Source organism: Ursus americanus, chromosome 18 (assembly GCF_024610735.1).
Source record: "Ursus americanus isolate L20-20 chromosome 18, mUrsAme1.1.p, whole genome shotgun sequence".
In the NCBI taxonomy this organism is placed as follows: Eukaryota; Metazoa; Chordata; class Mammalia; order Carnivora; family Ursidae; genus Ursus; species Ursus americanus.
In genome coordinates this window covers 20166291-20310469 of record NC_142144.1, presented here as the reverse complement: position 1 = coordinate 20310469, position 144179 = coordinate 20166291, and the positions used below count along the sequence as shown (strand labels likewise).

The following is a 144179-nucleotide window of genomic DNA, read 5'->3' as shown; positions in this document are numbered from 1 at the left end:
GGGACCCCATGTCATCCTACCTGACTCTGTGCAGCCCTCGAGCGTTTTGACCTCTTCCCTAAACCTTTGAGTTTATTCTCTTGTTTAGGTAACAGCCCCTTTGCATATCTCTGTCCTCTCTGACCACTCTTCTCTTTCACCTTTGGAGATGCCTCAAACTCTCACCAGTCTTTAAAATTGGAATTCCTCAGGCCTTTGTCACGGGCTTTCCCCTCAGCTCTCTAAAAAATCTTGTCCACACGTGGGACTTGAGCAACCACTTACATGTTGATGACTTAGTAAGTTGTCTCCAATCCAGACACACCAACGACCTACTGCATATCTTTTCAACATAAGACCAAACTCATAGTCTCCCCCCCCCCACAGCGTTCCCTACCACTGTGATCGCACCACCGTCCATCCAGACGACTAAGCTGTAAGATGAAAGGTGTCCTTGATGTCTTTGGCTCTTCAGCCTTCTTTATGCAATCCCTTACAAAAGCATGTTGATTTCACCTCTTCGATGTCTCTGGAATCCATCCACTTCTTTCCATTTTCAGAGCAGCACCCCACTTTGAGGTATCATCTCCTGCTTGGCCCCCACAATAAACTACCAATTGGTTTATCTGTATCCATTTTCATTCCTCTCCAGGACTGAAACCAGATTTCTCTCTATAAAATACACAACCTCTTCTAAAGCCAAATCCCCTCACTGGGGTCTGCTAGCCTTGCGTAGTGTGGTCATTGCCTACTTTCCCCCTTTCATCCTCTACCATGCTCCCTTCTTATTGCTTCTTATTCTCCCTTCAACTCCAGCCATGTTGGCTTTCTAGTTCTTTTTTTTTTTTTAAGATTTTATTTTATTTATTTGACAGAGAGAGACAGCCAGCAAGAGAGGGACCACAAGCAGGGGGAGTGGGAGAGGAAGAAGCAGGCTCCCAGCGGAAGAGCCTGATGTGGGGCTCGATCCCAGGACTCTGGGATCACGCCCCGAGCCGAAGGCAGACGCTTAACGACTGAGCCACCCAGGAGCCCCGGCTTTCTAGTTCTTAAATGTTCTTTGCTCCTCCTGCCACAGGCCTTCGCACATGCTGTTCCACCTACCTAGAACTGCTAATGTCTGGGTTTTGCCTAGCTAACATCTACTTAGCCTTTGGGTCTCAGCTCAAGTCCCACTTCCTCAGGCAAGCATTCCCCGACTTTTCTAGTGAAGTCATTCATTCCACTCCTCCCCCATTATAGGGTCCCTTAACACCATATAACCCCTCTTCTTGTCACAGTTATGATTTTTAGAGTTGTTCTGGTGATACGTTTGATTCATGTATTTGGCGCCGTTGGGCTGTAAAATCAATGAGGGCTGGGACCATAGTCTTGTTGCCACCAAAGTCTCAGAGCCCAACACACTGTCAGACACCGAGTGGCACGCAGTCAGTGTTTGTTAAATAAGTGAATAAAAATCCTACTGCATGGGGGCGCCTGGGTGGCACAGCGGTTAAGCGTCTGCCTTCAGCTCAGGGCGTGATCCCGGCATTGTGGGATTGAGCCCCACATCAGGCTCCTCTGCTATGAGCCTGCTTCTTCCTCTCCCACTCCCCCTGCTTGTGTTCCCTCTCTCGCTGGCTGTCTCTGTCTCTGTCGAATAAATAAATAAAATCTTAAAAAAAAAAAATCCTACTGCATCGATCCTTGTTGTCTAGGGAACCCAGGCGTTCAGATTTTGAGAGAGAAGAAAATTAAATGGTCGTTCTTGTTTTTGACCAGCCTCCTGCAGAAGCTGAGGCCCAAAGTCCTCGGTTAGTCAGGACTGGTCTTCAAGTTCTGTGACTCAGACCTCCCACTGCACTGCTCTCCCTCCCCTCCAGCAGCAGTGGTGGGCACTCTAAGCGAAACCTCTGGTATCCTCGCATGTATTTGCAGCAGAGAAGCATGTGACCGTGGGGTCAAGTTTCGCATCCCTTGGGATGACACCCTTCGCCTCATCAGCGCTACGCTTGGGACAGATTGTCATCGCTAAACTGTACAAAGTTCAGCTCAGAACCCTGCTATTTCTCCAAGCCCTGATTTATTGAAAGCTTCGCCGTGGGGCTGGAGGTAGAGCCAGGAGCTACAGACCAGGTTTCCCTATTTCCTGCCTCGCTACCTTCTGGCAGCTCCTCGGATAATAAAACACCAGGAAACCTTTCTGGCGAAGGAGGCTTTGGGATCCCATCCATCTCAGCCAAACAGCTCTTTTTGGTTCTTCTTGGTCGGGATGTAACAGCTCTCAACACGGACGCATTTGTGCTTCTCGCTGTCTCAGCCCAAAGCTGACCCCGCCATTCCCTCCCCTCAAGCTCTTCACCACAGGGATTCACTAGGGTGATAGACCCCCCCTTTTCAGGTGCTGATGGAGACTCAAAGTTCCCTAATTCAGGGAGGGGGGCTCTGAGCTACACTCCTCACCCAGCACGCTCAGCTACCTCCAAGTGCAAATCCTCACAATGTTAAAAAAAAAAAATTGAAAAATGAGAATAAACAATTTCTGTTCCTAAGTACTGTTCTGTTCCTAAGTCTTGTCTCAAAAACCATACTGTGTAATTTAGGGAAAGATAGACAGCAAGGGGAAAAAAGGGCAGCATTCCTGCTATTTTATGCCTGAAACATATGTGCATACGAGTCACCCGGACTCAGTATTTGCTGGCTTGCACTATCATTTTTATCAGTCAGATTTTGCTTCGTGAAACAGGAAAAGTAGAGCGTGCAGAGACCGGGACGTCAGACAGGCCTGGAAACACCTCTGGGCTGAGCTGAATCGAGCGAGGCTCATAATCGCTCTCTGAGTTCAGGGAGACACAAACCCTGTGGGAAAGGCTGAAGCTGGTCCGGAGGAAGACATGAAACAGTGCGGGGCGTTCCCCACATGTAGCTGTTGTGAAACCTGCAGAATCACAGAAGGGCCAAGGAGACAAGAATGGCTCTGCTTCCCCTTCCAGAAATCAAGTTAATGTTTTGAATATTTAGGTTGAGTCATCATATACAGAAGTGAGAGTTTATTCCACTTGACTTCCCTTTTATGAGGGAGAATGGTGTGCTCTCTCTCTCTCTCTTTTGACCTCTTGCATTTTGGGATTTCTCCGTTCTGTGGATTTTGCCTTCAATCTGATTCTATCTCCTCAGCATTTTCCAGATGTTCTTTCATCATTCTGGTTCACTGACGGCATCCATCCTGTTTGCCTTTGACTCGATGGAGTTATTCTTACTTACACGTATTTATATTCCCTCTGCATTCAATAATATTTTGCAAGGAAGGAGAGGTAATGCATATATCCACCCACCATCTGGAGATAAAAGCCATATTATATCTTGAAGTGTCCAGGCTCTTGTAGAATAAAGACAGTTTGTGGCTCATTGGATATAAACAATGTTTGTGATTATATTACCTAACTCCTGAATCCAGAAGTTAAATGAAAAATATGAAATTAGCGTGGTCCGTTGCACTGATACCTTGTGCGTGTCAAATTGTGTCCTTTGTCTGATCACTTACACAAGGTAGAAGATATGTTCTGTTGATTATGGGGTAAACATTCTTGTCATGATTTTCTACAAATGTTAGACGGCGAGATAAAAGTGTACAGAGTGGTTGACATCTTTTGTGCCAGATTTTCTTCTAGTAATAAACATGTAAATGCCATTTCTAAGGTAGAAGCATGTTTTATTTTTTTTTAAAGATTTTATTTATTTATTTGATAGAGAGACAGCCAGCGAGAGACGGAACAGAAGCAGGGGGAGTGGGAGAGGACGAAGCAGGCTCCCAGCAGAGGAGCCCGATGCGGGGCTCGATCCCAGGACTCCGGGATCACGCCCTGAGCCAAAGGCAGACGCTTAACGACTGAGCACCCAGGCGCCCCTAGAAGCATGTTTTAAATAAGTGAACATTATTTTGTGAGTATAAAATTACAAAAGTAAATGTTTAAAGATTTTATTTATTTATTTGACAGAGAGAGAGATAGCCAGAGAGAGAGGGAACACAGGCAGGAGAAGTGGGAGAGGAAGAAGCAGGCTCCCAGCGGAGGAGCCTGATGCGGGGCTCGATCCCAGGACTCCGGGATCACGCCCTGAGCCAAAGGCAGACGCTTAACGACTGAGCCACCCAGGCGCCCCTACAAAAGTAAATGTTTAAAATACAGACGAGCTCTGAAGAAAAAATAAAAATCCAGTCCAACAGAGAGCTATGACCACTGTCAACACTCTAGCACTCTGTCTTTAAAAGTTTTTAATCTCACTTCAAACATTAAGGGCATTTTCCCATATCATGAAATGCCTATGTGAAATTCTTGACTGAATATGGGAAGAAATCTAAAGTGCTCAACAGTTCATAAAAGTGGGATTTTAAATTCATGTAACTTAAACTAATTTATTTTAAAAATCAATTGATTCTTACTTGGTAATATTCTGACAACTAATGAATTTACAAAAGACATGTGGATCAGTCGTGGTAGGCTAGGTTATGCCATGGTAACAAATAATCCCCACATCTCAGTGGTTTAAAATGACCAATAAAAAAGGATAGATGACCCTGTTTAAAAATGGGTGAAGGGGGGCGCCTGGGTGGCGCAGTCGTTAAGCGTCTGCCTTCGGCTCAGGGCGTGATCCCGGCGTTGTGGGATCGAGCCCCACATCAGGCTCCTCCGCTAGGAGGCTGCTTCTTCCTCTCCCACTCCCCCTGCTTGTGTTCCCTCTCTCTCTGGCTGTCTCTCTCTGCCAAATAAATAAAATCTTAAAAAAAAAAAATGGGTGAAGGATAGGAACAGATGTTTCCGCAGCGCACATATGCAAATGACCGATCCGCACATGAAAAGATGCTCCACATCATTAGCCATCAGGGAAATGCGAATGGAAAACACGTGAGATATCACTTCACGCCCACTGGGATGGCTATAATAATAATAATTTAAAAAGGCAATAATAAATGTTGTCTACTGCTGGTGGAATGGAAAATGGTGCGCTTTGGAAGACGTTCTGGCAATTCCTCAAAAGGTTAAACGTAGAGTTACCATATGTTCCCCCAATTCTACTCCTAGGTATAGACCCAAGAAAACTGAAAAACGTGTCCGCACAAAAACTTGATCATGAATGTTCATAGCAGCATTACTTATAATAGTCAAAAAAATGGAAACCACCCAAAGGTTCATCAGCTGACGAGTAGATAAACAGATAAAATACGGTGTATCCATACAAGAGATATGGTTCTACTCTAAAAGGCAATGAAGTGCTCCTCCATGCTACCACGTGCTTGAACCTTGAGAACATTCTAAGTGACAGAAGTCAGACACAAAAGGCCTCAGATCCTTGATTTCATTTATATGCAATATCCGGATCAGGCAAATCCATAGAAACAGAAAGTAGATTTGTGGTTGCCAGGGACTATGGGGAAGCGGTGATGGGAAGGGTACTGATGGGCGTGGGGTTTTTTTCTGGGTGATGAAACGCTCTGGAATTAATGGTGGTGGTGAATATATTAAAATCTACTATATTGTACTATTAAAAGGGATGAATGTTATGGTATATGACTTCTATCTCAATAAGTTTTAAAAATTGGCTTACACAGCCCAAGCTTCAATTTCATTTCTTAAATTAAGGTTTTTAATGATGTTCCAATGATTTATGTAATATAATTTTATAATCTTAATTTTTATTCTAATTTTAGGCAGAATGTACTGTAAGACTGTGCTAGAACTTTTAAGTCATTGAAAGATTTTAAATACGGTTTTCAATTGTGTAAATGTCATTAAAATAATATAATAGAAGAGCCATTTACGATCTGGCTTTTCACGAAAAAACTAGAAACTTCTCTGAGACCAATTTATTTTATTTTTATTTTTTTTATTTTAAAGGTTTTTTTAAAAATGTATTTGTCAGAGAGAGAGCACACGCAAGCACAAGCAGGGGGAACATCAGGCAGAGGGAGAAGCAGGCTCCCTGCTGAGCAAGGAGCCCCATGCAGGACTCGATCTCAGGACCCTGGGATCATGACCTGAGCCAAAGGCAGATGCCTTTACCAACTGGGTCACCCATGCGTCTCTCTGGGACCAATCTCTTAAATAATTATAGCACATTCAATTTATGACTCAGTTTATGATCAGGCGTACGTTTTTACGATTATTATATCAGTAATGATATTACTCACTAGAAAGTCCCACAAGGATAGGGACCCGGTCTGTTTTGACTCTCCAGCACGAAGCAGTCTGTGTGGCTTGTAGCAGATATTCAGTGAGTATTTGTGAAACGTAAGTGGGTGATTAGTTAAAAGAGCCAGAATTTCAAAGCCTTCTCTAAAGCCGTTTGACCCTTCCCGGGCAGTGATAAAAGATACTAATACGGAAGTGATGTAAAATGGAGAGAAATACAAAGTAAGTCAATTTCCCAAGCTGATCTTTTTAATTTCTTGAGCATCTCTAGACGTCTTCCAATATTTCTTAAAGATGACCGACTGTTATTCTGGGTTTATATCTGACTTTTGTTTCAGTGTCTTAAAGTATTTTTTATCTGGGCTTTAGATTAGAATTAGTAGTTCTGAATTCTCTGGTTATCTTCGTCTCTAAGCCATTTTGGGTTTTAATTCCTCTTTTATCACATTTATTTTTCCCTTCCTAGTTTGAAGATAATTTTCCTTGCCCGGGGAAGGCAGGTTGGTGTGGTGGCTCAGAGCACAGGCCCTGAACTCAGGCTAGTCGTCGAGCCTAGTCCTCGAGTCCTGGCTCTGATGCTTACTGGCCATGTGATTTTAGTCTCTCGTAACATTTTTCTCATTGGTAAAATGGGAATAATATTAGGACCTACCCTGAGGGTTGTGGCGAGGACTAAATGAGTTAATGCATGTAATATGTTTAACATAGTCTCAATAACTGTTAATTTCTATTATTGTCAGCCCGACAGAGGAGTCAGATGTTAATTTATAATTTTCTAGCTGCCAGGTTGTAGGTTTAACTCTTTCTTGTTTGTTTCTGTACTGTGATCAGGGCTAACTATGTCAGTTCCATCTTTTGTGTTCATCATAATCTCCAGAAGCTTTGGCTCATTAAGGGATTTGGTCTTTATTGGCCGACGGAGACTGTTCCAAAAGGGGCAGTGAGAATGATGAGTGACCATTCAGGATATTTGAGGACCTGTTGGGAAAATCATGCTTTTTAAACAGGAAGAAAAGAGTACTAAGGGACGAGGGCAAGATGGGGTAGAGGGACAAGGAGCAGTGTGTTCCTTAATCTACTTAAAGGGCTGCCATGTTGGTGGGGGAGTTGACTTGTTCTTTGTGATCCCGGAAGAAAGAGCGGGGGCCACTGGATATAAGGTTTGCTTTGATGGAAGGCAAGAATTCCTAACAGCTTTCCAAACCTACCTCAGTCCAAACCACCAGCTTCTCTCTCCCACTTACTACACAATCTCATAAAGTATTTCCCACATCACCAAGGCACCGTGCAGTACCCCAGCCACGCTGCAGCCAAGGTTCTTTCTGTAAAGCACCAACATGATCAAATCATTTCCCTGCTCATTACCTTTCAATGATTTCCAATTATCCTTGGAACAAAGACCCCATCTGTATCAAGGCCTGGGAGGCTTACTGGATCTGGCCTTTCCCCTCTCCGGCTGCTAACTCCCCCCCCACCTCCACGGACTTGACACTCTCCTTCCTCACAGTAGTCCACCCACACTGGTCTTCCCCATTTGCGTCCTCAAACTGCCCACTGGGCCTTGAACATGCTTTTATCTCTGCTTATGACATTTCACTTCCATTTTATCTCATCACTGCCTGCTCTCCCTTCAGATGCTAATTCAGCCCTCCGTTCTCGAGGAAGCCTTGCTCGAACTTCCTGTCTTGGGCTATTAGATGTTCTGGTAGCATCATGTACCTCTCAGCTGCGTGCAGTTCTTAACGCTGTTACGATTTAATGGTATTTGTATGAATTTTGGATTAATGCCTGCAAGGTCCACGAGTGCAGAGATCATGCTTTTTTCTTTTTTATCCTCACCTGAATCCTCATTATGGAGCACAGTGCCTGGTACACAGTAGGTGCTCAGTAAATGCTGCTTGAATGAATGTATGAACGACCCAACAGCTGATGAGCTGTGTTGGTAGGAATTTTACTGCTTCTATGGGAGAAGTTGACAGCTGAGGATATGAGAACTCAAAGCCCTTTTTAAAAGAATCTGAGTCTATAATCCCAGGGCCTTTTAATAGAAGTTTACTTGACTAAAAAAGTGACAATAAGCTCACCGGATTGCTGTGGTCAATCTCTGTACTGTTGTCGCATGGTGTAGTTGAAAGCTGCCTGAGCGCCACCTAGTGACAGGAAATGCGCCTTTCCCCATCCTACTATCCCCTTACTGTCTATTCATTCTATTATGTGCCTTGCTCAACTCCAGGGGGCGCCATTCACAGAGACCACGATGTCAATGGGGCCTTGTGAAGTTCTGCAACATGGTGTCCCTGACCTTCACGCATGCTTGTTGGGACAGAGCGAAGAGAGCCATTGGAAAGGAAACGGTTGAAGAATTAGGATGGTGAGGGAACAAGTAACGGATCAAGATTCTACAGGGAAGAGGAAGGTCTGGCGGCACTGGCTTCTCTGAACTGGAGGAGGCCACAGGGGAAAAGGTACGATGGGCCAGACGTAGATGAGGGATTATGTGGGAAGAAGGCATCCTAAGGGATAACATCCTATGTTCCGATAGTTTTGAGCTTTTAAACTACTCAAAGATAAATACTTTTCCACTGAACGTGTCTTGGAAAAATATCATATGAGGTAAGTTTTCTCAAACTTACCACATTTCACCAAGAGTATAAGACCTGCTTTAACTGTTTTCTGAAACCAGATTCTGGACTCTGCCCCCTTGTCATGTAGGAGACCAGCAAGTGCAAGCCTAGACTTTTTATGGGGTTTGGGCTCAGAGGACAAACGGAAGTTCCCTTCCGCCGGCTCACTTCCCTCAATGTGGGAGTTCTCTCCCAATTCCCTGTGAGCACATGGTCCCTCTTTTCCCAAACCCCCAGGCTTCTACGGCCCTATTTTGGTATCTGTGGCCCTCAACCATTTTTAGCTGAGGCCTCAGTGTCTCTGTAGAGGTAGGAAGGTAGGGCTCGATCCCTCACCACCTTACTACCTCTGCAGACCAAGACACCGGAGTGCTAATTTTGTCCTTAGAGAAGGGATCAGACCCTGGAACCCCCAGTTCAGGAGTTGGCAAGTGACCCCAATTGGGGCCAACAATCTCTTCCATATCATATCTTAGCTCAGAAGAGCAAGATGGGGAAGGGAGGTGAGGACAGTCCCATTATAGAGGCTAAGAGAGGAGCAATCATTTCTGAGGGTCAGGGAGAGCTGGCCAGTTAGGGCACCCGCATGCCACTGTCGAGGCCAGGGACAGGTGTGTGTGTGTGTTGAGTCTGGGAATAGAAGAGGAATACATGTGGCTCTTAGGCCAAGGAGCAGGACTCTGGGACCTTGTATGTTGGGAACTGCAGGCCATTGACGCTGTAAATAGGTTTACGCTGCATGTCAATAGACTAAAATCTGTCACATTGTAGGGGGGTCCTTTGTACCACTCCTTCCATAAGAGTTGCCCAGAATGAGACCCATCTAAAGCTCAGAGAAAGCACATGCTGCGTGAGTACAACTTTTTCGTTCACATCTTGCGTAGTGTTTGTTGCAAGTGCATCGTGGGGGGGGGTCCCCATCATTACCTTCTCACCGACCACTCACCCAAAGTCCAACAGTCTTAAATCATCCAGTTAGCACTGACTACATTTACTAAGGTCTTTTACATCAATCTCCCAGCTCATAGGAGCAAAGCTGATAGCTAGACCCAGATGGACACATGAAGCTGGTTTTTCATCCCATCCCCCCTAAGTCACCCTACACCGTGGGGGCTTCGACCCCCTTTATCCCTTCCTACCTCAGGGTGGCATATCTTCTTTGTTCTTCGAGCTCACCTAGGTATCAAAATAGCTTTCCTTAACGTGTTCTGCAAAAGATAATAATGACTTGAGAAACACTTTGACCTATATAACATTTAGGGCTAATCAAGTGTTTTCTTTAAGTTTTGGGGTTTTTTAATCATTAGGAATAAGACAAGCATGCTCAGCTTTTAAAAATGAGTGCCTACCTGGGGTTCCCTATAGAGCAGACCCAGAGGTAGAGATTTGTGTGCGGGAGTTTATCATGGTCTGCTGTGGGGACCATTGCCATGGGGGAGGGGGGAGGGGGGGCAGTCAGAGGGCGGAGGTGAATTGTAATGTAGTTGTAATAAGGCCTCGTCCCACCTTGATTCGAGGGCACTAAGCCTTTACGTTCCCCTCCCCACAACGTTGATCAGCCATTGGGTTCAGGCTGCCCTAGAGAAGGGCATGTGACTTCGGGCAAGGCAGCTCTCCTCAGCTGACACCAGTTCCCAGAGGGGACTCAGCTGCCTGCTGCCAACCCTCTTAGCATCTGAGGGAATTAATGTCTCAGTCCTGAAAGAGCGAGCTGGAGAGTGCATCACGTCTTCTAGACAATGGGCAAATGACAGGAAGAGACCATTCAGATAGGAAGAAGACATTTGCACCTTCGGAGTGTTAAACAAATGTCCAGCCTCATTAATAGTGCGAAGTGCAAAATTAAACAATATAGCACTCTTCGCCTATCAGATTTGTGAAGTCCTAAAAACAGAGTGGCCACGATTAAAGGAGTTATAACTAGCATACTTTGAGACACTAGGCTGGTGATGGTGATGGATTTAAGACTTGGCATCTGGCGGTAGAAACCATGGGAATAAAGGTGATCATTCAGAAAGAGTGCACGTGAAGAACCCAATAATCTTACCAGCTCAGAGGAAAATTAATATAAGATACGTAGTATAACACGTATTTAAGGAACGCTTGATACCATTGTGCCAGGAAGGCTTTTCCCACGGGAATTTACAGAGCTTGCTTAAAGCATGACCCTGAAGTCCACGGGAGGGGCAAAGACAATTTGGTGAAAGTTCCTAACCACAGGGTAAGGCATTTGGCTGTTTGGACTAGTGGGGAGAAGCGTAGAGGTGTAATAGCCGTGATGGAGTTAACTGAGCATAAAATATGCAATGACCGACTCTCTATCAACGATTAAAAAAAAAAAGAACGAAAGAAAGAAAAGGAAGAATATTTCTGACTTCTGTGGTTAAAATGTAACCCAGGCCAGAGAGAAAAATACAATTAATCCTCTGTTAAACTACCCAAATTCCAAGTGCCATGAAGGAGAGTGGTAATGGATATCGTACTCACTGGAGAAAGGCTACACCACCTATAACGGAAATCTATGCACCATGCAGAAAGCAGTTTCTGGCGTCTTATTGGGCCCTTAGAGATGGGGCGTCTGATCAAGACATAATAGATGATCACACAACCAGAACTCTCCAGTAAGCTATTTTCTTTCAGACTAGCGAACTATAAGGATGGGTGGGCTCAGGGCAGTCCCTCACAAGATGAAAATGGTACATTGGGATAGGGCACAAGTAGGGCCAGAGAACACCAGCAAGCTGCTCGAGCAGGTGGCCCAGATCCCACATCATCCATGGCCTCTGCCAGCACCAGCTGCATGAAGGATTTCTTATGACAGCTGATGGAGGGGAACAGAAAGGTGGGTTTGGTTCACAGATGTGTCAGTTTAATATGCCCACGCGAGCCAGAGGTCTGCTGCTGCAGGTGTGGTACTTCGAGAGAGCAGCGAGGAAGTCCTCCCAATGGAAAGTCTCTTGGGTCATATAAATTTTCCAAGGTAGGAATGTTACTTCTATTGAAAGTCCAGCCTGTCAGCAGCAGAGACCAAGACTGAGCACCTGATCGAGCATTATCCCAAGGAAACTAACCAGCCACTTGATGGCAACTTGACTGCAGTGTGGCCCTTGCACACTAGAAGGGACAGCTATCACCTTGACCAGGATCAATACACATTCTTTATCTGGGTTTATCTTCCCGTTTGTGGGGTCTCAGCCAGCACCACGATCTGAGACCTTATCAACTGTTTGGTATCAACAAGAGATCAAAGGTATGGGTCCCACTTTACAGCAAAACAAGCATGGTAGTTGGCGCATGGTCATGGGATCCACTAGTTCCATCATATTTTTCATCACCTAGAAGCCACCAGCCTGGAAGAGGAGTAGAATAGACTTTGTATCTCAGTTTAGAGTTAACACCCCATAAGGATGAAGTACCATATCCACGCCCTAAGTTAATGACCATTATATGGTACAGAATACATGGGTCTGGAAACTAAAGATGGAAGTAGAAATGGCCCTATGTGCCATCACTCCAAGTGACCCTCTAGGGGAATTTGTTTCCTGTCCCTGTAGCGTGAGCTCTGCAGGTCTAGAAGGGACCACTTCCATCAGGGAACATAGGAAGAATTCCATTGAACTTTAAGCTATGACCCTTGCTCAGGCACTTCCAGCCCATGTGTCAAGAGAACAGCAGGCAAAAAAGGAAATTCAGGAGTAATTAGGGCTTCTGCTACTCAGTGGGGCAGGGAAGAATATGTTTGGTGCTTTCGAGATCCGTGGAGGGCCTCTTGGTGTTCCCATACCCAGTTTTAATGGTAGATGGACAGGGGCAGTAGCCACGGCCTGAGAGACATAGCAGATTTAGGCTCAGACACCTTAGGGATGATGGTCCAGGCCACCTCACCAGAGAAATCACACAGACCAACAGGGGTGGTGAGAAGAATATGCAATGGGAGGTGGAGATGGGGTGAGAGGGACATTTATGCCCTCAGTTGAGCTGTGGCAGTGGGGGACTCTATAGTTTGTCTCACTAACCCTTCTCTTGTAAGTTTCCCAGCAAACCAAGCCAACCAGAATTATGGGGAAGTCATTCCCAGATGCAGCTGAGAGGTGAAGAGGTGAGTGAGCTCAGTGGATATTGTAGAATTTACTCAGATCCCCTCTTTAGGACCAATGCATCTAGTCCCAGTCGCTGGGAATATCAGACATTGCGGGCCCACAGCTGTGTCTCTCCCTGGTAACTGCTCTCGGCACAATGAACCGTTCTGCCCAGATTTCCACATCGTTCCCAGGAAGCACAGCTCCAGGGCTGTGATGTCGGATGCAATCCCATTGCAGTCCCACTGCTTCTGCCCAATTCTGCCTTCATGATTTCTTCACGGGGGTACCTCCAAGAACACTCCTCGACAAAACTTCTACATACTGTGTCAGAGTCTGTCTCCAGGGAGCCCAATATAGAACCCAGTATAAATCAGTGTCCATTTCCATGAATGAGTGGTCTGCAACAATAATCATGAACTGGCTAATTGAACCCAATAATGCCCAAAGAGTTCTTCAGGAAATGAATCAAAAACTCTTTCATTGCTTATACAGGATTCTTTTCAGGCAGAGAACTGTCTTTTGTTTAGGAAAATGTCTTGATAAATGGATTGGTAGAAACTGGGACTCAAGATCAAGAACCATGACAACAAAGTAGGATGATTAAATTGCTTTGTTGCCAGAGAAAATGAAATGTGTTGGGACAGGTTGCAGAAGGAAGGATGGAGAGAGATGGTGTGATTAGATGGGGAGTTTTGTGTGGTTGGTAATTTAAAGGATATTTTTGAGAATGGTGATATGTCAAGTTCAATGTGAGGTTGCTTCCATGACTGAACTTGCCCCATATTTTTGAGAACACATAAAGCACTTAAAATTGTTTGTGGACATGGGAATTCTGTGAAAATTAGAGAAGAAGCTGAGCAGAGAGAAGCAGCCCACAAGGAGGCTGGAAGCCAAGTGAACTTGAGGAAGGACGTACCCCCTTGGGAACTTGTATGGAATGTTGAGAAGGCTTTGGACTTCTGTAGACTATAGAAGGGGTGCAAGCCAATGTTCTCTAGAACTTCAAGGGCGAGAAGGCACCACCTAATACATGGATTACATTAATGAAGAACTGGCACACCAAGGAAGCTTGAAAATGGAAGATGACTTCACATTTCTGGGATTAAAATGAGAATTCTCGGAGAGTCTGGGAATCTGAAGCGAAATGTTGCATTACCTGAGGAGATTTGATCAAAACTATATCACTCGATTGGGGACCTGAAAGTTGAAAGGGCAGTGATCCCAGGTCTCGGATAACATTGCCAATATTTCTGTGGTATTTTCTGAAGCTGGAATTGCCTCCTGGAAGAACTCAGACCATCACGAAGCTGATAGGCATCAGGAATATGATGTTCTTTTCTCCGTGTCTGGGCCTCATTCTCACACGAATGCTCTGTTCTCTCATAGGATTCTATGGCAACTGCCTCACAGCTGTTCACTCTGGAAAACATTGTGGGAGGAAATGGCAGCCCTGAAATGTCTATGGAAAATAACCTGTCCCTGAGGTCAAAGGTGCCAAAGGAGACAGAGAGGACCTTTCCTGGTGTCCCTGAGGAAGGAGAGCGGGGAGGAAGTCCTCAAAGTTACATCTCTGGGCCTTTTCCTTCTCTGGGGTCACAAATAACATGGTCTCATCCTGACAGGAGACCTCATTTTGTCCACAGGTGGCAGTTTTGTGCCCCCGAGCTTTCTCAGAATGGTCATTCCTGACTAGGAAGTGCTTGCCAGCTATGGATGGAGGGTATTCTACCCGTGGCCAGCTGCCCTCGGGTGTCCACGTTGGAGGAGCTCTGCAGGCAGGTACAGCTCCTTCCAGGCCCGCCTCAGAGCCTGCCTGTGATCTGCAAAGAGCTTTCTTTTTTTTTTTTTTTAAGATTCTTTTTTTTTTTAAAGATTTTTATTTATTTATTTGACAGAGATAGAGACAGCCAGCGAGAGAGGGAACACAAGCAGGGGGAGCGGGAGAGGAAGAAGCAGGCTCATAGCAGAGGAGCCTGATGTGGGGCTCGATCCCATAACGCCGGGATCACGCCCTGAGCCGAAGGCAGGCGCTTAACCGCTGTGCCACCCAGGCGCCCCTGCAAAGAGCTTTCTAACGTTGCTGTTATTCTCCCCTCTTCAGGCAATAAACTACTTGGGATTTGGGCTTTGAAGGAACGTGGTAAATGAAATATGTTTAAGATGGGACCAGAAAAGTCCAAATGGAGTTGGGAAGAAAACCCACAGATTTAAAAGTGGAATTTTGTCACACAAGTCAGGTGAACACAAAACTTTATCACGCTGCATCGGAGAAAACACTACCGTGAGGTAAGTGACGTGGCTTCCTCTGTTGGTACATATGCAAATTCCTTCTTTTCCCCTTTATTCAAAAAACACTAATTGAACATCTGCTTGTGAAAGATCCTTGCAGTGCAGGGGAGACCGTCTGTGAGACTGTCACTTTCGACACCAATGGTGACTTTGGGGAGTTCCCGAGATGACCCGCAGGTGTGATGATTGACTCAGCAGACTTGCAGAATCCGGCGAGCGCTGCTATGCTCACAGTGCTACCGGATTACAGCGGAAGGGCGCAGATTGCAGTCAGCGAGGGAAACCGTGCCTGCGGCAGAGCCCGCGTGGTCCTCTCCCCGGGGACCCACGGGTGGCACGCCCCTTCTGGAAAAAAACGTGTGACATGGGGCGCCTGGGTGGCGCAGTCGTTAAGCGTCTGCCTTCGGCTCAGGGCGTGATCCCGGATCCCTGGGATCGAGCCCCACATCAGGCTCCTCCGCTGGGAGCCTGCTTCTTCCTCTCCCACTCCCCTGCTGTGTTCCCTCTCTCGCTGGCTGTCTCTATCTCTGTCGAATAAATAAATAAAATCTTTAAAAAAAAAAAAACAAAAAAAAAAAAACGTGTGACAGCACAGACCGTCCGACTCCTTGGCCCGGTAGTGCTCGACCATAGACCAGCCTTGGATTCGACTGTGGCGGAACAAGGAGAGGGATAAGCAAGGCAATTAACTTTTCCTGCTGCCTTTACATTAATTCTCCAGCTGAAGTGAACAAGCCCCCGAGACAAGAAGAGAGAACAAGCCACTTACTGCAGCAAATTGGAGCAAAAGGGGGGGGGTGGTCGTCGGGTTTTCTAGTCTTTTGCGATTCCTCACGGAAGTCCATCAGTATCCTGGGGATTAACCCAAATTGGCTTGTCTGTCATGGCTATTCTTTTTGTGACTTACCTGCCCGTGAAATGCGGCAAAAGCAGGAATGTAAGCAGCCCCGTTAGGCAGCACCAAACAGGGCTCACAGGAGCAAAACCCTTTCCTTCCTCCAGTCCTGACCTGGACCCCTCTTCCGCAGAAAGGATCTAGACTGGTCCTTATCCCTACCCCTCATTACTGAGGAGTGGTCAAAGTCAAGAGGGTCTGACCGCAGGGATGCAATCCCCCACATCCCCTGCCTTGTAGACCGATAACTCCTACCTGGGACCGGGGTAGCCCTTACTTCCTGAGGCAGTTTCATAGGTTTTTAAAAATAGTAACAAAGTTGCCTCCAAACAGCCTGTGGGCTGCAGTTCCTCCTGACCTAAGAACTGTGATGTTTACAAGAAAAAGCTTTGCAGCTTCCAAAATCGCAGGATGGAGAACCTGTGCCTTCGAAGTCCACAGCCGACCTCACTCAGTCGGCCGGGAAGGGGGTGCGGTACCAGGCCCCTGACAACGAAGGACGCCCTGCCTCTAGTCACACCAAAGCCAAAGGGACAAGAGAATCAGGAAAGGAATTACATGCCAACTTAATCCCTAATCAGCACGACTCAAGCCCCTGCGACCCTTACCCTGAATTTTCACCCTTTAAAAGCCCTTCTTCTAAGCCATGGGGGAGTTTGGGACATTCTCCTGGGCGGTGCCAACCAATTAAAAGCCTACCTTCACTGCAAAACTTCGTGTCTGTTTTTCTTGACTTACGGTGCATCCGGTGGACAAACTCGCGTTTGGTTGGGAAGAGGCAGGGGGCCAGAGGCTATAGTCTTCCTCCTTAAAGAGTTAGAATAACCCAGCAGAGATCCAGCAAAGCAGCAGTTTGAAGAGCATCTGGTGCATGGGAAGAGGAGTTACTAATCTCCGAACACACTGGAGAGGCAGGGAGACTTCTTTAAGGATAAAAGACCAGTTCTGCGCCCCTCCCCCCCAGCCTAGATGGGCAGACACCTGCGTGCCCCACTCCCCCCTGCTCCTGAGGATGGGCCCCATCATCCAACCCACCCCATGCTATAGGGGTCCCTCCAAAGCAGCTCCTGCCCCCACACATTCTGCAAGCAGCCCCAGCAGGGACTGGCACCACTCACCACTCCAAAGGGACTCCTGCCCTGGGCAGAGTGGAAGAGAGCCACACCCACCAGCGCACCTGCTGTCCCCGCAGACAAGCCTTACAGATGGCAGAGGGGGGCAGGCATCTGGTCTGACTGCTGGCCTGCCCAGCAATGAAAACCTTTGTGGGGGGCGGGGGGGTGGTGAGGCAGCACAGGAAGAGGGCCCAGCCGTTCAGTAGGTTTTAGGATATAATTATTTGCAGTTTAAATAGGAAATATAGGGGTGCTAGGTGACTCAGTTGGTTAAGCATCTGCCTTCGGCTCAGGTCATGATCCCAGGGTCCTGGGATGGAGCCCCACATCGGGCTCCCTGCTCAGTGGGGAGCCTGCTGCTCCCCCTGCTTGTGCCACCCCCCGTCCGGACAAATAAAATCTTAAATAAAAAATAGGAAATACAATAGTGAACCTCAGCCTACATCTAGCCACCTGTAAAAAAAAAAAATGCTCAAAACACAAATGAGACTTAAGACCTGTTTTCAACAATCATGCTGAACTTAAGAGGCAAAAATAAAACAACTTGCAACAATCTAACAGTTCTGTAGTAAAGTACAGGGAGAACAGACACCCTGCGGAGCACATGAAACAGGACACATACATGACTACATATTTAAAACAAAACTTCAAGGTTCTTTTCTGATCAATTACAAATAAAAGATGAAGAATTACTAATTTGAATTGAGAGAGTATCTTGATTTCCTCTCTGATCCAGATACTGAACTTGATAAAGTAGAAGTAATCTATAAAAAGGGAATTTTATACCAAAAATATAGGACACAAATTTGAGAGCATGTTAGTTTTAAACGTCTTCTATATTTTTAAGACTGAAAGGTAATAATGAACCAAACGTTAATTTCAATATATGGGGAAGAACAAAACAGTAATACCTTTGAACATAAGTGTTGGGCACTGTTTTATTTTATTTTATTTTATTTTTTTCATCTTTTTTTATTATATTATGTTAGTCACCATACAGTACATCCCCGGTTTCCGATGTAAAGTTCGATGATTCATTAGTTGCGTATAACACCCAGTGCACCATGCATGGGCACTGTTTTAAATGCATCAATCCCAACACAAACCAGATGAAGCAGGTAAGGAGGAAACAAGCCCAGAGAGGTTAAGAAACCTGTTGGAGATCACACTCCTAGGCTTTCGTGAGGGATTCAATCCCAGGCAGTCTGGTTCTGAGTTCAGGGCATTACCTGCCATGCTCGACCCCTCCCTTCATATAAAAGTTGAAATTAACAGACTAGAAAAAGTTGAATAAAACCAGAAACTGGCTCTTTGAAAAGACCAGTAAAGTATATAAATCCCTGGTAGGGTCTGAAAAAGGAAAACCTCACCTTTTAATATTTACATGCTCTGCTTCTGGGCTCCCAGGGAAGCTATACCTTAACATTTACCAAGGTCAAAATGAGTCTGCGAAACCTCAGAGCAGGGCCTCTATTTCTGCCCCGAGCACACATTGTACATCTGCTTTGTTAAAAAATACCCAAAAGAGCATTCTACACATTAAAACAAAACCAAAAACAAAACAAAAAAACCCCCCAAAAAACCCTCCCTGTTCCCATAAGTCAATAAGCTTGCATATTACTAAAAAGGTAAGCTAAAGCCTGTAACATTCTGGAATGTTCTTTGTCATGATGCTTTGTAACTCTTTACATAAAAATCATCCATAACCCTCTACTATATGTCCCCCCCCCCCCCCCCGGAGCATTCTCTTTGTGAAGATTATGTAATCCAGGCAGCTGTCCTACCTTGGGCTCAAATATAACGCTCTTCCTTTCTCTTTAAAATTTCAAAAAAGGTTTTGTTCATTTTGCATCAACATTTCTTGGCACAGTCAGCAGGAAGTCAGGGTCACTTGCCTGAGAACACTGGGGGTCCTCTGGAACTCAGCATTTGGTACCAGCTAGGCCCCCTTAGTGCTCGTCTGACTTCTCAGCACCTCACAAGTATATCTGCTGAGTTCTCCTCGTATCCAGACCTCCCCAATTTGAGTTGACCGTCCTTTCATTTGAGCTGTTGAGAGTTGCCAGTAATACTGTCTAGGCAGAAATAACCTAGAGGGCTTGCACTTGATGGATTGGTTGTTGTTTTTTTTTTAAAGATTTTATTTATTTATTCGACAGAGTTAGAGACAGCCAGCGAGAGAGGGAACACAAGCAGGGGGAGTGGGAGAGAAAGAAGCAGGCTCATAGCGGAGGAGCCTGATGTGGGGCTCGATCCCATAACACCAGGATCACGCCCTGAACTGAAGGCAGACGCTTAACTGCTGTGCCACCCAGGCGCCCCCAAAAGAACAACTTCTTAACTCTTAGAAACCACAGTTTCTAGTGAAAACTAAGTAGATTACGTGTAAAACTTCATTCGGCATTACACAAAGTTCTAAGAGTTTTTTTTTTCCTTTTCCTTCTGACAAATTTTGCTACAGAGAAAACATAAATAGCATGAGCCCAGCTGACTTGCAGTAAACAGAACAAGAGTTTTACATCAAATGCTGACAACTCTAAAGACGTGTCCATTTTAAGTAAACCAACGACTTTTGCATGTTTTCCTAGATTACATGAATTCGAAAAACATTTGGGTTAGTTTCTATCTTTCAGAGTTAAATTTAGAATGGCTAATTCTTACAAGCACTTGCCTTCAAACCAACTACCTAGAGCTCTTGTACAAACTAATTTTAGCAAAACCACCCAACGTTAGAGAAAATAGCTCACATTCACAACATACACGGACCACGCACAAATACACAGGTAAGGTACAAACAAAATCTTAAAGGCCCAGTTCCCAAATAGCTCCCTTTTACAAAATAAAATTGCAACCTGTTATAATTTACGGTTCCATTATTGGCCATTTTCCTCCAGAGTCTAATGAATATTATCATCAAGCATTGTTGGTAGGAAAAAAAAAAAAAAAGGATTGCCCAATTTTGGAGAACACAGTCCAAAGGGCTGCGTGCGGGCACTGACTGTCATTTCCCATTTTTCAATTAGAACATGGCTAGTTTGATCCAAAGATACCAGAAGCTACAGCAACAAACCAAAGGAGCTCAGAGTACCTCGGTGAGCATTAATTTATTCCTCCCTGAAAGTTGGGGCTTCACCAATTGAACCAAATGGCTTCCTAGTTAACCCATTTTTTTAAAAAAAGGATTTTATTTATTTTAAAGAGAGAGGGAAGGGGTGGGGGAAGGACAGAGGGAGAGAGGGAATCTCAAGCCAACTCCACGGGGAGCGCGGAGCCCAACACTGGGCTGGATCTCACCTGAGGTCATGACCTGAGCCGAAACCAGGAGTCAGCCGCTTAACCAACTCAGCCACCCAGGCACTCCAACCCCTTATTACCAGAGTAAGAAAGAAGGCTAAGAGAGCCAAACCAATGGGAGGAAGGAGTAAGCTCACCTGTCCTCACGGAGTTCTCACCAAGAGACGTCTGTCCAAACGGAAACCAAAAAATGGTTAAGCATGGGGGCACCTGGGTGGCACAGCGGTTAAGCGTCTGCCTTCGGCTCAGGGCGTGATCCCGGCGTTATGGGATCGAGCCCCACATCAGGCTCCTCCGCTGTGAGCCTGCTTCTTCCTCTCCCACTCCCCCTGCTTGTGTTCCCTCTCTCGCTGGCTGTCTCTATCTCTGTCAAATAAATAATCTTTAAAAAAAAAAATGGTTACGCATGGGAGGCCGGTCGCGTGCAGTCAGGGTGGGGTCCTGGGAACGATCCCTAGGACAGAGAGCCCGGGGAAGGCTGCTTGCCCTCCTCATGGGACTCCTGTTACAGGCTGGGGCCCCGAACCACCGGCAAAGAGCTCGTGGCTGGCTTGCCCGACGTGTAAGCCAACCCAGGCTCGTGGGCCTGACGCGCAGCAAAGCCAAACTGCAAGATACCGGGGATACAGCAAGGAAAGGATTTATTGGAGAGGCAGCCAATGGAGGAGGAGACGGGAGAGCAAGCCTCAACTCTGCCTCCCAGAAGCAGGCCAGTCGGGTTGTTTGAAGGCAAAGGAAAGAAAGGTAGGAGTAAAAAGTGGCCGCTGCGCCCGGCAGCCCTGTTAACCCTTTGGTTACTGGTTGCATTCCCACATAGGCACTTCCCATGCTTTACTTGGATTTTAGGGAACCACTGGGACGTGCGGGGTGCTGCGTCACACATTATTTAAAGTGGATGTGGAGGAACGGGAACTCTCATACGCCGCTGATGGAAGCGTGAAATGATAGAGCCGCTCTAGACGAGCTTGTCCGCGTCTCTAACAAATTAAACATACACCTAGTATATGGCCCAGCTGTTGCACTCCCAGGTACAACCTGAAAGAAGTGTGTCCATAGCGGCGCCTGCGGGGCTCAGTCCGTGAAGCGTCTGCCTTCAGCTCGGGTCATGATCCCAGGGTCCTGGGACCGAGCTCCGTGTTGGGCTCCCTGCTTAGTGGGGAGCCTGCTTCTCCCTCTCCCTCTGCAGCTCCCCCTACTTGTGCTCTGTCTCTCTGTCAAATAGATAAAATCTTAAAAAAAAAAAAAAAAGCTATGTCCCAAAACATGAATGTTCATCGAACATTATTTGTAATAGCCAAGTATCTGCCAACAGACGAGTGGGTAAAAAATTTTAATATTTCCATAAAACAACATTATTCAGCAATAAAAAGGAAAGGACTATTGGTGAGTACAACATGAATGAGCCTCAGAATAACGATGCCAACTGGAAGTAGGCAGGACAACAGAAAAAGACTCCCTACTGATGACCGCATTGATATAAACCTCTAGAAAATGCGAACTCTAGAGGCAGACCATGGATCAGTGGTTGCGTGGGACTTGGGTGACCGGTGGGAGGGAGGGTTTACGAAGAGAACTTTTGAGGGTGAGGGATATATTCACTACCCTGACTGTGGTGGTGCTTTCATGGGTCTATCTACATAAAACCTCATCAGATGTTATACTTTAAATAGGTACAGTCGATTGACAATTACATCTCAAGAAAACTATTAAAAATAGGAAATAACTTTTCAGTTAGCATTTTCACATAGAACCTCGGATGGTCATGAACACGATTTTCATTCCTGACATTAAGCGGGAAATGCCTGTGGGTGGAAGACAGGACAAGAGGCCTTGCCACGCAAGTTCTCCCAGCACAGGGCCCCTGCAAGTCCTTATTCTGAACTTTGCAACAACTGCGGGTGGCAGGAGGAGGAGACCAGAAGGGTCTGGAGGCTCCCTGACCCCCAGGTTCTAAAAAGTTCCTATACCAGCCTCCCCCTTAGGCCTTCTGTAGCCTCAAACTTCATGGTCTCTCCACAGCACCCTTGGGCTGCCTTCCGCTCCATGCTCCGCGCCGACCTGGTTTCCCTGGTCTGCAGAGAATCTGAGAAAGCCGGCATGAGCCCAGGCCTTCTGGAAGAGGCTTTCCAAAGTGGCCCATGTCCTCTTCCTGCTCGATTAAGCGCCCCCCGCCCCGCCCGCCCCTCGACGCCCGGCTGCGATGCGCGCGGTCGGCCACCAGGCGGCGCCAGACCTCTCGCGGACGTCTCCGGAGGGCGTCCCCAGCCCGTGCACCTGCCAGCGGGAGGTGCGGCCCCCCCGGTACAGCTCTCCCTCCTGCAGGGAGACAAGTCTGAGCAGAGGCATTAAGAGGCCGCCTGTGAGGGGGCCGAAGTCGTTCTCTGGGTCCTTCTGAACACCGGGGCCGATCTGAAAAGGGCAATCTGCGATTTCCCCTCCCACCCGCGGACGCCCGGCAGCAGCAAAGACCTGGTTTAGGGCGTCTCCTCGCATCCCCTCTCCGCAGTGGTAGTTCTAGAGATTGTAGTTTAAAGAGTTGGGAGGAAACCAACTCGTTCCATCCTTACATCAATGTTTTTCACTTTGGCTGCCCCTGTGAATCACCCGGGGGGCTTGAAAAATCCTGATGCCCGGACATATGCAACCTCCCTCACCTCGCACTGATCAAAGCAAGTCATAGAGCCGCATCTAATTTCAGCGTGCCCAGAGAAGCAGAAATCTTTGGTGGTCAACACAGATATCACAGCCCTCCGGGTGCCTGCGGGGCTCAGCTGGTTGAGCGTCTGCCTTCAGCTCAGGTCATGATCCTGGGGTCCTGGAATTGGGCCCCACCTCAGGCTCCCAGCTCAGTGGGGACCCTGCTTCTCCCTCTTCCTCCTGCTTCCTCCTGCTTGTGCGTGCTCTCTCTCTCTCAAATAAAAAAATAAAATCTAAAAAAAAAAAAATCACAGCCTAAGAGAAATAGAAAACTGGTAAAGAAAAAAAGGTACCAAAGATGATGATGCAATGATTTTATAGATAAATTCTCTTTAATTTAAATGATACTCTAAAGACTAGATCATCCTGAAGCTATTTAAATTATTTTCAGGTGCAAACCTCCCTTATCTGTTTTATGAAGTCAGCGTTATCTTAAAATCTGATAAGAATCACTGAATAAAAAGACATTACGGAGGAAGCTCAATTGTGGAGGTGCGTGTAAGAATTACAATGCAATTATCAGCAAACTACTTCCAGAAATGTAGCAAAAGAAGAATAACAGCAAAGGCTTTAGATAGTACTTACTGTGTGTCAGGCACTGTTCTAAACACTTTGCAATATTAACTAATTTAATCTTTACAACGATCTATTGTTTAGATGTTGCTATTATTATTCCCCTCGTATAGATGGGGAAGAAATGTGTGGAATCTTGCTATATTCCGTGGTGTAGAGCTGAGATGAGAAAGTGCAGTGAGCGCGAGTGGAGAAGAGCGACTCAGGGGCAGACGCTTCCTGCACTCTTTTCCGGCCCCAGGGGAATGTGGACATGTGGGCCCCGCTGTCACTTTGGGCAGAGGCGTAGCAATAGAAATATCGCACAAGATGACTGCTGCTGTAGCAATCGCTCTGTTTTTGTTGAGTGGAGGTTCATACATGTACATGCCCCGAGAGTCTGAGTCAAACCAGCCAAGCTGATTTGAGGGAAGGGAGACAGTAAGTTAGGCATAAGGCTGCCCCTGAGCTCCCCACGCGCTCAGTCCCTCCCTTTCTTCTGAACCCTGCAAAGCTGCTCTTCCATTTTTGTCTGTAGATACAGAGACCTCTGGTGCCCTCAGGCCACCCCGACTCAACTCTGAAGCCTGGATCACATTTCAGAAATATCCATCTCCTTCCATCTGGCCAAGTCTGTGCCTATCATTTCACTAATTTTTTGAATCTCAACTTCTTTCAAGCCGCCCCCCTGGGGAGGGAGGGACAGAAATGGCAGTGAGGTGGCACTGTGGCCAGGGTGGTAAGAGATGGGGACACAGGTCATGAATGGATCACTTCTTCCACTCTCAGAGGTTGATTGCTAGGCCTGCTCTTCTTGGGTGTGTGACGGACAGCCAGGACCCATTCCAAGAGCCCAGGGTTTTATGATGCAGTCGCCTTCCCATCTCTCCAATTCCACCAATGGGCAACACTCTGAAGGTCCCACATTCTTCGGTTTGAGCTGAGACACTCTCCTGAAAATATTAGGGCAAGACAAGGGAGAAAGAAGAAGGGTTCTTTAATTCCTCCTGTGTAAGTCAGGGGAGCCCACATATTAAGGCAATAAACATGGGGGGCCTATGTCGTGATAAGCACTCTTCCAGGTGTTGGCTAACGTGGTGAACAGAATAAACTCCTTGATTTCATGGTATTTGCATTCTTGAGGGAGTGGGTCCAGGCAAGAAACAAATAAATAGGAGAGGCCAGTCAAAGAAGGTGGAGAAAGAGTGATACTTGATCCTCGGGGTTTAGAGGAGTCCCTGTAGGGTGACGCACAGGGGCCAGAAAGTGGTGAGGGAGTGGGCCATGCAGATATCTGGGGGATGAGTATTTTAGACAGAGGGAACAGCAAGGACAAGAGTTCAGAGATGGCATTGCTCATGGGTGTTTGAGGAAAATGGTGTGCATAACTAATTCAGACTTAACAGAAACAGGGAGAGAGAAGGTCATTGTGTCAGGTCGTGGGAATCCTGGCAGCTGGATAATGGTCTCCGCACTGCTGACCAGGTCTTATCCCCCAGGCCAGGCTCTCCTGAACCACCTGGCACTCCAGTTCTCTGTCTTTACCAAGAGGTTAGCCAGTAATTGTCTATTATTCTCCTAACCAAAACAGAGCCATCATACGTTTTTTGAAACCAACAGAACAGTATTTCTGAAATGCTAATTTTAAAGAACAACAGCTAATATCTTGATGGTCTAGCTTCCAGGAGCACATTCTGCACCAAAAGTTCTGTCCTGGGACAAGAGGATCAGATGACAAAGTCCTCTGAGCCAAGAGTAGAGATTTGGAATCTTCATCCTTCCCTTAAGCCCCATAATAACCTCAGGGTGTTCTGGTTTGATATTTACTCTGGAAGTTTATTTGACATTTATCTAAATTTCCTCCTTTCAGGCTCAAACGAGTCATGATATTTGAAGGAGAACAGTAACAGGACAGCTTGAAAATAGCTCCTTAATCCCACAATCGTATAATCGAATGCCCATGTGACTGAAGGCACTCTGCGGGGACAAGCTTGTTTACTTGGGGGTAAATGCAGTACAAATGACTATAGTAAATAACAGTCGGGGGAGGGGCCATGTATAGAAAAGGGGGCCGGCAAACTGCTTCTCTTAAGGGCCAGATAGTAAATATTTCAGGCTTTGTGGGCCAAGGGGCAAAATCGAAGATATTATGTAGGTACTAATATAATGATACAGAAAGCACATTTCCATGTTGTTGATGAAACTTAAAATATAATATTGAGTACAACTTATTTCTAATATAGGTCTATTGGTTAGAAGAATGGATTTGGAGGGGGTAACATTTTGCTTAATTGGGGTTGAAAATTAGTGTTCTAATATGTTCTTAGCTCACGGGCTATAAAAAAATAGGCAGATGGAAGGATTTGGCCCATGGGCCATGGTTTGCTAACCCCTGGTATAGACAGCATGGTTTCAACATTTAAAGTGGTCCTGAGGTTTGGCTAACGTTATAGGGAGAGAAAAAAAGGGAGAGAGAGAGACGTGTAAGCATTAGAAGACATGCATTGACATTATTTGCAGATAATATGACCATACACCTAGACAATCAACAGAATCCATAAAGCATTAGAACTGATTTTACTGTAACTAATGAAAAAATGTCATCAAGCTTGCTAAGGAGCTTAACTTACAAAAATCAGTAACATTTCTCTAGACCCAGCAAAAACGCATGATAACAACTAGTGGTTACAAAAACCAAAAACCAGAACAGACAGTCAAAGCATACAGGACTCAACAACCAAGAATACACGAGAAGATTACTAAAGGGAAAACTTTAAAACTCTAAAAAAAAGACATAGAAGATGATCTGAATAAATCGACAGACTTGGGGCTCGCTTTGTTTTGGCCCAGTGAGCCCCATGTCAGTCTTCGGACCTTCGAAACTTGCGCCGTGGTGATTTGTTACAAGAGAAAATCCGTCCGGGACCCATGTCTCCTGTCCAGCTGGATGCCGAAATAGGGTTTCCTCACTGTATTTTGATGCAGGAGCGGAGTCTCCTTGCATATATCTTTAACTCCTGGAAGGAAACGTGGCATATATGATCTACTGAATAATCCTAGTTTGTGTTTGTCTGCATTTGAAATATGTTCAGGGGTGCTCTTTGTAGCAAATTATTTCCGTTCCTCAACTCAATTTGTTTTCAGACCCTAAGAATATGTGGATGGGCAGTGAGGTGAGAGTAGGGTGATAAGAAACTAATTTAAAAAAAAACAACTTAGAATTTATGTATCACGGTGGAGAATCGCTGGTGGGACTTGGCTGTGAGCTCAGCCCTCCAGTTCCTGAACAGAGTGTATCGAGAAGCAGTTGCTTAGCTCCGGGTGGTGGCCGATTCCGCCACCTTTCATACGATCCCTGATTCCATTAGATATTCTAGAAAACGTTTAAGTAGGTTTGAAAACGCGACATCTTTCTCTCTGTGCGTCTTTTCGGTGAAATAATCTGGGCTGACATCAGCGAGATGGTGGAAGAGGCGGTGTGAGCCCTCGTCCCCTAACAGAGACACCTATTTCGCCACCACTCATGGGCGAGGATCCCTTTGTGGGAGCTGGGAAGTACAACTGGGAGGGTCCAGCAGCCAGATGGAGCAAAATACTCCCAGACTAGAAGCACTGAAGAAAGTTAAATGAATAGTTTCACTTCACCTGTGTCACCCCTCTCCCTGGGTGGCACAGAGCTGACGTCTCTGGGAGCTCATAAGAAAGCAGAATTTAAGTGAGGGTCACGGCTTCTCTACCCCAAAGTGAAGCAGTTGGAAGCAGTGGCTGTGACGTGGCCGTCTAGTCTTAGTAGGACGTAAGTAGCATGTAAGGGCTGTGTTGTAAAAGGTCGCAAGCCTGCTGGCAAAGAAATGATTAAGGGCCCACCCCACCCAAATCCATTGTTTCCGATGGGCTCAAAGCAGCCACCTTTAAATTAAGAAAGGGAGATGGGGTGGCCAGGGCATAAATGCCAATCTAGAAAATCGCCGAGTTTCCAGGCGTAAATCTATGCCTAAGTAAGATTTTGGGGGATCTGGTTATCAATATAGGAAAAGTCAAGAGCTAAAGGCATAAGCCTACTGAGTATTTGAAGAATTTGCATTGCCAAAAGAAATTTAGGACTGGCCTATAGCAAAAGCATGTGACTCTTTAATCCACAAAATAGTCTCTCCAAGCTTTGACAAGCAGAACGCGGGTGTGGCTGGCGGTGCAATGGACGAGGAAGAACCCCCCAGGGCCAGGGACCACAGAGGGCAGTGGGCATAAGACCATATTTCCACCACATTCTCTTTTCTCTCACTTCCTGCAACTCAGGTTGACCACACGGATGAGGACGATGTCTTAGGGTTGGAGAAACAAGATAGGAAGAACGGAATTGCCAGCCAACTTGGAACGCTCGCTTTAGATTGTTCATGGGAGAGTGAAATTAATTCTATCTTCATTCAACCACACTGGATATGGTAGAGTCCCCCTTTTGTTTTTTTTAATAGCAGGCAAGCTAGATAAACTAATGAAATGTCCCAAACTGAGATACTGATCCTTCCCCACTACACTGGTTTCTCCAGCTGACTGGAGGAAATGGCAATTCCATCCTCCTAGCTGCCCAGGCCAAACTCCTTGGAGGCGTCCTGTGTCCTAGCCCCCGAGGATACACAGCATTAAGCCAGACCCGACACCTGTGATTTAGCTTGGCGCCTCCCAGAATTCCAGGCAGCACATGCATGGAGTGGGTCCGGGTTCTAGTCCTAAAAAGGTTAATATTCTTCAACCAAAGATCACCAGGAACATACTGGAGTTGAACAAGCTGGGTTTATTATTACAGGGAGGAAGAGCGCTCCCCATGGGGAGCCATGAGTGTCTCAGTAAGAGAAGGTTAGGAAGAACCTACTACAGGATTTGGGGAAGATCTGGGAAGCTCTAGATTGGGTGCTGTCAGAAAGCAGGGGCAAGTCCGATTGGTTATCTTAATAAATCTTACCTGTAAGGAGTGGAGACGAGCATGAGGGTAAAGAAGTAGAATTCAGTCGTTTTAGCAGAGAGAGGGGGCATATTTGCACAATGCCCTTGTTTTTTTTTTTTTTTATCTCAGAGTGACGCTGTCTAATGTTGATTTTTTATGAGATTGTTTATGTCTAATAATGGTCTAGCTGTGAGCATCGGGCCAGCTTGTGATAACACTGAAGCCTAGCAGTGGGAGTCACGATGGTTCTAGAATAGCAGGGACTGTTTTTCCTTCCCAAACGGGTGGTGGTATCTCCTTTGCAGGCCACAGGCAGTCAGCTTCCTTCTGTGACCCCACTGGCCATTGTGCCACTTGCACCCAACCCTGCATGAGTGACCCAGCTCTGTACTTGGAACCCAGAGGACGGTGCTGCTCTGGCTTGTTTACCCACATCATTTCTTTCTTTCCCTTCCTTTCCCTTCCCTTTCCAGAAAGACTGCTCTGCTTCTGATCTACGGACATCTTCACTCCTTGCTTTCCAGTATTCTGAACATTTCTTGACTCATTTGCATAAAGGGGCTGGAGTTGGAGGGTAGGTTTCAGTGTGAGCTCAAGCTGCCATCTTGACCTGAGAACAACAGAGGGTCTTTCTCTGCATGCTTCTTGGCTGACAGGTGGCACTAACCAGCCATCTCCTGTCATCATTGTGGCCCTCCTTGCATTGTTATTGTTGGTAATGTCTTCAGTGTTCTCAAGGGTATGTTAAACCATGCCTCTCTGGGTATCAGCTGTTCTATCCCGTAAGTGCTAACAATTAAAAATGAGGGGTTCTATGGGTCACCTGGATGGCTCAGTTGGTTAAGTCTCGGGCTCAGGTCATGATCCCAGGGTCCTGGGATTGAGCCCCACATTGGGCTCCCTGCTCGGTGGGGAGTCTGCTTCTCTCTCTCCCTCTGCCCCTCCCCCCAACTCTTGCTCTCTTTCTCTCTTGCTCTCTCTCTCTCTCAAATAAACAAATAAAATCTTTTTTAAAAAATGAGGGGTCCTAGGGGCCCCTGGGTGGTTCAGTCAGTTAAGCATTTGACTCTTGATTTCAGCTCAGGTCGTGATCTCAGGGTCATGGGATCGACCCTCAGGTTGGGCTCCATGCTCAGTGGGGAGCTGGCTTGAAAGTCTCTCTCCCTCTGCCCCCCTTAAATAAATAAATAAGTAAATAAATAAATAAATAATTTTTTTTTTAAATGAGGGATCCTGGATTTTCTCGAGATCTGGCATCAGGGACATGACTACTCCATCTGATGGACTTGTTGCATCACATCTGAAAATAATGTAACATTATGTGTCAACTATACTTAAAAAAAAAATGAGTGATCTCAGCCTGACTGGTTGGCTTTCTACATAGCCTTTTGCCATATTTCAGCCAATCAGACCAAATGCTTAAGTCCGGAGCAATAAGTCTGAGCCTAACTTCTTCTTCTGACCTGGAGGCAGAGTAAGATGTGGGGAGTGCCACATGCCTCCAAAGCCTTCCCTCGTTACCCTTATGTCCATAATGACCTAGTCATTCCTTTTGTAGGACAACGCCCCACCCAGGTCTTGCTCTGCCCCAACTCCCATGTGTAACTTTTACACTGTTGCTAAAGGATTATAAATGGGGAAGAATCTTTAATTTCCCTTTCCCCAAAGCCTGTAAGCTCCCCAAAGAAGAGGCTGAAAGCATTTTGCCTCCTTAATGCCTCCTGACCGTACCAAGTGCAGACTGCTGAAGGTAAGGATTGCTCACCCTTAATGGAACCTCACTCAATATGTTCACAGAAGATGACTGTAGGGATTAAAGGCGCTTTTCCAAGAGAATGGGAGGACACCAACCATCTCCTAGGATGAATGACATGGAGAAGCTGAAAAATGGGGACAGGTCCTGAACCCTGTTGAGCCAGTACCAGGCTCTGCAGCATCTGTCTCTCAGCACTCCACTGAAAAAGAGAATTCTAGCATGGGGCAAACTCTGGGCAGGTTTCTCTTAACAGGTCACTAAGAAACAGGCAAATCAAAGGGCAAGCAGCACTCACAGGGACAGAGAGTTATAGCAGAGGAAGGAGAAACTCAGGGATGATTCTGAGAAGCTAGAGAAGGATTATGGGTTCAGAGCCAGGGAGGTTCCCCCCCCCCCCATTCACTTGTTGTCAGCCCCACATTGCTCTATACACAAAGACAAACCACAGGACTGCAAGACTAATGATTTATTGACCAAGGAGAGGAAGGTCTTATTCATGGTAGAGTTCTCCTGCGTATGGCAAAGGGAGTTGGAAGTTAGGAGACAATCTTTAATTCTCGGTTGGTCGTTGAGTTTTCCTAGATAATTAGGGAAGATCCTGAAGACCCAGACAGAGATAATGCTTTCACAAGTGATAATGATGGAAATCAGGTCACAGAACTTGTTACTAGATGGCGTGGGGACCATGGAAGGGAAGATCCTGGAGCCCAGATGAGGAAGCATTCACTCAGCACTAAATCAGCAGATGAAAAAGAGAACACAGAAATGTATTACGCACTTCTTGGATTGAATTGAGAGCAAAAAAGAATTTCTATTATAGAGACAAATGGTGAGGAAGGAGATGTCAACCTGTATTCTAACCTATGTCATTTGCCAAAATAGGGGAGGGAGGGCAATGAGTAAATGCCTTTTTTTTTTTCCCTGTTGCTGATCTCATCTTAATATTCCCCAAACTGAATCTATGACAAAAAGAAAGGAAGCAGTGAGGGACACAAGGCTTCTTTCTGTCATCTTCAGCACTAGAAGTTTTGAAGAGTTTTTGATAAACGGAGAGACAATGGCAAAGCCATAGCTACCTTTTATTAAATGCTTACTTTATGCAAGCCACATTAGCTGAATGAAGCTCTACAATAAATCTAAGATAGGAAACTGATGAGAAAAGTCAGAGTCTATTTTCCTGCTTAGAGGACAAATGGACATTCAGACGGTGCTATTTCCAATGAGAAGTTAAGGACGTGTGGAGATCAAAGGAAGAAATGTTTGCCATAAATTGGAGGGTGAGATGGCCTTCTGGGCATGGAAGATAGACCATGAACACAGAAATGGCTATGTGTATGAATAATGAGTATGAAACTCACACCCTATTACTCTTACCCTATTTCAAATGTTTAAGTCTTAACGATTTTTAGCACATCATCAATTACTGAGGCCTTTCACCAACATCATGTCCACACATGTGATTGCTTAGGTCATCTGTTCAAAAGCACGTGATAGGAATGAGTCCTGAACCCAGCTCCTCCGACTCCACATCTCAAGCTCTCCCCACAAAGCTTCCTTACCGAATTATTTTCATTGTCATCTTTGGACACAAACCCCTAATGCTTCTGGAAGGTACTCATCCCTGGGCCACCCTCTCCACCAGAAATCACCAACCTGGAGCCCTGGGCCTCTTCACTCCCTCGGGCCTGGAGACAGCGATCTGTAGAGACAAAGCATATGCACACGCCAGCCCCAGCTCACTCCCCAGGGTAGGACAAAGGAGACCAATCAGTTAGGGGTGTTGCGTTCTCTTGTTTTTTCCCTTCAGTAACATGGGAATTTAGGGAGGGAAAACCAAAAATAGCCGAACTTACCAACTTCTGTCAGGTCGAAGATGTTTTCCTTAACAATTCCATGTTTTTGGCAATATTCCACAAAATTTTTCTTGACTTCTTCACTCGTGTCTGGTTCTCGGGCTGTGGGGAGAGTGACAGGAACTATTGTATCTTGAGTATGTCACTGAGGCTCATGAGGGGGTGGCTCCAGATGGATGGGAAAATGAACAGCACTGATTGGGTGCTTAGGTGGAAGTCTTGGGGATGGGTTATAACCTGTCTTGAATTTGACATCTTAAGGATATGCTTCTGGCACCATGAGAGAGGTTACCATTTTCCCATCACCGAGCTTGAGGGATTACCAAAGGTGAGCATCTGTCTTCAGGGGAGCAGAGACATTCCAGGATAAAATTGGGAGGACCACTTTGTCTCCAGGCTCACCTTCCTTTCGCCCCCTCCCCACCCCAAGATGAGTGTCAGAGTGAAAATACTCTACCATAGAGCTCTATCAGTTGGAATGAGTCCTTCTCGTTGAAATTCACAAGATGAAATATAATGTAGTCAGTGTAGTCTGTTTCAACTATCCTAAATACATTGTATCCATCATCTGTGGAGGAAACAGAACACAGCTCAGAGCTTGTTCGGTCCACGGGAAGCAAGGGAAACCCTTTACTTAGTCTCACCCACAAAACAGATTCAAGTGCATATGGTGGAAGAGAGAGAGCGTGCTATCTAATGCCTTCATTTACGTCTCCCGGGGCTTCGTGAGGCAACATCCCAAGGGATACTGGTACAATGACTACAAGTGGTAAAAAAATTCAGCCATAGCGGCAACTTATGCTCTATCACCCTCCCTGAGACTCACCTACCTCCCTTGACCGTCTCTGCCAACCATGTGTCTCTGTCCTCTCTACAAGCCCCACTGGCATCCATATCCAGGGCTGTATCCCGAGCAATGTGCTGTGGCAATGGCCCACCAGACATCATCAGAAAGTGCGCGGGGAATGAGAAGCTGCCCTTGCTCTTGTTTTTCTGCGAATTTCCTTTCCTTGCTGGAGGTACCTATAACCAAACTGCCTTCTTTATCTGATGGCATTATGTGCCAGGCATTGGCTTTTATACCTAAGATTCTTCCAGATTCAGGATATTATCTATTAGATGGCCCCCATTATATCATGTGCATAAACACTGATCAGGAATTGGTCAAGATCCTGAAGATACTGGGGTTTAGTAAATTCTTGGAGTTGGAAGTCAAATTTAGAAAGACTTTCATATACTTACACTCAACACTATAGTCACCATCCTTTTCTGTTTTGTCAGAAAGCAGAGCAAGTTCAGTACACTTTCCATCCACTCTGTAAAACAGAAGAAGCTGATGTCCCAGAGATATTGACGGGTTAGGCTCCCTCACACTCTACCTATGACTTTCTATTCCACTTAACTGTTGAACACTTTGGGGGTGCAGTTTCCAAAGAGCTTTTATTTACATTATTTCACTTTAGGTGATACTTCAAGAATGAGTCAATGACTTCTATCACTGTTCTTCTGCCGCTATTTCCCACTATTACTACAACCACCTGGCTAGATAATTAGCCGAGGGCTCACCAGGGGCCAACCTCTCAGATAAGTGCTCTACAAACATCACCTCACTCAGTCCTTGCAAAACACCACGAGGGAATTATTATCATCCTCTTTACCCAAGGGAAAACTGGGGTGGAAAGAGATGAAGTTTCTTGGTCATACAGCTAGTAAGAGAGAGGTTCAAGAGAGAGAGAGGCTGCCAATTCCAAATCCTGTGCTCCAAACCTATGTCACACTCCTTATGATTCTGAAACCCTCCACCCCTTACCTCCTCTACTCCGGTTTTAGTTTATTTCTGTCATGATTCTTGTCTCTGAATCTAGAAAAGGCCCAGGTTCTCCAGGTCCTGGATCAGTGTCAGATAATGGGCTCTGATTTTGAATACAGACCCAGGGTGTATGTGTGCACCTGTGTGCATATGCGTGCGCTCGCACACAGAGTTCTAACACCATATTCAGACTCTCATGTTTCCTTTCCCAAGTGAAAAAGGCCACACTTACTTTATATGCATGTTAAAGAACAGAGAAGAGTTGCTCAGGACTTCAATGTGATTCACAAAAACCCTCATGCTACCATTTTCTTCTATCTTTTCCCTGACATCGGAGGCCAAGAGAACAGAATACCAATATCCTGAAATCTGCAATAAATCAGTAAAATGATTGGGTGAGAAAAGAAGAAAGGGAACAACACCACAGGATCACACGTCTCCGTGAACCCTGGCTTGTGGGCCGGGACTCATAAGTGACATGAACGTGGAATTAGACCTCAGGTCAATTGGCGCCACATCTAGGGCTCTTTCCACTGCCCCTCCAAGGAGAATAGAGGACCCCAAACATTGTCATCTTTTCACATGGAACAACTGCTCTTAGTGGAAAGTCTGAAACCACCCCTTTGTCTAGTATGTCAAAGGAACCCCGTCCTCCGGTAGGGCCACATTGCCTCAGAATCCTCCAAACCAACCCCAAGGTCTGAAGCTACTACACTTTACCGACTCTACCTTTGAAATATCGAAGTTTCTTCTCACAACATCGTTTCCTTCCTCGTGGGCACAGACTAGAATCAGCCCCAAACACAGCACCAGCAGCTTCATCTTGGCAGGGGATGGCACCGTCTTCCCCACAGTCACTGAGAGGGAGTCTCTCCCTGCTGGTGGCTCCACTCTCCAATCCTCTGTTTTTATATCTGGTCCGGATCTAGTTTTTTCATCCAGGGGACACCACCTTTCCTCCTCCCACTCCGTGAAATGGTCTGTCATTCACTGGTGTGAGGCCAAGGATTGTTCTGCCCTTTTGAAACTTGGCAATCTCGTCTCTTTTAGATCTCCTTGGTGGCCTTAGATTTCTCAAAACACATACGCAAGAAAAATAGTGGGAAAAAAAAGAGCTGCCTTTTGGAACCAGATTTAACTGTGGCTCTGGCTTGGAATCAGAAAGGCAATTATGTGTGGTGGGAATGGACTATAACTGGGAAGTGGAGTGTGCAGGGGACCTATATTCCACCACTTGCGTGGTGCACAGAATTGGGCATGCCACTCCATTATTATTAATTTCAGAAGCAAAGCAACTGTCTCTACCAAAGATGATAGTACCTTTCACAAAATGTTAAAATAGAGTTGATCAAAATAGGATGGAATAAAATAATGACATATGGTTTCTGATATTCAGTATATTTTAATTTCTTTTCCTTATTCTCTGAACCACTGTGGTTTCCCCTTTCCCCCACAATGAATGGACAAAGTATTTAATCCCTGCGTATATATCACCAAACCATAGGCCTCGTAAGAGAGATGGAGAAGTACAAAATGTCATCTCTTCCTTCAAGTAACCTTCAATGGAGTTGGGGAAATGCTTCATCTACTCGATGAAAACTTTACTCTACCAGTATATGAAATAACCCAACTGAGTGGGACTAAGTCCAAACCATTGTAGGTCAGAAAAGGGGTGACACTGGGGAGGTGGTATCACATAGAAAGGGCTTAAGAACATGGCTTTGGAATTAATGTAGATCTGGGCTTCCTTCTTATCTCTGCCATTTTGAAGCCATGAGGACAGACTTAACTTCTCTGAGCCTTAGTTTCCTTTAAATGTGCCTCATAGATTACTGTAGGGATTCAATGGGATGGTATATGTAGAACCCTCAGCATAATGTCTGGCACATGGTGGTCAGAGAATTATTCCTGGAGAAGGTGGGACTTGGTATAGGTCTTGAAAGTCAGGGAGTGTATAAAGATGTGGAGGGCATGTGGGAAGAGCATTGCAGGTGAGTACGATCCCGTGCCCCCAGCTGGGGCTTGTTAAAAGCTGTGGTTCGTTTCTGCCTTGTGTCTTGTCCCTTTCTGCACCACCCCCCAAACAGAAAGAGGTGAGTGTCATGGAAGAGCTGGGCACAAGGCAGTGAACCTAGGAATTGTGGCATTCTATCTGCAGCTTTACAGAGTCACTCCAGGAACACCTGGGTGGCTCAGTTGGTTAAGGTCCCATTCTTGATTTTGGCTCAGGTCATGATCTCAGGGTTCTGAGATCAAGCCCTGTGTCGGCTCTGCCCTCAGTGCAGAGTCTACTTGAAATTCTCTCTCCTTCTCCCTCCCTCTCCCGCTGTGTGTGCGCTCTCTCTCAAATAAATAAATAAATCTTAAAAAAAAAAAGTCCCTCCAGCCCCTGTGACCATTCCTTATATCTGCTCAACCAGTATCTAGGCACTGGTATTTTGAGGTCTATATAACTTTAGCCATTATGGGCTCTGAGTCTTCCTGCCCCTTAGATGAAAGAACTGACCTTGACTTGGTGGCAAAGGCTGTGTATTTTATTCCCTCCATTTGATTAACCAAAATCAACATCCCAGTAGGCACTTTTTGCTAGAAATTGGCAAATAGATTTCAAAATTTTTAAATTTATATGAAAATGCAAAGGGTCTAGAATAGCCAAGACAAATTTGAAAATGATGAACAAGTTGGAAAATTAACATTACTCTATTTCAAGATTTTTAAATAAAGCTACCATAACAAAGACCGTGTCATATTAGCATAATCAACACATACACGAATGACTGATTTTTGACAAAGGGTGTGATGGTTTCAACAAGTGATGCTAGAAAAATTGGCTATCCATGCGGTGAGATGAATTTCAATCCTTACATCATATACAAAAATTAACTCAAAATGGATCATAGACATAAATTGAAAACCTAAAACTACAAAACTTTTCAAGGAGAATAGAGGGGAAAATCTCTGACCCTACGTTAGGCAAAGATTTTCTAGATATAATACAAAGCGTGAGTCATAAGAGAGCAATTTCATAAATAGGATATCATCAAAATTAAGCAGTTTTGTTCTTCAAAAGTCACAAAAGAATGAAAGAGACAATTTGGGAGAAAATACTTGTAAAATAAATAAATAAATAAATAAATAAATAAATAAATAAATAAACAAACAAACACATACATATATGTTTTACATACATATTTATGTAATATATATTATTAAAAATAAAATGATATTTTATATTATGGGTTCTGGCACAATCCCATGATTGTGGCCTCTGCTGCTGTATTGGGAAGCTAGTCTTTGCACCTTCCCTTTTATGAGATCAGCTGACTAGGGTCCTGATTCTTGTTAAGGGTAGCCTGTCATTCCAGGGCTGAACTGCCTAGGCCCCAAATATCTACCGATCTTTTATGACCAGAGAGCTAATATTCAATCATATAGCCACATTTCAAACATGAAACCTGAATCCAAACTGCTATATTACAGTCAAGTTGCTTCAGCAAATTTTATATTTAAGGCTTTTAGGCTTCATCAAACTTAGGAACAATCTGGTAACCAAAGAAAGAAGGTCTTGTTCAAAGTCACATTTGTTCAAGGATGGGGTTGTGCCAGAATCCACTTACCAAGGCAAATAGTTGTAATGAGGATGCGGCAGTACAAATATCATCTGTCCAAGGGCCTGATACATAAAAAAAATATTTTAATGTCAGAAATAGAGTAAGAACTCAGTGTTAGATAACTGCTTTACAAATATCCTTTCCTATAATCCTCATAAGAGCTTTATATGATAGGGATTATCCTGTTTTGCAGAGGTAGGAACTAAGATTCAGAGAGGTTAAGTAAACCGACCAAGATCACACAGCCAGTCTGTGGGAGAAGCCATATTTGAACCCAAGACTGTCTGACCCCAGAGCCCCTACTCTTATCACTTCACTTGTCGAAGATCAAAGCTTGATGTTTCTGACGTGAAGGACAAATGCTTTAGACCCTCAGACGCACCTGCCGGGTAGTTATGACTGAAGAAGCCGCATGTCGATTTCTCAGAAATGTGGAACCGTGGGTGTGGCTGTCAAGAGTCTAACCGGGTGAAGGGCAAGTAACAACTCTTTAGTAAACAGATATCTGATAGCTGAATGGGTGGACGGGTGATATGGAGAGATTGTTCTTCTCATAAGGAATGTGGAGATACTTCTATACCAAAAAGGAAAAACTCTTCCCTTCCATTCATGGCTTCAAGTTCAGAACCTGGTCACCAACACATTAGGACTTCCTCACTCAACACCAAATACAAGGCATTTTATAAGTGACCCAAGAGAAGGGTGACAGTCTACCAGGTGGTTGAGAAATGACTGGCCTACATCATGACTCAGCATGTGGGTAAGGGGTTTATGGAATCCATATATGAATGGATAATAATTCATTCATAGCCAGGCAACTCGATTGAAATGAATTGGCTGACTGGAAATGGACTTAGTGACCTTGTCTTCAGTCATACTCTTAATTAATTGAACAGATCACTCACTGAGAAAGCCAGTGGGAACATCCAAGCCATGTTACATAAACCAAGATGTTGTCAGTGCCAAGAAGAATAGGAAGAAACACAAGCTTATTTAATTCATGTGCCAGAATGGAAGTGTTTCTTGGTCCCTAACACCCCGGGTGATTATACATTCTTTTGATACCAACTCAAATCCAGTTCTAAAATATCCACTCCCTTTACGGATGAAAGGTTTCTTGGAGCTAACAACATACCATCTGTGTCAGCTGGGTCCTCTGGAAAACAGATACTGAGACAGAGTTGGGGTGTAAAAGGCTTATCCGGGAGTAACATTTGTGAAAGGAAAAAGGAGGAGGCAAGGTTACAGAAGGATTAGGAAAAGATGATGTAGATGCAACAGAAGTTTCCGTCAGCCCAGTGGGCAGCTCCGAAGAACGCTAGAGGAGTCCTGCGTCAGGCAGAAATTGGATAGACCCTTGTACCACAGTCGTGTTCAGTCACTGGCTGGAGCCACCTCAGGAAAACCAGTACCTCAGCTCAAGAACGGAGGTAAATCTGAACAGTGAAGGCTGTCAGCTAACCGCACTCCTCATACCTCAGCCATGAGCCCTTTCTTGGAGGGAGAATCTGAGTAATACATCTCTATGTCTGGCACGCCATCCTAGTATCCAGAAATAAGGAGTCTCCTCAAAAGAGTCCACAGCTCTCTTTCCACATAGGGTAGAAGCAATGGTAAAAGCAGAACTCTTTACCTTCTTTTCTTTGGGGGGGGCGGGGGTTCCTTTTTTTTAATTTAAATTCAATTTCTAATGTCAAGTTTCTACCACAGCACGAGGGCTCCCTGTAGGTCAGAAAACCAAGAATCCCAGTGATTATTGCCTCCAGATCCACTCATCAAAATTCAGCAAGTACTTACGCGCATATGGCCCCAAGCTACCCAGAGGACCGTCTTTCCATTGAAAAGATAATAGTGACTTTGGAGTCAGAAAAACCTGGATTCAAATTCTGACTACAATGAACCCCTGTGAGCTTCCCTTTCCTCAAAGAGCTTTTGCGAAGATAACATGAAAAGGTTTAGAAAGTGTTAGAATGCAATAGGTTCCCAAAAAATATTAGTCCTTGCACTCTCTTCCTCTCCTCTTCTGAGGTTAGAGACCATGTTTGGTATTTCTTGTGAACTCCACTCTACCCCTCCCCCTTGGTCCCCCACACCAGCCAGGTTCTAGTAGAACGCCTGGACTCTGCATAGCAAGTTTTCAATAAATCTTCACTGACTGTGTTATATATGTCTCACCTATGACTTAGGCAAGTTCATTCCCTTCTCTGGCCTCAATTTCCCCGGGATAAAAATGAAAAGATTCCGTGGTTCATAACTACGGAGGGCACTAGTCCTGCGAGGTTTTGGAAATGAGGGAGGGGGTAATGGCATTTTTGGTTTTTGCAGTGACTGGTAAGTGCTACTGACATTTGGTGTCCAGGATCCAGGGATGCCAACCCTTCTACCACACCTAGGCTGGTCCCCCGTGGTGGAACTGTTTCATCAACACATCCATAGTGCCCCCATTAGAAAGCATTGAATGATCTCTCTAGGGCTTGGCAAATCTCACCTTCTGACACCAAATTGATGCTTCTCTGGTGTGTGTGTGTGTGTGTGTGTGTGTGTGTGTGTGTGTGTGTGTGTTTTCAAAGGATGGACCATCACAGCTGCACTACAAAGGCCTGTTTTGCTTAAAGAAGGTATTTTTGTTTCCAAACATTTCAGCAATTCCCAGATTATTCCGGAAGAGCCGGAAGTACAGCAAGGCACAGTGTGGCCCCCTGGTGGTCATCCAGAGGACCGCGCTGCGTCCCCGCCCTACTGCTGGTGCTCCCGACCCGCTGTAACAGCCTCTTGCCGGCTTCCTTTCATCCTGCGTGCATTGTGAGGTTTCTGCCCTGGGGAGTATTAAATGGTTGCTTATTTTTGTCATATGCATACATACAAATATAATTTGCACCTATCAGCTGAAGAGTCTCAGCAGACTACAGAACTGGTTCACATTACGGTCTGAAAATTGGGAAGTCTGTTATTTTGACAAATTTGAGAAATCTAGCAAAAGCTCTTGGCTCTCATCTTCATCTCGTTGATTTCCATTCACAACTTAACCCTAGTCCTAACCAATTTTCTACAAAGCTTCCAGAGCAAACTTATAAAGACGGTAATGAGATCACTTTACTCCACCGTTCTCCCCATCTGTTGACCCCTCCAAGCCCAGCCTCATGTCTGAGTCCGCTCCCTCTTCCACTGGTCCGCTATTCCCTGAACACGTGGAGCTTGTTGCCGGCTCGTGACCTGAGCGATTGTTACTTCTTCTGCCTAAAACACGTTCTCCTAACTCGTTGCAAGGCTGGTTCTCCCCAGAGTCACTATCTAGCCCTGCTTTATTTTCCTCCATAGCACATAGTCCCTGCAATTTTATTATATATTTATTTTGTTGCTTGCTTATTGTCTATCTCTCTGAATAGAATATACACTCTGGAGAATAGGGATTTTGTGTGCTTGTTTCCTGCTGTGTCTCAATGCCCAGGACAGCACCTGGCATGAAGCCAGAGTTCAATGTGACAAAAAAAGAATAAAGGAATGGTAAGACACTGGCTATGCGGCATTTCAAAAATCCTACTTTGGATGTTTCATGCCAGAGTGTTGTTTTGTTTTGTTTTTTTTAACATGTTTGTTTAATTTCTAAGAAGGAGCCAAAAGCACTGTGGGAATAAAAGATCTACTTCTAGGGGTGCCTGGGTGGCTCAGTCAGTTAAGCGTCTGCCTTCAGCTCAGGTCATGATCCCAGAGTCCTGGGATGGAGCCACGCATCCATCAGGCTCCCTGCTCAGCGGGAAGCCCACTTCTCCCTCTCCCGCTCCCCCTGCTGGTGTTCCCTCTCTTGCTGTGTCTCTCTCTGTCCAATATAGAAATAAAAATCTTTAAAAAAGAAAGAAAGAAAGAAAGAAAGAAAGAAAGAAAGAAAGAAAGAAAGAAAGAAAGAAAGAAAGAAAGAAAGAAAGAGAGAGAGAATAAAAGAAAATCTACTTCCATCTTAATTCTGGAGATATGTAAGTAAACTAAATCACACCAGTGACAAAATAAATCAATTCTGGGAACTGAGTAGACAATGCTTAATACTTTTACAAACATTTTACTAACGTTTCTTAAAAGAGGAAAACAATCAAAGACCACAGATAATTATGCATCGAAAATAACAGAAATATTAATACAGTCTCCCCCAGATGGTTCAAACTGGATCATTTCTCGGTGTCCAGTCTTTTCTCTCCCCCAGATGGGAATCATCACAGCCACCTTGCCCAGTGTGTATTGGGGGAAAGAAGCACTCAGGATCCCTCTGGTTTTCTTTTTTACAGGATGCACTCAACAGCATTCACAAGCCTCAGCCTCCTGGTGCCCAAAGGGGAGGACTTTTGCATTGCCTCCGTCACCCTTGCTGCAGGGTGAGCCTGAGGCTGTTGCTCAGCAGGGGCAGGACTTGGAGAGAAGAGCCAGACACAGCAAGCTGAAGGTAAGGAGATCAAGTGCAAGCTGGAATCTACTGGGCACGGCTGCATCTGTCTGCCCATCACCTAATCGGACTACAATGACCTTCAGAGAGTCATGGCCATTGCTTCACTTCCAAATTTCCTGCACGCTCTTCTTTTGGCTAACTCCAACTAGAACTACACAGGGAAAGCATTGCTGTCAAATACAGTTCTCAGGGTAACCAAGCTGACAGAACACAAGCCACTATATGGTCACGAAGACCATTCTTAGGAGGTGAGTCCTGAGCTGAGACCCAAAGGATGGGAATGTATCAACCCCAGAAAGCATCGGGCAAGAGCTTTCAGGCAGAGGGAACAGTATGTGCAAAGCTGTAGCTTATGTAAAGAACAGAAAACAGACCAGGGTGGCTGGATCGGAAGGAGGGGGGGGGAAGGGTATGAAACAAAGTGAAGCTAGAAATAGGGAATGGCCAGATGATGCTGGGCTTTATTTTGTTTTTTAAAAATATTTTATTTATTGATTTGTCAGAGAGAGAGAGACAGCGTGAGCACAAGCAGGTGGAGTGGTAGGCAGAGGGAGAAGCAGACTCCCTACCGAGCAGGGTACCTGACGTGGGGCTTAATTCCAGGACCCTGAGCTCATGACCTGAACCGAAGGCAGGCGCCTTAACTGACTGAGCCACCCAGGCGGCCCACAGTGGGCTTTATAAGGGCAGGAGTTTGTATTTTATCTCAAGTACAACTCATCGAAGGGTTTTAAGCAGGGAAGTGACATGATTAGACTTGAGTTTTCAAAGATGACACTGGCACTGTGAGCTAGACTGCACCGCAGCGGGACGAGAGGAGCACTAGTGAACGCCCTCGCACATCTGTGTGTGTGTTTCTGTAATCTGGATTTCTAACAGGAGGAATCTCTCGGTCAAGAGGTAAGCACATTTTACCTTTAGATACGAATCCAAATTGCTTAAATATCACCTCCTTGCAGGGCCCTCTAGGACCCTGCCACCTAGGTATGCCGACCTCCAATCTTTACTTTTTGGCACCCCATTTACTTTCTTCTTAGCAGGTGACAATGATATATAAGATCTTGTGTTTATGTTATCATCTGTTTTTCTCATGAAGGCAGGACTTCGTCTTATTCCCCATTTGACTTAGTGCTTAGGACAGTGCCTGGCACAGTAAGTGAAGATTTACTGACTAGATAATGGCCCTCCAAAAACCCTGCACAGACTTATACTTTCAGCAACACTATATGAAAGTCTGGTTTCCGGGGCGCCTGGGTGGTGCAGTCGTTAAGCGTCTGCCTTCGGCTCAGGGCGTGATCCCGGCGTTCTGGGATCGAGCCCCACATCAGGCTCCTCTGCTATGAGCCTGCTTCTTCCTCTCCCACTTCCCCTGCTTGTGTTCCCTCTCTCGCTGGCTGTCTCTATCAAATAAATAAATAAAATCTTTTAAAAAAACAGAAAAGAAAAGAAAGTCTGGTTTCCAAATTCCTCAACCAGGAAAGGATATTACTACTTTTTTTGGCAGGGAGAGGAGGCAAATCTAAATGACATTTTGATATTTTGGTTGTTTCTTTACATTTTAAAATTAAAACTACAGTGACGTATCTCTAGAAACCAATGAGAACGGCAAACCCTGGAAGAATTCTCATACGTTGTTGGTGGAATGTAAAATGACACAGTAGATTTATACAACGGTGAATGAAAAGATCCAAAATTAAGGAACATCACAAACTTAAATTTGAGAACACTGGAGGAGAAGAAAAAAACCTAAGAGTTCACAACAACAAAAGGTCACATGCAAAATCAGATGGCATTCTTAACAAAAACACTAGAAACTCAAAGATGATGGCAAAATAACTTCCAACTCGTGAAAGAAAGGGATTTTTAACCCAGGGTTTACAAAATCCAGCCAAACTATCAGTCAAATGTAGGAATAGGATCAACACTGTTTCACCTATGAAAAATTGAACATATTCACTTCCATGAATCCTTGATCGAGAATTTTCTGGAGGAAGAGAGTCACAAAATGAGGAAGGAAGTAAAGAAAAAAACGATGTGGACACGGGATGGTACACAAGAGAAGCAAAGGGAGACCTGCGGATAATGGGAAAGGAACATTCTAAGACAAGAGCAAGTACCTGACTGGAGAGGGGGAAGAGCGCCAGGATTGTGTCTCCGAGTTTAAAAGAAGGAGGAGGGGGGGGGGGTGAGGAGGAGGACGATAAAAAGGAAGAGGAGGAAGAAAAGGAATAATTAAAAGGCAATTTACATTTCCATCACATAATGAATACATAAAATAAAACTACAAAACAGTAAGTAACTCTAAGAAAAATGGACGTTTCTGGAAGAAAAGATGTGTAATAACATTACACCACAAAGTTCCAGTATAAGTCATGCTGAGAAGGACCAAATAAGGTAAAGCCGTCAGCGCAGCCACCTGTCGGGAAGCCTGCGCGCCTAGCCTGATATTCATGTTCTGCGGACGCAAGTAGCCCTGGACCCGCTGGATTCTCACCCCCCTGGGAGCGGGCGCACAGCCACCAGCCCCGTGGTGCACCTGGCTCAGTGGGTAGTTGATGCATGTTCAGCTCCGCACTCGGGCAGCAGGGATTGATCTGTAAACCGACAGATGGATCAAATGTATCGGGCTGTGCACGTGATTCTGAGCAGGGCTCGTTTTGCGGGAGGGCAACCCATTGGGACAATGGAGCGGGTGCAGGATATTCGCACAATATGTATGTCTGCCATTCCTCGCTTTTCATTTGGATATGATGTTCCCCAAGTCCCATGAACAGGCAATTGCAGTGGACCCACAGTGTGTAGAAAGGAACTCAGTGAGACTCAAGAAAGGTTAAGTGTGTTGTAAGTACAGGTGCTGACGGCCAGAAAGAGGCTGAGCTTTCTGCTCCAATGAGAAACTCGTTTCCATCTCAGCATGAAGGCAGTGGTGTTGTAAGAAATACAAACGGTACCAAGGAACCACATCTTGCCCTTTTGCTTTAGAGATACATCCCTGCATTTACTGAGGCTGAAAATTATGACAAAGACAGGAAAGAAAATGTGGCATAACACGGAGTTTCTTTTCTCGTGGTCCTTACTCATCAGGAAGCTGGAGGGAGAGAGCGTTGGTGGAGCGTGCACATGTCAAGAAAGGGTGTAAAAAGTGAGTTCGTTTTGTATGGCATTTTTCTACTGTCCTGGGAGAATGAAACGCATGTGCATACATGAATTACAAAACCCAACTGGCTTAATTTTGGTGATTCTACATATGTGTTGAATGCTGTTTATTACATTTAAAGCCGACATTGCACTACAGGAAGATGAAAAGGAAAAGTTATGCTAATAATTGATAGTGAAGACCGGAGAAGGGGAAAAAAAAAACAAACCTATTTTATTGTTGTACCTTTCAGGGCACATTTTTCTTCTTTTTTTGCACAAGGATTCCTGACTTTTCATTTTGCACTGGGGCCCACAAATTAGGTAGCCAGCCCTGCTTCTGAGGTCCAGTCCCCTTGAATTTTTCATTAATGTCTTCTTGTTTCCTTCTCCCTCCCCACTTTGCCTCAATTACATTAACTAGTGGTTGTCTAATTTTTCCCCATTTTTTCCAAAGAATGAGGATTCTAACTTATTTGCTAGTTCTACTGCCTTTCTATTTTACACAGCACTAATATCTACTTTTATTTTTATTCTGTCCTTTCTTTGTTTTATCTTGATGTTTTTATGGGCTTTTTGAGATGGGAATTTAATTAATCTCTGTTTTCTCCCATTCTAATTGACACGCCCTACAGTCTAAATTCTGACTCCCTATCCACTGCCACGCTAGCAGAAATCTCCACGGCCCTGGGGTTCCGTGTTAAAATGAGAGGCAAAATCTTTTTCCAGGGGGCCAATCGACAGTTATAAAAAGGCACGGTCCTGGGAGGTTGCAGTTGAGGCTGGTGGCCGGCTAGGCGGAGACAAAGCACGCGGGAGTGCGGCCACTCCTTCCGGCGCGACCCGAAGGGGGTCTAATTAGTTGTCCACCAGACTTCCAGAACGACTTTAGCCCCCCCACCCGCTCTTTTCCGTCCCTCTCCCCCACGGGGCCCTCGCCAAGCCCTGGAAGTGGGCCAAAGAGACCAGTCGAGATACCTCTGCGGGCGCCGGGAAGAAAATGGGGATCCAGAAAAGAACACGAGGCGGGGCAACATGCTCAACTGAAAGGAGACTGAGGCCACCAGAGCAGGACAGCAGGAGGGCCTGCGATCAGCTCTGCGGTGTGCCCGTGAGCACGTGTGCACGTGAGCGCGTGTGCGAGTGCGTCCACTTACCGGGTCCTCTGTCTCTGGCGAGGAGGATGAGGGGCCTCCGAGGCCGAGCACTTGGTGGCGGGATTGCAGGAAGGTGGGACCGGTTTCAAGGTCTTGTGGGCTTAAATGAAGTCATCCAGGGCTTGGCACAGGCGCCCAAGGGAGCAGGGAATGGGCAACCAGAGCCCGGGTCAAAGAGGAAATCACAAGAAAATTAGGAAATGTTCAGGTCAGTTAAATGACAATAAAGACGCGTCATATCAAAATCTGTGGGGTGCAGCTAAGGCAGCGTTTAGAAGAAAGTTTGTAATTTTAAATACTTATCTTTTTATGAAAGAAGTCTAAAAATCAGCGCCCCAACGTTTCACCGTATGAGGCTTGTAGAAGGGCAAAGTAAACCCAAAATAAATAAAGGAGGTGGGTGCTGCCTGAGGGCTCCACCGCTCCCCTTCTTTGGCCCCCTCGTGCCGCCCTGTTGGGGTGCTGGCCAGGACACATCCTCTCTGGAGGCAGGGGTGGGTGGGCGCATGGCATGCTGGTGGGTTAGAGGGCGTCCTGCCTGGGCACACTGGGATAGTTCAATTAAAGCCCCAGTCCCACAGGACGGTGGTTTCTACCAATAGGATCTTTTCAACTGGGGCTCTTTTCACTTTGAGAGGAGTAAAATGGAGAGGCACCCAAAGCAACTCTCTCGAACCCTCCCGGCTCAGGCCTTCCTCACCAATTTCTCTCAGTGTGGTTAAACATTGATTTTTAAAAGACAACTTAGGTGAGACGCACAAGCTTTAACACTTCGTCAAGTAGCCAGTCTCCTTTTGGAGAACTGCAAAATGGGGCAAAAAGCAAAAAGACTTTATAGCATAAAGAACAAGGAAGAGACAAATAAAAAATATCTAATTGGCTGGGGCCACATAGACAATCTTGTTTCAGGTAAGAAGGCCCAGAGTTGGCTTGGCGTTTGGGGGTTGGCTGACGGAATAAACTGCATTTCTGTCAAATGGAGCATTTACAGGGACATGAACATTATCTAAATTTTTTGCTGAAGAGCCCCAGGAGCAGCTCCATGTTGGGTCTAGAAAGTTATTTCAACAGTGCTCCAAAGGAGAATGCTGCAGGGAAGGTTATCAGGGCACACACCTCCGATTCAGATATAACTAGAAAAAAAAAACAAAAACAAAAACCAAAAACAAAACAAACCCAGAAGAATCTAGTATTCCAGAAACTCTAGAAAATGAAAGGAAAGCAAGTATATCATATTTCAAGAATCAAAGAGGAAGGAAGAATATTGATTTATCTTCCACTGGTGACGATGCCTCCTCAAATTGCTCCAATAAGGTTCAAGAGACAAAATTAACAAAGACACAGTGGTTATATTTTCTGAGTCATCTAGAGATGAAGGCTGCCAGTGCCTTCCTACCAGAGCAAGTAGAAATAATATTTCAGAATAGGAAATTCAATGTCTTTGATGAAATGGCAAAATTCCTTCAAAAATACAACTTAGCAAATCTTTCACAGTATTAAACAGAGAACCTGAATTTGAATGATATATTAGAGCACTGGGTAACTGTGGATGAGTCCGTTAACTTTAGCACTTTAATTTCTTATACTATTTAATTTAGCAACCAACAAGTGTTTGTTCTCCTTCCTGTATATCTAATCTCAAAGGTGTAACCTTTAGTAAGGGTCCTTCACTGCTATCACGGTTACATTTAATCTTGTTCCTATGTTTCAGGTTTATTCTTTTACAATCTTTTTTCCCCTAAAGCAATGTTGTTTGCTTTTTCCATTTTTTTGGTAATGATTTGGAGAATGATGCCATAATTCTATCAGCGGTTATAATAAAACTTTTTCAAAACTCTTCCTAAATTTGTGTAAAGTTTACCCAGTTGTGATTGTGCATTTCAAGAAAACTTCAGACTCCTGTCTCACAGAAAACTATCACAAAATGGCATTCACTTACTCCTCCCTTCTGAAATTTAATTTTATGTATGTTATGAGGTAATTATTTTCCCAAATAAATAGCCATTCAACTCAACATCATTTAATGACTAGTCCATTTTTTCCCCTACCATTTTGGGATGCTACTGTTACCATAAACTAAATTCTCATATATTTTTCTGTTTTCTATTCTCCAGATCCAATGGTTTCATCTGCAGTGTACCAACTATTTTGTTTCCTACAGACGACTATTAGAATTTCTTGGAGGGCAAGCCCCATATGTTGTTCCTAATTTTTAACATTCTTTTAGTTATTCAAATATATTTAGTGTGCTAAATTTTATTTTAATATCCCATTGAATGACAAGGATGATGAGACAATTAAATGTGGGAAATAGTCTTTTCAACAAAGGTGCTGGGATAACTGAATATCCACATGCAGAAGAATAATGCTGGACTCTTACCTCACACCATATACAAAAAGTTACCTCAAAATGGATCATAGACCTAATAAGCACTAAAACTATTAAACTTTTGGAAGAAAATACATAACTCTTCAACTTTGGGTTACACCAAAGGGACAAACAATAAAAGAAAAAAATAGGTAAGCTGGACTACATCAAAATTAAGACCTTTCTGCTTTAAAGAACATCAAAGAAAACCCACAGAATGGGAAAAAATATTTGTAAATTATATATGTAAAGGTTAATATCCAGTATAAAGAACTCTTACAACTCAATAATAAAAAGACAGTAATCTAATTTAAAATGGACAAAGGATCTGAACAGATATTTCTCCAAAGAAAATATACATCTATATTTATTAAAATATTTATGAAAAATATACCTATTGTATATTTGTGGAAATATTTATGAAAATATACACATATTTTTACAGAGAAAACAAGTGTTGGTGAGGATGTGGAAAAATAAGAACTCTTGCATGTTGCTGGTGGGTTTGTAAAATCGTGTAGCTGCTTCAGAAAATAATCTGACATTTCCTCAAAAAGGTAAACATAGAGTTAACTTGTGACTCAACAGTTTCACTCCCAGGTATATACCCAAGGGAACTGAAAACATGTCCACACAAAAATTTATACAAGTGTTCACAGCAGCATTATTCACAATAACCAAAAAGTGGAAACAACTGAAATGACCATCAACTGATGAATGGAGAACAAAATCTGGTAGATCCATACAATGGAGTCTTATTTCACCATAACAAGAAACAAAGTACTGATACTTGTTACAACTTGGATGAACCTTGAAAATATTAATGCTAAGTGAAAGAAGCCACAAAAGGCCACATATTCTGTTATTTCACTGATATGAAAAGGCTAGAGTAGACAAATCCACAAAAAGAGAGTAGATGAGTGATGACCAGAGGCTGGAGGTAGGACAAAAGGGAATTACTGCTAATGGGTATGGGGTTTCTTTATGAGGTGATGAAAATGTTCTGAAATTAGATAGTGGTGATGTTACCACAAGTCTGAATATGCTAACAACCACTGAATGGTAATTTAAAAGGGTGAAATTTTTGGTGTGAGAATTATCTCAATAAAACTGTTCTTTTTAAGAATTCCATTGATTTTATTTAAATTTACAAATCAAAGATAAATTTGAAACAAATAGATCTCTTTATACTATTTTTCCAAATATGTTTCTTCATTTATTACATTATTCTGTGTTCTTCTGGAAAGATTTGTCCTATAAACATCTCTTGATTTTCTTATTCCTGGTATTTTTAGATTTTTTGTCAATATCGTGACTGTCACTTTTTTCCACATTTTCTATTTTTCTACTTAAGATAGCTTTTTACTTACGCACTGTTGATAAATTATGTATCTCCACTTTACTAGTTCTACTAGATTTTCTAGTCACCAAACATACCATCTCAAATGATGTTAGTTCTTTCAAATATTACTAGCTCATTTTTTTTTTCTCTTACTAAATTATCTGGGACCTTCAGAACAATGCTAATAGTATTGACATCAAACATCATTTCTCATTCCTGTTTCTGGTAAGAATGCTTCTGGCTATTCACAATGTTTACATAGGTTTCTGATAAATAGCCTTTATCAGCTAAAGTAAGTTTCCTTCTGTCCCTAATTTTAAAAAAACACCAATCCCTGTAGAACTTTGCCAAATATTTTTATATCATCTGTTAAGTATATTCTCTTTATTAATGTACATTTCTACTTTTGAACTAGTTTGGAAGTCCTATGATAAATCTCAGTATCGATTTTACAAACCTGCTAGATTTGACTTGTTAGTCGTTGAATTAGAAATTTAACTTCCCTTTTATGTACATTTACATTCCTTTTCTTATAGATGTTGTTTTTTCCTTTTTTCCCATTGTCCTACTTGCTAGAATTTGTCTATTGGCTTATCAAACATATTTTTGTTCCTATTTCATTAATGTGTACTTTTATATTTATTAATGCATTTTTTATTTTCTTTGGTTTTATATAATTATTCTATTTCCCTTTTTTGGTAATGTAATACTTAATTTATGCCCTAATTTTATTATTTTCTAATAACTGTCTTTTTTTCTCTTTGGACTTATCCTTTAACACAAAAGTTACTTACAAAATTATTCTGTAATTTCTAAATAATTTTGTGGTGCTATTTTTACTTGTTCATGTCTACTTTTATCTCATTGTGGTTTTAAAAAAATGGGAAGGGCTTGAATATTTCCCTTGGGGGGAATTTGTTGAGATTTTCTTTGTAGCCATATTTTTTAATGGACCATATATATACACATATATAAAAATATATGTATATATATTTTAATGTATACATTTTTTAATAGACCATGTATATATTTTTTCCAGTATTCATGGAATATTTTTTAATGGACTATATATGACGTGCTTTGGCAAAAAACTATATATATATATTCCATTAAAAATATTCCATGAATACTGGAAAATAATGCAAATTTCTCTGTGGGGGAAAGTATTCTCTTATATGGCTATTAGACAAACTTATTAATTTAAAAAAACTCAAACCCACTAAAAAGGTGTTTAACAGTGAAGAATAACATGAGAATTACTAAAAGGATAAAAGATGATATATAAACAATTTTCATCATCCCACTAAAACTTTTGTGTACCTGAAAAGCCTTTATTTTAAGCAAATATATACATTTGTAATAAATTATTTCTAAAAATAATTTTCTAAATATGTTTTTAAGAACAAACCAGTTTGGGGATAATCCCATTATAACTTTTTATCTGAATGATAACACATTTTCAGGATTAATTGCAAGAACAATGCTTTTTCTCAGCATAAACAAAGTGAGCAATTTGCCTAAAGTTTTGCTTGCATTAACAATCCTAGGGTTTCTTACCACCGAGTTTTCAGATATAAGTGATGACCTACGGCTGCAAGCTTCCCCACATTCATTACTCTGATAGGATTTCATTTCTAAAATGAGTTATTTGATGTCAAATTAAAGAAGCACTATGACAGAAAACGTCACTACATTTCTTACATTGATAAGGTTTTTCCCCTGAGTGTGTTTGCTTATGTTTAGTAAGAGCTGAGCTTAAGCTGAAAGATTTCCCACATTCATCACACTGGTAGGGTTTCTCTCCTGTATGAGTTCTCTGATGTCGAATTAGTGATGTCCTATAGCAAAACAGTTTTTGACACAGATTACATTGATAGGGTTTCACACCAGAATGAATTTTTAGATGTTCAGTAAGGTGTGTGCTTCGGCTGAAGGTTTTTCCACATTCCTTGCAAACATAAGGTTTCTCTCCAGTATGAGTTCTCTGGTGTTCAGTAAGATGTGCACTCCGATTGAAGGCCTTTCCACATTCATTACATTCGTAGGGTTTCTCTCCAGTATGAATTCTCTGATGTTGAATGAAGGCTGGGGTATGACTGAAGGCTTTTCCACATTCATTACATTTATAGGGTTTTTCTCCGGTGTGAGTTTTCTGATGTCGGATTAGCGATGTGCTATGGCAAAAAACTTTCCGACATTCCTTACACTGGTAGGATTTCTCCCCAGAATGACTTCCCTGATGTTCAATAAGATGTGTGCTCCGGCTGAAGGTTTTCCCACAATCAATACATGCATATGGTTTCTTTCCAGTATGAATTCTGTGATGTTGAGTAAGGGCTGAAATATGGCTAAAAGCCCTTCCACATTCATCACAAGGATAGGGTTTTTCTCCAGTATGAATTCTCTCATGATTTCTAAGGGATGACCTATGACTAAAGGTTTTTTCACATTTGTTACACTCATAAGGTTTCTCCCCAGTATGGACTCTTTGATGTTGAATAAGATTAGTGCTCTGACTAAAAGCTTTTCCACATTCATTGCATTCATAAGGTTTCTCTCCAGTATGTATTCTTTGATGCTGAATAAGATTAGTGTTCCGGCTGAAGGATTTACCACATAGTTTACATTCATGCTTCTCTCTCATACAAATTTTCTTATGTTCCATTAGTACTGAAGTATGGCTTTACACTTAAATTGTTTCCAGAATAAGTAAGGTTTGAGATAAAAATGCATCCTTATTTCTAATAAGTTATTTTCCATTTATGAGTTGCCTTTTAAAAAAATCAACTGACACAGACTATGCTTTAAGCTTCTATCATTTATAATTATGTCATAATTGTCATTAGAAACTCTCAGTTGTTTAAAGAGAGTTGAGCTCAGGTTAAATATTTCCCCAAAATTATTATATTAATGATCTTCCTCTTTAATTGAGTGTCCTTATAATTCGGTTTTACTAGCATTTCTCAAGTTGGTTATCAAATTCCAATTCTTCTAATGCAAAGTTTTAGGAACTATCATTTAGAAAAATGTCTAACATCATGCCATGACACTATTCTTTTTCAGAAGCTCTCTGCTTTGGAGTTGGTGTTCTGACTTTGGATATAGTATCCAGGATTAAGGAGAAGACAGTATCTCTTCTCTCTGGAATATAAAAGGAAAAAAAAACTCGCTCATCAATTACAGAAAAAAAAGTATAATAGAAATAAAAATGAACCAGTGCTATCATGAAACAAAAGATTATACAGTATAGGTCCTGATTAATATGGAAACTTGAAGAAGGGAAGGATTAATACAGATAGGTAGAGCAGAAGAAATGGAAGCATTGTGACAAAATGCATAGCAAAATAAAAAATAAAGACACAGAAAAGTACATGACATGACAGAAAGTCAATGATACTAATTCAAATGAATGTTTTGGAAAGCAGAGGTTAAAAAAATAAGAAAGGAAAAGTGAAATGTGACTGGATAATAAAAACTCTGACCAACACAGAAAATTCAATGCCATACAGTAGGAGATAGGAAAACTAAAGTTTTCTGTCATAATAGTAACATGATAACTATGAAATGTTTTGGATAAAGATGTTTGTTAATTTTATTTAAAGTGGATAATGAAAGAATAAGGCTTCTGAATTCAGCAAAAAGTATAATATAAATGATATGGGCCTGGACTGGGATAATACTAGTAATAATTTAGTGTAGGAGTAAATCTAAAACATAAAAAGGAAGAAAGAAAGAAATTAAAAAACAATACTGACACTGACTATGGGGAGTTTTTACAAAATGAAGTTTATAAAGATACAATAGTTTCTAGCCAGTAAGTTTGGAACTAATGGTCATACTAATTATGGTACTAACAGAGGAACTAACAGTAAGTACCCTAATAGGTACTAATGATAGAAATATTGAAGGAAAAGGAGGCGACTTAGGGTAAGCTGGTGATTTCGTTTTTCACCATATTGAGTTTAAAGTGATTTAAAGTGAAGTGGGACATTTAAGTGGAAACAAGACTCAAAGCAGGAAAAACTATGGGGACAGAATGCAAATGAAATACTGGGACTGAAAAAAACAATTCAGGGAGTTAATGGCATGGGAGGACTATGAAGATACCAGAATGCATGGATTCTTTGAGAAAAAAAAATAAACAAGTAGAAAATAAACCTTAAAAGCACATGCCTTTGTGTTAGGGCAAAAGTGAAGCTATTTAAAAAGCATTCGCAAAGGGACCAGAACAAAAAAGAATCTACCGATATCACACAAGCAAAGAAAAAACATCAAATGCAGCAGAAAGTCCAACTACAGAAAGGACTAAGAACAGAGTGCTATCAAGAAAGAATTCAGGATTCAGGAGTGTCTTCCAAATAATGTTAGTATAAAAACAGAAGATAAGAATCTACTTCACAGACAACAGCAGAATAGGAACTGAGGTTGTTAGCTACAAGTACGGCAAGTCCGGTAATGAAAGGAGAGAAAGGTGGATAAAAATTAAATTGTTATGCAAGGAGTACTTTTAAAAGAAAAAATTTTGACTGTCGGAAGTTAGAACTGGGAATGACTAAATAATGAAATAATTACTAAACCAAAGTCCTAAAACCTTGATGAGTAAAAAAGAATGGAGTCTGGGGTATAGATGGAGAGATTAATTAGCAGTAGAAGAGCCGATATCTATTTCTCTGAGATCACAGAGTTATGTGAGAAGATGGATAAAGATACGTAGAAATGAAGTTGATGTTCGCCCTAGATGAACTCAGTTTTTGACACGGATAAAAGGGCCCTGTGTAGTGGGCACTAACAAACATTTCCAAATCTATCTTCTAGTACCAATATTGTTACTATTACCACCACAATGGACAGATGGACTGTTACTTACAAGGATTTCTAGCTATTTGGTTGTTACTTAGCTATCTGATTTCTTCTTGGTTAAGTGTTTTTGCGAAATTTCTCCATTTTTTCCTCTTATCTGTATAAATATGGTTCTTTCTTCTTGAAAGATAACATCCGATTTAAAAAGCTGATATCCCATTCTCGATTTAGGATATAGGCTTGGGTGTTTATGATGGATCTCACAAGTGTGTCCTAAGTTGTCTTCAGGAACTCTGAGATATAGGAATGGTGATGCGAAGGTGGCACAATAAAGCTATCCACTTACAGTGTTTTGAAGAAAAGACATATCACCTGTTTAAAAGTAAAAGAAATATCTTATCTCTGTGCACAAATAAAATAAAAAATCTCTGGTCCCCAAACTCAAAGCCCAGTCTCAGATAAGCACTTACAAAACATACTTTGACATATTTTGGGGGGAAGTCACTGTAATCTGTAGTAATTACAAAGCTTTACCTATCTAAGGAGACGAGGCCCCTATAATTGTCATCACATCCCTTACAGTGTCTGCTAATGATCTGGTTCTTTCCATTCTTACAAGGTAAAGTTCACTGGCACATCCTCCAGTGGCACTGGTTCCTAACACATCACATACCTACTCACTATAGGGTCACCTAGGCGACCATTTATGACAGAAAGAGTAAAGCTAAGAACTGAAAATAACGAAGTGCAGGGCTAGCAAGTTGTTCAAAAACAATTCACGTTCTAAGTAAAAAAAAAAAAAAAGTGGTTAGAAGTACATTATTTGGCACCACTATATCTGTTGTAAGTACAAAGAAGCGAGACAAATCTGGGAAAAATAAAACAAGATGAAATCAGAGAGGGAGACAAACCATAAGAGACTCTTAAGCATAGGAAACAAACTGAGGGTTGCTGGAGGGGAAGGGGGTGTGGGGATGGGGCAACTGGGTGATGGGCATTAAGGGGGGCACTTGATGGAATGAGCACTGGGTGTTATATGCAACTGATGAATCACTGAACTCTACCTCTGAAACTAATAATACACTATATGTTACTTAACTGAATTTAATTATAAAAGGAAACCCCCGCCCCAAAAAAGCAGCAAAACAAGAGGAGAGAACAAGAACATTGCAATATGTGAAGGAATAAGGGTGGAAATTTTTCCCAACTGATGACTCAGAGATTCAAGAAGTCCCAAGCCATAAGCAAGCTAAAAACAAAGAAAAGTACATCCAAGGATATCGTAGTCAAACTTCTGAAAATCGGTGGGGAAAAATCTTAAAACCAATATAAGAAATAGGCATGGTAACTTCAAAATAGCAATACTCTGCTCACTTCTCAGCAGTTAAAGAGAATTAACTGAAAATGCATCTATCTGGATGAAGAGACTCAATATCTTAAAAATGCCAGCTCTCTCTTATCAGTTAAAGGTACCCTCCCAAACACACTGAGGTCCTAACCCCCAGTACCTCAGAATGTGACCTTACTTGGAAAGAGTCAGTGCAGATATAATCCAGATGAGGTCATACTAGAGTAGGGTAAGCCCCTTATAAGTCATGTGAAGACACAGACACACACGGAGTACACCACATGACAATGAACGCGGAGACTACAGCTATGCAAGCCACCAGAAGCGAGGGAGGGTTCCCCCACAAGTTTCAGACACAGCATGGCCGTGTTGACACCCGGATTTTGGACTTCCAGCCTCTAGAACTATGGGACAATACATTTCTGTTGTTTTAAGCCACCCAGTTTGTAGTACTTTGCCATAGCAGCCCTATGAAATGAATATGCCTCCTAATTTTACTTAGAGAATATGTATTTTTGAAAAAGAAAAACAAAATGAGGCCAACGGGGGGTGTGTCCATACTTCCTATCAAAACATACAGTAGGTTCATTAAAACAGGGTAGTGGTGACACAACAACAGACAGAAAAAATAATAAAACAGAATAATGAGCCTAGAAATAGGCCTATGCTTTTTAGGGATTTAATGCATGATAAATGTAGCATTTCAAATATTTGGGGAAAGATGGAGATTCGATTAATGATCTTGGGACAAGTGGCCTATTCATTTAGGGAAAAAATAAACTTAATACTATTGCCTTATAAAAATAAATTATTGGTGAATTAGAGTGAAACATTAAAAATAAAACTACAAAGTAACCAGAAAACATATCAGAGGAAAATTTTTATAATCTTGCAGTGGGAAAGTCCTTTAAAAATGTAAAACCTGGAGGTTATACAGGAAAAGACTCAGATCTGACTACACAAACCTACAAGGCAATCAATGAAACTAAAAGAGAAAAGTCATATTGGCAGTAAATATTTGCAACTTAAAACAAAAGGATTATGGGCTGTATTATATAGAATTTTTACAAGTCAATTAGGAAAAAATATAATGCAATACAAATGTGAGCAAAGGAAACAAACAGTAAATTTAGAGAAGAAAAACAAATGGCCAAGAAATGAAAAGATTTTCAAGCTCACCTTTAATCATGGAAACACAAATTAAAATAAGATCTCATTTTTCAAAATCAGATTGGCAAAAATGTTGAAATACAGATAATATCCAGTACTGCTTAAGTATGTGGGGAAATGGGTGCTCTCATATACCATTAAGTGGGTGTTTAAACTGTAAGAGTCTTTCGGGGAGAGGACCTTTTTTGAAAAGGGCACTTATTTATATGTATTAAAGTTTCATTACAATCATACCAGGTTCGTGACAATAATTTATCTTTGTTTTAAGCATATATTTTAATAATAATTATGTTACCTGCAAAAATTAATCCATGGCATACTATACTCCATCTATTATTACATTTATTATGCTTCAGTGTTCCACTTTCAATGTTCTGTTTTCCTTCCTAGAGTATAACCTTGAGGCCAATGATATTGTCTAACTTACTCGTTTGTCTCTAGCGCCACACATAGAACCTGGTATATATGACACATCCATTAAATATTTCTTGAATGAGTGAAGACTTCTCTTGATTCCCAATCCAGTGGTCTCTGTACAATAGCATCCTGCCAGTTAAACCAGCTACCTTAAAGAAGTGTGACTTAAGACACTATTTTTCCCTATGTCTCAATAGTCAATCAAGGTGTACAGACAACATTACGATACTACCGTAAAAAATTCAGAATTGAACAGGATTAGGATCCTAAAAAATCATCTACTCTGTCCCCCTTCCTCTATGCAGGCCTATCTAGAGCTAAACCATTACTAATTACATTTTTCAATCCAGCATTTATGGAATGTCTTCTAACTGCAAAGGAAGTTTAGAGTTAATGTTTCCTGTGGTCAACTTTATTTCTTTTTTTTTTTTTTTTTAAAGATTTTATTTATTTATTTGACAGAGATAGAGACAGCCAGCGAGAGAGGGAACACAGGCAGGGGGAGTGGGAGAGGAAGAAGCAGGCTCATAGCGGAGGAGCCTGATGTGGGGCTTGATCCCATAACGCCAGGATCACGCCCTGAGCCGAAGGCAGACGCTTAACGACTGCGCCACCCAGGCGCCCCCAACTTTCTTATTTCTGAGCAAGGACTACAACCACCAATTTTTTAAGAGCCCCATGTACTCAGTAGGGCACATTTTAGATGTTTCAGTGAGTACTTGTTGATTAATATTCTACAAACTGATATTTATTCCTTTATCAGCTTAGTTTCTGGAAGCCTGCATCTCAGAACTCTAAACCATACCTCTGCTGTTGTTGCTGAATCTGTGAGGTTTCTGGATCTGAGTAGCCAGACAGAACCCATGACAACCCCCCAAAAAATGTCATCATAGACCCTGTCTTTCTTACTTCCTAGTATCCTGGTGACCTGACATCTGTCATTAAAACTCCGTGTGGTTACTATTTTCTCAACTCAGAACCATCCCCACGATTAGCCAGGCAAAGATGTGCGACTCTCCTAATCTTTGCCATGTTCCTCAGATCATCGAACTGTGAATTCTTTGTTGTTGTTGTTTTTTTCAGGGCTGACTCTGATGTTGATAGAGAAGTAAAGACAAGAAGGTGAACACAAGGACCAGATGCTAGTGGCTTTTACTTTCTGAACCTCACAAACGATGTCACAATGTCAGGCATTTGAGCTAGAAAGAGGCTCAGGAAACATGACGACCAATTCCCTAGTTTGTCCAAGACACAATTCAACCAGCAGGAATGAAGTAACTTGCCTAAGGTCACACAGCTGCTAGCACTGTAGTCTCTCTCCCATTCTCAAGTTCAGTATTATTTCTCTCCATTTAAAAATAGTCCAAGCACTATTTATGAAAAGAAAATGACAAGAATGACCAAAAGTATATTTTGAATTATCAGTCAAATCCAGAGATAAGAATTATTAAAAATCAATGGTTTAGAAGTCTGTAGCAATGGGCTATTTAACTTTTCCTCAGTTTTTCTAAAGACAGGAATACATTATAAATTAATTGTTTAAATAATGATGACCATAACAATGCATCCGTTTTTAATCAAACAGACAGCAGTAAACATTTTTAAATGGACAGCCTCAAGGTTGACACTTGCAACTTGAATGCCTGTAAAGCAAATCTCCATGCACAAATGACAATGGGATCTGTACACAACTGAAGTGAAATCACTATGCATTTCAATGGTTTAAGCCCAAGTTGAAAATATAGATTGCAGAGCTTTAAGAATTGGCTAAGATGTCTTGTCTTTTCTACGTTTGAAATAAACTAAACTGAAAATGAGACACACTTGGAAGAGAAGGAAATCTTATACATTTAGCTCTGTTCCAATAGGGCTATAGCTGAGCTTTTCGAACAGAAGTCCCTTGTAACTCAAGAATGACAGAAGCATGAAATAACTATAGAGATTACTTCCAGGGCATATTAGTGTTGATGGATATTATATCATTTATAATTTTTAAATCTGCATTTGAATTTTTCTAGAAAAATTACTGTTGTCGATATATCTATTTAAAAATATATATATACGAACGACAGAACTATCAGGAATTTTGTCCAATGATTATCCCAGACACTGGCCTGGGAATATGAGAGGAAGTGGGATCTAATGCATAAGAAGAGGGGCTGGCCATAAATTAGAGCACAGACCTTTTCAATATCGTACCAGGAGGACAGACTACATGGGAATACTTGCAGGGAGGTTGGCGGATGGGAGGCTGAGAGCCTTTGGAGGTTTTTTTCTGGTGGTTCTCTCCTCTCAGTGGAACAGGAAGCAGGATCATCAGCTGAGGGTGAACACAAGGAAGGAGCTGGAGGTCTGATGTGAGTAAGGTGTCAGATGGTTGGCAGGAATGGGAGAGTAAAGAAAACAGGGAAATCATCTTTCACCTGGAGCACTGCCTTAGTTCCTAACTAAATGTCAATATCTGCTCTTGTTCCCATACAGTCTACTCTCAACAGAGCACCCAGAACGGTTCCTTTTACAGGTCATATCATGTCACTTCTCTCCTCAAAATCCTCCTACAAAAATCAGTAAATTGCATGTAAATTATACCTCAATAGAGCTGATTAAACAATAATTACTACAGCCACCTTCCTATGGCTTCTCTTCTCACTCTGGGTAAAAGCCAAACTCCTACACAGCCCTGTGTGACAGACCCCTCTATCTCTCTCCTCTCAACATCTACTATGCTGTTACTCACACTTCTGTCCACAATGGCCTCCATAAAGGTTCAGCACATTTGAGCTTCTGGGCCTTTGCTTTTGCTGTTCCCTCAGCCTAAGAACTCCCCAACTTAGATACATACAAGGCTCACCCTCTCATTTTCTTCAAGTCTCTACTCAATGTCACACTACGTGAAATAACAGCTCTCCCAGGCCCTCCCTAACCCCATTACTCTAGTGTAATTTCCTCTGTCAGTCACCATCTGACACACTTATATTTACTTGTTTGTTGCCTGTGTGCCCACCCTAGACCATCAGTTCTGTGTATGCAGGGACTTTGTTTTGTTCACTGCTGTCTCCCTAGGGCCTCAAACATTACCTAGCAAAAAAGCAGGCCCTCGATTAACATTTATTCAATGAATGAAAGGAAGAAAGCTCTTTCCTCCCTCTGGGCACAGAGAGTACACTTCAGGAAAGAAAAAGTAAAACCGAGTTGCATTACAGACTCACTTGTATTTTTTATGTGTACAAAGTTGCCAAATAGGTTCAAGAAAGTATGCCACCTGGAGTGAAGCCTGAGATGGAAGATTCTGTTTCCTCAGTCTCAAGTCTCACATGCTTCTTCTAAGTGAGCGTCTTGCCACGCTAGAAGTTATTTCAATGTTTAAAGAACATATCTGGGTACATTTATACATATATTACTATATAATTGTGTACATATAATGTGTACATATAAATTATGAGCAATTTAAGAAAATTTCAAAGGATATTCAACTACATGTGGGTTTTCAAACTTCAGATGGGAACTTTAGAAATTAGAACCAGCTTACGGTACTTGGCCTTGAAAAGTTTTTGCTCATCAAAGGCGGAGTAGTCAGGTCTTCTTTCTTAATGCCATTTGTCTAGTCATATAGAGACCTGAGAAGGCAAAGCTGAAAAAGACACGGGCCCTGAGAAGCCAGGATTGTCTTTATGGGAACCCTCTGACTACCCGGATGTGACTCACAACAATCACGGCTCTTCATAGCCCACAGAAAGTAGGGAAGCAATTCCACACGTGGCTCCTTACAGAAGAGGCTTCAGAAATTTGCCTACAAAACAACAAAACAAAAAACCTCTGCAGAAAGTGCTTTTCAGAGGAAAGAGCAAAGACGTGGATGTCGGAAGACCTACATCCTACATTGGGACGGCGGGGGGGTGGGGGCTACTAAGTTCCTAGATCAGTTTTTCTCTAATTCCCAGGCAAGGTCTGGAACAGTCGTTCCCCACCACAGCCAAAGGCCCCGCAGCCCCACGCTCGTGACCCACCCCCCTCACTCCCAACCCACAAATGACAGCCCAAACCCGACCCTTAAGGCTGAGATGCCCAACCAGAGCTCTGCCTCCCCCTAACCCATACACAGCCCTAGACCCGCTTAAACCCGATGCGGAGTCCAGGTGACCGCTTCGCGCTGAACTCAGACGGGAACCCGGACCTCCCAGTTCTCCGCCTTTCTTCCGCCCCCGCCCCTAAGCTCCGACTACGAGCTCTCCAGGCCCCTGGCGGCCCCCTCCCCAGTCCCCAGGATCTTGAGGAGTCCTGAGCGGAGGCCCTTCCCCAGCTACCGCCCGGGTGTAGGCGTCAAGGGAAAAAAGTCTCACCAGCTCCAAGGAGAAAAGAACACCCTCCGACTATCCAGACCCCAACTACCCCGCAAGCCAGAAAATGCGCCTGCGCACGCGGCGTCCTGGAACTACATTTCCCAGTATGCTCTGCCAAAGCCGGCGCCCTCCAGCTGCGTCTCCTAGGGCTCCCGAGTTGCCTTTCGCTCTCTGGAGCGACTTGCAAGCTTGAGTAGCGTTGTTCTGTAACTCAAATAAAAAGTAAAAAGGAACGGAGATAAGCTTTTTCTTTCGCAATAGGCAAATGTGAATCTGGAGGGATGCAGATTTTTCGTTGACCTTTATGTAAAAGGAACACCTGTTCATTGTATTAATAGATGAACATAACCTCTTATTCAACAAGTAAGCTAAAAAGCACCAAACTAGATGGAATTCCTTAACAAAGAGATAGTCACTGTTAACATTGTGGTATATTATGTGGGAAACAAAGGCAGAAGAAAGATTATAAATTTTTTTTTACTAGGTATAGCCCACTGACAAGTCCTTGAAACAGGCAGAGTGACATTCCTCTAGGGACTCAACCGCCTCAATGTTAATACTTTGCTAAGGGAAAAAGGCAATCCTAGCTGGACACCACCCCCGCCCAAGGATCCTATAAGTCTACTTTAAGGTATAAAATTCTTTTGGAAACTTCCTTTATCTCTAACCACCCCCCCCCCACAGGGTACGTGTTGGCAATCATCCCCCAAGCATATGGCCCACTGATATACATCTGAAGAGTCTCATGACAAAGGTTTGATTAGACAGTAATAAGTGACCTTTTCCCAACAATAGCTAGCCCTCTCAAGGTCCTGGAAACCTTGCTTCCAAAATTCCTTAGGAGACACACTATCACTAACCCCGTCCCAACTTGAAAGTATATAATGGGCCACCCCTCATGACCCTGGTACAGCTCTTACCGCCCACCGGTCCTGTCCTTGTGCTTTAATAAAATCACCTTTTTGCATCAAAGACGTCTCAAGAATTCTTCCTTGGCCATCAGCTTCGAAACTTATCGTCTTTTCCACATCAGTATACACATAGTATTCTAAAAATAAGTCTCACAGCCCCATTCTTCGTGTGTGTGGGGGGGTGGGGTGGGGGGTGAGGGGTGAAAGAATGATTGATTCAAACCAAGAAGGAGGTTAAACTTACTTTTTTGGGTAACATTTTTTCTAGCATTTTTTTAATGTCTTTCTGTCATGTATTTAGGTTATGTTCACTTTAATACCACCCAAAAACAGTGTTTTGATGAATCCTTGTAAATTAATTGGTCCCCTCCTCCACATCTCTTCTTGAGTCCAATAAGTGCAGTTAATTAAAAGGGAATGTACATACCTTACCTTTTTTTCTATACAAAGAATATAGATGGATTACAGAGAATAGAAATAAGGAAAACAACAAAATTAAAATAAGATAAAAGCATATTATAAGATGCCCACTATTATATATTTAAATACTATAGGTTATTTCTCTATATCTCTGTGTGCATATACGTAAATATATATTTACATATGGTTAAATATATACTATATATACCCTTGAAATTAAAAACAGAGCAGTGCAGGGGCACCTGGGTGGCTTAGTCCATTAAGTCTGCAACTCTTGGATTTTGGCTCAGGTCTTGATCTCAGGGTCCTGAGTTCAAGACCCCTGTTGGGTTCCAAGCTGGGCGTGGACTCTACTTTAAAAAGATTAGGGGTGCCTGGGTGACTCAGTCAGTTAGGCGTCAGACTCTTGGTTTGGGCTCAGGTCTGATATCTGGGGTGTGAGATCTGGCCCCTCCCCCCCCACACTTTCTCTAAAATAAATGAATTTTTTAAAATCTTTTTTAAAAATTAAAAATATAGCAATGTAACAAATTGAAAGTGCTTTTTAAATTTAATTTCTTGTAAACATTCCTTCATGTTTTTAACTATTGATCTACATTAATGTTAGTACACCTTTCCATCAAACTGAATCTAAATATTCAAGCAGTAGTATGTTATTTCCAATTTTTTCTATTATAATCAAATATGAACTAAATATGCTTATTGCTAGATCTTTATCCACATCTTTATTTGATTAGGACAAAATCACAGAAGATTAAATAAATTTTAGATATCATCAAACTATCTTTCTAAAAGGCTACAGTGATTCATACTTTCACCAGGAGTGCATGTGTCTTATTCCATTTGGGAGGCTGTAACAGGGCACATAACCATAAACTGGGTGGCTTATAAACAACAGAAATTTCTCAGAGTTCTGAAGGCTGGGAAGCCTAAAACCAAATACCATGGCTTTGGGGATTAGGTTTCAACATATGAATTTGCGGAGAACCCAAACATACAGCCTCTGACAGCTATTGTTGCTACTCTCTGCTGTGTCTCACTGTTCCCTTTTTGCATTTCTAGGTATTCTTATATCTTTGTAACAACTTCCCTGTATTAAAGCCCCTTCATTGAACTATCTAGCATAGGTTCTATTTTCCTGACTAGAATCTGCCTTATACATCAACTTTAAAAATTATTTTTGCCTATTGGATATTTTCTTGATTTTACTCTGTTTCCTTTATTAGTAAAGTTAGGTATGATTTATATGTTTATCTGATTGATTACTTGTTTTATCATTTGAAATTTTTTCTTTTTCCTCTTCCTCGGCACTGCCTACAGACGTGGCAGCCATCTCGTACTCGGCATCATGGCCGCCCTCAGACCTCTGGTGAGGTCCAAGATTATTAAAAAGAGGACTGAGAAGTTCATCAAGCACCAGTCAGGTCATTATGTCAAAATTAAGAACAACTGGCAGAAACCCAGAGGCACTAACAGTAGGGTGCACAGAAGAGTCAAGGGCCAGATCTTGATGTGCAAGGTTAGTTACGGGAGCAACAAGGAAACAAAGCACATGCCGCCCAGTGGCTTCCACCATGTCAAGGAGCAGTGAAGTGCTGCTGGTGTGTAACAAATCTTACCATGAAGAGACTGCTCACAATATATGCTCCAAGAACCACAAAGCCATTGTAGAAAGAGCAGCCCAGTTGGCCATCAGAGTCACCAGTCCCAACAGCAGGCTGTGCAGTAAAGAAAAGGAACAGACAGCTTATGTGTACATCATATTTATGTTCATGAAATCATAAAATTACAAGGAAAAATTTTTTTCTTTTGGGTAGATTATCTTTATCTGTTTTATTTTTAGGAACTTTGCTATATTCTGAATATTAATATTTTTTTCTGTTGTCGGCATTGCAAATACCCCCCCGCCAGTCTGTCTCTTGTTTTTCAAACTGTAAATACCGTATTTTTGTTTATTTGTTCAAATCTATCACTCCCACTTCTATGGATTAGGATTTGAAATGCCAAATACATATCTATATCTATCTATCTATCTATCTATCTATCTATCTATCTATCTATCTATCATCTATCTATAGTATACATATGTATTCATTTATATTTAATTAAATATAAATATTAAAATATATTAATATTATAATTAAAATATACACATATATTACATATATAATTTTTTGGACTCCCAGTTTTGTACTACTGAGCTATTCCTGTGCCTATACCATAACACTTTAATTATTATAATTTTTAAGGTAAGTTTATCAGGTAGGGAAATTTCTCTGTGAATGTTCTTCTTTGCCAATAAATTTTGGGCTATTTTTGCATTTACGATTTCAAATGAAGTTGAAAATAAATGTAACAACTCTATTTTTAAAAAACCTATAGGGATAGGATGGATGTAATAATTCTACTACCATCCACGATAGAACAAAAGAGACCAGAATTACCCTCTTAGCTAGAAAAACCAGGAAACTAAACAAAATATATAAAACAATGGTTTCCAAACACTGGAAAATAGAACAGAACTGTGATCCTTAAGAGAAATAAATGAACTGAGCTCTGATTCCCTCCAGGATAAATCCTCAAGGAGTAATATCTCAAAGAGAGCTCAGGGGTTCATTGAGTTGAAGAAAGAGATCAGATATGAGGGAGACCAGAGTTTAGAATACTCAAATCAGAATACTGGAGAGGAGCGAGCTACACAGCTATATATAAAAATGATACCATATGAACAATTAGGGTTTACCTCAGGAATGTAATATCAGATTAACAACAACAACAACAACAACAGCCAAGAAATAAAACCGACTGTATTAACAAAACAAAGAGAAAAAAGTGATACCCTCATCTCTACAGATACAGAAAAAACAGTTGACAGAATTCAGTACCTATTCATGATTAAAGAGGAGGGGCACCTAGAAAAGACTTACAGACAGCATTATCTTTTGTGGTGAAAACTGAATGCTTTCTTCCTGATACTGAGAAAAAAGCAGTGAGGTCCACTCTATTTAACATTGTGTTAGAGGTACTAACCTGTGTGATAGGAAAGGAATAACAAAGTTTTAAAGGCATACAAAATAGAAAAGAGGAAATAAAACTAGCTTTTGTTTGCACGAAGAAATTCACACATACAAAATCTTAAGGAATCTACAAAAAATATAAATAAATAAATAAATAAATAAATAAATAAATCCAATAAATGAATTTAGAAAGTATCAGAATAAAAGTAATACTGTAATTGTATTTTATACTAACAATGAGAATTCGGGGGCACTTGGGTGGCTCAGTCAGTTAAGCGTCTGCCTTCAGCTCAGGTCATGATCCCGGAGTCCTGGGATCAAACTCCACATCTGACTCCCTGCACAGAGGGAAGTCTGCTTCTCCCTCTGCCCCTCCCCCTGCTAATGCCCTCTTTCTCTTTCTCAAATAAATAAATAAATAAATAAATAAATAAATAAATAAATAAATAAAATCTTGGGAAAAAAAAACCAATGAGAATTTTGAATTTTGAATTGAAATGAAAATAACACACCATTACAATATATTCTAAACATATGAAATTCTTAAGAGAAAATTTAACACAATATGTATAAGACCTATTGTTGAATATTACAAAACACTACAGGGAGAAATTAAAGACCAAATAAATAGAGGGATATATCATGCTTGTGGAAAGGAAAATTCAAATTGCTGAGATGTAAGTTATCTCCAAATTGATTTATAGGTACAATTAAATCTAAATCAAATCTCTTCAGGTTTCTTTGTAGAAATTGACAAGCTGATTCTAAAATGATATAAAAATGCAAAGGGTCTAGAATATGCATAACAATCCTGAAAAAAGAAGAATAAAGTTTATTTCAACACAGCAGAAAACTACAGAATAAATACAATGTGGTAAGCATAGATGTAAATATCAGTGGAAAAAAAGAGAAAGTAAAAAATATATACACATTTGATTTCTGTCAGAGGTGTTATGATAATTCAATAGAAAAGGATGAACTTTTTGAAAAATGGTGTTAATCAATTGCATATCCCTTTGCAAAAAAAATGTACTTCAATTTTAATTCACAAATATATTAAAATTAACTGAATAGGGCTCTTAAACATAAATGTAGGAGCTAAAACTACAAAATCTCTAGAAGAAAACAAAGGGAAACAATCTTTGTGACTTTAATTTAAGCAAAGATTTCTTGAACACAAAAAGTACAAACTGTAAAAGGAAAAATTGATAAACTTGAACTTAACAAAATTAAAAGCTTTTCTCCTCTGAAGAGACTGCTTAGAAATTGAAAAGACAGGGGTGCCTGGGTGGCACAGTGGTTAAGTGTCTGCCTTCGGCTCAGGGTGTGATCCCGGCGTTATGGGATCGAGACCCACATCAGGCTCTTCCGCTATGAGCGTGCTTCTTCATCTCCCACTCCCCCTGCTTGTGTTCCCTCTCTCGCTGGCTGTCTCTATCTCTGTCAAATAAATAAATAAAATCTTTAAAAAAAAAAAAGAAATTGAAAAGACAAACCACAGATAGGGAGAAAACATTTGCAAAATATATCTGATAGAACTTGTACCTAGAACACAAAAGGAATTATTATCACTCCATAATAAAAAGACTAATGATGCGATTTTTTAAAATGAGCACAAGATTTGGAAATTTCACCAACATAGATGAACAAATTGCCCATAAGCACACATAAAGATGCTCAGTATCATTAGATTTTAGGGAAATGCAAATTAAAACCACAAACTAATACTATTACACACCTCCTAGAATGGCTATATATTTTAAAAAACTGAGGGACATTTTACAAAAACCTGAAAAGTACTCCTCAAAAAGGACAAGACCATGAAAAACAGGAAAGAGTAAGGAGGTCAGTTGTGTGATTTTTGTTAACATGTGTTAAGTACGGTCCTGGGGTGTCAGATGTCAAGGCAAGGTTCAACAGAGACTGCAAGGGAAAGTGAAATGAAGAAGTTTATTACTCACAGGTCCTAGAGGACGTACATGGCACTCAAGGGGCACATGGGGAGGTTAAGGCAGGGGACAGGCAGAAAGTGAGCAATAAGAGTTGGAGCATATGGCTTTACTAGGGCTTGAGGGTGTCGTGCTTTGGGATTCTGGGGCTAAGGTCAGATTGGTCAATTCAAACTAAAAAGAATGAGGTTTGGTAAGTTTTGCAGGGGTCTTATCTAAGGAGCACACAAAGGAAGGATGCACGGTCCCAGGAGAGACTGTTTACCACAAAGACTACTTACTTGTGACTCTGCAGGCTGTTATCTGAGGCATGCAGGTGAGGGAGGGGCTAGTGTCAGTTCAAGTCCCCTCCAGACCACTTAGCCACACAAAATGGATGCCGAGGCGGTCATATTATGGAGTAATTTAGCAAACCCATCAATAGTTGCAGGCCAGAGGAGACAAAGGAGACATGATGACTAAATCCTATGTGAAATCCCTGCGTCGAATTCTGGAATAGAAAAAGGATAGTAGAATTCAAATAAAGCCTGGATTATGATTAATATTAATGTACATATGTTAGTTTTCTAGTTTTCACGAATGTACAATGATAATGTAAGATGGGAACATCAGAAGAAACCAGATGCCAGGCATATGGGAACTCTCTACAATCTTTGTAACTTTTGTCAATCTAAAATTATTTTCAAACAAAAAGTTTATTTAAAAAATCAATTGACTGTGTGTGTGCATGTTTCTGGACACTCTTCTTTCTATTCTGTTGATCTAGTTTTATGCTTGGCCAATATCACACTGTCTTTACACTTAGGACAATACTTACACTGACTTGAAATCAGATAGCTTAAGTCCTCCAACGTTAATTTTCCGAATTATTTTGGTGCTTGCACTTCCATACAAGTTTCCATACAATTTCTAAAAAAAAAAAAAAAAAAAAAAAAGCCTGTTGGGCTTTTGATTGGGATTGAATAGATCAATGTGGGGCAAATGATGTATTAACATCATTGAGTATTCCAGCCCATGGAAGATGAATAACCTTTCCATCTCCTTAGTTTTAAAGTTTCTATGAACAATACTTTGCAATTTTCAGTGCCTCGCTTTGGTTAATTTATTCCTATTTTATGGTTTATGATGCTATGGTAAGTGGATTCTTAAATTTTATTTTTCAATATTTGGTTGTTAATATGTACAAATACAATTATCTTTTGTATAATGGTCCTTTGTCCTAAGAACTTGCAAAATTCACTTACAAGGTTTAATCTTTGGGACACCTGGATGGCTCAGTTTGTTCAGCATCTGACTTCAGCTCAGGTCATGATCTTGCGGTCCTGGCATCAAGCCCCATGTCTGGTTCCACGCTCAGTGGGGAGTCTGCTTCTCTCTCTCCCTCTGCCCCTCCCCCTGCTTGTGTTCTCTCTCGCTCTCTCTCTCAAATAAGTAAATAAGATCTTAAATCTTAAAAAAAAATTAATCTTTGTAGATTCCTTAGGATTTTAAATGTATAAGATCATGTTGTTATGAATAAAGAAAATTTTACATCATCCTTCCCAATTTGTATGCTTTCTTATTTTTTCTTTGCTTACTACACTGGCCAGGACTTCTATTACATTGTTGAATAAAAATAAGGGGGTGCCTGGGTGGCTCAGTCCGTTAAGTATCTGACTCTTGGTTTCAGCTCAGGTAATGATCTTGGGGTCCTGGGATTAAGCCCCAAGTTGGGCTCCACACTCAGTGGGGAATCTGCTTGTCCCTCTCCCTCTGCTCCTTACCCATACCCCACTCTCTCTGGAATAAATAAACATCTTTTTAAAAAATGAGGACAGATACTTTTGCTAGGTTTCTAATCTTATGTAGAAAGAAGTAACCATAAAACTGGTTGAGGTAGAGAAGTTACCATCTGTTGTTCATTTGTTGAGAGTTTTCATTACAAATGGATGTTGAACTTTGTCAAATGTTTTTTCTGCATCTATGGAGATGATGTGAGTTTTTCCCTTCATCCAAAAAAAAAAAAAGTGAATTACATGATGGATAATCAGATGTTTAAATAAAATATTGCATTCGTGAACAGAGCATATTTCACTTTTCATGTATTGCTGGATTCAAAATATTTTTTTAAAAGTAGGCTCCATGCTGGGTGCGAACTCACAACCTGGGGCCTGAACCCACAACTCTGAGATCAAGACCTGAGCTGAGATCAAGAGTCTAATGCTTAACTGACTGAGCCACCCAGGTGCCCAACAAACTATTAATTTTAAAGAAATCTTCACATCTACAGTTATCCGAGATATTAGCTTATAATTTTTAAAAATAATTTTATTTATTTATTTATTTATTTATTTATTTATTTATTTATTTATTCATTTATTTATTTATTTAACAGAGAGGGAGAGAGAGTATAAGCAGGGGGAACAGCAGAGGAAGAGGGAGAAGCAGGCTTCCTGCTGAGCAGGGAGCCCAACGTGGGGCTCAATCCGAGGACCCTGGGATCATGACCTAAGCCGAAGGCAGACACTTAATTGACTGAGCCACCCAGGCACCCTCAGCTTATAATTTTCTTTACTTATAATGTCTGCATCTGGTTTTGGTTTCAGGGTAATACTAATGTAATATGACGAGTTGGAAAATGTTAATACTCCTCTACTTTCTAAAGTTTTTGTGGAATTAGTATTAATTTCTCCCTTAAATATAGATAGAATGCCCCAGTGAAGCCCTAGACCTGGAATTTTCTTTCAGGGAAGATTTTAAATTACAAATTCAATATCTTTAAACAGGACAGGGCTATTTGAGTATTCTAATTCTTTTGTACTCAATTTTGGTAACTTATGCTATTTCAAGGAAATCTTCCATTTTACCTAAGTTGTCAAATTTTTCATATAAAGTCATTAATAACTCTTTATCATCTTTTTTACTCTAAAATAGTGGTGCCACCTCCTTTGTTCCTATTAGTAATTTTTGTCTTCTCTTTTTCTTGATCAGTGGATCCAAAAATTTACCAATTGTATTGATTATTTCAATGAGCCACCTTTTGTTCTCATTGATTTTTCTGTTCACATATGCTCCAATTTAGGAATTGGCAAACATTTTCTATAAAGGGCCGGATACTGAATATTTTAGGTTTTGCGGGCCACCTGCAGTTTCTGTTGTGTAGTCTGTTTTATTCTTTTTCTTTTCTTTTTGTTTGGTTTGTGTGTTTTTTAACTCCTTAAAAATGTGAAAGTGATTCTTAGTTTAAGGGCTGTATGGAAACAGGCCACTAGCCAGATTTGGCCTGTAGTCTGATCCCTGTTCTAGTTCATTGATTGGTTTTCTTCCATTTATTATTTATATCTTCCTACTTATCTGGGGTATCATTTGCTCATATCTTTCTATTCTCATAAGATGGAAGCTTAAATAATTGATTTTATACACTTCTTTTCTAATATTTAAAATTATAAATTTCATTCTAAGCTCTGATCTAGTGACATCCTCAATACCCAGACACACAATGAGTCCTGACTTTCCACTGAAGGCTTTCCCACACTGAATACATTTATATTTCTCACTGGTTAGAATTTTCGGTTGTTCAAAGAGGTGTGATTTCTGCATGAAGGCTCTGATGCGTTCATTAGATGTTCTGTTCAGATGAATTCCTGTTGCCAGTACATTGTTTCATTCATGATCTATCTCCTTGATTCTGATGTATTGTATTTTCATTCAATATTATCTAAACATTTTCTAATTTCTCTTGTGACTCATCTCTACCTAGGATAACAAATGGAAATTCAATTTTCTCTACCTTTTCAGAAAAAATTCTGTGGTGTGCATCCCTCTCATCCTACCCACACTCACACTTACATAATGCCATTTTGTTCTGTTATGCTCTAAAAATGTCTAAAATAGGGTAGATTCAACTGGGAAGTGTGTAACTGTGATAACTTGAAGTTGAAATAAACATAATACCTAAGCATTTGAATCACCATCAGCATATAAAACTTCAAGTAAACATTAACATCTCAATAGCAAGCATGTTAACATTGTAATTATTTAATTTCCAAACCATTTAAAACAATATTTTCAGCATTACTAGGGTAGTTCCACGTGTTTCGACTTTTAACTCTGCCTGAAAACTCTGAAATATCTGTTTACGTAGTGTAAAGTTTCAGAGTCCCTAGGTATGAGTCATGGTAACTTGTGTAATGTCTTAAATTCTAGTTGTTTAAGGAGACTAGTACTAATTCATAGTGCCCACAAAAGATCTATTAGTAATACTACTGAAGTAGAAAGAAGGTAGTATGAAGTATCCTTTTTAAGAAAATATAAGTAAATAGGCTTAGATGACAACATATTAGGAGGCAAGTTAAGAAAAAAAACAACTGGGGGTGCCTGGGTGGCTCAGTCAGTTGAACAATTGGCTCAGGTCATGATCTCAGGATCATGGGATCGAGCCCCATGTCAGGCTCCACACTCAGTGCAGAGTCTGCCTGTCCCTCTCCCCCTACCCCTCCCCCCACTCCTCCTCTGACTCATGCTCTCTCCTTCTCTCTAAATAAATAAATAAATAAATAAATAAATAAATAAATAAATAAAATATTTTTAAAAATCCCAACACTGTAAGAATTTCCTATTTATCTTATGTTTATGGTGATACTATGTATAGGAAACCATTAAATAGAAAGAAAACATTGAAAATAGAGATATTGAATGTCCTAAGGACCTGAGACTTGAAATGACTATAGAAAGGGCATGAACTTTCTTCTTGCTGAAGTCATGCACAGAATTAATGGGATGATAAGGATAAAAGTGAGAAAAACAATGAATTCTAATGATGGAAGGCTCTCTGAAAATATTATGTAGTTTCATATGCGGCCTGACAGGCAAGCTGGATCTGAAAGAACTTCTAGTAGACAGGATTTCCACAAATTATTGGCTGTACAAGTGGCATTATCATATAGTTTCCAAGATGACAACACTGAAGGGCATCATTGCCTGCTTTGCATGTTGTTTGATGTCTCTGTTTACTCTGTATGCTTTATACCAAGCAATATTTTTAAGTCTACCACTAACCTTTTTTTAAGATTTGAAAGAGTGCGTGGGGGAAGGGGCAGAGGGAGACGGAGAGAATCTCAAGCAGACTCCCTGCTGAGCACACAGCCCAATGTGAGGCTCGATCCCATGACTCTGAGGTCATGACCTGAGCTGAAATCAAGAGTCATTTAACCGACTGAGTCACCCAGGTGCCCCTCTATTACCAACTTTTGATGTCTCTATAAAGGCATTGGCTTCATCTTCTCTTAATTCTAGAAAGAGAACCTCAAGAAAGAGTGGGGGAAGAGCTTTTGTAATTTAGTTACAATTTATCCTTTTATGTTTTTTAATATGTGGGGGAAATGGTGTCATTTAGTGTCGAAAGTAAGGCAGGTGTGAAAATCCATATTCATTTCCAAATGACAGATAATTTGGATTATGAATGCCATTCCTACATCACTTGTAGAATGATCATATATAGTCATCGCTTTGTTGTCCTGATTAATCAATTTGCAGTTGCCTCTTGAACAACACAGGTTTCAACTGTGCAGGTCCATGGATTTTTTTTTTAATAAATACAGTACAGTACTGTAAATGTATTTTCTCTTCCTTATGACTTTCTTAATAACATCTTTTCTCTAACTTATTTAATTGTAAGAATACAGTATGCAATACATATAACATAAAACTATGTGTTGATTGACTGTTTACATTACGAGTAAGGCTTCCAGTCCATAATAGACTATTAGTAGTTAAGTTTTTGGAGAGTCAAACATTATACATGAATTTTCAACTGCATAGGAGGACCCTAATCCATGCTGTTCAAGGGTCAACTGTACTCACCCATTTAAAAAATTTGTACTACAAGTGATCAAGCTAATCATATGTGGTTGAGATTTTTCTACATACTTCAAAAAAAACTTTTACTATTAGATCTGAACCAAGATGTCCAATGTAATTTTTTGGAAACATGATTTTTCAAAGTTGCTTCTCGCTATGAGTTTTCTGGTGCTTAATAGTTTGGGAGCTATTGTTGAAGCCTTCCCTTATTTAGTACATTCATAGAGTTTTTAGACTTTATGAATTCTATGATGTGTGATGAAATTTTGATCATTGAATTAAAGTTTTCTTATTCCATTAAAAGGGTTTATGTTCCATATGCATTTTCTGATGGACAATGAGAGTAGATTTCTTACTGAAAGCTTTTCTACAACTACTACATTCATAGGGTTTTTCTCCAGTGTGTATTCTATGATGTACAGTGAGGTGTGACTTCTTACTAAAGGCTCTTCCACACTCAGTGCATTCATACGGCTTCATCCCAGTATGGATTCTTTGATGCACAATGAGCTGTGATTTCTGGATAAAAGCTTTTCTGCATTCACTGCATTCATAGGGTTTCTCCCCAGTATGAATTCTCTGATGTTCAATGAACTGTGAGCTCCGGATAAAGGCTTTGCCACAATCACTACATTGATACCTTTTGTCCCCAGTGTGAGTTCTCTGATGTACAATGAGATCTGACTTTTGAATGAAGGCTTTTTTACATTCATTACACTCAAAGGGTTTCTCCCCAGTGTGAATTCTGTGATGTACACTTAGATCTGACTTCCTGTTGAAGGCTTTACCACACTCATTACAAACATGGGGTTTCTCCCCAGTATGAATTCTCTGATGTACAATGAGCTGTGACCGCCAGATGAAGGCTTTCCCACAGTCACTGCATTCATATGGTTTCTCCCCAGTATGAGCTCTTTGATGAACACTAAGTGTTGACTTCTTGATGAAAGCTTTCCCACATTCATTACATTCATAGGGTTTTTCCCCTGTGTGAATCCTCTGATGAATAATGAGGTTTGACTTCTGGATGAATGCTTTCCCACATTCATTACATTCATAGGGTTTCTCTCCTGTATGAATTCTCTGATGTACAGTGAGTTGTGACTTCTGAATAAAGGCTTTTTCACATTCATTACATTTGTATGGTTTCTCCCCCGTATGAATTCTCTGATGTACAATGAGTCCTGACTTTCCACTGAAGGTTTTCCCACACTGAATACATTTATATGATTTCTCACTGGTTAGTATTTTCGGTTGTACAAAGAGGTATGACTTCTGCATGAAAGCTCTGATGTGTTCATTAGATGCTCTGTTCAGACGAATTCCTTTCCCCAGTACATTGTTACATCCATGATCTATCTCCTTAGCCAGTGGCTTATTGTTAATGAATGCAACTTGATTCAAAAACTTGTCTTGGTTTTTCTGGTGATTTATCTCATCTTCAAATCTCCAGTCTTCAACAGGTGAGTATACAATCATGTTATGGAGTATCACTTGTTCAGAAATGCTCTTCCATGGTCTTAATTCTTTCATCTTGGGTCTAATACCAAAGTCTGAAAAAAGCCCAAGGGTAAATGGTGTTACTTCCCTCTTGAGCTCTGAAGAATACAAAAGCAAATAAAGCTCTTCATTTTAATAGAAATAGATAGAAATCTGCTAATGAGTGCAGTCAGCTTTGAAATGTAAGAATATGACCTTAAAACTCAAAGACAGAAGAAGAAACAGACATAAAATAAAAAGGAGTGAGCAAGGGAGCAATGGAAAAAGAAGAGTTGATGAACTCAGTGTCAAAGTCCCACGTGGCACCAGTGTCAATCCAGCACAAGGCTCTGTGAAGAGCAGAAGCAGATCAAAAAATCATTTCAGGAAAGAAAGAGGAGGATGCTAGCAAAGGAGACTGAAGGTGAGTTCAAGTGACCAGCAGAAAGATTAAATCCACACTACATATAAAAATATTCATAAATATTTGATAAGTAACCAGGCAGAAGCACAACTACAGGGTAGGGATTTCCAAGTACATGCATCTTAAAGAAGCAGATGACACAAAAAGCATGGGATGGGACAGGCTCTATTTAAAAGGGGGAAATTGTGAGTTAGAAGAACAGGCAGTTTCAGAGGAAGAAAGAAAGGCAAAAAAGGAAGGAAGAAATACCTGCTCATAATTGGGTGGTGGTAATGGGGAAAGAAGAAAAAGGGAAATTCAGGGTCCTGGAAGACAAAGAGAACCACAAAATCAGAAAAGCCAAAACTCCTCTTCAATCCCAAAAGAAAGGAAGGAGGGAAAGGCCCTGCTATATTAACAGAGAAGGATTCCATAATTTTTAAAAATCTTTTGAAAACACTGTAATGTAATAAAAATGAACAAAAGAAAAACATAGCCCATAGAGAACTACTACAGAAAATCAGGAAATGAATTTTTGCCGATATCAACAGAGGAAATTTGACAAAACCAAAACTAAAACCAAAAACAACAACAACAACAACTAGCCATAAAGCAAAAGAAAATTTTGTCTGAACTCCAAACAGAATTAAATATACTCAAACAAGCATTTCAGGACATGGAAAACCACCATGAATCAGAACTTATTTAAAAAAAAAAAAAAAAGAAAACAAAAAAACAAAAAATGGGGTGATGAAAAAGAATTGGTTAAGCTCAGGGGGAAAATGAAAGATTAAATTACAATGTGTGGGCAGTGGGTAAGGAGAATTTAATAAGCAGCGCTGAAAAAGGCAAGAAAACAGCCAAGATAATGAAAATGACATAAAAAGAAAATCCAGTAAAATTGGTCACAGAGAAATGAGAAAAAGAAGGCAAAGACAGGCAAAGAAGGAATATTTATATTACTGGAGTATCTAAAAAATTTAAAAACACAAAGCAAAAGATTATAACTCCAAGACATATCACACTGAAAGGAAGGTGAGAAAAACAAGGTAATTAGAAAGGATATGAATATCATTCAGTAAGTTACTTTGATAGAAGGCATATCTAAGACTGGGTGAATGCATAAAGGGAGGAGTATAAGCCCATTTTGGAAGAATATGGGAAGATGCTTCAGAATATGCTGAAGATGTTAGCCAAAGGGAGGTTAACTAATTAAGAAATGTCCTACATGACATGGGTATAAATAAGATCCAAAGTACAGATAAGGGTGTTACCTCTCTTTCTAAAAGTTAAGCAAAGAAAATGGATTGCATGGGTGTTAGACATGTAGCAGTGTTATTTAGGTATTTGACGATCCCACACCAACTGTCTTCAGCCATTTCTAGACATCTATGGCCTTAAAGAATGATTTCCTAATAAATATTCCAAAGACAAATGTCTCATTAATCAGTACTAATCTTACATCCCTGTCTCCCATATGTCAGGTTCTCATTTACCTGAATAGGCCCAACTTGAGATTTCTTCCTCTTTCATCCATGGTTCTCCTTGTTTCAATAAGATTACATCTGACTTCAGAGACTGACACCCTATTTATGGGAAATGATACAGGACTTGGCATTAGTGGACGTCCAACCATCCTAGAACTCAAGCCCACCACATATGCACCAGAATAGCTAAAATTAAAAAGACTAACATTACCAGATGTTGATGGAACTCTCATACATTGCTAGTAGGAAATAAATTGGTATAACCTCTGTGGAAAACTGTCTGGTACTATCTACTAAAGCTAAATATACATGTGCCCCATGACCCAAAAATTCCATTCCTATGTATACCCAATAGAAATAAAATGCTTATTTCCACTAAAAGATGCACATTAGAATGTCCATAACAACAACAAAAATGAACATAAAAAAAGAGTAAAAAAAAAAAAAGTAACAAAAGACAAAAACAAAGAACAAGATTTAAAAAAAGAAGAAAAAAAAAAGGAATGTCCATAACAGCTTTATTCAATGACCCAAATCTGAAACAAGTCAAATAACTATCAACAGTAGAATGGATAAGTTGATGAATTACCCTATACTCATTAAATGGAATATGATGCAACAGTATGGAGAAACAAATATTGTCATGTGCAACAACATGGATGAATTTCACAGACTATGTTAAATGAAAGATGCCAGACAATTACAGTGACTACACTTACAAGAAGTTCAAGAACAGACAAAACTAATCTATGGTGATAGAAACCACAAGTTATCTCTGAGGAGATAAATGGCAAGGGGTCAAAGGGAGCCTGCTAGGGTGCTTGAAATGTTTTATACCTTGATCTGGGTGGTGGTTAAATAACATAGGAAAAAGATGCATCAATCTGTATATTTAAGATTTGAGCACTTTATTATATATGTTCTATTTCAATTAATCTATAAAAACTAAGAACTTGGGCACAGACCATTATCTTTAACCCTCAAAGAATGAGCAGGATGCAGCACCCATTTTCTTTTCATCCAAGTCCACTGGAGTATTTGGTACTCAAAATCAATATTCTTTTGACCTTTGTAGCTTGAAAGGAAGCTCATTAAACATGCAGAGACCCAGCAGCTTTTAGTAAATAAGAAAGGAAAGGCAGTCAATTGGGTACAATGGTGGATTTAACATATGTTCCTAAATTCCTTGGCACTCTTCCCTTCAAGAAGTCCTCTCCTTCCCTTAAGCATGGGCTGGACTTGGTAACTACTTCTAATAAACAAAATAAGGTAGAGGTGATGGTATGTGATTCCAGAGACTTAGTCACAAAAGGCACTGTGACTTCCTCCTGGCTCTCTTGGATCACTCTATCTGGAGACGTTTGTCATGTCATGAGAACAGGCCCCCATGGTAAGGAACTGAGATCTCTTGCCAATGGACAACAAGTAGCTGAAGGCTCCTGTCAACAGCCATTGTGAGTGAGTTATCTTAGAAACGGATCCTACAATCTCAGTCGAGCCTTCAGATGACTGCAGCCGCTGCTAACATCTGATTATAACCACATGGGAGACCACAAGCCAGAACCATCCAGGTAAGCCCTTCCAAACTCCTGACCTACAGAGATTGTTAGTAAAAAATGTTTGTTTTAAGCCACTAAATTTAGAAGGAAATGTTACGCAGCCGCAGGTAACTAATATCCAGTACCCTCTGACAGAAGGTGTTCTTACCCACTGAAATAAGGTTGCTATAATTCTCCAGCATCACATCTCTGTACAGGTTTCTTTGAGCAGAGTCTAGCTGCTGCCACTCTTCCCAAGTGAAGTCCACAGTCACATCCTTGAATGACACAAATCCCTGTAACAGGACATTCCTGTTCACTCTAAAGTGAAAAACACTAGGTAGTGTGTAAAAGATGCTTAATCATGCAGAGTTCATCATAATAAATTAAAGAAGATGTTTACTATGAGGCCAGTTTTACTAAGAAGCAGAACTCCTATTAGAAAAACTCTGCTCTTGAGAACAATTCATTCTTTCTTTCCAGCAATAAGCACGTATTAGGCCACAACACAACCAGCATTATTTGATGGTCAGAATACAAATATGAAGAAAACACAGGAAGTTTACAGACTAGTAGATGGAGACAGACAAGTAAATAGATAAATGTTATTAAGTATTAAGTGGGTTATAATAGACATAAGAAGAAGTGATTCTATTTTGGGAGGTTGGATTGGGTTTTTGTAGAAGATGTAAAGTTACACAAAATGAACAATGAAAGGTGTAAAAATATTTTTTTAAAAGTAAAGATAAAATAACATTTTTTGTAATGTTAAAAATGAATAGTGTAGGGCGCCTGGGTGGCACAGCGGTTAAGCGTCTGCCTTTGGCTCAGGGTGTGATCCTGCCATTATGGGATCGAGCCCCACATCAGGCTCCTCTGCTATGAGCCTGCTTCTTCCTCTCCCACTCCCCCTGCTTGTGTTCCCTCTCTTGCTGGCTGTCTCTCTCTCTGTCGAATAAATAAATAAAATCTTTAAAAAAAAATGAATAGTGTAAACTCCAGTAAGATATGGAGGTGGGAGAAATATCATTCTACATGGAGAAAGGAGTAAAGAAAAAAGACATGGGGACATGAAAAAGAATATGGAAAATTCAGAGAACTGTTTGTACCTTTGGGATAATGCTCAGACATCATTTATTCATTTACTGTTTTCACAATTTTTACATATCTGCATGGCACTCACACTATTTTTGACTTAATAGTTTCAAAGAGTTTTACTTAAATAAATGAATTTAAAAGGAAACCACTAAAGGGAAAAACCAGTATCAGTTCCCGAAATAAAGATAACAGAAATCTATAAAACAAGCATATACTGATAAATGTCACACATTGGGTTTGCTTTAAAATACTCTAAAGAACAGAGGCACCTGGGTGGCTCAGTCAGTTAAGCATCTGACTCTAGATCTCATCTCAGGACTTGATCTCAGGGTTGTGAGTTCGAGCCCCACACTGGACTCCACACTGGACATGGAGCCTACTTAAAAACAAAAGCACACAAACAAAAAAAACTCTAGAGAACAAATAAAGGAAGAGGGAGGGAAACAAGATTGGAAAAACACTGATGACTGTTGAAAATATATGAAGAAGCACAGGGGTTTATTAAACTGTTCTCTAAATTTTTGAGTATGTTGGCATTTTCCATTATAGAGCTTATAAAAATTAAATACAACAAAACCATTGTTTTTAAAGTTCAAATTAAAATAAATACAATAAAACATAAGCAATATTTAATCTGGTCAATTTATTTTTTAAATATCTACTTAGAAATAAGAAGAATAGAATAATTTATGATCGGTTAGTAATAAAGTACTACTTGTTTTTACTTATTTTTCAAACCATGATTAGGTTCTGCCTCAATAAGAGAATTCAGTTTTTAAATTTGATGTTAATCAAATCCAACTAAGATATATCTGGAAGACAGTGGGAAGATGAGGGAAGGCGAGGAATCAACTTAGAGTGCTTGGCTTTCAGGCTAAGCAACTGGCATCCTACTCAAGTCCAGAAAATAAGAAGGAGCAGGTTTGGGTGGAGGGGAGAGGTAGAATCAAGGACTCGACTTGTCCAACAGTAAAAGGTCAAACGATTCAATTTAAAAATGGGCAAAGGACTTTAATAAACATTTCTCCAAAGAAGATACGCAAATGGACAATAAGCACATGTAAAGATGCTCAACCTTAGTAGTCGCTAGGGAAACACAAGTCAAAACCACAATGAGATTCAACTTCACACCTAAAAGGATGGTTCTAATCAACAAAATGGAAAATACAAGTGTTAACGAGGACATGGAGATATTGGAACCCTCATACGTTGCTGATGGGAATGTAAAATGGCACAGCTGCTATAGAAAACACTTGGGCAGTTCCTCCAAAAGTTAAATGTAGAATTACCATATAATCCAGCAACTGCACTACTGAGTGAGACCAAAAGACCCCAATAAATGGACAGCACCAGCTGTCACCCTTATCTCAAGGGAGAGAAACTACAATTTTAACCAACCCAGACAACCATGAGAAACAAAACCAGCTAGCATAGCATGAGGTGACAAACCCGTACAAAAGTCAACAAAATCCATAAAATCCCTTGTAACACATCCTATCATCCTGAAGCTGCCACCAGGAACACCAAGTGGTATCCTGCTTGTAATTCTACTCCTGAAGTTACAGCTTAGGACTGGAGTCTAACCAACCTGGATAAGGGCACAGACTTGCAGTTTTTACCTATTTAACCCCAAACATAAACCTTCCCCTTCAAAGAACACTTTTGGTTGTAGCTGAAGGCTGCCGTCTCCCCAGTGTACACACTGTATGGCAATAAAGCTTTCCTTTGCCTCTGACTAAATCTTTGCATTCCAGGAATTCTGGTTGACATAGGTCTGTACCTAAGATTTGAAAACAGGTACTCAAAGACATACTTGTAGGCCAATATTCATAGTAGCTTTATTTACAATAAAGCCAAAAGGTAGAAACAACCTAAGTGTCCATCAGTAGAGGAATGGATAAACAAAATGTGTTTATATAATGGAGTTATTACTCTGCCATAAAAAGGAATGAAGTTCTGATACATGCGACAGCATAGATAAACCTCAAAAACACGCTTAGTGAAATAAGTTAGACACAAAAGGACAAATTTCATATGATTCCACTTCTATGAGATATCTAGAATAAGCAAATTCATAGAGTCAGAAAGTAGTTTTGAGGTTACCAAGGGCTGTGGGGGTAAGGGAGAAATGGGAGTTATTGTTCAATTGGTACAGAGCTTCTGTTTGGGATGAGGAAAAAGTTTTGGAAACAGAGAGTGGTGATGGATTCACAAATTGTGAGCATAATTAATACCACTGAATCGCACACTTAAAAATGGTTGAAGTGGAAAATTTTATGTTATATTTCACCATAAAAATTCTGTTGCCCAAATTAACTTTGGTTTAAGTTTCCTTTGTGAGATAACTCACCCTGGTATAGTTCCTATCTGTGACTCACCAAGGAGTAAACTCATGTTAGTTCCATTACATACCAACAGTACTGATAATGTGATTTATAATAAGAAATATGTATTTGGTCTTTGTAGTTCCTAGCATAGAGCTCCTAAAACCCTAGGAATATCCTGTGATGGAAGTGATAAAGGTGTCTTTTGTTATGTTAATAAGGTGGCTTTTGGAAAGCACTTAAGGAGGGGGTGGCTGGTCACCAGGGGAACCAACCAAGAGTAGACCAGTGGAACTTTCAGCCCCACTCCTGATTTTGGGAGAGGGAGGTGGGACTGGAGGTTCAATCCATCACCAATGGCCAATGATTTAATCGACCATGCCCACATCATGAAGCTTCCAGAAGACCCGAGACAGTTCAGAGAGCTTCCAGGTTGGTGAACCAGCGGGCTTCCACATGCCAGGTGTCAGGTGCCAAGCCTTGAACTCCATGCTTCTTTGTTCAGGACCTTGTGTCATGTATCTCTTCATCTGGCTGTTGATTTGTATCCTTTAATATCCTTTTAATCAACTGGCAATCGAGTGGGTAAATTGGTTTCCTGAGTCCTAGGAGCCACTCTAGCAAATTAATAGAACCAAAGGAGAGTGTTGTGGGAACCTCTTATTTACAGCTAGTCAGTCAGAAGCATAGGTAATACCTGGACTTGTGATTGGCATCTGAAGTGAAGGGCAGTCTTGTGGGACTGAGCCCTTGACCTATAGGATCTGACACTATCTCCAGGTGGGTAGTGTCACATTTGAGCTGAATTGTTGGACAGCCAGCTGGTGTCAGAGATTGCCCTGTGGTATGGGGAAGAAACCCCACACATTGGAACTGGGTGCAGAATTATAGGTACGTAACCCGGTATTCCCCAAACTTTTAAAATCAGAGACTAGATATTGTGATACAATAAGAAACATATATTTTGGTCTTCATCGCTGGCTCCTAACCAGAATTCCTAAAACGCTTGGAATTTCCTAAGCAATAAAGGTATGATGAGCATCTTTTGTTCTAATATTTGAATCTTGACTCTGGTTCCTGACACAGAACTCCTAAAATCCTTACTTTCCTGGATGACAGGAATGTCTTTTGTTCTAATGAGGGACTCTTGATAAGACATTCTTCAGTTGAATGTGCGCATGTGCGTGTGCGCGCGCACACACACACACACACACACACATCAATAATATATACCTTTAAAAAAACATAAATTCTCTCAATACTGAGATATTATGGTCATTAAAAAGAGATGTAGGTAGGGGCGCCTGGGTGGCTCAGTTGGTTGAGCATTCAACTTTTGATTTCAGCTGAGGTCATGATCTCAGGGTCATGGGATCGAGCCCTGCATGTCAGGCCCTGCGCTCAGGAGGGAGTCGGCTTGAGATTCTTTTTCTCCCTCTCCCTCTGCCCCTCACCCCCACTCGTACTCTCCCACTCATCTCTCTCTAAATTTTTTTTTAAAAAAAGAGCAAGTGAGAGAGAGATGTAGGTAGTTCTCATCTTTTCTCCCCATACCCCAGGGGATCACCTTGCATATCTCCTAAGGAATGGATGCTCCCCACTTTGAAGACTACTATACTGAAACTGTGTGCTATATAGTGGGTATAACCAACGGAACATGATAGATAAAAATTAGACATATACCTTCAAGTAAAAACATATGACAATCACAACCATTAAGATGCTTGCTAGCAGTGTTTAGCTGAGTGATAAATCAACAGAAATTCACTTGATTTCCACTATCAATGAAGCATACTCACTTGATATACACTTTGAGGCTCTCAACCTATTGCATTTTCAAGGGAAAATATTTCATTATTTGTTTGTTAAAAACTGTAAATTACAACTGATACTATCATGACCTTTAATAATATTAATTCCTTGGACAAATTTCACAAACTTTTATTTACGAATCAAGGCAGATTTTTTGACAGCTATGTACTTGGGCCCCATGATTTTACTGCCTAGAAATTGAATTCTGCCTTGTTATTCTGCCCTGTAGTTATTTTGAGAAGTGGTTTAAGAAACAGCTATGGAGGGGCGCCTGGGTGGCACAGTGGTTAAGCGTCTGCCTTCGGCTCAGGGCGTGATCCTGGCGTTGTGGGATCGAGCCCCACATCAGGCTCCTCTGCTGTGGGCCTGCTTCTTCCTCTCCCACTCCCCCCTGCTTGTGTTCCCTCTCTCGCTGGCTGTCTCTGTCTCTGTCAAATAAATAAATAAAATCTTTAAAAAAAAAAAAAAAAGAAACAGCTATGGAGAAGTCCCCTACTTATTGGTAAATGTTAAAGACATTGCCTGCTACATAATATGTATGCATCAAGAGAATAATTTCAAACCTAAATGCCAAAAATTCTTTACTTCCCTCAAGAAAATATCATATTTAATATGCACTGTAAATCCTGTCATTGTAGATGATCTGCTCAACTTTAGTGAACTATGAAAGAGCTTATAACTTCTATGACTGTATTTCATATTTCCTTGGTCTAGATCTTCTATTTTATTTTCCCAGATCTCTGTTTACATTTTTTTCATTTAATTGAATTCTTTTATTTTTTTTTTAAAGATTTTATTTATTTATTCAACAGAGATAGAGACAGCCAGCAAGAGAGGGAACACAAGCAGGGGGAGTGGGAGAGGAAGAAGCAGGCTTCCAGCAGTGGAGCCTGATGTGGGGCTCGATCCCATAATGCCGGGATCACGCCCTGAGCCGAAGGCAGACGCTTAACGACTGAGCCACCCAGGCGGCCCTGAATTAATTCTTTTAAACTGCCTCAAATACATTGGAAACAATATGAGGTATAAATAACTCACCTGAGACTTGGTCATTTTCTGTTGCTCTTCAGAAGGCGCAGATATCTGTAAAGGCAGAGCTGGGATGAGCAGGGAGGGGATAAAAAGAAAACCACCTTGAGAATCTGGGCCTGCCCTGTGATTCCCAGAATCATGAGCCTAGAAATTCCTATAACCAACTACGTAAAAGACTACCCTTCAGAGACTGCCCCTTTCAAAGGTTCCTATGAGGGACCACAAAAGATTATGCCGTGATAACATCAACCTACTACAGTTCTGAAAGGGTCAGGCCATGGCATGTTTTACCTTTGCGGATGTGTATCCCATTATATATTTAAGAAGTTTCTCCTCCTTTGATCCCATAAATCTATAATTAGATATTTATCCTTAAAAAAAAGGCACGGATGTACATAAAGATATATCTGCAAGGCTATTCATCACAATGCTGCTTGATCACTTAAAAAGTAGAAACCACCTAGATGTTCAACAATAGGGATTGGTTAAAACAGTTATTGAAGTATAGAATACTAGATAGTCATTAAATTATCTTAGAAAAGTACTTACAGACTTGGAGAAATGGTCTTGTTGTATTACAAAGCAAGAAAATGGGTTATAAAATAATAAATATACTGAAAAGAAATATATTTGATAGAAAAAAGTGTCTGAAAGGACATACATCAAAATGTTATGGCTACCCTTGGGTGGTAGAATTACAATTAATTTCTATGGAGTTCTACTTAGCATTTTCAGTTTCCAGTTTTTCTAGAATAAACTGTTACTTTTTAAATTAAAAAAAGATTGTTATTTTTAGCAGCTAGTGTCCTACTGACCTCTTAACCCAAACTCATATGAAGGAAGTTCTAAAGGGCACAATTCACTAGCTCAGTAAGTTCAATAAGCTGTAACAGTCACTCTCATCCACAGACTTACAGGACCACTTCAAATGTATAGGCTCAGTTCATATGTCACCTCCCCTAGAAAGCCTTTTCAAATGTCACCTGGATGGACTCAGCCGTTCCTTCCTCTGACTTTCCCATTGCGTCCAACATTCTGATACAGGGTTTTCCTGATACAGGTTTACAGCAAGGGATGATGAAGCCTGAACTAAGACCATGGCAGTGGGAATGGGGAGGACAAACTGGAGAGATGTCAGGGAGGCAAAATCACCAGGATCAGAAGATTGATCCAACGTGGGGAGAAGGATGGGGAGAAAACTAGATGTCTCCAGGATTTGTACTATGGCCATCTAGGAGAGTGATGCTATTCATGATGATGAACATGGTAGGACGAGCAGGTGAAGTATGGAGAAGGAAGATGATATAGTCTATTTCCATCATGTTAAGATTGAGGTTCTGTGAGTAAACCTCAGAGAGACGTGTAGGACACAGTTGGCTACTGTGAATCTGGAGCTTGTTAGAAATGTTTGGGCTGGTGCTATAGACTGGCAAGTCATGGCTTTAAAGGTGGAAGCTGATTGAATGAATGTGGTTGAAATTATCCAGAGAAAGCACAAGGATTGAAAGACTGGCAAAGGGAAAAGGCAAAACTTTGATAAAGGGTTTTTGAGAGACTTCGGCTTGAAGTACTTAGCTAACTACAAGACAGTAGTAGAGAATATAAACTGCCTGAAGTCCATTCACCACATAGATCCGAGGATGGAAACAAAACCTCCAGGGGAAGGATGGGAACTCTCCCCTGACCCTCATATCCTTATGTGTGGAGTGCAGCCTGAATGCAAACTTATTATTAGGGGCTAGAGCCCCAGTCACTGGTAACGAGCCATCTGCTCCCCAAGCTACCACACAGGCTCCTAACAGTAGCCCACTACACCCCCCACACACCGATCCGAATAACCCTAAAGATGGATATCTGCCTTCAAGACCCAACCATTGATTTCTATGTGACCCCAATCCGTGACTCTGAGAGACTCAGAATCACACAGAAACGCCCAATTACTCGTCCCACAAATTCCCAGTCAGTCGCTGAAATCTCCTCAGAATCCACTACCAGCAGCACCACTAAAACCGACCTCCACCTGGCGGCAGTCACTATTTTGAGCGGGCCTGTTTAATTAATAACCACAATTAAGACCGAAAATTACGGACCACTACAGATGCTCAGCCGCTGACCAAACATGATGCCCTTACTCCCAACACCGCAGCCAGGGACTGAAACTTCTTTTTCTGAGAACAGGACCCCTCAACTCCCAGCCTCGCCTGCAGGGCCCTCAGCTGAGCGCTAAGACCGGCCCCTCCCGCCGCCAGGACTGCGGACTCTCCGGTGTTAACGGCGGAAGCAGGAGCGGCCCTCGACCTGCTTCCATCGCGAGACTTACCGGGTGTTTAGTCGGCCTGAGCCGGAGGATTAATATGGCCGCGCCTAGTGAGCGAAAAGTGTGACGGAGTGGGAGGCGCCATATTTCGAGTAGATGCTGGCGCCGTACAGCAGAGAATGCTAAGAGAAAGGGAAGTTAGAACTGGGATACGGGAGCTACTGAAAAGATGTACTGGGACAATGCGGGAGCAAAAACATAAAGTAGGAAAGATTCCCAGGTATCCGAGGATGGAGTCAGGGAACCCCTCCAGCTAAGATGCGTAGAAAATGGAAACGCAGCTCAAGGTGCAAATGAAGGTGGGGAAGTAGGGTGGGGAAATAGGAGAAGCCGCTCCTTGTATTGAGCAAACGAGGAGCGTCAGTCGCAGACCAAGTCGGTAGATCCACAACACATTACCTCACTTTCCCAATGTTAGGTATAGTAAAGATAATAGTATGCGTACTGAGGTGGGTTATTTAATATAGGTTTTAACTGAGGTGGAAAAGTCAGGATGGAGCAGGATACTCCCTGAGAGATAGCACTGGGGAAGGGAAAGTCAGAATGCTTTCATCTGATGACCTCCAGCCTGCCGTCCTGGAAAATGAAATTAAAATGTCCTCTTCTGGGAACGCTTTCCCAGATTGGGATGGGGAGACTCTGCCCCTGCTAAAGACACATCAGATAGCAGCAGAGGGGAAATAGTTGAGGATAAACTCTGTAGGATGATTCAGAACCCCTAGGTCTTCTTCTCAACCTGGTCTTCAACTTGCTCTGTGGCTTTGGGCCAGCCGCTTTCCCTCAGGTCTCTCATTTGTAAAATAGAAGATCGTAAAATACTCGTTTGGGTATTTCAGTGTTTGCTGACATAAAGAAGAAAATTTCAGGATCAGTGTCAATGAAAAGCACTTCAGAACCCATGCAGTTGTCGTTTTTTTTTTTTAATAATAAATACCATATAATAGCCTTATTACTGTTAAATTAAAAAGGAGGCTGTTAGACTGAGGTGGTTCTAATGCCTTAGCAACCCTAGTAAGCAAACCCAAACCTAAGCCTGTAAATGCCCCAAGGTTAAGAAATCAAAACCAATCACAAAAGAGGCTTTCCCAAATGAGACAACTGCTTAACTATAGGCCATCACATAATTTCGTCGCCTTGCTGCTGGGTCTTACCTATAAAAGTCTTGCCTCTAACTCTTGTCAGTGGAGCACTTCTAACCTCTTGTGGTTTGGTGCTGCCAATTCGAGTCAGTTAGTACTGCTCAAATAAACTTTAAAATTTTAATATGTCTTAGTTTATCTTTGAACATTACTACAAAATATCCAGCCCTAACTGATGCTGAACAACACTATGAATTAATTCTCTGGGTTCACTCAGCTCTTTAAGTCAGATACAGTGGACGTCATGCTTCTGGGATGTCCTCCCCAACCTTATGTCAGGAAAAATTCTATTTGTGCTTCAAAGCTGGGCTCAAATATCCTGTTCTAAGGTTTTTTCTAGAGCCTTCTGGCATCTGTGCCTTTTTATGGGCACAGCTGCAGATGCCTTCCTCTATCACAGTCATCGCTGCCTGGCCCTGGGATTTGCAGTGTTTGTGTCTTTTCTCTCCTAGGGTCTGACAGCTACTCAGAGCAAGACTGTCAGAATCAGCTTAGTTTCCCTTTTTGTGTTTAATACATATTCATGTCTACTGAGTCTTCCATCATAAGGTAAAACTCATTCCTTCCTTCACTCACACACACTCATTATTGTCATGGTTGGTAATGCAAGGTAGTGTGATCAGTGACCCGAGAGAGGCATGACTGGTGCTGTGGGGCACAGTAGGAAGTAACTAGCTCAGTTTGGGACCGGGGCGGTAGTGGTGGGGGTGTGGGAAGGGGCTCTCAGAAAGGCTAAGGACATGATTTTAAAACCTGAGCCGTGGAAGGGGAGCAGGAGTTTGTCAGGAAAACAAGGTGAAGAAGGGAAGTCTCAGTAGAAGAACAGTAGATATATACCACTTCTCCCATACGTGACAGCAGACTAATCCCACCTCTACATCTATGTTCAGGTGGTTCCCTCTGTTAGGAAGTCTCACACACTCCTATTTTGGGGGGAAATTCCATGCCAAAAACCAGGGGAGGCTCTTATGCTTTGTGAGGGCCCAAATTAATAGCTCTTTTACATGTATAATCTAATTCAGAGATCTTCAATCTAGAGCCCTGAAGCAAATCTGGCCTGCTGTCTGTTTTGATAAATAAAGTTTTATTGGAACACAGTCATGCTCATTCATTTATGTATTGTCTATGGTTGCTTTTGTGCTATAATGGCAGAGTTGAGTAGTTGTGACAAAAATCATATGGCCTACAAAGTCTAAAAGACTTACTATCTATTCCTTTACAGAAAAAGTTTGCTGACCCCTGATTCAATTTAATGCTAAGGGAGAAACCATTATTATCCCTCTTATACAGAGAAGGAATCTGAGGCACCAAAAGGTCACATAGCTTGTTAGTAGTGCAGCCAAGATGTAAACTCCCAAAGTCTAACTCACAGCTTATGCTCCTAGACACTACACTACACTATGCTTCAGCGAATGTCTTTTGAATATCAATTAATTTCTGTTGGCAAAGAGACAAAGATATCAATATAATTTGTCAGCTTTGACCGTGAAAAGAGGTGGTATTAATAACTATATCCGGACAACCAGCACAAAACCTCTCTTGGGCAATCTGTGACATGTGATCACCCTAGAAATAGGAATAGAGATACACAAGATAGAGCAAAATACATAGATAAAATAATGAAAGATGTTTTATTTCATAATCCAGATAAAGGTACTTTTCCTGCTTTAGAGTCGTACACATATACATTAAGAATACTTTCTGGCGAATTTTTATGTTACTCTCATTAGCTTATGATACTTCACATTTCTCAAACAATGAAAATAATTCTTACTGTCCAAATACTCCAGGTTAATCATGTTGTGGGGGTAGGGGTGGGGGAGTGTTCTGTTCAATATTCTACTCTACTCTCAGCTGGCTTATAAGGTAAGAGGAAACATGGCCGGACAATCCATGGAAATGGCACAATGCACATCAGAAAAAAATGTGTAGAATCTTATGTGCAGCAGATGTGTGCAAATGTGTGATAGCTACTTACTTTGACACAAATTTATAATACAAATATTGCCTTCAGTCAACCAAATATAATCAAAATGCACCTAAAACTGGTGGTTCTGATTATTATAGAAAAGAGATGCAATCAATCAGGGAAAGCACATACAATGGAAAAAACAAGACACCCAGGGTGGGCCTGGAAAGTGTCAACTGGTGAGGGATAAAAGAAAGAGGAACTGATGATGGGAACAAAGGACAGAGGGTGGGAGCAGAAGATCAAGAAGAATGGTGTCAGAGGAACTAATGGTGAAATATTTCAAGGAAGAGGGAAGCATCAAATGTCAGATGCAACCAAAAGTCCACTAAGATAAGGACAAAAAGTGTCCCGTGGATTTCATAATAGCAAGATGGTCTTTAGAAATTGTTTCATGGTAATGATGAAGACAGAGCCCTACCGAATTGTACTGAAGTATAAATGTGAACTGAGGAAATAGAAACACCAAGGTAATACCAGTCTTCAAGAAGCTTGTATATTAAGAGAGTGAAAGATGAGGATTCAGGTTAAAAGCTGGTATTTTTAACATACAAGAGAATTTAAGCAGGTCAAAGACCAAATTATTTCGAAGAAACACGTCTTCAGACAATTATAAAGACACAGATCAAAAATCCAATGGAAAATAATAAAGATATGTAAATAATAATTAAAGATATGTAAATTAAACAATGAACTTTTCCATGTTGATAAAATTTTTTAAATTGATAATATCCAATTTGAAGAAATCAAGTATGGAATTATTTCCATATACATGTAGATGGGTGGCAGACACTTGGCAATACTCTCAAAATTTAATATGTGTTAAAACAACTTTAAAAAAGAAAAACAAAGTGGGAGGGTTTACTCTCTTTACCTGACTTCAAAACTTAGTCTAAAGTTACAGGAATCAATTTAATGTAATATTGGCAACAATTTAATGTAATAGATAAATAGATAAATGGAGCAGAGAGTCCATAAATAGACTCTCACATACATATTCAGCTGATGTTTATTTGAACCTTGGTATTGGTGGTATCAGTGGTGGGGAATGGACGCCATGAGGACTTTGTGGCAAGCTCCAGTAGGAGAACAACATAGGCTCCTCAAATTTTGGAGGAAGCCCAGGCCATCTGCAGTGCAGGATTAGACGCTTTCATAAAACATCTGCTGGCAGGCTATCGCACCCAGGTAAAGACAGAATGCATGACCACGGGACACTAAATGACTACTCCACCAGAACTTCCCAATATGAAGCAGAACCTGTCAAAACCATCAAGTCATGAATTAAGTGGGTTTAGAAAATATCCATTTTAAGATACAAGTGGAACATTCAGGAACAGCAGGTATAAGCAAGCACATGGCATCCACCACTGTTACATCAGCATCCCCTACGGAAACTTCAGGTTGATGCCTAAATACTCTGAGCTCTTTGTGTTCAGGAACCAGCAGGCAAGAGGAGGTATCACTATCTTAGAAGAAGCAAATAATCCTGACATCAGTAGAAACTGAGCTGCTCTCACACAATGTGAGCAGGAAAGAAAACATAGAACCCAGTGATCCACTTAGTACCCCTTGCCCAATTGTGACTGTAAATGTACAGGTTTAGGTCTAAGAAGGGCATAATGGCCAGTGTTTTATGTCAGCAGAGGTAGCTGAGAATGGATAGTGGAGTAGTGAGATGATGAGTTATCTATTATGACCCTGGGACCACTATAGCAGCAGGAGCTGTAGTTCATCCCACTAATTCTTTCTCGTGATGTCTCCCCAGGCAAAAAGGGACCCAGAAATTCTGGAGGATGTATCTATATATCTATATCTATAGAACTGAGCAAGGGATGTATTATGATAGACATAGAGTTGCATATCCAGATTCTTCTGCAAGGAAGGACTTGCTGCTTGGCTGTGGGGGGTGCAAGAAGAAGTCAACCTCTAGCTGTCAGCTACTTGGAAGTAGGCCTCAGTTACAGAGAGCCGCCTCACCCCCAGGACATGCCTTTCACAGGGCAGCCTGCATCTGCTGAATGAGCAAGGCGGGTGTATAATACAGGGGGTAGGAAAAAACACTCAATCCAGAGCTCTTCACTGGGTTGGCAGAGGCTTTGTTGGGCCTGCAATGGATGTAAACTCCTTCCTTTGTCCAATCCTGCTTTTCCTCCTTCCTTTCATAGGTATTGCTTTTTAATAAACACCTGATTCCTCCAGCTCCAGAGAACCCAACCACAATTTTATTGTGGTCAGAGAACATGCTCTGCATGATTTCGGTTCTTTTAAATGCACCGAGCCTGGTTTTGTGGCCCAGCATATTTTCTATCTTGGTGTCTACATCATGTCCACTTGAAAAAAGTATATATTCTATGGTTGTAGAGTTAATGTTCTATAAACACCAATTAGGTCAAGGTTTCTTACAGCGTTCTTCGGTAGTGTATGTCTTTACTAATGTTTCTTTTTTTAAAAGATTTTATTTATCTATTTATTTAGAGAGCGTCGTGCACACGAGGTGGGGGGAGGGCAGAGGGAGAGATTCCCAAGCAGACTCCCTGCTGAGTGTGGAGCCCAAGGTGGGGCTCAATCTCACAACCCCAAGACCTCAACCTGAGCTGAAATCAAGAGTCAGACACTCAACTGACTGAGCTACTCAGGCGCCCCTATCTTGACTAATTTTTCTGTCTAGCTGTTCTATGAGCTGCCTAGAGAAGGATGTGAAAATCTTCAATTATGATTGTGGAATTTTTGATAACTCTCTTCAGTTTTTCAATGTCTGCTTCTTGTACTTTGGAGCTCTGTTTCGGGCGTATAAGTGTTCATGAACATTATGTCTTTCTGAGGAATTAATCCTTTAACCTTTTTAAATTGGCCCTCTTTATCTCTGTTAACACTTTTATTGAGAAGTTTGTTTTGTCTGCTAGTAATACAGCCATTCATGCTTTTGTATGCTTACTATTTGTATGACATATCATTTCAATCCATTTAATTTTAGCTTATCTGTGTCTCTTTAAAGTCTAGATCTTGTACAGAGCATAAAATTGGGTCAATTGGGTATTACTTTTTTATCCCATTATGAAAATCTCTGCCTTTTCATTGGAGAGTTTAGTCCACTAACTTTTAAAGTAATTATTGCTAAGATTGGATTTAGGTCCACCATCTTGTTATTTGTATGTTTCTCTCCTTTGAGGTTCTTCTTCTGTATTTCCCTTCCTATTTCCATTATGAATTTTAAAATACTTTTTAGAGGTTCATAAATTTGTGTTATGTTTTTGGCTATACCTCTTTGCTTTACTCTTCGGTAATTGCTTTATCACCCTTGACTTTCATAGTCTACTTGAAGTTGATATTGTACCAAATCACATACAATTTAGAAACCTTTCCACATTATACGTCTGCCCCCAGCCTTCATGCTAGCATTGTTACATGTATTGCATCTAAATGCCTTACAAACCACATAAGAAAATGTTGTAAGTTTTATTTTAAAAAAACCTAAGGGGGCGCCTGGGTGGCTCAGTCAGTTAAGTGTCTGCCTTTGGCTCAGGTCATGATCACAGGGTCCTGGGATTAAGCCCCAAATCGGATTCCCTGCTCAGTGAAGAGCCTGCTTCTCCCTCTCCCTCTGCTGCTCCCCCTGCTTGTTCTCTCTCTGTCAGATAAATAAAATCTTAAAAAACAAAAAAACCACCAACTCTAAGTATTTTAAAGAAATGAAGAGGTTAAAATAGTCTTATATTTACTTATATATTTATCATTTCTCATGCTCTTCAGTGCTTCCTGAAGGACTGAGTTTCCATTTGGTGTCATTTTCTTTCAACCTGAAAAACATTATGGTCATCTGAGGATAAATTCTCTTAATTCTTTTATCTAAGATGTCATTACTTCACCTTCATTTTTGAAGGATACTTTTGTTGGATACAGAATTCAAGGTCAGAGGGTTTTGTTTTGTTTTTCCATACCACTTTAAGGATACTGATCTTTCTTCTGGCCTCCATAGTTTCTGATAGTAAGTCACCAATCATTAGAATTGTTTTTATCACATATTATGTGTTGTTTTTTCGCCTGGCTTTCCAGATTTTATTTTTATCTTTAGGTTCTAGCAGCTTCTCTAGGATGTGTTTTCTTTACACTTAACCTGCTTAGAGTTCACTGAGATTCTCAAATGAGTACATTTATATCATTTACCAAATTTTGGGAAATTTCAGCCATTATATCTTCAAATATTTTGTGTATCCCACTCTTTCCTGGCCCTCCTTTTGGGACTTCAGCTACACATATTAAGACATTTTGTTATTTTCCCACAGGTCACTGAGGTTCTCTTCCTATCTTTTCAATCATTTCTCCCTCACTTCGAATCATTTCTACTGAGCTATTTCAAATTCAATCACTCCTTCCTATGTCATTTTCATTCTGCGGGTAAACTTATCCAGGGAATTTTAAATTTCAGACATGGTATTTTTAAGTTCTAGAATTTTCTTTTGGTTTTTCTTCATAGTTTCTCTTTCTTTGCTTAGTTTTTAAAAAATCTTTATTCACTGTGAGGATATCTTTATTTCATTAAGCACCGTTATAATTATATTAATATCCTCATATGCTCATTCCAACTTCTGGGTTGGTTGTCTCTCTTCTTGAAATGGGGTCACAATTTCTTAATTTTTGACTGTCAAGTAAGTTTTTCTTATATCCTACATATCATGAATGAAAAGTTGTGGAGAGCTTGGATTCTGTTATATTTCTCTGAAGAGTATTAATAATTTTGTTTTATCAAGTAATTAGCATGGTTGAGCTCAAACTTCAAACTAAGTCTGTGGGGCAGCAACACAAATAAAAGCTCAGTTCTCTTGTCTTTACTTGAAGCATTAGGAGTTTGTGCCAAATATGCATGGTTCAGGGGTCAGTCAGAGATTTGGGCAGAATTTATTCACAGAATTTGGATTACCCCCTCTTTGAGTCTCTCTTTTCTGGGATTCTCCTCTCACTTTCCAAGTGGCTGTGGTTGCCCTGCACTCAGTCCTATGGTTTTCCATCTCAAAAAGACTGCATGTTTTCTATCAAATTACACCCCCCACCCCACAACACCAACTTCAGCATGTCCTCAGGCTTAAAGCTGTGATCTAACCTCCTACATTTCCTTCTTCCAAGTTTCAACTCTTTCACATAATCTGCTTTTGTTCACTCTCCAGTACCTTCAGGTCATTGGTTATATGTGCGTGGTTTTGTCTAGAGTTTATAACTATTTATTGTGGGAGGGTCAGGATCAGTAGGACTCTACTTGGCCATACCCCAGTAATGAACTTTCATTACAACAAAATAAAATTAATTCAGGAAAATGAAAAAATCATTTAGAAAAACATAAACTTACTCTTAAACTGACAATCCTGAATCACTGTCCACATAATGATAGTGATATTATGCATTTCCCAACATATGTATTTGTGTATACAAACATTATCTTCACATTAGAGAAATATCTCAGAAACATTTTAAGATACTTTTTAAATTTACTTCAACAATAATTTAAATCAGTGTTTTTCAAAGTGTGGTCCCCAGACCAGCAGCTTCAGCATCTCTTGGTAAGTTATTAAAAATGCAAAATCTCACTTCCATGCCCTGACCTACTGTAGCAGAAACTCTGCGTGGGGCCCATTTCTAAAGTCTTTGTTTTAACAAACCCTCCAGGCAATTTTGATACATGCTGTCATTGATTTGGACTCACCTCTGTAAATCTATTTTCTTTCATCCTTTGCCTCCAATGATCTTTTAGATATCACTTCCTCATTTATTGATGCTAACTTTTAATTCCTTTCTTACTCTACAGGATGGCTTGCAGCATTCATTTCTATTACTCAGGCATACTGTGCCAGGTATGGACTATTATGGGTTCTCCAAGTGGTATGGGAAATTAAACATAGCCATAACATGCAACTGTTTTATCCTTCTGAAAAGTGCAGATTTTCCACAGCTCCGGACAGTGAGGATTCATTCTGTGCATAGTACCAGACTTCCACCTGGTTATAAGTTACTGATGGAAAATGGCTTTCACATTGCATTTTCCTTCTCTGGGAGTAAGTAAGTTACCTGGAAATGAGGTTCTAACATCCTTGAGTTGATTTTTCAATGCATGTATGCACACATACATACACACACACACACACACACACACACACACACACACTTCCATCCTCAATACTTACATCTGTTAATTCTCTGAAATGAGGAAATCAGGAAGGCAAGGAACTTGAATGGGAGGTATTTGGAAAGATGGCACTTAATCACATATTTGTTGAGGGTCCATCATTATGCTAGACTAGAATAGAGGTGAAATATTTATTGAGCAGAATTGACCACAAAGAAAAGTCAATTGCTTATTGACCCATATGTTTATTCTGAAGAACAAATGAGGTAATGTAATGAATGTGCTATGAAAATGTAAAAGATGACATGCATGCCAAATATTATTACCTCATATAACAAAACCGTTTTTGTCCTTATGTCACTGTTTTTAGTGTAACAATTGAAAAACAATTCAGTTGTATTTTTTAATCTATTACTTATGAGTATAAAATAATGATAGTAAATAGGTATGCAGTGGAAAACAGGTCTCATGTGCAAACCCAAACTGAATCACAATATCTTCTGGAATGCATACTTAAGAGTGACTCTGAGGCCAAGTCAAGGTTCACTCAGAAAAAGTGCAGTGATCCATTAACAATACCTGCTATTGAGCAAGAACAGGAAGTAGCGGCATTTGCTGCAATACATTTGAAACCCCAGATTGCGGTGTTTGTCTATAAGTGCTCTGAATATGTGATAAAATGGAGTGACTGTTCAGAAAATCACGTTTGTCCACCTGCAATCACAACTTATCTCCAGTCTTTTAAAAATATGGCATATAGAAGAAACATGGCACTAAATTATAGTTGCAATTATTTTTTAAAAAATGTGTGCTTGATAGGAAAAGTTTTTGTGAATTCAGTATCAAGTTTAATACCATATCCTCAGATTCATCACCCTTCATAATAGGCATAGACACTTTTACTTCATCAAACAACACCATAGAGTGAGCTCAGTGAAAATTTTAATCAGTGTTGATGTATGCATATTAAAAAGATTTTAATTGTGAAAATAACGCATGTACATTATTTAAAAATTCAAACAGTATATATCATAAAAAGGTCTCCCTCCCATCCTAGCCCCCATTCCTGTATTCCTCTGCTCATGACAACCACTATAAAACTTCTTCTGTATTTTTTCAAACCAAGTCTATTCACATACAAATATATACATACGTACATACATACATACATAGAGACAGGCAAACATACGATTTTGTACATAAGTGGGGACATACTATACACACAGTTCAGCAACCTGCTTTTTTCGCTTAACAATTTTATTCACTTAACAATTCACAGGTGCTGGTAGGGAATGATGTCCCTATCCTCAGCTGCTTTCTTTGATTTTTTTTTTCTTAATTTTGTGTTAATATTTTTTTACATAAATAACTTTTAGAAAGTTTGCAGCTGATGTAGAAGCTAACAAAGACATTAAGAAAGAGTTAGGTGATAATATCAAAGATGAGGCTCATACCAGTGGCCAGACACACTTATACATGGAAATTAACAGATATTCAAACTCAATTCTCATATGTGGAGCTTAAGTACACACACTCAAGCAACTCAGGAATTGTCAGCATATGTAATTTGTTTCTCCATTGCTCTGATTATTCAGCCCATTAACGATTTTTAAAGCTTTAGATTTTGGTCTGAATATATAAATAATTAATAATTGAGTATTTTTAAGACAATATTTTAATAAAAGGTTGGTATCATCCATTGCTTCTATGTAAGATTCACCTTCAAATTCTCTCATGTGTAATTAGGTTATTATTAAAGGCTTTCTAACACCCTTAAAATTCAGAATCCTACTAAGGTTAAATAAAAAATTTAGTTGAGTTAAAAGATTTTCCACATTCATTTCACTCATGAGATTTTTCTTCTGAATGAGTTTTCACATGTTTGGTAAGTGATGCATTTTGTTTGAAAGCTTTCCCGCATTCATTACATTTATAGGGCTTCTCGCCAGTGTGGGATCGCTGATGTATAACAAGTTGTGACTTCACATTGAAAGCCTTTCCACATTCGTTACATTCAAAAGGTTTCTCCCCAGTATGAGTTCTCTGATGTACAATGAGGTGTGACTTTTGGCTAAAAGCTTTTCCACATTCATTACATTCATAGGGTTTCTCCCCAGTATGAACTCTCTGATGTTGAATAAGCCCTTCAATTTGTTTGAAGGCCTTCCCACATTGATTACATTCAAAAGGACTTTCACCTGTATGAGTTCTCATGTGGTAAGTAAGAGATGAGCTATGTCCAAATGCTTTTCCACATTCATTACATTTATAGGGCTTCTCCTTAGTATGAGTTCTTTGATGTATAATGAGGTGTGACTTCTTGCTGAAAGCTTTTCCACATTCATTACATTCAAAGGGTTTCTCCCCTGTATGAATTCTCATATGTTTAGTAAGGGATGAGCTATACTTAAAAGCCTTTCCACATTCATTACATTCATAGGGTATTTCACCTGTGTGAGTTCTCACATGTTCAGTAAGAGATGAGTTATACCGAAAGGATTTTCCACATTCCTTACATTCATAGGGCTTCTCTCCTGTATGAGATCTCACATGTTGAATAAGGTTTGAGCTGTGTCTAAAAGTTTTCCCACAATCAGTACATTTATAGGGCTTTTCCCCAGTATGAACTCTCAGATGGTCGGTGAGGGCATGTTTATGACTGTGGGCTTTGCCACACTGAATACATTCATATGGTTTTTCTCCAGTGTGAGTTCTTTGATGTACAACGAGGTGTGACTTTTGGCTAAAGGCTATTCCACATTCATTACATTCATATGGTTTCTCTCCAGTATGAATTCTCTGATGGTCAATGAGTCCTTGTTTATGGCTGAGAACCTTCCCACATTGATTACATTCATAGGGCTTTGCTTTAGCTTGAGTTTTGTCACACTTAGTAGGAGATGAGCTGGATGATTTTTCATGTCCAGTTTTAATTTTGTCCTGTTTAGTATCAGATGAGCTATTCTGAGCTAATTTCTCATGCTTCTTGCTGGTTTGAGTTTTGTCACACTTATTAGATAAGCTATGGTTGGGTAATTTTTGTTTCTTTCCAGTTTGATTTTTGTCTTTCTTTGTATCAGGTAAGCTACGGCTGAACGATTTCTTGTGCTCTTTAGCTACACTAGGTTTCTTTTTTGCATACTTTCTTATATGACCAGGTAACTCTGAATTCTGTTTCAAACTCTTTCCATGTGAATCAAATTTAAGCTTTTTTTTTGAAGGAACATGTTTTGTACTCACAATTTTTTCCCCCAGTGAACTACATTCATGGCCTTTCTTCTTAGTCAGACTTTTTTTCTTGAATGTAACTTCCTTAAGGAGTTTGTTTTGAGATTCCTGGTCATTCCCGAGCTGGGCATTACCTTGCTGGAGTTCGTCTAAAATGGAATTCAATAAGACATTCTTGTGAATCTTTGCCCTTTCATATTTTGGAATACAACTTATAAAAGAAATGGCCTATTGTGGGGCTGAATCTTTATTCAAGCCTAGTATCCCAAAGTGAGTGAAATACCAAGTGGAAATGTCCCTAAGCTCTTGGGCTTGAGGGGAAAGTGCTGTAGAGTAAAAACAAGAAAAGTTAATTGATAACATTAATTAGACAAAACTTTGCCTGTTTATAAATATGACCTTGCAACCTGGGATGGAAGATGAAATAAACCACAAGGAGCAGTGACTAGGTAATATATGAAGTTAAAAGACCTTGTGATTGTAGTTGATATTTTTTGAGGTTTTCCTCACCCCAAGCTTCCCAGCTTTGATAACAGCCAATCCATCCATAGTATTTGGCTCCCACAGCCTGTACTATATTAATTCAACTCTCCATGGTCACAGTTGGAGACACATCTGGCTCAAGCCACGGTGTCTAATAAGAGTCTTCCTCCTAGAAATTTAGACTCCAGTTAGTCTCTACTGGGTTTTGCAATGATATAAGACAAGAAATAGTAAAGTCATACCTTCCCTGTATAAACAGAAGGTTCATCAGTACAAACTTCATACCTTCCCTGTGTAAACAGAAGGTTTATCAGTACAACTTCCCTGTGGATATGAAGCACATATCCACAGGGAAGAAGAGATGTAAGATCACGTGTCCTCAAAGAGACCATTTACATAATCCCAATTCCTGATGGCTTCCCATTCCTAGTTCTAGTCCCTGGTAGGGTCTGGCTGAAGTATCTGCCTTTAGGTTACGAGAGATAAACGTAAGTCCTTACAATAAATTCCTCTATTTACTTAGGCTAGCTCAATTATTGTTGAGTTATTTGTTATTTGTTATTGCACTCCAAAGAGCCAAAATAGAGAAAATAAGGTAAGTCCACCAAGAAATACTGAACAGCTTATAGGCGACTAAGGGAATAAGCAGGAAAGGGTGGTACACTGCTACCACCAATGATCAACATAATAATGACATTCCTGTACTAAACAAAAAACCCTCAAAAACAAACAAACAAACAAACAAACAAACAAACAAAAACCCAAAATAACAACCCTGCAGTTTCTCTGAGTTTCCTGATGCTGTTATCATGATAAAAGTAGTGCCATGATAGTAATGAGATTAGCAAACAAACTTTATAGCATTTGGATTTACAATATACACGTGTGCTTGTTTTCCAACAGTTTGCTATGGAGCATACCTTTGTTTCTGCCAGGTCACTCTACTAATTACCAATTATACATCTTAAGCTTAATTCCCGGCTTTAAGTGATTGCTCACATCCTTCCCTCCACACATTATACAATGACATATTTTAAGATCTCTTCCCAGTGTGTGTGTTCCTTCTCTGAGACCACCACCCACACTGACAAATGGAGGTAACCATGTTTGAACCATATGATCCAACCCCTGGCTGAAAACAATTGACTGGACAGTGGTAAACATAGGGCCCCAGCTAGACCAATAATATTCTCTCTCCTAAGAATTTAGAATTGAAATCCAAAGACTTCTTTCAGCTAGGTATGGATACTACATGTGTAAAAATCCAAAAACTTACGAGCTGAGACTACCGCTTTGAGGTGACTTTTTTCAGTTAGGTGCGTGGAAAAGCAGAAAAATCCTTAGGGTGGGAATTAAACAGACACAAAGAGAAAAGCAGATATGAGTCTCCAAGAAAGAAAGAGATAGAAATTGAACAGCTGCCTTGGTTGTAAAGGAACATTACACAGATAAAGTGAAAGCTGGGATCAAACAGAAAAGAGTTATGTTATTTGAATGTAAGCCAGGAAGTACTATTCCTTTCATCGAGGACTCTTAAGAGATTAGTTCCTATAGAGAAAAAGATCAATTTTTGTAGGTATAGATACAGTACGGAGAAGTAGGGTGGCCAGCTGCTTTTTCATTTTGGAAATTTTAAGTGATACAAGCATTTTGGGGGAAAGACTATAACAAGAGCATGACAAAGGCAGCATCTTCCAATGCCCAAGGATGCTGGAGGATAGAGGCAAATCTCTTTCTGGGAAGAAAGGGATCAAAACTCAAAACTACACCTCTTGATGTGTAACATTATAGGAACCCCTTATGATGATGGAAATTGGCCAACAGGAAAAGATATAAAGCACTAGGAGAGAAATTTACCATGAAGGCAAAAAGGAAAAGAACCTGAACTAGTGCGATGGTATAATAATAAGGTAATACTAGGAGAGAGTTGGGTCTGACAGAGCATGTAATTAAGGCTGGAAGCTTGTCCTGAATCTGAGACAGTCACTAAACCATGAATTTTAAGCTAAAATGACTGTAAGTTCAGAAACTAAAGTATATAGTTCACTAGACTCAGCAAATCATTGGAGGGAATAGAACAGTCTTTCCTTGAAGAAACTCCAAGTACTATATGAGAGCCTGAACCAAGAAGAAAGTCACTGTAGCAATGACAAAGATGTACCAGATGACTCAGGACTAGTTTTTAGTTGTAACACCAAGTATCAGAGAGAAAAGTAAACATAGCCAAAATTGAAGCCACTAATGGATGAATCAAAACCCACGAGGTCTCCTCATTTGTCATTTGAAGGACTAGTTCCTCTGGTTTCAGGAAATTCATGGAGTCTTGGAAAATTCAGAGGACACTTAAAAATATATTGTAAACGTTCTGCTATTTGGGGGACTACAGTGATATAAATAATAATTGAATATTTTAATGTTTGGTGGCAACATCTAAGATGAATTGTAAAAAATAATAATAATAATAAATGGATCCAACAAATCAGCCTAAGAATTGGAGCAATTTAGGTCTGAGATAACATCCACCTGATTTGGGTGATGTCTGTGAGAACTGAAGAAAACAAACAAACAAAGCAGGAACTGAGGAGAGGACAGTAAAAGAGAAGGCAGAGAGCAGAGATTCAGAGGAACTCCATAGCAGACAGGCCTAAAATCAAAGTAGACCCTGATAAAAATAGGGAAGGTGAAAGGAAGCTCTAATTTGGAAAGGAAGACAGAAAAACAAAGCTTTCCATTTCTGACACTGAGACTGAGTTTTTCTGTAAGCAGGTAAATTATGAGTGCAACATGAAGAAATTATCTGGACAAGAAAAATTTACCTTAAAAGTCACCGGTATAGAATAAATAGCTTGATTCTTTTGAGGTAAATACAACAGAAAAAGAAAGAAAGAAAGAACAGATAGTAGAAGACAAAACCTTAGGGACTCTTCAGCAAAGTGAGAAGGAAGAGAATCTGGCAAAGTAAATGTAAAGAAGCACTTAGAAGACCAGATTCAAGTGGTATAATTCAAGGTAGATATGCAAGAATTTCATGCTGACCAAAACTATTAAAATATGCACTGGAAGGTAAGCAGCGGTTACTTTAAAGCCAGAAATTTACATACAGGCATGAATTCTGTGGGATTTGACTGCATAGGTTAATGAGTAAATGGAAATAACGATGCACTATAGACCACAGGTTTAGAGCATCTCACAGTGAAAAGAAGAGAAATGGAAAGTAAGTAAAGGCAGCGCAGCATCATGCCACGAGATGTGGAAAGAGGATGGCTCTAAGAAGGTTTGAACACATAAGGAGAGAAATGTGATACCATGGAGTCCCAGAGTTTGAGTGGATGAGGGGAAAACACTCAGGATATTGGGGGAAAAGAAGATAATAAAAAACAGCACTGCTTTAAATAAGGCAAGCAGTAATGGGATTCTGAGAACAGCTAAGAGAGGTTACTACCCCTTCCGGAAGCTGAGAGATGGAGAGCATGGATGAGGAAAGACAACAAGGAAGGGTCAGTTAGGCACCTGAGGGGCTGGTGCCAGAGGTTCAGAGCTCTGGTTTTCACCTTTTTTCCTATCACAATACACATGGTGTGGCAGACTGTATTATTGTTCCCTGTGGAAAGATTGTACCTCCCCGACCCACTGCATGGCCGCTTGAATCCTCCCTGTGGAAGGATTATACATTCCTACCCTGTTGAACTAAGGAGTAGTGAGGTGATCTGCTCTAATCAATTAACCAATAAAATGTGAGCAGAAAGAGTTATCTACCACTTCCAATCAGTAATGTTAAGAGTGGTTCTACTAATTCTTCTTTCCTTCTGCCATGAGACCAGAATTTGCCAAATAGGGACTGCTCTTTCAATGGACCTACATTGGGCTACAGCATGAGCAAGAAACAAATCTTTCTTGTTGGAAGCCACTAAGATTTAGGGGTCATTCCTTAACGGAGCGTAACTTAGCCTAAGCTAACTGATACAAGCGGTATAAGCCAACTCCCATGAGTAACACTGGCTTACAACTACAGTGAACCTCCTCATATGAGACGCTCACACATGAAGAGTTTCACAGACGGAAGAGAGACTAGAATCTCTAAGGTTAGAGAATCTTTGAAGTTTGAACTCCTCCTCCCCCAGGAGATTCTGATATTTTTCAACTGCTACTCCTGGTTAAGAAAAAAGGGTCTGGGATCTTTAAGAAGATTTTTAAAATAAATTACTCATTGAAGAATTCCAAAGTTACCACAAAAAAAACCCAGAAACTTACTTCTATTGGTTCCTATTTGCTTGGGTCTTGCTAGTTCACTGGGACCATCTTGTTTGGGTCTTTTGCCCTTTCCCAACCATGGCTCTTCTCCTTTTTGCAACTTGGAGATCATGTCTGGTTTGGGAGCTTGATACCCTGCTCATGAGAAATGGCAGAAGTTGAGTGTTAGGAAAACAAACATCCCAGAAATTAAGCGCTAATATTTGGACTTCAGAGCCTTGAGAGGATAAAGAATATATGGCTTCGAAGGAGAAAGAGAGAAAGAGAGAGAGGAAGGAAAGAAGGAAGGAAGGAAGGAAGGAAGGAAGGAAGGAAGGAAGGAAGGAAGGAAGGAAAAAAAGAGAAGAAGGGAGGGAGGGAGGGAGAGAGAGAGAGAGAGAGAAAGAAAGAAAGAAAGAAAGAAAGAAAGAAAGAAAGAAAGAGAGGGAGGAAAAGGGGCAGAGAAAGGAAGTGGGGGGGAAGGATAGAGGAAGGGAGGGAGGGAGAGAGGAAGGAAGAAAGAAGGAAAGAAGAAAGAAGGAAAGAAAAATAGAAAGAATATATGGCTTCTGAAATTTCACAATGTGGCTGCCCATGTACCCGGTCTAAGTAGACCTTCCATTTTGGAGACAGGGGCATAAGTATCCTGCCTCATACCCAGAGGGATTCAAACTCTTTGATTCATAATAACCAAGGCCAAACTTATCAAGAACTTCAGAGAGAAGGTATCAGAGTGGACACATTTCGAATTATGAAAGAATTGTCCTTACCCATCGAGGCAAGGTTGCTGTAGTTCTCCAGCATCACATCCTTATACAGGCTCCTCTGAGCAGGATCTAGTTGCTCCCATTCCTTCTCGGTAAAGGCCATAGTCACATCTTGGAATGTTACCGATCCCTGTAATAGCAATATTCCTATTCAGTCTAATGTTATGCATATTAATGGGTGATTTGGACAAGATAATAATGATTTGTTCTTACCTCAACCATTCAATGTCGATCATGATGTTATATAGGATACTAATTCTTTACCCAATTCTGCATTTTTGAGAGACAAAAATCATATTAAGAAATGTCCTTGTTATGGACTAAATGTCTGTGTATCCCCAAAATTAATATGTTGATACCCTACCCTCCAATGTGATGCCATTAGAAGATAGGGCCTGTGGGAAGTTATGAGAATTGGATGAATGCATGCGAGTGGAGTCTCCATGAATGGGATTAATACCCTTATAAGAGTCATAAGGCCACTTGCTTCCTCTCTGTTCTCTCTGCCAAGTGAGGATACAAACAAGAATCTGCAACCTGGCAGGAGGTCTCACCAGATCCCAACCATGTTGGCACCCTGATCTTGGGACTTCTAGACTCCAGAACTGTCAAAATAAATTTGTTGTTTATAAGCTACCCAGTCAATAGTACTTTGTTGTAGCAGCCCAAAGTAACAGTCCCATTTGCAAATTTGTTTATTCGAGAGGATAAAAAAAAAATCATACAGTTATCAGAGAGAAAGAAAATTACCAAAACCAAACAGAATCCGTCTAACAAAAGACTATGGAATAGAGTTCTGAGGTAGAAGAATTGAGACCTTTGATTTTTATAACCAGTCAACAGATCATTTATGTTTGGAAGCAAAAATAATGTATTTTAGGCATGTAAGGATGCAGAAAGTATATTACCTATGTACTTTAGAAATAGAAGAAAGGGGACAGGGACAGAGGAGGAGAAGAAAAGGAGGGACTTTGAAAAGAAGGAAAAGGGAATCAGAATAAAGATTTCAAGATTGGGAAAGATGTAATATATAAGAAAGAGCTATGAATAATAAAACCAGTCAAATGTCTAGTTACAGCCAAGTAACTTGATAACGTTCTTGTACAACTGTTATAAAAGTATCCTCAAAATCAAGAGGTGTGATATAAGAAAAATAAGCAGGAATACAACTGGTAGGGGTGGGGGATGGGGGAAAAATTAAAGCATGTTGAAGATTCTCCTCTTATTAGGCAGGTGAGAGGAGGATGACACAGCTACTGGAGAATTTTGTCACCAATGAGTACACGTTCAAACATATTTGTTTCACATTGAAAAATGGCCCCTTATCTCCACAAGCCACCAATCAATTAGCTGCATATATCACCAGTCTGTAACCTCATAGACCTCCAGTCACTGATTTCTAATAAGCCCCATCATTGATTGCCACTGGCCTCCCAATCACTAATGTAATTCCAAAATGACTGATCCCAACAACTTCCCAATCACTAACAGCAACAGATTTCCACAATCGCTCCCCAGTCACTCCAATCACATAATCCCAGGGGTCCCTCAACTACCCACGGAACACATCAATATCTCTGATACGACCCCAAATCCGTATCCTATCAATCCCCAATCACTGACAGCAACAGCGGCCTTTACAGAAACCCAAATCAGTGCCAGCAAACTATACCTTCAACCTCTTTGGCCATTCTCTTCACCTGCTCCCTTTATCTGAAATCTGCCTGTCTCCTGAGAATCCTGCCCCTTACAATGCTCCCTGGTAGAGGCTGTTTGTTTCGGCCCAACCATGACTCATGTACTTCACGGCCTGAAGAGGAGGTAAATGATAACTTTCAATGATTTTTCACACACCCCTCAAAATCCCATATCATGAGACTTTAAACTATTAACCCCCTGGTTCAGTAATTCACTAGACAAACTGAAGGACTCAGCATATAGTTGTACCCGTAGCTATGGTTTAGTACAGCTAAGGAACACACAGCAAAATCAGCTAAGGAAAAGGTGTACGGGGTAAAGTCTACAGAAACCGGGCACAAGGATCCAAGAGTCCACACAGGACATGCTTGATTCCTCCAGAAATAAGTTGTGAGAACACAAGTGAAATGTTGTTTCCCAAGGAAGAGCATTAGGGACTCAGTGGAACTCACAGGCACCCTCTTCCTGGCACACACAAAGATCTGAGATTCCCAGAAGGAAATCAGGAGCTTGGCACAGACCGCATTGCTTACATAGTTTAGGCATAGTGAGCCACTTTGATCATTTCTGGGAATGATGGGAAGCCTCCTGAAGTCTAAGTTCTCAGACATCAGCCAAAGGTCAACCTTGCAAGCAGACTTTTCTAAGGATAGCTGTTTGGGGCCACTTAGGTCAATTTCTGCACACAGTCATTCTGCCTCATTCACTGAAAACTTGAACACCATGCTTCTCTTCAGTCCAGCTCCTGCACTCTTGCTACATCAATGTAGAGGAGCCATTCCACAGCCTGGCCTCTCTCTTTCCTTACTCCAACCATCTTTTCTCGCACCCATAATCAGCCACCTACTTATCATTCATCCATTCCTTAGACCTTGCCATATACCACGACAGCACCACTCTACTTAATACATTCTACCCTCGGACCACCGTTCCCTATGCTGCCAGCCTACTTCCTCTAGTACTTCCGTGCCAATAATTCTCCAAATGCATTCAGCCCCTATAACCATTGATCCTAACCACTTCGCCACAATCTTCCATCACCACATGACCTTGCTTTTCTTCTTTGTTTAGATTCTTTGTTCTAACACCATACACACTGCATGGAAAACAGCTTTAACTTCCTTGCCCCTTTTCTTCTCCACTGTACTTACCTAGCAAAGCCTCAAACTTCATCAAACCCAACTCTCCTCTTAATCTCTGCCTGCAACCTTGCAGCTGAACATTCCAGAGAGAAAAATTAAACAACTGTGTTGCCTAGACTCACTTCAGGTTTATAACACATATCTCAAATGGGCATCCAATACTGAGAGTTTCCTATTCCTCTTTCCAAGATGGTTATTCCAAACCTTCTCCTCTTTCTCTCTGAAATCTCCAGCATCTACTCCTTTCCCACTCTCAGCTGATAAATTCATCTTATACTTTGAAAGAGAAAGTAAGTGTAAATGGACAAGAACTACCTTGCTTTGTTACCACCAATTCCAACAATCTATTTCCAAAACCCCTATCATCTGTCTCCTTTTTGTTAAAATTGAAGAAGCGTCCCTTCTCTCACCTAAGGACACTTTCTCCACTTAACGCCCTAGATCTCATCCTCAACTGTCTTCTCAAGGAATTCACCCCCTGCAATTAACCTCTTTCTCTTTTGTACCACCTGTTTTTCCCTTTCTACTCAATCATTCCTATTGACATACAAAATTGCTTTAATATCAATTCATCTAATGAAAATGATCTCTTAATCTCATGTCCCATCCAATGTCAATTTATTTGCTCCCTTTGCCAGCAAAACTCCTGGTGTGGTCTATATTTGCTGTCTCTACTTCATTACCTCCATTCTTCCAACTCATTCCAACAGGATTTTATCCCTATCACTCCACTACAAAAACTCTCATCAGTCAAAATAACCATTGAGCTACATCTTGCCAAAGTCAAATTCTCTGCAGTCCTATGTCTGGGACTCACAAGAGCATATGACACAACTGTGACAACACAACTCATTGTCTTGAAAAGCTTTCTTCTTTATGCTTCTTTGACACCACATTTCCAGTTTTCATCATATCTCAGTGGCTACTGCTCCTCGTTCCCCTTTTTCTTTTTTCTGTCCTCTACCAAACCTCTAAATGTCACAGTGACCCAGAGCTCTGTCCGTGGTCCCTCCTTTCTTCTTCCTTCTGCCTTCTCTCCCTAAGTGATCTCATCCAATTCCATGGCTTTAAACACCATCTTTATGCTGAAGCCTTTCACATATGGATTCTCTAGCCCAAACCTCTCTTAAGTTCTAGATTCGTACATTAAACAACTATCATTCCCTACTTGGACATGTAATGGGCATCTTGACGTGGCCAAAAGAGAACCACTGTCATCCACTCTGGCTCCCATTTATATCCACCAAATCTGGTTGTCTCCAACACAACCCTTTCTCCGAAAAGGCAAGCACCCTTTATCCAGTGCCTCAAGCCAAAAGTCTAGATGTAAATCTTGATTCTTCTCTTCCCTCGTCTTTCATATCAACTCATCAGTAAGTCTCAGCAGCTCATCTCCAGATGTATTCCGACTCTGATTTTTCATTTCCCTGCATTTCCCGACGCTAAACCATCACCATCTCTTGAACTATTGCGATAAACTCCTAAGGTACCTCCTCGCACCTCTGCACACACACAGGGACAATCCAGTCTCTAACCACTGCAGACACCATAATCGCTAGGCTCCCACAGATCACAAATTGCCACACACCTCCCCAGTCTCCGACACCCCACAAAGCCCCTATTTCTGATGCCCAGAGCCTTCCAGACTCTGGCTTTTCCGTGAGTGCCACAGACTCCCCTCATCGCTGTCCCCGCAGATCTCCCCAGACACGGATTTCCATAACCCGTAGCCCCCGCGGACCCCGCAGGGCCCCCACCACTGCCCCACAGATCCCCCAGAACGCCGACGACCCCTCCCCCGCCAGAAGGCCCTCCAGCATCACCTCCAACTCCCACATCGCTAGTCTCAGAGACTACAGTCACCCTCCAATCACAGACCCCCAATTAGACCACCTCGGACCAGCAGGCCGCCCCACCCCGTCATCGCGCTCACCGCGGCGCTGCCCCCCGGCTCTGACACAGCCATCTGCGCTGGGCACCCGGCCCCTTCGGTCGTCCCCGCACTCCTCCTCCGGCCCACGCTCTCCGGCTCTGTGAGGATCCGCTCGCAGGAGGAGGCCGACATGGCGGCGGCTCGAAGCGCGGCCTCAGCCGGCCCGGAGGCTGCGATGGCGGCGCCCCTGGGTATCGCGGCCGGGCGCGGCCATCTTGACCGAGCCTCCGCCGTACAGCGGGGGTCCGTGCTCCCAGCGGGAGAGCAGGGTGGCCCGGGGGCTCAGTGGAGGGTCCTGAGAGGTGAGCTGCGAGCTCGCAGAAAGCGTGCTCAGTTCCTCACTGCACGGTGCCTCACGGTGCCCGACGCACAGAGGCTCGGCCACGCGAAGGCAGAATTTGGAGTTGCCTTTCACTGCAGCCAGCTGCCGGGAAACCCTCAAGGATGATGCCCAGCGAAGACTCCATACAGCCAGGATAGTAAGAGAGATTGAGGGAGGAAGGAGAAAGAGCCCGAACGCGCAGACACCATTGTTTTATAGGGAAAGAGCACTAATCGCTCAAATTATGTCTTTACATGTATGGTATAAGAACAATGAGAAAAAAGGAAACCCCAGGTTCAATGAACACATCACTCCTCCGTGAAAACCCTCGTCTAATAGAGATCAAATGGAGCCCAACAATCAAGCAATTGAAGCAGAAATTATTTCTCAATAAGCTATTTGGTGTATCGACGCCTTTCATTCAACAATTGTATGTCGAGCCTTTACTACGTGCAGACTAGGTTGCTGGGCTGTGCTAGGTAATGGGGAAAGAGTGGAGACCCACATAGACACAGCCTTTGTTCGCCCTGCTGGAATTTACAGTGGGGCAGTAGGCTTGTGAAGTTATTCCAACCACGTTGTTCCTTTTTCCAGAGTCAAACACACCCTGTTTTGCACCTTCCACTTAGATGAATAAAGGACTAGGTATCCCTCAGTCAGCAGTGGTGGCATCTGCTCCCTTTGCCCTCTCAGTCTTTGGTCTGAATACAATTCTCAGTGCATCTTCACTGAGCTCAAGACTCCCTAGCCCACCTAATTTCAAGACAATTTTCTGCCTAGTCTCCCCATCCTATTATTGAAATTTTTTTCGAACAATTTTTTTGCTGTTCCACAAATCACAGTGGTACGCTTCTCATTTATTCTCAAACTGTCCCAACAATGCTTTCCCTAGTTGTGTGGCATTAATTCTAGAGCCTAGCAAAGTATGTTGTAAATATTGTGATAAGCAGAATTCTAATATGGCCCCCATTATCTCTGCGCACCCCCCCCCCCCCGTGTTACACCAGTATGAGATCCCTTCTCTTTCAGGAACCTGTGATATCATTCCCATGATAAGATCTCAAATCAGTTGATTTTGAGTTCATAAAAGTGGAGATTATTCTGGCTGGACCCTACCTAATCAAGTAAGCCCTTAGAAGACACTGGACACTTCCTGAAGTCAGAAATTACAAATATGGAGGTGCCTGGATGGCTCAGTCGGTTAATTAGCTGTCTTTTGTCATGATGTCAGGGCCCTGTCATTGACCCTTTTCCTTTGCCCCCCACCCCTGCTCATGCTCTCTCTCTCGCAAATAAATAAATAATCTAAAAAAAAAAAAAAGATATTACAATATGCACAGGTCTGTGGAGGGGCCACATGGCAAGGACCTGAAATCAGTCTCTGGGAGCTAAGAGTAGTTTTTGGTCTACAACTAGCAAGACGAGGCCCTCAGTCCTCAACAGCAAGGAACTGGTTTCTGCTACCAATCTGAGGGAGCTGGAAGCGTATCTTTCTCTAGTGGAGCCTTTAGATTAGTAGATAACCCAGCCAACACCTTGATTTCAGCTTTGTGTGACCTTGAGCAGGACTCCAGCCATGCCACGGTCGGAATTCTGAACAACAGGAATTCTGAGATAATAAATTTGTGTTGTTTTAATCCAATAAAGTTAGTGATAATTTCTTATGCAATAGAAAACTGAGGACTCAGTGAAAATTGAAAGCTAATTGCTTGATTGAGATTTCTCTTTGTCTTCTGGGGACACAGACCTCTTCCCTGTGTTCCAGACCGAGCATTCTTCCATCCTCATCTTCTGGGTGTGACCAGTTGCTTCCCGTGATCCTCAAATATAGTCCTGACTTAATTGACCCTGATATTACTGTCCTAAAGGTCCAATATTTATGGGAAAGAAAATAGCTCTCTGCTCTCTATCTGCTGACAGCTAGCTCAGAAAGAAGAGACGCAGGCCAGTGCTCCAGGCTTTTCTTTAACATAGTATTCCTTCACAAATTGAAACAAATCCCACTATAACTATCAACAAAAATGCTGTCCTAATTGTAACAGCTCTCCAAGCCACCTTGATTCTAGTACTGACCAGTCATCCTCAGATAATACCCTTGGGGGAGCATGTTATTGAGAGAAACAACTGGATGGGAAAGCAGAGGAGAAGCAGGTTGTGAGGATATTCCTGCACTGAAGACGAAGGGGGGGAGCAAGGAGGAGAGAACTGCAAAGAGAAAATGAGGGAGTAAAGTTGGTAGGTCAGAGGCCCCAGGCTGGCTCAGTAGGTAGGGCATGGGGCTCTTAATCTCGGAGTTGTGAGTTCAAGCCCCACATTGACTGTAGCCATTGCTTAAAGAAATAAATGTTACAGGGGCACCTGAGTGGCTCAGTCCTTAAGCATCTGCCTTCGGCTCAGGGGCTCAGGGCGTGATCCCGGCGTTATGGGATCCAGCCCCGCATCAGGCTCCTCCGCTGAGAGCCTGCTTCTTCCTCTCCTACTCCCCCTGCTTGTGTTCCCTCTCTCGTTGGCTGTCTCTATCTCTGTCAAATAAATAAATAATATTTAAAAAGAAAGAAACAAAGAAAGAAACAAAGAAAGAAACAAAGAAAGAAAGAAACAAAGAAAGAAAGAGTACAAAAAAAAGAAAAAAGTCCGTTGGTGAGAATGGGATGGTTACCAGAAACTTTTCAATTTACAAAGTTCCATCATTCCTGCACATTGCAGAATCAGTCAGTTTCCTACATCAGGATAAACAGGAAAAGAAAATATCTTATACTTGAGTTAATTCTGTAAAGACCATAAGGATCAGTGTGTTGGAGATATAGTTACATGTGAGTTTTACATATGTTAAGACATTTTCAAATGAGTAAAAAACTTGTACTATCAAAGAAATCGCTTGAAAATTCTCTCTGCTTTGGATCAACTCTATTTTTCCCTTTGCTATCAGCTGACCGTACTAAATATACAGTTTTAGGTCCCCAGTTTCTAATTCTGTCTCTTATATTAAGCTGTATTTTGTTCTTGACCATGTAAAATTCCCTACAACAGTCTCTAGGAAATGTCCTATAAACCGATCTTCTGTAAGGCTGTACCAGGACAGGAAAGAGAACTGAGCGATCCGACATATCAGTGTTCTCTCCTTCATTCAACACTTCAATTCTCAGTAAGTACTTACCGCACATCTGTTGTATTCCAGGAACTATGATAGGCATTGTGGCTGCAATGGTGAGAAAGAACTTAAACACAGCTCCTACCTTCAGGGAGCTAAGGATCCAGGGGAGGAGACCACTATTCTTCAAATAAGCACACAATGAAAAGGTAAAATGATAACTGTGAAAAGTGTTTCTAGGAAATGCACAGAGTGCCAGGAGGGCTCATAATCTCCCCTCAGCAGTTTTGAAACTGTCCCCGAAGAAAGGACATTTCACTCGATAGCTGAAAGATGAACAAGGGTGGACCCAGACAGCGTTTCAGATGGAAGGAATTGCATGAGCAAAGGTCAGGGCACCTCCCAGCCCTCACCTTCCCCCAGAAGAATATGGAACCTTCCTGATCTGCTCTGACAGCCCCCCAGGGGTCTGCAGGGACCTCTGTTCCTCCACCTTTTCTAGGGGCCTCACCCTTCTCCTTTCTCTTCAAGGGACAGGTTTCCCTTGCAGGAAATGCCTCCATATTTTCTGTGTCAAGGACCCAGACTCTCCAAGTCCTCAGCGCCAGAGCTCTTCCCCGTAGCCCATCCCACATCACCCACGTACATCACTCCCTTTTGCTCAGAGTAAGAGACGGAGAAGAGTCAAGGAGCGGTGTGCCACGCAGGTAGGACCCTTTCTGACTATGCGGGTAAATGAAGCATGTGACTTGTAAAGCTCTGTGTGTCCAAAGGAATTCCTTCAAACAACAGTTGGTGTTGGGCGGTGTAAGGATTGCACAGTGGCAAGCTAGAAATACCCCATGTCCTGATGGGAGTGCTGGTTCCACGGGTGTGTAATACACCTGTGAACGGCCTAGTGATGGGTGCACTGACACCACTATGCGTTCTAGGATTACGAATAAAATCTCTTTGATGTTCGTACAATGAAGCCCTGAAATAGGAAAACCAAAGATGAATGAAAGACTCAGGAGACTGACAGAACGCACAATCACAGCAGCCAAGGTTGGAAGCAGTAGTGCATTTATTGCAACATACGTACACGTGGTAAGCCATAAGGAAGCGGACGCGTGGTGTCAACTTCAGCAGCAGACACCCTGCGAAACCCCTCACATAGCCAGTTGCTCGTTTGTCATAACATGAGCCCGGTTAGAGGTAAGCTTCTAAGCATTCGTCCTGAACAAACCCAATCTCCAGCAGCCCCTCCTCCCCCCAAAAGGGACAAGTGTATTTTATTTTTCACCTAAAAAAGGGAAACACCGAGGGATGAGAAGGCACAAATCCCGTCACTCCAGCGATCTGAGGCCACCAGAGGCACAGAAGGGTTTTGCTCCCAAGGCTCATCTTCGCGGGCTGTCTTCCGGACACCTGGCCCGTGTCCCCCAGCTGGGGACCCGGTGGCAGCGGAGCTGTGGTCCGACTGAAAACCGTTTGGCGGACGGGCGGGTCTGGGCCAGGCTGGGCGGGAGCTGGTCGCCAGCCGGTCGCGGCGGTGCGCACCTTGCGGCCTCGGACGCCTGCCCCGGACGGGGGCGCGCGGATCGGACGGGCTCCGGGCAGAGCCGAGCGGCGGGGAGGCGAGCGCGCCGAGCGCCCCTAAGGCCCGGGCTGCGCGGCGAGCAGGGCGTGGAGCCGGGCGGCCGCCCAGTGCAGGGTCGCGCCCGCGTGCGCCAGCTGCCACGAGAGCCAGGCGCGCTGCGACGCCGACGGCTGCGTGCGGCGGGTGGGCACAGGCAGGAAGGCGCCCCCCGGAGCCCGCAGCTCGTCCAGGGCCACTTCCAGCGCGCCCATCCGCTGCCAGAGCCTGGTGGTGACGGCCGCCAGGGGATCGCGCGCCTCTGGCCCCGGGTGGCGGCGGCGGCGTTTTGGGGACGCGGGACGGGCCTCGCGGCTGTCCGGGCGGCGTCCGCGGCCGCGGGTCCTCACTGGATCACTCCATCCGGGCCGGGTCCTCCTGCCCTTGAGGGGCCACGGAGAGTGGGCAGCACCTGCGCGGGAGACAGAAGGAGAGGGCTTTCGGTGAGTGCCCAAGGCCCAGGGCGGGGATTCCTTGCCAAGGTCACCACCGCCCCTTCCGGGTCTGGAATGCCCCGCCCCCATGACCACCCGGCCCACTACGACCCAGCACGCCCCACTCTGGTGGCCCCTTCCAGGATCTGGTGGGAACCAGTGCTCAGTCTTGCAAGCCTTCCTCTGGGCCCCACTGTGCTTTGGGGAGCATCTCGCCAGCGGCACTGTCTGTCTCCTCCCCCGGGGCGCCTGGTTTGCGCGCCACGCCCCTGCCCCCAACACAAACATACAAGCTCCATCCCCACCCCTGCAGAGGCCCAGCCCAGACACCTACCTCTTCTGCCAGGACCTCCTTCTCTAGCGCAGTCAGGCTGGTCCTCTCTTCTCCCTTGGGCTGGAGATGGCCCTCCTCTGCCCTTCTCCTCCCACTGTCCGTTTTCCTTGTGGTGATTGTCAAGGGAGCCATCAGGGCTTCTCCATCGCTTGTGCCTGGAGCCCTTGGCCACCTGGCTCTGCCTGGTGATCGCTGTGGGTGGAAAGGAGAGGAGTGAGTGGTCTGTGACCCATCTCTGCAGTCTGGAGTCCAGTGGATTAGAGAAGGCTCCCAGTCTGACCCTGGTCCCTAATGGCCCCACCCCCAAAGGAGCGATTCCTCCAGCTGCCAACAGCAAGCTCTCCAGGGCCCAGCCTTTTCCCTCACTGTCTGTGTGCCTGAGCTGCCTGGCACTCATGCCCCAGCAACCCTACCCTCCAGTCCAGACCCCAAGGATCGCTCAGCCGGCAGAGCCCATGACCACAAGGAATCCGACCTTCGCCTTGGGTTTCCCTCACCACTTTCAGCAGTGGAAGGGTCAAATCTTCCCGGTGTGAAAATCAGTAAGGGGAAAACTCATTTACAATGGGGTCGGGAAGGGCTCCCTTGCTGAGTGTGGAGACTGCTTCAGATTCTCTCCCTCCCTCTCTGCCCCTCCCCCACTCCTGCACAACATGTGAGCGCGCACCTGTGTGCATTCTCCCCCCCCCCCTCAAAAATAAAAGTAAGAGATGAAATAAAATTATAACAAAATAAAATTAAATGGGGTCGGGAAGCCAGCAGGGGATGTTCTCACACCACAGCACGGGAGGTCAGTCAGGAAAAATCACCAAACACAAACCCCGGGAGGCAAAGATGTGCACTGATTGCCTCTCCTACAAGAAATGGGTTAGGCCAGCAACTCAGCCCACGAGAAACCCTCGTCACCCTGAACCCGATTTTTCGCCCTGAACTTTCCTTCAAAACAGGCCCACCCAACTTCCTCCTTCTTCTCCATCAGGGCACATTCCTGTCCTCCGTGTGTCAGACTGGCCTATGGTTCTGCCAGGGCTTACAGTCCTGAAGTACAAGCCGCGCTATTTCCCCAGAAACCCATTTTTTTGCTGCGAAAAGGACTGACTTCTATTTTTGAGGTTAACGGGGGCCTGCTCTTTTGCCCAGCCCAGCCCAATCTCTTGTGTCTCCCAGACCCTCACAACCATCATGCCAGACCCATCTCCCCAAAAGAGCAGCTGGACCCCTACCTCCTGTGCTCTGCGCGCCCTCTCCAGTCTCCCCGATGCCGTCCTTCCTCTGGCTTTCACAGGAACATGGATCTCTTCCATTCTCTGCAAAGGACAGCTTTGCCTTGGAGCGCATCCCTTTGTAATTTCTGTGGGAGTGACCTCGGCTCCCCAGGGGCTCCTGGCCTGGCCTCCTGCCGCTTGTAGCCACTTCCATGTCAGCCAGGTCTCCTGCCCGAGCCACACGTCTGGACGCCTGAGGACCGGAAAGGCCACTGACCAGGCCGGCAGAGGGCAGGGCTTTTATCTGGTCCCCGGGCCGCCCAGCCCCTCCTCCTACCCAGTCAGGGCAGGACCACACCCAAGGCAGGGGAAGCCAGGGGAGTACACGAGGCGGTCCTTGGGCTCTTAGTCCTTAAGCCCCTTGGTGGCAGGTTTCTGAGCCATCTTCCTGCAGCAGTTTGCAGACCCAATCGGTTCTGTGCTGCATGTCGACTTCAGGGAAGGTACAATCCTTTGTACCATAGAGGCACGCCCTCTATGCCCGATCAGCAAAGTGTTGGTGTAAAGGACCAACCTTGACTTTTGTGGGACATGCATCCTCTATGGCCACAACTTGGTTTTGTCCTTGTGGCAGGATTGCCGCCCCAGACCCCACCTACGGAGAGGGGTGGATGCTGCAAATTAATGTTCCAGTGAAACGAGTGTTACAAAACAGCAGCAGCACACGCTCAGCCAGGGCCCTACAGGCCGACCGCCGCTCTCCACCACATGTCATGTTGTGAAGTTGTGATTCGGGCAAGGGGGCGTGCCATGCTGATACAGGTGTGAACATGTGGAACTGTTAAATGTGAAAGAAGCAAACAGAAGCAAACAACAAAGGATTGTACCTTCCCTGAAGTCAACATGCAGCACAGAACCGATTGGGTCTGCAAACTGCTGCAGGAAGATGGCTCAGAAACCTGCCACCAAGGGGCTTAAGGACTAAGAGCCCAAGGACCGCCTCGTGTACTCCCCTGGCTTCCCCTGCCTTGGGTGTGGTCCTGCCCTGACTGGGTAGGAGGAGGGGCTGGGCGGCCCGGGGACCAGATAAAAGCCCTGCCCTCTGCCGGCCTGGTCAGTGGCCTTTCCGGTCCTCAGGCGTCCAGACGTGTGGCTCGGGCAGGAGACCTGGCTGACATGGAAGTGGCTACAAGCGGCAGGAGGCCAGGCCAGGAGCCCCTGGGGAGCCGAGGTCACTCCCACAGAAATTACAAAGGGATGCGCTCCAAGGCAAAGCTGTCCTTTGCAGAGAATGGAAGAGATCCATGTTCCTGTGAAAGCCAGAGGAAGGACGGCATCGGGGAGACTGGAGAGGGCGCGCAGAGCACAGGAGGTAGGGGTCCAGCTGCTCTTTTGGGGAGATGGGTCTGGCATGATGGTTGTGAGGGTCTGGGAGACACAAGAGATTGGGCTGGGCTGGGCAAAAGAGCAGGCCCCCGTTAACCTCAAAAATAGAAGTCAGTCCTTTTCGCAGCAAAAAAATGGGTTTCTGGGGAAATAGCGCGGCTTGTACTTCAGGACTGTAAGCCCTGGCAGAACCATAGGCCAGTCTGACACACGGAGGACAGGAATGTGCCCTGATGGAGAAGAAGGAGGAAGTTGGGTGGGCCTGTTTTGAAGGAAAGTTCAGGGCGAAAAATCGGGTTCAGGGTGACGAGGGTTTCTCGTGGGCTGAGTTGCTGGCCTAACCCATTTCTTGTAGGAGAGGCAATCAGTGCACATCTTTGCCTCCCGGGGTTTGTGTTTGGTGATTTTTCCTGACTGACCTCCCGTGCTGTGGTGTGAGAACATCCCCTGCTGGCTTCCCGACCCCATTTAATTTTATTTTGTTATAATTTTATTTCATCTCTTACTTTTATTTTTGAGAGGGGGGGGAGAATGCACACAGGTGCGCGCTCACATGTTGTGCAGGAGTGGGGGAGGGGCAGAGAGGGAGGGAGAGAATCTGAAGCAGTCTCCACACTCAGCAAGGGAGCCCTTCCCGACCCCATTGTAAATGAGTTTTCCCCTTACTGATTTTCACACCGGGAAGATTTGACCCTTCCACTGCTGAAAGTGGTGAGGGAAACCCAAGGCGAAGGTCGGATTCCTTGTGGTCATGGGCTCTGCCGGCTGAGCGATCCTTGGGGTCTGGACTGGAGGGTAGGGTTGCTGGGGCATGAGTGCCAGGCAGCTCAGGCACACAGACAGTGAGGGAAAAGGCTGGGCCCTGGAGAGCTTGCTGTTGGCAGCTGGAGGAATCGCTCCTTTGGGGGTGGGGCCATTAGGGACCAGGGTCAGACTGGGAGCCTTCTCTAGTCCACTGGACTCCAGACTGCAGAGATGGGTCACAGACCACTCACTCCTCTCCTTTCCACCCACAGCGATCACCAGGCAGAGCCAGGTGGCCAAGGGCTCCAGGCACAAGCGATGGAGAAGCCCCGATGGCTCCCTTGACAATCACCACAAGGAAAACGGACAGTGGGAGGAGAAGGGCAGAGGAGGGCCATCTCCAGCCCAAGGGAGAAGAGAGGACCAGCCTGACTGCGCTAGAGAAGGAGGTCCTGGCAGAAGAGGTAGGTGTCTGGGCTGGGCCTCTGCAGGGGTGGGGATGGAGCTTGTATGTTTGTGTTGGGGGCAGGGGCGTGGCGCGCAAACCAGGCGCCCCGGGGGAGGAGACAGACAGTGCCGCTGGCGAGATGCTCCCCAAAGCACAGTGGGGCCCAGAGGAAGGCTTGCAAGACTGAGCACTGGTTCCCACCAGATCCTGGAAGGGGCCACCAGAGTGGGGCGTGCTGGGTCGTAGTGGGCCGGGTGGTCATGGGGGCGGGGCATTCCAGACCCGGAAGGGGCGGTGGTGACCTTGGCAAGGAATCCCCGCCCTGGGCCTTGGGCACTCACCGAAAGCCCTCTCCTTCTGTCTCCCGCGCAGGTGCTGCCCACTCTCCGTGGCCCCTCAAGGGCAGGAGGACCCGGCCCGGATGGAGTGATCCAGTGAGGACCCGCGGCCGCGGACGCCGCCCGGACAGCCGCGAGGCCCGTCCCGCGTCCCCAAAACGCCGCCGCCGCCACCCGGGGCCAGAGGCGCGCGATCCCCTGGCGGCCGTCACCACCAGGCTCTGGCAGCGGATGGGCGCGCTGGAAGTGGCCCTGGACGAGCTGCGGGCTCCGGGGGGCGCCTTCCTGCCTGTGCCCACCCGCCGCACGCAGCCGTCGGCGTCGCAGCGCGCCTGGCTCTCGTGGCAGCTGGCGCACGCGGGCGCGACCCTGCACTGGGCGGCCGCCCGGCTCCACGCCCTGCTCGCCGCGCAGCCCGGGCCTTAGGGGCGCTCGGCGCGCTCGCCTCCCCGCCGCTCGGTTCTGCCCGGAGCCCGTCCGATCCGCGCGCCCCCGTCCGGGGCAGGCGTCCGAGGCCGCAAGGTGCGCACCGCCGCGACCGGCTGGCGACCAGCTCCCGCCCAGCCTGGCCCAGACCCGCCCGTCCGCCAAACGGTTTTCAGTCGGACCACAGCTCCGCTGCCACCGGGTCCCCAGCTGGGGGACACGGGCCAGGTGTCCGGAAGACAGCCCGCGAAGATGAGCCTTGGGAGCAAAACCCTTCTGTGCCTCTGGTGGCCTCAGATCGCTGGAGTGACGGGATTTGTGCCTTCTCATCCCTCGGTGTTTCCCTTTTTTAGGTGAAAAATAAAATACACTTGTCCCTTTTGGGGGGAGGAGGGGCTGCTGGAGATTGGGTTTGTTCAGGACGAATGCTTAGAAGCTTACCTCTAACCGGGCTCATGTTATGACAAACGAGCAACTGGCTATGTGAGGGGTTTCGCAGGGTGTCTGCTGCTGAAGTTGACACCACGCGTCCGCTTCCTTATGGCTTACCACGTGTACGTATGTTGCAATAAATGCACTACTGCTTCCAACCTTGGCTGCTGTGATTGTGCGTTCTGTCAGTCTCCTGAGTCTTTCATTCATCTTTGGTTTTCCTATTTCAGGGCTTCATTGTACGAACATCAAAGAGATTTTATTCGTAATCCTAGAACGCATAGTGGTGTCAGTGCACCCATCACTAGGCCGTTCACAGGTGTATTACACACCCGTGGAACCAGCACTCCCATCAGGACATGGGGTATTTCTAGCTTGCCACTGTGCAATCCTTACACCGCCCAACACCAACTGTTGTTTGAAGGAATTCCTTTGGACACACAGAGCTTTACAAGTCACATGCTTCATTTACCCGCATAGTCAGAAAGGGTCCTACCTGCGTGGCACACCGCTCCTTGATTCTTCTCCGTCTCTTACTCTGAGCAAAAGGGAGTGATGTACGTGGGTGATGTGGGATGGGCTACAGGGCAAGAGCTCTGGCGCTGAGGACTTGGAGAGTCTGGGTCCTTGACACAGAAAATATGGAGGCATTTCCTGCAAGGGAAACCTGTCCCTTGAAGAGAAAGGAGAAGGGTGAGGCCCCTAGAAAAGGTGGAGGAACAGTGGTCCCTGCAGACCCCTGGGGGGCTGTCAGAGCAGACCAGGAAGGTTCCATGTTCTTCTGGGGGAAGGTGAGGGCTGGGAGGTGCCCTGACCTTTGCTCATGCAATTCCTTCCATCTGAAACGCTGTCTGGGTCCACCCTTGTTCATCTTTCAGCTATCGAGTGAAATGTCCTTTCTTCGGGGACAGTTTCAAAACTGCTGAGGGGAGATTATGAGCCCTCCTGGCACTCTGTGCATTTCCTAGAAACATTTTTCATAGTTATCATTTTAACTTTTCATTGTGTGCTTATTTGAAGAATAGTGGTCTCCTCCCCTGGATCCTTAGCTCCCTGAAGGTAGGAGCTGTGTTTAAGTTCTTTCTCACCATTGCAGCCACAATGCCTATCATAGTTCCTGGAATACAACAGATGTGTGGTAAGTACTTACTGAGAATTGAAGTGTTGAATGAAGGAAAGAACACTGATATGTCGGACCGCTCAGTTCTTTTTCCTGTCCTGGTACAGCCTTACAGAAGATCGGTTTATAGGACATTTCCTAGAGACTGTTGTAGGGAATTTTACATGGTCAAGAACAAAATACAGCCTAATATAAGAGACAGAATTAGAAACTGGGGGACCTGGGGCGCCTGGGTGGCACAGCGGTTAAAAGCGTCTGCCTTCGGCTCAGGGCGTGATCCTGGAGTTCCGGGATCGAGCCCCACATCAGGCTCCTCAGCTATGAGCCTGCTTCTTCCTCTCCCACTCCCCTGCTTGTGTTCCCTCTCTCACTGGCTGTCTCTATCTCTGTCAAATAAATAAATAAAATCTTTAAAAAAAAAAAGAAACTGGGGGACCTAAAGCTGTATATTTGGTACGGTCAGCCAATAGCAAAGGAAAAAATAGAATGTATCAAAAGTGGAGACAATTTCCAGCCATTTCTTTGATACTACGATTTTTTTAATCATTAAGACAATATCTTAACATATATAAACTGTCACAATATACAACCCACACACTGATCCTTACATTTTTTACAAAACTGATTCCAGTGTAAGATTTTCTCTTACACATCTTGATCGCTGAAAGGGGACGTCTGGTTCTGTCCACCCTCTGCAATCTGGACAAACACAACCCTTCACAGCTCTATGAAGTCAAAGATGGTGGGGGAGTAGTGCAAATTCTGGTTTCCCTATGGCTTTGGGTGGAGTCTTATACTCTCACAAAGAGAAGCTTCTGAAGATTAGGTAGTGTTTTCATTTGTTCCTATAGAAATGTATTAAGAATGAAATGAACAATTTAAGTCATTGTACCTTTGAGCAAGAGCAATGAAAAGCCTCAAAATGGGGTGATGTGGAAGGCTACTATCCCCCAGTAACCCCCGTCATGTGAGCAGCCTATCTGAGTCCTCAGAAGAAGTTGGAGGAGACACTTCCATGCCCTGAACTCCCAGTCCTGGGACACCCTGAATACTCCCAAACCAGCCCGGACAATACTCGGCTATCAGAGGAAAAGAAGTATTGCTAAGAATCCTCACTAATGATAAACAGGGACGCTGCCTTAGGGGACTGCTAACATGAGAGAAACAGGGTTTGTTACAAGTATGCAGACGTTGTTTCTAGAGATTGCACTTCTGGACGGATGCAGGTGGGGGAATGATTTCAGGCTGATGATGAAAACATTCCCAAACCAGCGAGCAACGCTAGGGTGGCCTAGGCTCTGCTGTCCTTGACCCATTGCCCCCAGGGACAGCTCTGATGACTAGTGGTCTGGGGCTCTGCACATACCCTGTCACATCTTGGTTTGGATTAGGTCCTTTTTGTCCTCCTTTTTGGAGGATGAAGAAGCCAAAAGAAACACCTATCTTGTTTTTATTTTGCTTTTGGGTAGAACTGCTGGCAAACCGGGGCTTTGTATCATCCCCATGAGTTTCTGCTGATTCCCGGGCCTGGGCACAGAGATGCTTCTCTGGGAGGCAGGAGACCCCTGAGGAGTGGGAGGTGGTTACCTCAAATACAGGTGATGACCCTGGGGCCCCACAGTTCCTACAGTCGTGACTCTGTCTTGCACCTTCCCCTTGCCGTTTGGGCCTTCCAACCCCGAGACCGCGTTCTTGGGGAGAAAGGGGATTTCAGGCCCTGTTCCTGTCTAGGGGAGGACAGAGCCTGGTAGTTACACAGACTTTGTGTATGTTGGTGCTGTGAGCACCAAATGCGTGGACTTTTCCCATTGCTTCTGCAGCACAAACAAGCAGAGTTTTGCGATGTAGATCTGATCATGGACTGACTTGTTCTTCACAGTGTGAACATCCAGCTTGTCCTAGAACCACTTCTCATTTCTGGTGGGTCTGGGCTGCACTCCCGGCTCTGTGACCTGCAACTTCCAGACCATCTCCTGCTTTCCCGTGGTGAGGCCCCAGAACAAACACCTCCCTGTATTTTGAATATGCTGCTTGTGGAGCTTGTGACAGGTCCAGGGACACCCTGTTCCCCAGATTCCGTGGGTGTCTGCTGTCCTGGGCAAGGTCCCCAATCCTGCCCTTCCTCTTTGCTCCTCTCCTGCTAAGGATCTCCTGGGGTCTGGCTTTCTGGAACCCGGGATGGATTCTTGCCCTGTGCGCTGCTCTCCAGCAGGGGGAGCTCTGAGGGCCTGCAGCAATCTTAGAGGGCCTCTCCGGGCCATCTGGCCCCCCGTCTGGCCCTCTTGACTGGGAAGCCTGAGATGGGGAAATTTTGTGAGCAGTTCCATCCCGAGAGAGTATGGTGTCAGGCGAGGAGAGAGAAGGCCCAAAGACAGAGTGGGGTGTGGGTGAGGAATCAGCTCCTGGATCTGGTCGTGGTCTGGGGTAGATGGGAAAAGCAAGTGGGGTGGTGAGGGTGGTTCCTGATCAGTGTGGCATACACATCCAAGAATTACAATTCTTTTAAAAGTAGAATCCATGCCCAGCGTGGAGCCCAAAGCAAGGTTTGAACTTAGGACACTGAGATCAAGACCTGAGCTGACCCAAAAAAGAAAAAAAAAAAAAAAAAAGATCGGAGCTGAGATCAAGAGTCAGATGTCCAACCTTCCACTGCTCAACTGACTGAGCCACCCAGGGGCCCCGCAAGAATTATTTTATGTTGAAATTGAGTGAGAAATGAACATGGCTCACTCTAGAGCTTTGACGCAGGATCCTTAGCACCTGCTGTAAATGAAGTCCCTCCCCTGCCTCCACCTGAATATCCTCCTTCACTGCCTCTTAAACTTGAACCTGCATCAGAGTCACCTGGGGGCTTGTTGAAACACAGAGCCTGGCCCCACCCCTGGTGATCTGACACAGTAGGTCTGGGCTGGAGCCCCATGTGTGCATTAAAAAAATTTTTTTTCAAGATTTTATTTATTTGAGAGAGAGAGAGAGAGAGAGAGAGAGAGAGAATGAGAGGAGAGGAGGACCAGAAGGAGAGGGAGAAGTAGACTCCCCACTAAGCAGGGATCCCAACGTGGGGCCAGTCCCCGGACCTGAGATCATAACCTGAGCCACCTAGACGCCCCGCAATGTGTGCATTTTTAACACATTCCCAGATAATGCCGACACTGCTGTTCTGACCACACTCTGACTACGCTCACCTAGCCGGTAGAATACAGAAGACAAAGGCACTGTCTCCTGAGGACTCATCTCACGTGGTCCTACGATACCAAACAGGAGTGGACGTCCTACACTGGAGGCATTTGGCAAAGATAGTTCTTTGTCTGTCATATTAGCGCAGTTTAGACAGTCATTTTTCTGCTTGGCAATGCTCTATGTAGAGCCTATGAAAACAACAACCCCAGATGCTCCCATAAAACTGCCCTTTAAGGAAAATGGCCAAGCATTTTTTTTTTCTGTGTTTCTGGTGCCCGTGTGACATGGGTGCGTGAAAGCAACATTGCTATCATAGCAACGGTGATGAGACCCAATGCTGTGGACACAGAGTAAACCAAAACTCTGAAGGACGGAAGATTCCAGAGCAAGTGATGATAAAATGATCCAATCACCTTCTTGTGGGGAGTAGAAATGCTTGGTAGGGAAAGAGATTCAGACCCCCGATAGAAATGCAGGTCTGATTTCTGTACCTGGTTGTGAGGTGGTCCTCAGGTGGTCGGTATACTTCCTATGCTGACTATCGTGTCCTTCAATTTTTGTAGCTATTACTTTTTTTTTTCAAATTAGAGATTTAGTTCGTTCCATCCAGCTGAGGCAGGTTATATCAGGTCGTAGTTATTCTGTTGTTGGTTGGCCAAAGACCAATTGGCCAAACACCAAGGTTCTTTTCATGGTCTCATTTCCTGGGTGTTCTCCCTGGTTTCTTAAGGGGCTTGAGGTCTGTTCCAAGGGGAACAAGACTTGAAAGAGAAAGGAAGCTATTTATGCAGATGATTTGGAAATTGGGGGAGGGGGACAAAAGATGTCCCAAGGGAAATGTCTTGTGTATATAAAGCTATAAAGTGTCTTGTGTAATCATCTTACCCAAGCATAAGTGTAAAAAATCAAAACCTGGGTGTTGAGAACTTCCTAGATATGGCAAACCTGCTCATTCCCATGCCAGTATGAGCCAGAAGCCCACTCTGCACTTCCTTCCTCTCAAGAACATGCTTATGGTTCTGAAACGTTGGGCTAGAAATGGGCCACAAATCCCACTCCTGGGCCCCAAGCAACCCAACCTCGCATAGAACAATCTGCACAGCCTGGTGCTGGGATCTTTCTTCCTGTACCACTAACACCCAGTCATGGCTCAGCAGCAGCTGGAAGTAGAGCTGGGAGCCAAAAAAAAAAAAAGAGAGAGAGAGAGAGAGAGAATATTTCTATTATTTACTATTATTTTGGCTATTTGGGGGACCTTTTGGAGGTTTTGACATATAGGAATGACAATTCATCTTACTCTTCTGCTACACTCAAGATTCTTTTTAGTCTTTGCTTTATTGACCTTTAAAAAGGATCTCTCATTTTAATTTGCATTCCCTTAGATTCTTCATGGGCTGAAATGTTTATTAGCCATTCATGTGCCTGTTTTTACTATACTATCTCCATATATTTCCGCATCTATTCACGGTTTAGTTCTTTATACATCATAGCAGCTCGTCTTTATTGAGTTGGAAAACCATACATTAGACACCATACTAAGTCATGTGACAAGCTCCAAAGCACGCTGGCTGTATTATTTCTCCAAAGCACGCTGGCTGTATTACTTCTGCTTCAGAGAGCTACTGAGTTCTTGGGAATTCCTCTGGACTATTCCAAACAGGTACAAACCTGAAGATTTTCTACTTTCTTCTTCTTCTTCTTCCTCTTCCTCCTCCTCCTCCTCCCCCTCCTCCTCCTCCTTCTTCTTCATTTTATTTATTTGAGAGAGAGAGAGAGAGAGCACGAGCCAGGGGGAAGGGGGGCGATGCAGAGGGACAGGGAGAAGCAGATTCCCTGCTGAGCAGGGAGCCCTATGAGGGGCTCAATCCCAGGACCCTGAGATCATGACCCCAGCCGAAGGCAGACACTTCACTAACTGAGCCACCCAGGCGCCCCTACTTTCATCTTCTGCTCCCGTTGTTCCTGATGGTGATCAAAGCTGGAGAGTAAATTATCCAGAAGGGTCTTAGGCAAGTAGCACTGTAGTCTGTCCAGCAGGTTGAAAACTGTTCCAATGGTGGAAACAGGTGCCTGTGTCTCCAGATTTGGGGATCCCCTCTTTCTTACGAAACATTGCGGCATGACTTAGAAGAGGTCCTTTCCAGATATCTCAAAAGCATGAAGGTTTTCTTGCTTTCCAAGCCATGGCTCCAAGGCATGTCCCAGGAAGAAGAACAGGCAAATCGGGAGCAGAGCATCCCGTGAGTCCCTCGGCGGGGGGGGGGGGGGGGGGGGGTTGGGGGGGGGCTCGAGAGTTCCGGGATTCCGCGAGATGGCCGCGAGGAAGCGCGCGGCCGCCGCTCAACCGCGAGCGCAACGCGTCTTTCGCTGCTCACCAACCGCCAGCAGAGGGCGTCCGAGTCGCGCCGGGACCAACTGGCGTCAAACGCCGCGTCCTGGGTCCCGGCGACACTTTCACGGGCGGGAAGCCGGGCTTGGTTTGCCGCAGGTCCCGCTGCGGGTGGGGCCGCCGCCCAGGCTGCGAGACCCGCCGGGGCTGCGCAAATAGTTAAGAGCTGCCTTTCCTCAGTTTCCCTGACTGCCGCGGGGGAGCCCGGCTGGACGGACGTCTCCCCAGACTGTTCCCTGAAACGCTGAGCCCAGGGCCGTCGGTTTCGGGGACTTCCCCCATCGTTGTATTCTTTTTTTTTTTTTTTTAAAGATTTTATTTATTTATTTGACAGAGGTAGAGACAGCCAGCGAGAGAGGGAACACAAGCAGGTGGAGTGGGAGAGGAAGAAGCAGGCTCATAGCGGAGGAGCCTGATGTGGGGCTCGATTCCATAACACCGGGATCACGCCCTGAGCCTAAGGCAGACGCTTAACCGCTGTGCCACCCAGGCGCCCCCTATCGTTGTATTCTTGACTGTCTCAGATAACATTTTAGAGAGACATTTTATTTCACACACGTATCCATTCACTGAGGCGTTTGGAGGCTCGAAAGAATCACGTGGTGTACTGATGTCCCTCTTCCGGGTTATTTCTGGGGAGAGATCCCGATCCAAATTCAGAGAAAGGGAAACTTAACTGTGATCGGGGTGAAATATACAAATCTCGGGACCTTTCATTTGAATGAGCTGGGGACACCTCCAGTGCTGGGGAAAGCCATGTGGTGTAATCACTTTTGGGGGGACCATAGCAGATTTTACAAGCCTTGTGTCCCCCCGCCATCCTTGTTCCTTATCACATAGCTGGTCACGAGTTGGACTATATCCAAGTTTCTCTTTCATTTCAATAAAGTCAGTAAGTCTTCTATTGCTATGACAGTATCCTTAGTGTGAACATACCCTATCATCTGACCCATTTCTTCAACAAGGAAGTTTGTTGTGCAAACAAAAATAAGGAAAGTATTTTGCTTCTATTTTCTCTACAGTATTTCAGGTGGGACGTGATTTCTTAGTAACGTTCTACATTCGTGTTGAATGTTATTACACAAATAAGGTGGGGGGAAGAAAGCTATAACACCGCACAAACACGTGTGACAGTCACTGGCTCTAGAAACAGGCCCATTATAAGACTGAGATTTCATCGTAAGATTACAGAATGCTCCCCTCCCCACAAAGTAACACCATAGCCCAGGGCATCCCGTGTATGAGCAAACGACAGCTGAAAGAGCCACAGGACACAAAGGAAGGAGGAGTATTTGTGGAGGCCCAAAGTCACAAGGAGATGACCACAACAAGGACACTAGAGGCATTGGAAGTTTCTGGAAGCTAGAGTGACAGAAAACATTACAAACAGCTCAACTCCTAGCCAGATTAACGTTAAGCCCTCACACAGAAGGCCTATTTACCTCAGTTCACATCACCCAATACAGCATGCCTGGCTTTCAACAAAAAATGATCAGGCATGCCAAAGGGATGTTTATTCAAGCAAAAAGCCTGAATATCAGTAAGAACAGTGAGCTTGGTGGCATTTGAACTTGCCCTATTCTGATCTCCCCCTGGTTCCCCAGTGGCTTGAAAATCAGCAGGCTCACCACCAAAGTCACTGTGAAAACCAGCAGCCTAGCAGCCACAGGAGAAGACAAATGGTTTTGGAACCCCCCACCACCACCAAAGGCCCATCTAAGGAGAATTGTCACTGTTTGACCTATTGTTCAGCTCCCTGGAAAGGCCCCATTCACAGGGCTTGTCTTTATTTCACCTAACTCAGATCTCACTCGGTGGGAAAAAGTCCCTGTCCTCGGGGAGGAACAAGAGGCTAGCCAAAATCTTAGAAAGAAAATCTAAGGAATGAGGTGTCTGTAGGAGGAGGGCTGAAAAGCACTGATGCATCATGGGGCTGAGTAGGGATTCAACATGAGCCCCCCAAACCCATCTACTGGTTAGGCAAGAAGCAGGACGCAGCTACGGCCAATGCACCTGATTCCAAGCGAATGTACAAAGATCACAGAGGGGCAGCTCAGCCCCACTGGGGGCACTCTGCATACCGATGAGAGCCTGCCCGTTGTCACCAAGTGGGGTTAGAAGGCAGGCAGGCACCGACCCCCCCCCTTCCCCAGAGAAGGCGATGCCTAAACTGGACACATAGGCACACGTTTTTCTTGGGCTTAAAAACAAACCCCAAATGGGAACTCTTCAGAGATGGTGTCATGTCCTTCTCAAGGAGATACACCATGGAGGAGTGCGTGCACACATGCGTGTGCGCGTGTGCGAGATTGTGATTCCTGGGCATGCCGATGCTCTTCATGGACTGATCATTCCATCCCCCTCCTCCTTCCTCTCTTACCACGCATGCTACCCAAAATTTTTCGTCACTGTCCTCATTTTTCCCAAGGTGCTGTGTGTGGCTGCAAGCAGGACATTTTCCCCAGGGATGGCTGGTGGATCCTTCTGACCTGCGATGCCATCAAACTAGCTAATGCGGAGAGCCTCCATGGGAAGATGCTTCCCTTCCTCAAGGTACTGCGCTCAGTGGGGAGACCTCATTGTCAAGTTCAAAGTTAAACCAAAAGCATAACAAATACCCATGACCTCTCCTGTTTGTAAATCTCACACAGATGGGCACAGGAGGAGCACAGAGGACTCCCCCACCCTGGAGGACAACTGTTCGCACCAGGGACAGGATTCTGCATGATGTCAACGAGAACAGTGTAAGGAGGACAAGGACACTCACCAGAGAGGGCTAGTCCAGCCTGAAAACACCCCCGTAGGCATGGTCTTAATGCTCAAACACAGGGCCCCGTGCACTTTGCGAGAGGGAGCCCTGCACTCCACAGCATCCTTGTCATTCACCAGCAGGTGACTTTGCCACCCAAACCATTTCCTCACTCTCTGCCTCAATTTCCCAAGGCACTCTGTGTGGCCGCAAAGGGAACATTCCCACCAGTGAGTGCTAACTGATGCCTCCATCTGCAGTCATGCCCTCAAGCCAGCCAATGTGAAAAGCCTGCTTGGGGGGGGGGGGCTTTCCCCAAGGTACGCACTCAGCGGGAGACCTCCTTGCTCATTGTCAAGTTCAGAGTTAAAGCACAGACCTGGCAGATACCTACACAGCTACACAGCACCTGGCCTGATGCTAGGACCTGGGTGGGTCAGCCTGGAGCCCACCTCGGCCTTCCTCCCCACCCCCACCCTGCTCAGTGCGCACCCATCTCCTCCTCCCTGTGGCAGCAGACACTGTTCCTTCTGGGGGCGGGGTTGGCAGGAGAAGGGGGGGGCATGTGGAAGCATAGTGCGTGTTCCCAGCTTGGAAGTAAGTCCCACAGATGTGCTGGGAAGTAACCTGCACTCCTTGTGGGTACGCTGAGATTCCTTGTAAAGCTGTAAATGTCATGTGCTCCTCTCGGTTTCCGCTCAGAAGACCTTTTCCTGCTCCCCCCACTCTTTCCCGCTTGTCAGGGAGAGGAAGAGGAGTAAAGGGTCTTCCCTTACCCTCCCACCCCAGGCCTGGGAAGTTCATGCCAGCTGGCCCAGGTCGCTCCCCACATAGTCACACCCTGTGGCCCTCACCCGGGTATCATAGCCCTCTCGAGGGCGGGGAGAGGACAGGGTATTCTGGAACCTTAAAGGTACCCCTGAGTAAGAGACACCTGTTGGCCAGGTGGGGAGGAGCCACTACAGCAGCCTCTCTGTCTGCTCCCCACCTCACACCACAGAGCTGGTGTTTCTGGTCCTTTTTGGACTAAGAGAACCAGAAGAGGAGGGAGGGCACACACTGCAGGTGGCAGGCCTCCAGCAGAACGGTCAGGGCTCGTGGGGGTAGCTGCCCACTGTTCCTCATCCGGGGATCCTGTTGTCTCCTACCATTGAGAAAGCAGGCCCAGTCACCCCCAACTCCTCCAAATTGTGTGAGATGGAAATCTACTTGCTCCTTACCCATCTTGAAAGCTGAAGAGGGATGTCCGGTTGTGTCTGCCCTTGGTACTCTGGGCACACACACACCTTCACAGCTGTACCAAATGAAGGGTGGTGAGGGGGCAGGACAAAGTCTGGTTTATCTGTGTCTTTGGATGGAGTTTTACGCTCTCGCAGAGAGAAGCTTCTGAAGGTTACATAGTATTTTTACTTGTTCTTATATAAGAAAAAAAGTGAAACGTTAAATGAATTATGCCTCAGAGCAGGTGCAATGAAGTACCCTAGATGCGTGCAGAAGGGCACCACCTCTGCTGCTTTCTCTCCGCACCCCCAGTCACCTCTGAGAAGCCATAGCAGACCCTCAGGAAGAGCCGAAGTTCACCTCTTTTGTTCTCTGAGCCACAGTCTGGGCGACCCGAAACTTAGACCCTGAACAGAGCAGAGACAGAAGACAGCACTCAGCTGTTAGAAGAAATACATAAATTAAGAAACAGCAAAAACTTTTGCTCATGGGAAAGAGACCATCCTCTTCAAAGGATGCCAATATCAGGGCTAGGAGATTTTGACGAAGAGCGAGCAAACGCTGCCTTTGGAGATCCTCCTATGCACAGGAAACGAGGATGAATTTCTACCTAACTGGATGGAAAAACCATTACCCAAAGCCAAGCCTGGCCCAGTTGGGAAAGGGGCCCGAGGAACCTGGTTTCCCTGGTCCACGCTTGAGCATCTTGGCTTGGGGCAGAAGCTCGCTGAGGGTTGTGGAATAGACTAGATCCGACAGATAGACTGAGCATTGAATCTGAGTGGTGGCCTCTCTCATGGTTTCCATTGCCCCTGCTCCACTAGGACACCTCTGGCCCTCAGAGGCTGCTTGATGGCTGCGTGATGGGACACTTGTCCCTCTCCTTTGATCTGGGTAGGAGGGAGCCTTGGAGAGAACAGGAGTTCTAGTCTAAAAGCTCTTCCTGAACCCAGAGTTCCTCCTTGTTCTGCCTTTCCTTGCAAATTGGAAACCTTTGCTTCCATCTGGCTTTCTTCCCTAGGGTCAGTCCCAAGGCCAGCACGCACCGCTGAGTCCTAGGGTTCCCCAGAGTCTATAATGTCCATTTCACCTTCCTCTGGGCCTGGGCTTCACGCAGGAGCTCATACTGCCATGGGTTTTTGCAGTAGGCCTCTTTCCCCTTGCCTTTTTTACTGGGACTGAAGCCACTGAGAATAGCTCATTCTCTTTTTATTCATGTTCATTTGGAAGTAACCTGTGTGCTCTATGGCAGGACAGGCAGAATCTCGCTCACAAGGATCTCACTGGCCTGGGCAGAGTGGCTCTTTCTTCTGACCTGGGTGTCCCACAGTCCTTTCTGCCTTCCAGTGTGCTCTCCATCACTGAGGCATGTATCCTCTGTCTCAGCTCTTGGGGCTACATTCTTTTTCTGGTTCCTTCTTGTAGCCTGAAGCTTGCCGTGCTCCAACTGATGCTGGCCACCTTCTCAGCTCCCCAGTCGGCACCCAGAATCTGGGAGTCTACAGGTCTTGATCGGCCTTGCTCTGGGGATGAGACTCAGAGATACCAGGAACCAGACCATCTGAGGCCTGGGGCTAGAGCTGGGACTCTGTGCCCAATGGGAGATTAATGTAACCAAGTTGCTGGTCTTTAAAAGCATGGTTTTCCTAGATCTTAGCAGGCCACATCCTTACTGGTGTGGCACATTGCTTGCTTATTGAAGACCCTAGTCACTCAGATCTCATTTACCTTATGGCAATTTCCCAGGCACAGTCTCCCAAAGTCTCCCAATCATTCTTGATGGTGCTGTTTGAACTTGACTATTTCCTGATTCTCTTGGCCCCTGAAATTCCTAAATTCTTGGCTAACATTTTTTTTTTCCTAAAGAGGAAATTCAGATATTCATGAAATGTGGCTGAACTGGACTTTGGTAAACTCACATTCTTTGAGGTTGGGGACATGCCTTGGTCCCTTGAGCCTTATGTATACTCAGAATGCTTTTTTTTTTTTTTTGAACTTCCATGATTACTGACTCTTGAAATGCCTCTTGATTATGGTTGAGGAACATTGGGGTCTTTTCCCTCTATTTTTTTTTTTTGTGTCATAAAGCCATCTCCACTAACTTCTTCCTGATATGAAAACTGAGCTTAGAAGAGATGCTTTCCTTCTTTGGTGAGGCTGACATTGGCAGACTTCAGCATTCAATGCCTGACATATTTGGGAGAGAAGACACAAGCCAAGAAGGGTTGTCCTGGAGTTGACCTCCATGGAACAGTGTTCAGTTGGATTAGAATTGACTGGTGATGGTGGTATAGAGAGAATTGGTGGTGAGGTATGACTGCACCATGTGCAGTAAGGAATTAACCTTGTCCAAAGGAAGGTTTGGCTCATGCCCCCAATTCCTAGTATATAACCTCTAAGCCCTTGGAATGTCCTGTTTAATATGTTTACCTGGGGCCTTGGGCCATGCCAGATAGTCTATACTAACAATGTGATTTATGTTGGGGGCCTTGGGCTATGTGGTATCAGCTTGACTCTTGGAGGAGCTGGAGACAGAAATCAGCCTTACTGGTGACCAGCCATGTTTATGTGACTGATCTCCCATAAAAACCCTGGATACCAAGGCTTGCGTGAGCTTTCCTAGTTGGCAATATTCCATGCATATTGCCATATGTTGTTGCTGGGAGAAGGATACACCATCCACACAATCCCAAGCTGGAACCTCATATCTGGAACTCTCCTAGACCATGCCCTATGCACCTCTTCCCTTTGCTGATTTTAGACTGTATCCTTTCACTGAAATAAACCATAACTGTGAGTATGACACCTTTTCTGAGTTCTGCGAGGCCTAATTCATTATGAAGCCTGAATGTGGTCTTGGGGACCCCCAAATTTAGGAGGTATGTGGAGTGAGATTCACTAAAAAAAAACCCTGGTGGGCTCAGTGACACATGGCAAAAGCATGATTTGGGTAAAGGAAGGACGAGGGGGCAGAATTTGATGAACCTTTTCTTTCTGAATGGCCAGTGAGTCACCTATGGTATGGAATTACAGTTGCACTGTTGTCAGTTACTGGAGATAAAAATTACCAGTGTAATTTAGAAACAATAGATCCAACGCCTATGCAGTTAGCTCATTGGATACATAAGAAAATGCAAAACAAGATACAAGCTAAATATACAATCCCTTGGCTATTGCTATAGCTAAAATGAAAATAAAGAAGAGTTTGGGGCAGATTCTGATGCTGGGCCAAGCATGGACTTTGACTGATTCAAGCTACAACTACTAACATCGGGGCTGCTACCAAAGGGAAAAGCTATGCTGAAATGACAGATGGCTAAGGAAATTAGAATGATTGACAAGAAAATGGGGAAGACGAAAGAGAGAGCTAAGGGAATCATCCCAGCAGGATGGAAATCTTCGAAGAGTCATTAAGAAGTGCATAACAGGGGTGCCTGGGTGGCTCAGTCAGTTAAGCTGCTGTCTTCGGCTCGGGTCATGATCCCAGAGTCCTGGGATTGAGCCCCACATCTGGCTCCCTGCTCAGTGGGGAGTCTGCTTCTTCTGACCCTACCCCATCTTGTGCTCTCTCTCTCTGTCTCTCTCACTCAAATAAATGAATAAAATCTTAAAAAAGAAAAGAAATGGATAACATTTCTGGTGGGCATGTAAAATGGTGCAGCCACTGTTCAAACAGTTTGGCTGCTCCTCAAAAGTTTAAACATAGAATTACCATATAACCCATTCCTACATATATACCAAGAAGAAAAGAGAACATATATCCACAGAGAAACTTGTATATATGCATTTAGGGCAACATTATTCATAATTGCCAAAACGTGGAAACAACCCAAATGTCCATCTATGGATGAATGGATAAACAAATTACGGTTATATACACTGAGCGGAATATTATTCAGCCATAAAGAAGAAGTACTGATACATGCTACAACTTGAATGAATCTCAAAAACATTATGCTGTGTGGAAGAGGCCAGACACAAAAGTTCATATATTGTATGATTCCTTTTATATGATGTATTCAGAATCAGTAAACCCATAGAGATAGAGAGTAGCTTAGAGTTTACTAGGGGAAGGGAGAATAGAGGGATGAAGAATGATTAACTAATGGGTAGCTGGGGTAATGAAATGATTTATGGGATGATGAAATTTCAAAACTAGAGAGAGCTGGTAGTTTCACAATATTGTGAATAAGCAAAATGCCACTGAATTGTACACTTTAATTGTATGCGGTGTGAATTTCAACCTCAATAAAAGATTGTTTATTGGGGTGAATAAAGGGGTCATTGATGGGGTCGAAACAAAAGTCCTAATGCAGCATATTGGAAGGTTGAATGGACCAATGGGAACTCTACTAGTCCCCCAACAGGAAAGGGCCCTAAATAAATCTGCTTTATTCTCCCTGGTTTGGAAGAATTTTTAAGCCAGAAGGCAAAGATGACAATGACATGCTTGATCTCAAATAACCTGGGGCAATTGTTCCACAAACTAATTAAGATAAAGACCAACAAAGAGGCAAGGTCCCTTGGCCCAGTTGATGACTTAAGATCACAAGCCATATGCACATGTGGGGATAAAATGGCCAAGAGGTGGAGAAGAAACTTCTGGGACTTCTTGGCATAGGGACCCAATGCACTACGATTCTAAATCTGCTAGTGAAGTCCTAATAGAGAGTTTAGGTTAGATTGGGAAAATAGGGGGATGCAATGGCTGATGGGATTAAGGTGAAAGTTTAGATGGAAATGGACTTTTTAAAAGGGGGGTTTGGGTTTTCTACATAAAGTATCTTGAGAAAAATCAATATATGTATAGAACATATTGTGTTATTAATAATGTATTTATTATTTAATTAATGTATTAATAATGTATTTTATTAATATTTTATGGGTTTTAATATATGTGTTTAGGAAAATGCATGTATTCTATAGGAAAAGTTATAAACTTTGAATCTCTGGTGTTGGGAAAATTGGACAGCCACATGCAGAAGAATGAAACTGAACCATTTTCTTACACCATACATAAAAATAGACTCAAAATGGATGAAAGACCTAAATATGAGGCAGGAATCCATCAAAATCCTTGAGGAGAACACAGGCAGCAACTTCTATGACCTCGACTGCAGCAACTTCTGGCTAGACACGTCTCCAAAGGCAAGGGAAACAACAGCAAAAATGAACTTTTGGGACTTCATCAAGATAAAAAGCTGTTGCACAGCAAAGGAAACAGTTGATAAAACCAAAAGACAACTGACATAATGGAAGGAGAAATTTGCAAATGACATATCAGCTAAAGGACTAGTATCCAAAATCTATAAAGAATTTATCAAACTCAATACCCAAAGAACAAATAATCCAATCAAGAAATGGGCAGAAGACATGAGCAGACATTTCTCCAAAGAAGACATCCAAATGGCCAACAGACACATGAAAAAATGCTCAACATCACTTGGCATCAGGGAAATACAAATCAAAACCACAATGAGATACTACCTCACACCAGTCAGAATGGCTAAAATTAACAAGTCAGGAAACGACCAATGTTGGCGAGGATATAGAGAAAGGGGAACCCTCTTACATTGTTGGTGGGGATGCAGGCTGGTGCAGCCCCTCTGGAAAACAGTATGGAGGCTCTTCAAAAAGTTGAAAATAGAGCTGTCCTGTGACCTAGCATTTGCACTACTGGGTATTTACCCCAAAGATACAAATGTAGTGATCCGAAGGGGCACGTGCACCCCAATGTTTATAGCAACAGTGTCCACAATAGCCAAACTATGGAAAGAGCCTAGATGTCCATCAACAGATGAATGGATAAAGAAGATGTGGTGTATATATATATATGTGTGTGTGTGTGTGTGTGTGTGTGTGTGTGTGTGTGTGTGTGTGTGTATACATGGAATGGATATTACTCAGCCATCAAAAAATGAAATCTTGCCATTTGCTACAATGTGGATGGAACTAAGGGTATTATGCTAAGTGAAATAAGTCAATCAGAGAAAGACAATTATCATATGATCTCATTGATATGTGGAATTTGAGAAACAAGGCAGAGGATCATAGGGAAAGAGAGGAAAAAATGAAACAAGACGAAATCAGGGAGAGAAACCATAAGAGACTCTTAATCATACGAAACAAACTGAGGGTTGCTGGAGTGGAGGGGCGTAGAGGGATGGGGTAACTGAGTGATGGACATTAAGGAGGGCATGAGATGTAATGAGCACTGGGTATTATATAAGACTGATGAATCACAGACCTGTACCTATGAAACCAATAATACATTACATGTTAATTTAAAAAAATAAAATATAGGGGCGCCTGGGTGGCATAGCGGTTAAGCGTCTGCCTTCGGCTCAGGGCGTGATCCCGGCGATCTGGGATCGAGCCCCACATCAGGCTCCTCTGCTGTGAGCCTGCTTCTTCCTCTCCCACTCCCCCTGCTTGTGTTCCCCTCTCGCTGGCTGTCTCTATCTCTGTCGAATAAATAAATAAAATCTTTAAAAAAAATAAATAAAATAAAATATAAACCACTTTAAAAAAAACTTTGAATCTCATCTTTGTATCACAGTGTGGTTATGATGAATATTTGAAGGAATGTTGCCCATAAAGTCTTTTGTATCAAGAATAAAGCTTCTTCATTGACATAACCTGGAAAAAAGAGAATTGGAATGTTTAAACAGAGACTTGATGGGATGTGATTCTATCTCTTTACCTGAGTATATTATGGGAATGAATATTATGTCTGACAGGGGAATGCTTCCCCTGCCTAGTACTATAAACCAGAAGGCAGGCAAATTTGTCCTTCAGCCACTGTTGACTAAACATGCTAAATGGAAACCTATGAGATCACCTAAGTAGGTTACAGGTTGTTAATTTGAAACAATAAATGATACCAGGTAGACGAAAAGAGTTTATCAGTTTATAGTGACATGTTAGAAAATGGAGTGCTGGTACCAAAAGTTTTCCATATAGTAGACTTGTATGGACCCCAGACTGAGGCTGATGGCAAAAGCCTATGAGCACCACCCAGCACCAACTACTGAGATTTTGGACCAGAAAACTTCCAGACACTGGGGTACAATGTATGTCATTTGAGAGACAATTACTTGCTTGCTTAATCAAAACTTCCCTTATAAAGGACATAAAATAATAAAAACCTGAAATACCCATCAATGTCTTGGGTGATGTTGGAGAAACACTTTAATGGGAGAGGGCAGGTCCCAGAAGAGTTCCATAATAAAATGGAAAGGGTTTATGCAGGAACGTACTACTGGGGGACGCAAGGAAGTATTCATCATATCCACAAGCAGGTAACCTCTTTTCCCCTAAAGGAAGCACCTGAGGAGCTGCTGGATCCCATGACCACGTGGGCAATGCCCTATGAAAACGTCTCTACTGACCAACAAAGAGTTGATTGGTTCATAGATGTCAGTTCCAAGTTGAACAAACAGCATCATATTTGGAAGACCACCACTCTGACTGAAGAAAGTAGAAACATATCAGCTCAGCAGACTGAATTGCATATTGTTTTCCCTGTGTTTGGGTTTTTACCAACCCTAGCATGGTGGCTAATGGTCTGTCCATGTGGTCAGGCAGATGGGCAGTGGAAAACTAGATAACTAAAAGATTGCCAGTATTGGGCAGAGACCCAGGGAAATCACTGGGAATTAAGAAGTGCATTAAAATAAGATATGTCCAAAAAATAGAGTAAGATATGTCACTATCCATCAGAAGAACACCCTTCCAGGACTGTAAGGTGAATGGAACTGGCAAGTCCTATTCTGGTGCACTCAGTTGAGGTGGCCATCAGGAGGGAGCTGTAACAATGCAGAGATGGGCTGATTGTTGACATATTTCTCTTGCACCCTACGATGCGCAAAATGACAAAAGTACTGTTTATCAGCAAGAGATACCAACTACAGACACCTATGGGGCAGGTTTCTCAGGAGGAAGGCTCCATTGATGGCTGGCAAGTCAGATTGATGCTGGTAGCCCTGGAGGCTACAAAACGGTCCTGACAAGAGTAGACATTAGAATTGGCTTCTATCAGTAGTAGATGAAAATGCTCAGGATACTAAAAAGGGACTGGAACAGAAAATACTGCACCAATTTGGACTGCTAAGTTACATTTCTCTAGATCAAGAAACACATTTTACAGCCAATAATGCCCAATAATGGGCAAAGAGATATTACATCAAATGGAATGTTACATATCATGCTCACAATAATGGTTTAATAGAAAACTGCATGAGTAATTGAAACGTTTGTTATCTAAAATAGAGATAAAGACATGAAGGGCTGACTTAAATGCATTCATGAGGAAGTGCTTACACTCAACATGAGAGGGGCCGAGGGAGGGTTCCACTCAACAGATTCCTCTGCTTTGCTGAGGGATCCAAGGCGGAGGAAGTTGGAAAGGTGCTTGTACAACTCTACAGTTTTCAGCACATCACTTTAATTTTCCTTTCCCCCTTTTTTCCTTTGCCTGGAAGAGGCATTAGGGAAAGAGCAGACTTTGAAGCCAGTATCCTCACTCCCAACTGTGAAGGCTGCAATTTTCTAGCTATGTACCACTGGGCAAGGGAACCTCTAAGCCTGCTTCCAATGTCTGTAACATTAGAATTATAGCAGCAATCTCATAGTATAGTTGTGAACATTATCTTAGTAACATCTATACTGATGATTATCATTAAAGAGCAGATAAATCAGATCCAAACTACCTCTGCTTGAAGGGACTCCTTTTGTCCCTTTCAAGCTGATATCTGAAAATTAGCTTGTCATTGGAGCTGTCCGTGGTACTGATACCACAGGGGCTGGCTTCACGCTCCTCTTGGGAAATCCTGCTTGGTATTCTACCTGTGTCGTTCTCCTGAGGTCTGAATGATGCCTCTATCTCAGCCAGAAGCCTTGCCTACAATAAATGTGCTGACCCTACCTTCTGCCTGCCCATTCCCTGCCTGCCTGCCTGCCAGCTCAGCCCTTTTGTGAGCCTTGTGGAATAAGGGCTGACTCAGAGCCATCATAATGGGATAGGGGTCCTCAGTATCCATACTCCTAGCTCTGTAGAGTTAGGATGGGGCAACTTTCTAGGTTTGTCCGTAAACTCCAGTTGCCAGAGAGAAATGCCAGGCTCCAGCTCTAAACTTCTGTAGAGGAAACTCACAACTCCCCCCAAAGCCCAGGAAGTGTTTAGCTGCTGCCAGAGCAGTGATTCTCAACTGGGGGTAATTTTATCCCTCAGGGGACACTTAGCAATGTCTAGAGATATTTTTGGTTGTTACAAATCAAAGGCGGGGGCATTTGTTACTGGATTTCTAGAGGATAGAGGCAAAGGATGCTGCCAAACATTCTGCAATGCATAGGACAGTCCTCTACGACCAAGAATTATCTAGCTGATTTGGCCCAAAAATTAATGCCAAGGTTGAGAAACCCTGCTCTAGGGTTTGAGGCAATATGAAGTGGTGACTAGAACTTTACTGGATGTTGAGGTTTAGCTCAATGTTCTTTATTTGCAAGCTATTACCTTGGCTAAATCACTGAACTACTCTGAGCCTCATTTGCTTTTTAAGATTTATTTATTTATTTTTAGAGAATGGGAGAGAGAGAGAGAGAGCACACGGGAGGAGCAGAGGGAGAAGGAGAGAGAATCTCAAGCAGATTCCATGCTGAGCGCAGAGCCCAACACGGGGCTCAATTTCATGACCCTGAGATCATGATCTGAGCCAAAATCAAGAGTAAAATACTTAACCAACTGAGCCACCCAGGTGCCCCATGAGCTTCATTTTCTATGTATAAATGTTTAGGGTCCTGGACTAGAAGGCCTCGAAGCCCCTGCCAGTTCAAACTCAACATGTCTTCATAAATACTTGCTGAGCACACCACTAGGAACCAACATTCTGTGATACTATGAATATAAAATATAAGGGGATGCATAAAATATTGAAAGGAACAGAATGGGAGAGGGGGAGCTGATAAAAGGTTACTATCCAAATATACACAGGATTTATGCAAACATAAGTGTGCAGATAAAATACAGCTTGTAGATCCTCAAGTGATGAGAAAAATGACATCTTTGCTAGCAGTTAAAGAGATATAAAATGAAATAACTGTGTTACTTTTGCCAATCTTATTTAAAAAATCAATGCAATGTCGTTGGGACCGTGAAGGGGGAAAATGCACTTATATATTCCTGTCTTCCTCTGAATAAACTTTCACCCTGGTACTATAAAACAAGAGCTACGAAACTGGTTAGGCTGCACCATCAAATCATTCCATCACAAAGAGTACACTTGAAGCTTATTTTTACATCTACAAAGATTCATGCTAACTTTTGGACTGGAACTAACATATCAGCTCTCTTGGTTCTTGGGCCTTTAGACTCAGCCTGGAAGGAGACCCTCAGCTCTCCTGGGTCACCAGCTTGCTGATTTGCCTGCAGACCCTGGGATTTGTCAGCCTCCATAACCATGTGAGCCAGTTATTTATAATAAATCTTTTTCTGTACATATATTAAAAAATTAATGGGAACACAGTATTCTGAAGTACAGAACAAAGTGCCAGATTACTGCTTCTCCAAATCCTTAATCACAAAACAGTAAGACACTGGATTTAAAGAATTCGTCTTCAGAATTAGGAACAAACCCCCTTATCGCACCTTCCTCTAGCCTCTTAAATATCTTGACTGTCATCTTCAGAGTTAATGGGGGTCAAAGGGTATAGAGATTCCAGAAGGAAAGAAACGCCATCATGGATTGTGAAGGCCATTCTTCAGGAGAAGAGGTAATGCTGCAGGTGTGTCTCTTTCCACATGGAGGTCTCTGCCTGAGGCAGTCAGTGTTCCTCATCTATCCCTGTACAAGAAACGGGCTTTTTTTTTTAAGATGTATTTATTTATTTTAGAGAGAGAGAGTGGCGGGGAGGGGCAGAGGGAGAGAGAGAATCTCAAGCAGACTCCCCACTGACTGGAGAGCCCGATGAGGGGCTCGATCTCACAACCCTGAGATCATGACCTGAGCTGAAATCAAGAGTTGGACGAATAACTGACTGAACCACCCAGGCACCCCAGCAACTGTTCTATAAGAAGGAACAGAAAGAGGTTGCTTCCAGGAATGGCGCCTTTCAAGTTGATACAGTTTGGAGATGGAGGCCTCTACCACACTGGTTTCAGTGATTCGACAAGGACAGGCCAACCTAGCTGTGCCAAGAAGGGGAAAGCACACATCACAGGAACATTTGAAATTACCTCTCTTAAAACTACATTGCATGACTCCGTGAGTGCAAGGAAACAGACCTCTTTACTCTTCCTGTAGGTCAGAGAGAGGGAAATAGGTAACACCCCCAAGGAAAAGGTACTACTAGAGGAATAAGCCTGTTGCTCTTTCAGAGGACTCTTCAATAAAGGAGTCAAAGAGAATCAGGCATAGGCAGTAATTGAGGCAAAGGTAATGAGAAGAGAAGTGGGAACCACCAAACACAAAGAAAAGCAGACCCTGAAGTGAAGTGAATGGTGATACAACAGGACCAAAGGGTAGTACTTATCCTCACTCCTGGCATGAGAGTTGGAGGTACATATACATGGTGGTGGGTCAACAGTGCACATTGCAAACCACAGAAGTTAACTGCCTAGGAAGAAGTGGGTCCCCACTGACTTGCTATTCTGGGCAGGACTTTGGAAGGGAATCCATGGAAGAGATTCAGCCTCTGGGAGGGGATAGAGGAAACAACTTCCTGCCCAGACCATCTGTGGCTCTCTAACTTTGCCCCACTGCACAGGGCTCTGAGCCCTTAGTTGGCTCTCATGGTATTTCTCTCCCTCCTACCAGGTAAAACTGGCCATCATCTTAGTCAGCTGTCAGGTGGCCATTCGGGGGAAACCAAGAAGAGATCCAAAACTGGGCTCTGAAATACTGGACCTACAGCAGACTTCCTACATACAAGCTGATGAGGAGCACATAGTCCATTGGACCCTGGGCTGCTACAATTACCAAAACGTTCTCCACATAACATTTGGTATGTGACACTGCAGGTGTGGGCATGTGTGCATACCCTTGTCCATGTGTTCATAAACACACATGCATTTACTATGCTTATTTATTTACACTTGCAGAGACATCTTAACACATGGATACATGTGCAAATGGAAATTGACCTTGTGCACATAGATTCTCTGAGGTCACAGTGCTGCTCTGCTTCTCAAAGTAAGCCCATTAGTGTGTGAGGTGACCCTGTTTATATCTTTGGCCAT

The 144179-nt window shown here is 43.0% G+C and overlaps 4 protein-coding genes, 1 long non-coding RNA gene and 1 pseudogene across 9 annotated transcripts; 3 read left to right on the top strand and 3 right to left on the bottom strand.

The window, feature by feature from the left end:
- Positions 1 to 10230: 10230 nt before the first annotated feature.
- On the top strand, positions 10231 to 16741 carry LOC123803389 (uncharacterized). The gene is made up of 3 exons (XR_015727347.1): positions 10231 to 14631; positions 14954 to 15138; positions 15232 to 16741. It is a non-coding gene; the product is annotated as an uncharacterized LOC123803389 (long non-coding RNA).
- A 9548-nt stretch (positions 16742 to 26289) lies between these two features.
- On the bottom strand, positions 26290 to 51538 carry LOC123803397 (lipocalin Can f 6.0101-like). 5 transcript variants are annotated; one of them, XM_045814804.2, is made up of 9 exons: positions 46394 to 51538; positions 37673 to 37728; positions 34785 to 35128; positions 34288 to 34424; positions 33488 to 33561; positions 32703 to 32813; positions 32246 to 32347; positions 32046 to 32091; positions 30844 to 31125 (listed from the first exon to the last, which is right to left on the bottom strand). In XM_045814804.2, the coding sequence occupies exons 3-9, from the start codon at positions 35040 to 35042 to the stop codon at positions 31116 to 31118; spliced, it is 738 nt and encodes a 245-aa protein (XP_045670760.2). In that variant the 5' UTR covers positions 35043 to 35128; positions 37673 to 37728; positions 46394 to 51538; the 3' UTR covers positions 30844 to 31115. The 5 variants fall into 5 exon arrangements, with proteins under 5 accessions (XP_087725592.1, XP_045670760.2, XP_087725590.1 ...); XM_087869466.1 differs by lacking the exon at positions 30844 to 31125 and adding an exon at positions 26290 to 26711 and having other exon boundaries at positions 34785 to 37728; XM_087869464.1 differs by having other exon boundaries at positions 34785 to 37728.
- A 69-nt stretch (positions 51539 to 51607) lies between these two features.
- On the bottom strand, positions 51608 to 87732 carry LOC123803395 (uncharacterized). Its single transcript, XM_087869468.1, has 6 exons — positions 87577 to 87732; positions 85493 to 85537; positions 79390 to 79516; positions 74650 to 75497; positions 69266 to 69268; positions 51608 to 52681 (listed from the first exon to the last, which is right to left on the bottom strand). Exons 2-6 carry the CDS (start codon positions 85505 to 85507, stop codon positions 51758 to 51760), a joined length of 1917 nt encoding a protein of 638 aa, XP_087725594.1. The 5' UTR covers positions 85508 to 85537; positions 87577 to 87732; the 3' UTR covers positions 51608 to 51757.
- Positions 64858 to 65293, top strand: LOC123803393 (large ribosomal subunit protein eL32 pseudogene; annotated as a pseudogene).
- Positions 87733 to 97953: 10221 nt separating the features above from the next.
- On the bottom strand, positions 97954 to 110680 carry ZFP37 (ZFP37 zinc finger protein). Its single transcript, XM_045814823.2, has 4 exons — positions 110511 to 110680; positions 105741 to 105867; positions 104992 to 105126; positions 97954 to 100406 (listed from the first exon to the last, which is right to left on the bottom strand). The coding sequence occupies exons 1-4, from the start codon at positions 110640 to 110642 to the stop codon at positions 98872 to 98874; spliced, it is 1929 nt and encodes a 642-aa protein (XP_045670779.1). The 5' UTR covers positions 110643 to 110680; the 3' UTR covers positions 97954 to 98871.
- Positions 110681 to 118687: 8007 nt separating this feature from the next.
- On the top strand, positions 118688 to 120853 carry LOC148108567 (uncharacterized). The gene is made up of 3 exons (XM_087869679.1): positions 118688 to 118883; positions 119914 to 120105; positions 120294 to 120853. Exons 1-3 carry the CDS (start codon positions 118688 to 118690, stop codon positions 120851 to 120853), a joined length of 948 nt encoding a protein of 315 aa, XP_087725805.1.
- The last annotated feature ends 23326 nt before the right edge of the window (positions 120854 to 144179 follow it).

Coding starts and splice junctions, on each gene's coding strand:
- ZFP37 (XM_045814823.2), bottom strand. CDS start 110,642: ATGTCGGCCTCCTCCTGCGAGCGGATCCTCACAGAGCCGGAGAGCGTG. Junction 105,868..110,510: donor AGCCGGGGGGCAGCGCCGCG/GTGAGCGCGATG, acceptor TTGCTATTACAG/GGATCGGTAACATTCCAAGA. Junction 100,407..104,991: donor GCAAATAGGAACCAATAGAA/GTAAGTTTCTGG, acceptor ATTCCATTTTAG/ACGAACTCCAGCAAGGTAAT.
- LOC123803397 (XM_087869464.1), bottom strand. CDS start 35,042: ATGACAGACCATTTCACGGAGTGGGAGGAGGAAAGGTGGTGTCCCCTG. Junction 32,814..33,487: donor TGGTGACTATAGTGTTGAGT/GTAAGTATATGA, acceptor TTTCCTCCACAG/ATGATGGATACAATGTATTT. Junction 32,348..32,702: donor CCAACTGATAGAGCTCTATG/GTAGAGTATTTT, acceptor CTCTCCCCACAG/CCCGAGAACCAGACACGAGT.
- LOC123803395 (XM_087869468.1), bottom strand. Junction 75,498..79,389: donor TAGCAACCTTATTTCAGTGG/GTAAGAACACCT, acceptor GTGGAAAGTCAG/GACTCATTGTACATCAGAGA.
- LOC148108567 (XM_087869679.1), top strand. CDS start 118,688: ATGGAAGTGGCTACAAGCGGCAGGAGGCCAGGCCAGGAGCCCCTGGGG. Junction 118,884..119,913: donor GGGCGCGCAGAGCACAGGAG/GTAGGGGTCCAG, acceptor TTCCACCCACAG/CGATCACCAGGCAGAGCCAG. Junction 120,106..120,293: donor AGGAGGTCCTGGCAGAAGAG/GTAGGTGTCTGG, acceptor GGTTCCCACCAG/ATCCTGGAAGGGGCCACCAG.